The 144,179-nt window shown below is 43.7% G+C and overlaps 1 protein-coding gene and 1 long non-coding RNA gene across 6 annotated transcripts; one reads left to right on the forward strand and one right to left on the reverse strand.

The window, feature by feature from the left end:
- Positions 1–12,732: 12,732 nt before the first annotated feature.
- On the forward strand, positions 12,733–43,191 carry Azin1 (antizyme inhibitor 1). 4 transcript variants are annotated; one of them, XM_071602194.1, is made up of 13 exons: positions 12,733–13,071; positions 17,421–17,558; positions 25,977–26,134; positions 30,803–30,999; positions 32,912–33,085; positions 33,926–34,098; positions 35,329–35,463; positions 36,533–36,614; positions 36,984–37,058; positions 38,246–38,408; positions 39,849–39,964; positions 40,407–40,621; positions 40,838–43,191. In XM_071602194.1, exons 4-13 carry the CDS (start codon positions 30,898–30,900, stop codon positions 40,947–40,949), a joined length of 1,347 nt encoding a protein of 448 aa, XP_071458295.1. In that variant the 5' UTR covers positions 12,733–13,071; positions 17,421–17,558; positions 25,977–26,134; positions 30,803–30,897; the 3' UTR covers positions 40,950–43,191. The 4 variants fall into 4 exon arrangements, with proteins under 4 accessions (XP_071458295.1, XP_027804633.1, XP_027804627.1 ...); XM_027948832.2 differs by having other exon boundaries at positions 25,977–26,122; XM_027948826.2 differs by lacking the exon at positions 25,977–26,134.
- A 62,456-nt stretch (positions 43,192–105,647) lies between these two features.
- LOC139702119 (uncharacterized) lies at positions 105,648–107,860 on the reverse strand. Of its 2 annotated transcripts, none has more exons than XR_011704718.1 (3): positions 107,783–107,860; positions 105,880–106,005; positions 105,648–105,789 (listed from the first exon to the last, which is right to left on the reverse strand). It is a non-coding gene; the product is annotated as an uncharacterized lncRNA (long non-coding RNA). The 2 variants fall into 2 exon arrangements; XR_011704717.1 differs by lacking the exon at positions 107,783–107,860 and adding an exon at positions 107,063–107,290.
- Positions 107,861–144,179: the final 36,319 nt, after the last annotated feature.

Genomic DNA, 144,179 nt, shown 5'->3' on the forward strand with positions numbered 1-144,179 from the left:
GCACCTTTGTTTTTAGTACTGGGGATTTAACCCAGGGAAATTTACCACTGAGCCACATCCCCAGGACTTTTTATTTTGAGATGGAGTCTTGCTAAATTGCACAGTTTCTGAAGCTGGCCTTGAATTTGCAATCCTCCTACCTCAACCTCCTGAGTCACTTGGATTACTTGGGCGTGCTACCACGTGGGCATTATAGCATCTTTTTAATAATAAAGGATAATAAGAGTTATTGATTTAAGGTTATAATTTAGGAACTTTAATTTGGGAGAGGAAGATTATGAATCAGGTCCCTTTTTGTGGACTAACCCTCACAGAGTGACCAGAAGGTGTCAGATGATACAGGCACAGATGCATGGAGGGTGTAGGATACCTACCAGCTGGCCTTATCTCTTATTTTTTTCAGAGCAATGGTCTGGCAGTAGCACTGTGCAGCTGAGACAAGGCCAACCCTGCAAATAGAAGTGATAAAGCAAACACCCTTGACTCAAGGTGGCGGCAGGGTAAGCTATATTCTTGTAAGACAGCCAAGTTTCAGTTATGGTAAGGAATGGGAGGTGGGCTGGAAATGTTGGATGAAGGTTCTCTCTCACCATGAAATGGGGGTTCCAGAGGGCATGGCCAAAGGTGTAAGAAGGAAGGGAATAGTGGAGAATGAGTGTGAGCAGGCACAGAGAGGTCTTGGACCAGTGTGTGGGATAAGCTGGATGAATGAAGATGCTGATATAGACTGAGAATGGGGGAGTTTTATAGGGAACAGTGGCCCTTATGGTCCCACAATGACCTGTGATGTTCAGTTGAGCAACAGACAAGCAGGCCTCCTGGGATTTGAGCAAGATATTGAATTTGAGTTGGGATAATATAGATGATAGAATTTAGGTAGAAAATAAAACAATACAGAGTCCCAGAGGTAGACATTAGCATGAATAACTCAAAGGCCCATGAGCAAACCAGACAGGCAGAAGGTTTGCATTAGGGATTAGATACTGGCTCCCAAGGGTGGGGCTGGGTTTTGGAGAGCCTTCTAAGCCCGCAGAGGAGTCGAGACATGATTTGTAAGAAACAGGGGATCATTATGGTTTCTTACCAGCGGAGGGACAGATGAGAATAGCATTTAAGGAAGATTAGTGTGAGAATATCTATGCAAAATGGATTGGGGCAGGAAAAATTGGACTCTCTTCACATTTACAACTATCCAGACATGACAGGGCACAGGCTCTGACAAGGGAGAAGAAAAAAGATAATTTCAAAATAAAAACAAACAGAACTTTATTTTATACAGGGAAGGTAAGAAGAAAAAAACAGCAAAATTTTTTTCAAAATGGTGGTCCTGACTGATTAGAGTTAGATCAAGAATATGGGCAGAAATGCTGAAAGAAGAGAGTTCTTAGCTGGAAAGAGTGGACAGTGATAAGTATAGTGTGGGAACCAGATTCACTAAACTCTTATTCACTAAACTCTTAGGTCTAACAAGACTTTGTGTCTGGCCGTGTGGAATAACAATCATGTTTTAGGGAAGCCTGTGAATGAACTTTGACGCAGATCCTCTTTGTTGGCTGCTGGCTGGAGACACCAGTTCCTTGCCATGTAGGCTACTCCACAGAGCTCACAACATGGTAGCTTACTTTCCTTAAAGAGAGAGAAAGGGAGAAAAAGAAGGTACTCATAACAAAGCTGTAGCCTTTTCATAACTTAACCTCAGAAGGTGACATTCTATCACTTTATCTAAATTGTTACTCATTAGAAACCAGTTAATAAGTCCAGCCTGCATTTAAGGAGAAGGGATTACACAAGGGTGTGACTACCAAAAGACAGGATCATTGGGGGGGCGGGGGGGGGGGCATTTGGCATTTAAAAAGCTGCTGCAGTATCTAACAGATTCTTAGTTACCCAATTCCTTTTTTTTTTTTTAATGTAGGGGATTGAGCCCAGGGGTGTTCTACCGCTGAGCTTCATCCCCAGCCCTTTTCACTTTTTCTTTTGAGACAGGGTCTCAATAAATTGCTCAGGCTGGCTCTGAACTTGCAATTCAGCCTGAGCCTCCCGAGTAGCTGGGATTATAGGCTGGTACCACCATGCCTGGCCTGTTTATTTTTGTAACTAGTTCACCTAGTTTCATATTTATTTGTTAAATCAATAAATATTGATTCCAAGATGGGCATGGTGGTACATGCCTGTAATCCTAGCAACTCAGAAGGCTGAGGTAGGAGAATCCCAAATTCTAGGTCAGCCTGACAGCTGGGGATGCAGCACAGTGATAAGGAACTCCTGATTTCAAACCCCAGTACCAAACTTTTAAACTTTTTTTTTTTTAATTAGCTACACATGACATTACAATGATCTTGGCAATTCATACATTTGAATCAATTGGGGTATAATTTCTCGTTTTTCTGATTGTACAGATTGCAGAATCACACTGGTCATAAGTCACCTATATACATACAGCAATCATAATGTCTATTCTATTCTGCTGCCCTTCCTATCCCCCCTTCCCCTCCCCTCCCCTCCCATCACTTCTCTCTATCCAGTCTAATGTGACACACTTTTTTTTTTCTTTTTCTCCTCATATCATCATACATGAATTCTGTATAATGATGAGGATCTCCTTCCATCTTCCGTGCAACTCCCCTTCTCCCTCCTTTTCCCTCCCACCTCTCTTCCCTATTTAGTGGTAATCTTCTTCTCATGCTCTTCCTCCCTATCCCATTTTGAGATACCCCCCTTATATAAGAGAAGACATTCGGCATTTGTTTTTTAGGGATTGGCTAACTTCACTTAGCATAATCTGCTCTAATGCCATCCATTTTCCTGCAAATGCCATGATCTTGTTATTTTTTAGTGCTGAGTAATATTCCATTGTGTATAATTATTTTAATCCTTTCATCTATTGAAGGTCAGCTAGGTTGGTTCCACAGTTTAGCTATTGTGAACTGTGCTGCTATAAACATTGATGTGGCTGTGTCCCTGTAGTATGCCCTTTTTAGGTCTTTCCCAGTACCAAACTTTTTAAAGAAATATTGAATCCATTAAACTAGACACAGATGTGGTTGAGGCACAATGAGGGCAAAAAACAATTTTACCTAGAAAGAAAATTCATGAAATTTCCAGGAAAAATTATGCTTGCATTGCTTTTTTTTGGACTGGGGACTTAACTGAGGGGGGCACTTTATTTTTTTTTTTAAATTTTTTAAAAAACATATTTACTTATTTATTTTTACGTATAAATGGACACAGCACAATGCCTTTATTTTTATGTGGTGCTGAGAATAGAACCCGGGTCCTGCTCGTGCTAGGCACGCACTCTACCGCTGAGCCACAACCCCAGCCCCAAGGGTGGGGGGCACTTTACCACTGAGTATAAACCAGTCCTCTTTATCTTTTATTTTGAGACAGGGTCGAATTAAGTCATTTAGGGCCTCCCTAAATTGCTGAGGCTGGCCTCAAACTTTCAATCCTCCTGCCTCTGCCTCCTGAGCCACTGGGATTTTAGACTGATGTTAAGGCTAGTGGAAGTATAGCAATAGGCAAAATAAATTCATAATTTGAAAAATCTCCAATTAAAATGTGAAATTCTGAGCAAATCTCATAGGGTTTCATCATTTGATTTCAAGTCTATCTTTAGAAATCCTAATAGTTTAACTCAGTATACCAGATCCTGATAGCCATTTTGCTAAATAAGCATTCCTAAATTTCATGTTTTCTAAAAAATATTTTTGAGCACATCGATCAACTAAAAACTCATATGAAATAGGTCAGAAAATTCTTTAAGGGTGTAATTTGAAAGCACTTAGGAAAAACTAACATTCTCCCATTTTTAGGGCTAATATAACAAAGATGAAATTCTAGTTTTCTGTTTAATTGATTTTACTAATTCTGTGAGCTTGGCCCCTTATTTCTAGTACCTTCCTGCTTTCTTATCTATTCATTTGCTATTCTGGAAGTTTAGGGTTAAGACTGTGGTTGAACTTCAAATAAATAGGCCTGGCAGTTTCCCAAAGTAACAACAGTGACAGAACACTATGGGGGTTTCCCAAGGGCTTCTCTCCCCATGAAAAGACCATCTCTGTAGAATACCTTGTATCACAATCTCCCCTGCACATCTGGTTTGCTCTCTGAGGCTTTCTGTTCATTGACGCTTTGGCCCAACATAACCAGCTTCCCCAGGATCTTAGCAACCAGAGCGGAGGACCAAGTAACAAGGGAGAGGCCCCTAAGTAAGGCCTGCTCATAGTATTTGGAAAAATATTGATGTTATTCTTCTGACTATTGCTCTTTAAACAATTAAAATATTTAGCTCGTTATTTTACTGTGTTGTTAGCAACCAGATTTGAGGCCTTAGTACTCAATAGTCCTGTAACCTGCCACCCGTGGGTTGTGGAGCCCAGGGAGGTAGGAGGCATGCTGCCACACAGACCCTCCTGCGTTAAGTCATCTCCCACTCAAGGGCGGCTGCTGGCAGCTGGAAATTGGATTTAGGAACCAATATACTGTTAAGCCCCATTGTTTTTACATACAAAGAACAATGACTGAGACTGTTGCTTTTTTTCTTAAGCATTCTTGATGTTATACTATTACAGTGTCCTTCATTTTCTATTCATTCACTTTCTTGAATAGTAAAGAAAATTCTTAGTAACTAGGAACAAAAATAAACATGAAATACCTGAGTTTCTTTTAGGTGAGGTGCTGGGAGTGGAACTCAGGGCTGTATGCGCGCTGAGCAAGAGCTCTACCACGGAGCAACACCTCCAGCCGTGATACACCCCAGTTTTTGCTTGATGGTTCATTCCCATTATCATGACAAAAGCTTAAAATGTATACAAAAAAATATATATATATATGATTCATCCCTCTCAAATAGAACCAGGGATTTTTTTTTTTTTTTTTTTTTTTTTTTTACTATAGTAAGCTATTGATTTCCCTGGGGAGGAAGATGAATCAATAAAATGGCAAATCACAGGTTAAAAGCATCCTAATTTTATGTATGGGTAAGCAAAGAATTACAAAGTCACACAACTTCTTTATATGTTGATATGCAATCATCATAAAGTTAAAATAATGCTAAATTCTTTTTTAAGAATATAAAGAATAGCGATGAGTATGTTTTGCTTCTATATCATGGTTAAGGAAGGAAACTATCTAAGAGGTCCCTTTGGTCCAACATGCTCCCAATGCAAACTTTCCCTCTTTATCCCTGAATAGATCCAGTGACAAGATAGCTTTTTGCTGCATGAGACGTGCCATGGCATTGCCAGTCACGGCCTCTGCTAGAAGTCATCAGAGGGTTGGGTGCAAGGCACTGTATTGAGTAAGTATTCCATAAGATTAAAAAACCCACCAAATAGTCTTTGCCTTAAAAAGCTTAATGTCCCGTTCACAAAGTTTAGACAATAATTATTACGTCAATAATAGGCCATGGAAAGACAAAAACCAAGCCTGGTGGAAACTCAGAGGGAGAGATAGATCTTCTGTCTGGACAAGGAAACCCACTGATCTTACCTATGTCTGGCTGATCCTGTAATTTCTCAAACTTAACTGCTAGAGCTTGACATATTCTGCAGACAAAAGTTATCCAAAGAGATAGTAAAGTGGAGGGTCTTAGAGGTTGGCCCTGCACATGAGACAACTTTGGCTATGAATCTAGATGCTCTCAGTTTAACCAAGTGATCATGAGCAAGTTATATAAACTCCCTGTATTTTTGTTTTCTCACTTGTGAAGTAGGCATAATAAGACCTACCCAACAAGCTTATTTAAGGATTAAACAACATAAAAGCACTTTAGCATAGTGACTGATATTTTTTCTTTTTTAAAGATGACAGCTTTTGCATTTACATTTTTCCATTTTCCTTCTGTGTCTTTCCTCCAATCTCTCTCTCTCTCTCTCTCTTTTATAAGTACTGGGGATTGAACCCAGTGGTGCTCAACTACCAAGCCACATCCCCAGACCTGTTTTATATTTTATTTAGAGACAGGGTCTTGCTGAGTTTTTTAGGGCCTCGCTGGTGAGGCTGGCTTTAAACTAACCAACTTCCTGCCTCAGCCTCCTGAGCTGCTGGGATTATAAGCATGTACCACTGCACCCAGCTATTTTTTTTTTATCTTTTTTATCTATCTTTTATTATTCTTAATAATACATTGTTTTCTAGATCCCCTCATCTTTATGACTATCTTCCAAACTATATAGTTTTCATTCTCTTGTACCATTCATTATTTAGAACTTTACAACAAAACTTTTCCCCCAAAACAGAAAAGCTACAATTGGAGTCAGATTCAACTGCAAACCAAACTGCTATTTCCCTTCCAATCTATACTTTTACTGCAATCAAAATTGCATTCAAGTTTTCTCTCTCTCTCATTCCCTCCCTCTCAGCCTTGCCTTTGTTAGTTCATGGCAAGCTTGTGGTCAACATCTCTAGGCACTATTTAAATAGTAAACAATTGGGCCTCTCTTGTACTTGTGCAATTTATTTTCTGAGCCTAAACGAAGATCTTTTTGTTTCTCTTTGCATAGGGCTGAACTCTTGGTTGCAACTGACAGAAAACTAGCTGAAACTACCTTTGATCAGAAGAAGGAATTCTTTGTTGGTATACCTGAAGGAGGAGAAGAATGGTTTAACTAGAATCATCATAAACATTGGTTTTATTGTCTCACATAGATTTTTTCTAGGATCCTAGTTACTGGCAGATCTGGCTCCTAAGTGTCACAGAAGAAATGATTCCCTCTCTAAGATTTCTTTTCTGTACCCTTTTAAATTTTTTTTTTGGTGGTTCTAGGGAAAGAACCTCAAAGTCTCACATATGTGAGGCAAGCACTCTACCACTGAGCTACAAGCCCAGTCCTTTTTGAGTCAGGGTCTCACTAAATTGTCTAGGTTGGCCTCAAACTTACAATCCTCCTGCCTCAGCCTCCCAAATAAATTAGGATTACAGGTGTGTGCCACTATGCCCCACTCCTGCAACCATTTTGTTAGTGAAAAATCCCAAGGAAAGAATGGTCTGAATCAGACACGTGTCAATCATTGTGCTATCTTAGCCCCTAAGGCTGGATGAGAAGTTGTCAACCCTTATACCAATTCCTGTGATTGGTGAAGCTGGGATTAAGAAGATGGTAGCTGTCAACAGAACTCAGGGTATGGCTGGGGAAAATCTCTCCAGAGAATAAGGGAATATATTTTTGCAGGGGAAAAGTACATAAATAAAAGGAAGCAAGTCACTTAGATAAGTAGAGCTAAGAATTATTTTCTTTTACTGGGGATTGAACTCAGGGTTTGTATATATGAGGCTAAAGCTTAACCAATGAGATACATCCCTAGCTCTGACTAAATATCTTTCAATTGCTATTATATTGTAGGTGGCTAAATGACCTTTTTAATTCAGGCACAAAAAGATTATCCTTATAAAAACAAGTAATTTATGTTTCTTCTCCCTATTTTGATAAAAGAACTAACATTTTATAGTCTTTATTACATAAGCTTTTCTTTTCAGTTACAATAACATAAAGCAAATTTAGATTGATAGAAATGTTTACATAAGTGCTGTCAAACTTCAAATTAAATGTCATTTTAAAAGTCTCATTAAATAAAATATAGTTTACAGTTACCATTAATAACTATTTAAGAAGTAAAATTAGCTCATGTGACAGTATTCAAGCAAGGTTATTTATTAAAGAATACAGAACAAACCACACTACAAACTAGACAAGATTAGATTTCATAGCTCTTATTTTCTAAGGCTTAACCCCCAAATTTTAGGTTATCTGACAGGATGCTGTTTCAGATAGAGAGATACAAACTCTTCATGCTATATGTTTTTCTCAACAAACTATATACTTGTCTGGCAGCACAGTACAAATGAAATTAATTTCCCAAACTTCCAAGGAATATAGAAAGACAAGAAAGAAAAAAACTATGGGTCATTCACTGATTCTAGTCATGTGAATTACTTTTAATTTGCAAAACTGGATTATTGCTTTGGCCTCTTACGTAGGTTTCTAAATCAGTCTTCTTACATTAACAATGAGTAATTTGTTGTTCCTCAAAGTAATGAAAGACGTCAGTGTATTGCTTATAACTTGCTTATCAAGAAATTGTCCAAGTCACTCAGAAAAGTTAAAAAGTTGACCAACAGTTCATGACATACATAGCCACTGAAATGAAAATAGGACAATTTTTCCCTTTTATACTTGGATTTGTATCTGGTCTCTATCTCCCTATGCTTGCCATGCATACAACTCTATAGATTAAATTATTCTGTGAACAAAAATAGGGTGAGGATATAGGCCAGTGTTAGGACGAAGAGCACTTCTAAACTGTAATGCCATATAACCCTATTGAACTGGCCCTACATTTTGTGAAAAAAAAAAAAAATTACACATGACAATAAAATTAGATGATTTCTTATCTGAAGTGAAAATCAACCCAGATAAATTATGACTGTAAAGGCTTTTATTTTTAAACAGCTACTCAGCAATTAATGGAGTTATAGTTATTGCAGAGAGAATAGTACATAATCTGAACTTTGCATATGGCAAAATAATTTGGAAATATTTTACCCACTTTTACTAGGCCATATGTACCATAGCATCTGATTTTTGATAAGTGAGCCAGCTTTTTAGAAAGGTTATCAGTGCTCAAAAAGATGTGGTAGAGATTTGAACTACTGTAATTTGTTTATCAGTGCTGGGATCAAATGCAGCACCTTCCATAGGTCAGTGCTCTACCATGGGCTACAGTCCCAGTCCTCATAATGTTTTAAATGTGAATGCTTTGAATATTGTGAACCTATATATTTTGGATTTCTACATAATAAGAAATACTCTAGGAATTTACCTGACCAAAAATATTCTTTTTGAATTGAGCTTTCTTTAAATATTTCCATTGTGTGAATCCATTTGGTGTTGCTATCACACAATGCCACAAATTGGAAAATGTATAACAGGAATTTATTGGCTGTTCTGGAGACTGGAAAATCCAAGATTGGTGAGGACATTCTTGCTGTGCTATCCCATGGTAGAAGGGCAAAGAGCTGATGAGAAAGAAAGGCAGAAGGGAAAGAGAGACAGAGGGGACTAAACTCTGTCCTTTTATATGGACTACCTCCGGTCATGGCATTGATCCCTTTACTCCCCTCTGGGATCTAATTACCTCTCAGCGGGCCCCTCCTCCTAACATGCTTGCATTGGGAATTAAGTTTCTAACATATGCTTTTCAGATAACATATCCCAAAACCTCAGCATTTATTTGAACTGAGATTTCATTACTCTTCATTTGTCACATTCACATATGTGACTACATGAGATTTCTTTCATAAGCTGGTGATATTATTTTCAGTGACTTGCCTCTATCAATAATTAAATTAGTTAAGCAAACTGGTTTGAGTCAGTGGACCAGGGTGATCCAAGTGTGAACATTATTCTATCATTTGATCTTAGGGTTCTCTATTTAATGATAATATTTTTGTTGGTACTACCTGTATATTTGTGTATGAGGAAGCTGACTTGGCAAAATAACCCAAACCCCAAACATAATTAAATATGCTGTTCTCATTAGGAAGCTATCATTCTGTCTACTCAGATGTAGCACAGCTTTCAAAGTTCTATGGTATTCATTAAAAGCAAGTATCATCCTTTAAGTTTGAATTTACTCATTACCGGAGCACATAGTTGTAACAATAATTGAGGAATTGCTTCATGGTGTAAACAATGTTGGGTTAGGCCTTAGTTCAGTACCCTTCACTTGAAGAGAGGTCATTATTCATGACTTAACTTCAAACACTCCTCCCTTGAACCTCTACAACCTTCTGTTCCTCCCACTCTTCTGAAATTGTTCAGTTAAAGGTCACAAATTATTTCTTCTCAGAATGATAACTTCTTATCATTCTTCATGAATGACTACAATTGCTTCTCAAATGTTTTCCCTGCTGACACTTAGTCCTTTCTCTTCCCACCTCCATATTCTCCTTTTCTAAAATGCAAATCACTAGAATGATTGCAACCTTTCCCAATGCCTGTGAGATAAAAATCCAAATTTCTTAACATGAGATTAGGGTTCACCAATGATTTGCCATTTGCAAAAATCAGAACCCACTTTTGTTTTGAGAAAGATGACAATTCTGAACACACATTCCATCCTCAAACACCCGCTCCCTGAATGGCTTGACATTGCACTATTATAATTTTCTTTCTACTTTCGGTCATTGCTCTTGGTCTTATCTGCCAGTGTCTCTTCTCTCTGGCATTTCTTTAGGGCCTGTGCTTTTATTCCTTTTCCTGTTCACCCCAACAATTCCTTAATTCCCAAACTCAACCCAGAGAGCTCCACATCTCCCCATTTCCAGGGGACCTTACCTGGATTTTGTCAACAGCTCAAACTCCTTAAGCTCCAAGCAGTCTCATTTAATTCCCACTGCTTGCCTTTTCCATTCTGAATCCCTTAGTACTTTTAAAAAAACTACTGAGTCTGCCTCACTGTTCCATTCTGAATCCCTTAGTACTTTTAAAAAAACTACTGTCTACCTCACTGTTACTGCCAAATCACCTACTTCTTTTCAATCCCATCCACAGATGCCAGAGTAATCTCTTAAAAACATATCTTTGAGGATATCATATCCCTGTTTAAATGGTTCCAGAATAAAGTCCCAATTCCTTCTTGATCTAACCCTAACCTACCTTTTCAATCTCTTTTGTAACCATGCTCTTAAGATGGAGGTGGAAAGCCCACTCAGTTCTGTAAACCTTTTTGTGCCGTTGATCATGTTTCCCTTGCCTGAACATCAGCTTTCAAAATCACCTGTTTCCCTTCCTTGGAGTGTAGGTGCACAAAATGACTCTGTACCTTTTTCTGGCAGGTTTTCTCTTAGCTGCAATTATTTCCTCCTTTTACTAGGTTCCTTGTAGCATTTAAAATATCTGTTTATCTGTCAGCAGTAGTTGTGTCGTTGTTTTATTTCTCCTGATAGACTGTAAGATGTCAAGTGGTGTATTCAATTTTAGCTTTCCTTCCTTCATGGATTGGGGGTGGGGATGGGGGTGTCTGGTAAAGTTGCTGTGTTCTGAATTGCACAGAACTTTCAAGAAGTATTATAGAAAGCCAAGATACATCAGAGCAAAATACAGAAAAACAAAATCAGTTAGAGTTCACAACTCTTAATTTCTACCTAATGTTTCTATTCCAGAGACTACATTTCATCATCACAAGATATCTTGCCTTTTTCTCTTCCTTTCTCCTTTGACGATTTCTTAATAACTGTGCTGGTCACAATGTAAAAAGAATGCGGGGCAGAATGAAAAGGGAAAAAGTGAGGGTTTTCAACTCAAAGGTCCTAACTTTGCATTACTGGGGACGGAACACAGGGGCACTCTTATCTTTGGCTACATCTCAACCTTTTTATTTTGAGACAGGATCTCGCTAAATTGTTAGGGTTGGCTTCAAACTTGTGATCCTCCCTGTCCTAAGTAGAGGGATTACAGGTCTATGCCACTGCAACCAGCTCAAAGATTCAAAAGACTTTAACTTTGGAGGCTATCAATCCTATTTGCTTTGCACTGTTAAGTCTAAGTTGCACAACATTATCACTAAGATACCTTAAAGGGGGAAGGGGGGGGGGCGCACAAATTGAAAGCTATGTAAGTCATCCTGGACCCGATAGTATAAACTTTGTTAAGGAGTAGGAAAATCAAAATGCTCATATAAGATGTGGGGGATTAGTCATGTGCGTGTAACAACAGTACACTTCAACACTGCTTCTGCATTATTAAGGCTCGGTCTGACAGCACCAGCCCACTTTATTATTTTTATTTTTTAGTACAGGGATGAAACCAGGGGCACTTAGCCACTGAGCCACGTCCCTCGCCCTCTTTTGTATTTTATTAGAGACAGACTGTTGTTGAGTTGCTTAGGCTGGCTTTGAACTCGCGATCCTCCAGCCTCAGCCTCTGGAGCCGCTGAGATTACAAGGGGGCACCTCTGCGCCCGGCTGCACCAACCTATTTTAAAATACAGATTTCAAAATCACACTCCTTAAAGAAAAAAAAATTTTTTTCTTCTGCACCGTATTGCAACGCGGGAGTACTGAGAACATTCTCCTGGGGTCACAAGCCGAAAACTAGACCGACCCTTCCTAGCCATGAGGAAATCACTTCCATAAAGGAATTGCTGCATCCCGAGAAGGCTTGACCTGTCCTTGTAAGGGCGGTCCCCAGGTGTAGACCACAGTCCCCACAAAATAGTGCGAGCTCCACCGCCAAAGACCCTGCGATGGTACCCACAGCCTTCCGTGCAAAGCAGGGGTCGCGCTGACCCGAGCCCAAGACAGTACTCAGGACTGCCGCTAGTGTGTAGACCTGTTCAGCTCACAAAGCACGGGAGTCCGCCGCGAGCGTGAGCGCAGGCGCTGCGGGGCGGGGGCGGGGGCGGAGGGGACACGCCGCGATCAGGCCCAGACGCCAGGCCACTCTCAGGCCCACTTCACTGTGGTGGGCCTTCCGCAGGCCTAAAGCTGCGAGCGGCTGGAGGGCGGGAAGCGACCCGCGGGTTTGCACCTGCACTGCCGGGTCGCCCCTCCCCTCACCACAGCCCAGCGCTGGCCTCCTTCCTCTTCCGCCCCTCGAGTTTCCCCTGTCTACTGCCGTGCCCCGCCCCGCTCGCGCGGCTGCCTGGCCGGCTGTGACGTCATCAAACCCCACCCACTGGCTATAAATACTGGCGTCTCCGGCACCGCCTTCCCACACTCTTTGGCTCTCCTCGCGGCTGAAGCGTTTCCTTTTCACCCTGTTGTCGCCTTCTCTGCCTCTTCTTTTCCTTTCTCGTTCTGCTGCTCTGCGGTGTGACGAGGCCAAATCCTCTCCCCACCCAGCCTGCGACTTTCTCCTTTTACCCGCGCTGCTCCATTTCTCTCTGGCCGCCGCTGCCACTGCTGCTCAGCTGGTGTCGGTGCCGCGCTTTTCTCCCCACGTCGTCCCCGCAGCCTATGGCCCAGGCCGCCTTGGGTATTTCTGCTCAAGGTAACCACATCCCTCTTTAAAAATTCCGCCGAAAAAGAGAAGACGCTTTACCCGACTCTTTGGGCCGTTATCTCACGTGAGTACTGGGAGTAGGAGAGCGGGAGGAGCTGGCGCGGGCCGGCCTCGGGGGCGGTGGGTGCCTCCGCTGGGCCGCGTAGCCCTGGAGTCCCCGCAGCGCCCCGCGGCCAGCCGCTTCGAACATGGCGGACAGCGGCGTGTGTGGCGGCTGTCGGTGCCTCGAGTGGCGGGGCTGGCGCGGCGGGTCGCGCTTCAGGGCCTTAGAGGCGGCCGCCCGGCGCTAGGCAGAACCCGAGCCACAGCGGTTGGGGCGAGGGGGCGTGTGCGTGCGGGGGCGCGCGTGGTGGTCTGGCCGCCGGGGGTCGTGGTCCACTCCCGGCAGCGTGCGGCCCCCACCCCTCTCCCGTGGTGCATTGCTGTTTCCGGGGAGGGGGCCCAGCTACGGCCCCTCGGGCCGTGGTCCCTATCTGCTGCTGGCTCTGCTTGGCCGCCTTTGGTTCCGGAGCCGGGTGGGCGGCGCGATGGGCTGCAGCGGCTTGGGCGCTGGGTTATGAATGGAGCCGGTCGGGCCCAGCGCCGGCCTCTTGTGACAGCTGCGGAGGAAGCTGGTCTGGGGGGTGAGGGGAGCGCGGTCCCCCTCTGGTGGAGGAAAGTTGACCCCACTCGGGGCCCGGCGGCGGGGAAGCCCCGGTGTCAAGTAGCGTGCGGGAGGCCTTTGGCCCCTTCTGGAAGCCTCAGGGCTGCCGCTCCGCCTCTGCGGCGTTCCTGATTGGGCCAAGTCGCTTTCACTCACCCCAGTCACCTCCCGGAGTCTAAGTATTAGTCACCATGGCTTCGCTTTCCAGTTCGCGCCGCGATTTCTGGGCAGAAAGAGGGAAAAGGGTAGGCTGGGATGGCTTATCAGGTATTATCTTGACTGCCAGCAGTTAATGGTGATGACGTGTTTCAAATCTTAGAGAATATATGCCCTGAACTTGTATTCCTTAGACTAAACCACTGGCTAGGAAACCAGAAATGGTCGGGGATACGATTTACAGTCCAGTCATGTTTCAGCAGATTTTACTGGATTTTGTGGTGGCATCTAGGTTGAATATGTTAAGTTTTTCTGTGTCTAGCTTGGGTTAAGAATGACTCTTAAGGAATCTCTCTCCCTTATTGTGCGCTCAGGAAAGCCTGATAGAAATGTGGCTAATGGTTGTTTGGCGAGGCCCTAATGATCCTTACACATAAGATATCATGCAAATACTGATCCTGAGGACAAATAAGCTCCGAGGAGTTTTACATTAAGTAGGAAAGATGACTGACTATAGGAATAAAAATGAAATCAAATTATATTTTTTGTCCCCCAACGTATTATTTATATAGGATCCCAAACAGGTTAAAGAGTGGTACCTCCACTTTGATTCTATAATTAACATTAACATTTTCTTTTATTTGCCTTATATAATTGTTGCGTGAATTTCACAGTTATGTTAGAGACACCAAAACACTTCCCTTCCAACTTTAGATAGGAACCTCGTCGTTAGATAGGGTTCCATGCTGTTAGCAATTTAAAAAATTTGGGGGGAGTAAAATTGACTGTAAAATCCACAAAAGTGTACTATTTGAGCCTTACAAAAAATACTGCTATGTAGTAACTCAAGCCTCTATCAATGTGCAGAACAGTGCTGTTGGCCCAGATAGTTAGTTCCCTTTTGTCTAGTCAAACTGTCTCCAAGTTGCCACAGACTCGACCATGATTCTGATTTTTTTAAATTAAAAGATTAGTCTTGTTTGTTCTAGAATTTCCATACAAGTAGAATCAATCTATATGCATTCTTTTGTGTAAAAGGCTTTAATTTGGCATGTTTTTGATGTTCACATTGCATTTTTCAGTAGGTTTTTTATTGCTGAGTAGTACATTGTATTAAATACCTTGCCTGATTTTTTAAAAAAATATATAATTTTATTTTAGAAATTTCAGTCTTATGCACACAAAAGAAGTCTCAAAGACAGTAACAGTTCCTGTATACTTAACCAGTTGACCATCTTGTAGTATTGTGGTACATTTAATCTAAAGTAAACTGAATTTGTTAAGTATTATTACTTAAACTCTTGAGTTTCTTCAAATTTCACCAGGCTTTTGGTTTTTGGAGTACTAGGGATTGAACCTGGAACTTTACTAGTATTTGGCAAATGCTTTACCACTGAGCTACACCCCAGCCAACAGTTGCTTTTTGTTGTTCTTTACTTTTTCCAGAATTCAGTCCTAACTCTACCACATTGTATTTAGTTGTCATATCTCCCTAGTCTTATCTGATCTGTGACAGTTTACATTTTCTGTTGCTTTTCATGATTTTCAGTGCAGAGAAGTATTGGTTAGATACCTGATTGACTACCCTCCAATTTGGATTTGTCTTGATATTTCTTATTACTTGAAAGAATACTACAAAACAACCTTAGAAATAATTGGTAAAAACAATGTGTAGAAAAAAAATCATAATTTTGAGATACTAAGTTTTGAGATACTAAATGTCAAAAGTGATAGGTTTTTTGTGTCTTGGTCTGCTGGCTGATTCAGTCAAGTCTGGTATGCCATGCTCTTCAAATAATTGTTGAGGAACTTGGTTGCAGAGTTGTCTCATCTAGCTAATTTATGCAAACCATTCTAACTGAAAAATTTTTCATAATTCCTTTATCTTTTTATTTAATCATTCATACTTTTGAAAATGTGCTTTTCAAAGTTTGGCACCTTCTTTCCCTGATAGTATATTTTTGTTAAATTTAGTGTCTTTGGGGGTGGGGTGGGTAACCTGGAATTGAACCCAGAGTGCTTAACCATTGAGCCACATCCCCAACCACTTTTTTTTATTTTGAGATAGACTCTCCCTAAGTTGCTTTAGGCCTCAACCTCCTAAGTCACTGGGATTATAGGCATGCTCTACAATGCCCAGCTTCAAGTTTTATTAAAGATCTTACTGAAGAATATTCTCGCATTTCTAAAGATTAATGTTTTTATATTTCATATCACTTAAACAGCAAAATAGCTGTGGGTAATATAGCAGGGAAATGATGAATAATGTCTCACCAAGGATAATTATCCTGTTGCCTAGGATAATTGAGAGTGAACTGTCCCTGGCATGAGTAGTATTTTTGTTTATTTTAAAAAATTATCTAGGTGTGGGAAGAGTTGGAATGTTTACGGAGTAGCACATTATTTGGAATTTTATGTAAGTTTGTAATCATTGTTGCAAGTTAATATGTATTCTTTGGTCATCAACTGTGAGTGTCTTTAACCAGTTTCCCCTGCTAAGTAGAACATATTACTTCCTTCAAGGAATCCTTGAATCCTGGTGGAAGGGAAAGGGAGGCTTTAGGCATGCTTAAGAGTGCTTCTGAAATTTTTCGAACTCTTGACCTTAAATTTCTAGTTTTATTATTTCTGGTTTCCTTATTACCATACCAACCTTTTCTAGCACATACTGTCAGGTTCTATTACTTTAAAACAGTAACTATTGAATTACAAATAGAATTGTAGGTATAGCATTTTATCTTGGGAACTAGTCAAACTGTAATAGGTGATGACCATTTATAAAACAGCATTTTGTGTAGTGTGGCAAACACTTTGACAATTCATTTGCTTCTAGTGGTAATAGAATGAAGTGTAGATCTAGATAAGTTGGGTATGAGAAAATAAAGCTTAAGAGATTACTTGCCTAACATTATAAGGACTTCTCAATAATTCAGATACATAAGGTATTAGGATGTACAACTTTTTTTTTTAAGTAATAAGAATTTGCATTTTAAGCAAAGAAAAATTTAGACTTGAAGTTGAAGGGTGTTCTGGGTAGTTCCAGACTTTAAGATCAAGTTGGAACGTTATGTATTTAAAATCTTGCATATATGCTGGACTGTTGAGGGAACTTGGACAAATGAAAGCAAAATTTATAGCAGGCACTGTGGTGCATGCCTGTAGTCCCACTTACCTAGGAGACTGAGGTGGGAGGATCACAAGTTTGGGGTCCTATCTCCCTCAAGATAAAATAAAAAGGAATGGATGTGTAACTCAGAAGTAGAGTGCTTGCCTGGCATGTGCAAAACTCTGGATGCAATCTCCAGTACCACCAAAAGGGCCGGGGGAGGCAAAATTAGACTGGAAATTCATGAATAGGTAGATAAAAAAAGCAACTTGATAAGGTGACTGGTGCCAGGTTCTGTGAACTTCTGTAGTAGAGCAGCTTGGAAATGATTATTAATAAAAAGTGCTTGGTTCTATGGTAAACACTTTGAAACATTTTGGGTAATGTGACTTTAACAAAACATATTCTATTAAAACTAAAGTTCTGTAGTTTAAGTGAACCTGCTGTTGGAGCACAGCTGAATTTTATTTTTTAACATGGAATTATCTGCCACTTTTATTTTCTTTAGGGCGAACTTTCTGACCAAGTATACAACTACCCAGAAGGCCTAGGAGAAGTGCTGTATAGAGAGCAGTTTGACTTTAACGCCGAGCCACCTTGGGAACCTAGCTGATGATAGGGGGGTTCCATCTCCTAACTTGTCCATGTAAGTACCTAGGGGATCCTAGTAAAATGAAGGCAAGTGAGAGTGCTGTGTTTTTCAAAACTTGAAGTTGTATTTCTTTAAGAGCAGTGATCTTTAAAAACTCTTGACAGTTATAGATTAGACTTAACTATTCAGTTTAATTTATGCATTTTTCACCACTTAACTGGGTAATTTATAATTTACTTTCTCTTGAATGCATATAATATATTTTACGTGAATAAATTGTAGAGTGTTTTTGTTTTTGTTTTTTGTTTGTTTTTTTGGAACCAGGGTTTGAACTCAGGGGCATTCAACCATAGAGCCACATCCTCAGCCCTATTTTGTATTGACAGGGTCTCACTGAGTTGCTTAGTGCCTCATTTTTGCTGAGGCTGGCTTTGATCCTCCTGTGTCATCCTCCCCAGCTGCTGGGATTACAGGCGTATGCCACCATCCCTGGCTGTACAGTGGTTTTTGGATTTAAGATGTAGTTTGCCACATCATTCAACCATTTAACTTTGGTTCAAGTACTGGTCTTGATCAGAAAAAAGTCAAAAACCATTTTTATTTTTTTGGTACTAGAGATTGAACCTCAGGCTTCATGCATGCTTAACATTCTATCACAGAGCTACACCACCAGTCCCAAAGACATTTTTAAATAAAGGAAAGGATTCTGCTGACATTTCACTCATTAATCTATACCTCAGAGCATGGGATTTGAAACATGAATCTTAGTTTTTGTTTTCTTAGTCATGAACATCATGCTAGACTAAATATGATTTTTCTAGTTTACATTCCTTTTCATAAAATGTCTTTTTGTATAATACTCAGCTGTTGGGAACAACTGGTTGTTTTTAGAGGACTTTCTGAAAGATGTCTGTGTCTCCCCCATCCTGCTACCTTTCTAACATATTTTCAAGGATAGTTTTTGACTAGATTTTCTGTATGGATTGACTTTTTAGAATTGATCCCCCATGCAAAATATCATTCCTCAGTAAAATATTTGAGATGCTAGATTTGTGTGGTTGGTTCATTTAAAAACTTAATTGTATATAGATTTCTTGCTATTGAAATTTGATTTGGGGTATTGAAATTAGGATATTTCTCTTGGCCAGAAACTTGGAAGGAATAGTATTAGAAATTTTCACAAAACCAAAAGATAGTTTTGGTGAATTTAGTGTTTCTTTAGACTGATCTGCACCACCACCACCACCACCATGGTTTGAACCCAGGGGCGCTTGACCACTAAGCCACATCCACATCCCCTGCCCCTAAGTTGCATGTTTATTCTATCTTATGAGAGGGTGTTAAAGCAAACCCTTAAAGTACCATTTGATGTTGATGTTAACTCATTTAAATGATTTTTAGATTTCAGGTTTTTAGGTTAAGGCTAAAGAGACAGAACAGTTTTAAGTACTAGGATTTTATAAGTTACAAGTTCTAATGCTTATAACCCTGATTGGAGGTTTTCCTATTTTGGCTTTTTTCCAATCTGTATAAATTTAAGCAAATTGCTTAGTTTTTGAAACAGCCATATAATAAAGTTGGACTAGAATAATTCTTAATCCTAAGCAAAACAACAACAAATTTGTAATGCTGTGTGGTTATGCATTGTGTTTCTTGGATGAGTAGTATTAGTATCATCTAGAACAGAAATATAGAATCCTACCCAGCTTGAGTCAGAATCTTTTGAGACAGGATCTTGCTAATTGCTGAGGCTGACCTTGTACTTGGTGATCCTCCTGTTTCATCCTCCAGAGTTGCTGGGGTTACAGGCATGTATACCATATTGCCCCACTCAGAATGTGCATTTTAAACAGATTGCTTGTATGCATATTAAAAGAGAAGCATGGTGCCAACATCTTAGTACCAAGTCCATTACCTAATATTGTTAGGCTGTCTTTTCTAGGATATCTGATATTTTCCCTGAAGTTAACTGGGAGGGTCTGATTGGCAAAGATACAAATTAACTCTAAGGTGAAAATTAATTTTTCTTTTAAGGAAGGCTATAATGAAGGATGTTTTTAGTTAAGTTTTTTGCTAAATTGGAAATTAAATCTTCATTTTTTTTAACATTTGTAATGTTTCCTCTTACACATTTGACACTGATAACAGTAAGCTGAAATATATGAGAATAATTTTTGCCAAACAAGAAAAAGTAGTTTTAGAATAATAAGTAATATCAAAAATTCAGAAAGTCCTTACTCTTTTGAGTGAGGGAAGTGGGAACAGACAGACTATGCTAAAGATGTTTATTATTTATTCTGTAAGTTCTGGCAGCCCAAATTACTGATTTTTAGATTTATTATGCCCAGGGACAACGTATTAACATATACTCTTGTACTAGATGCTTTGCTGTAAAACTATAGGCCCACAATCCCTTATTCATATAATTTTGAAACCCAGGAAACTTTTTTTTAAAGAGTTTTCCTTCAGCTTCCTTGGTGTGACCCAAACTAATTTGGGAGAAAAATGTGACCTGAATCTGTGCTGAGGTGAGGCTATTTTTATCCTATCCCATTTAATGTTAATATTCCAGAGTTTTCATGTAGATATATTGTGATTACAGGATGCTGACTCATTCTCTTGGAGAGAGTTACGTTATATATTATAGATACCACATTATTGCTCTAAACCTTGACAAATTGTGAACTCAGAAAATACTTTGTTCTATGGTTTCACTAGAATTAGTAAAAATGGTAAGAGAATCATACCTCCCAGAAATGTAATATTCTTATGTATAATAGTGTGTTCTAGAAACTGAAACCCTGAGATTAATCTTTTGTTGAGCAACAGTACTATTTGGAACCAATAAGAGGACTTTGCATATAACATTGCAAAGCATGTTAACTGTTGAATATTAGTAGAATTCCCATGCAGGAGATCTGAGCTCCAGGATTTGCTTCAGGGTAAGGTTTTTAAATCAAATAAACATCTGAATTTAGAGGTAGTTCATTAAGGATCTGGGAGCTATGGAAGTTGCTTACATAGTACAACCTCTCCCCACTCCCTCAATACTGGCTATTGAAACCAGGGATGCTACCACTGAGCTACATCACAGCCCCTTTTCATTTTATTTATTTATTTATATATTTATTTATTATTTTTTTAAATATTTATTTCTTTTTTAGTTCTCGGCAGACACAATATCTTTGTTTGTATGTGGTGCTGAGGATCGAACCCGGGCCGCATGCATGCCAGGCGAGCGCGCTACCGCTTGAGCCATATCCCCAGACCCCCTTTTCATTTTATTTGAGACAGAATCTCACTAAATTGCCAAAGACTGGAATTGAATTTATGATCCTTCTACCTCAGCTTCCCAAATTACTGGGATTACAGATGTGTCCAACACTAGCTGTAAATTATTTTCTTTTGAAATTTGTTTTTAGAATCTCACTAAATTGCCAAAGACTGGAATTTATAATCCTACCTCAGCCTCCCAAATTTCTGGGATTATACATGTGCCCATCACTAGCTGTAAATCATTTTCTTTTGAAATTTGTTTTTAGAATATGTATGATGCATTATGTGAGCATTGTGAAAATATCTTTGCTGCTGAGGATAGATCTCAGGGCCTCTGCATGCAGTCTCTGAGCCACAACTTCAGCCAACTCCAGCACTTGAGAATACCTTGACAAATATTTTTAATATTAGTATCTCAGATTAAATTCCTTATGTTTGCCTAGCATGGTGGTACACATCTGCAATTCCAGCTACTCAGGAGGCTAAAGAAGGAGGATTGCAAGTTTGAGGCCAGCTTCAGCAATTTAGCAGGACCCTGTCTCAAAATAAAATATAAAGGACTGGCCATATACCTGAACGGTAAAGTTATTCTGTGTTCAGTCCTGGGGTGGAGGTAGCAATAGTGGAATTTCCTAGGGCTTTATGGAAACCCCGGTAAGGGGTTTCTAGTGTGTTTGTTTTGTTTTCAGTTCACTTTAGCTGTAACTCCAGTATAATTAATAAATTAGCCTAATGGAAAATATTTAAAATTATCTAGTCCAGAAAACTAAACTCCCTTTAACTATTGGATTTGGTAATAGCTTTTACCAATGGATTCAATGATGAAGTTGGGTTGAATTAATCATTGTATACCCCCTGCCTTTTTGTTGTTGTTGTTGGGGATTGAGCCTGGCAGCACTCTGCCACTGAATTACATTCCCAGCCCTTTTTATTTTGAGACAGTGTCTTTACTAAATTGACAAGGCCGGCCTTGAACTTCTGAGTCTTTTACCTCACCCTTCCAAGTAATTGGGTTTACACCTGGGCCACCAAGCCTAGCTATCATATGTCTTTCAGTATCATGTTGTATCTAAGTATAGAAAGAGATTTAATTAATTAAGTGTACTTTTTAAGTTTGCTTTAAAAATTACCTGATTGTTATTAGTTGACTGTATGTTCTTACAGAAACATCAAAAGGACATCAGCATTCAGGTTCTGACTTTCAATTGTTAGTATTTATATAGCCTTAGTAGGACCCCACCTTAAGATTATTTTAATGTTCTTTATGAATTTGTTAATGCTGCTTCTTCATGTATCACAAATTGTTAATAGAAAAGAGAGGTTGGGGCTCAGTGCTAAAGCACTTGCCTAGCATGTGTGATCCCCAGCCCTGGGTTCCATCTCCAGCACCACATAAACTAAGTAAACAAAATAAAGGTATTGTGTTCATCTACAACTGAAAAAAAAAAAAAAAAGTTGATTCTACTTGTGGTAAATAAAAAGGAGAAATTTGATTATGGTAGTTAAAGATACTGTGATGCAAGCAAATTCAACATAACATTCATTAATGGTTGATTTTCTTGGAGAAAGATGAGTATAAAACTATCATTGTAATATATAGTTTTAAGGGGTGTGTGTGTGTTTATTATTTTTAAACAACCCTTGCCCCCCATACTGGGGAATGAACTCAGGGCCTCTTACCATTGAGCTATATAATGAACCCTTTTTATTTTGTTTTGTTATTATTTTACCTTTGAGGGAATTCTCTGTTGCCCAGGCTGGCCTTGAATTTGTGATTGATCCTCTGCCTCAACCTCCCAGGTAGCTGGTATTATAGGCATGTGCTACCATACCAAGTCTTAAAATATATTTTTAAAGTATGTTTATTTCTTTGACATGCATAAAATACTTAAGGGTGCATTTCTACTGGTATAAAGTAGCAGAAAAATATTCTGTATAAGCATAGTGTGAATTAAAAGCATGTTAATAGATTAGTAAGTTTGGGCGGGGAATATGGTATTGTTGCTTGGGGCAAATTTATCTTTTCTAGGAAGGCCAACAAGATTGGAAAATGGTGTAGACCAGTTTTTAAAGATGTTGAACTGTTTCTTGCATTTGCTACACTGCATAGTTTAGTTGAGAGAATTAATAAAGTGACTACCAGTCTGTTTCACACTGTCTTCACTCAACACATTCTTTTTTCAATTTAGGGTTTCCCCTACCCCTCTCCTTCACACCTCTCAAAACCATTTTGGAACACGGAGGAATTAATTATGAGAAAGGTTTTGTAAACACTAGGTAAATTTGGTAGTTTGCTGTTCTAGGTTGGTCATTGTTTAGATAAGCCTGAGGACACTCTTCCAGTGAAGGTACTTATTACATAATGGAAGGCCCAGGAAACAGATGTTTTATTCTTAACCTCCATTCGTAGGTTATTCATGCCTATTTAATTAGTTTGTTGCATGCTAATTGAAGCAGAGATTTAGCCATCCTTTTCCCTAATCTGGTGTTTTTCACTTGATGGTCCAAGTAGAAAGTATTTGGATAACATACTGACTTAGAAGGATTAGCCTGGTCCGGTTCAGTTTGCCCAGGAATGTATGCAGCCACTCTTGAGGTTTGAAATGTCTAATGGATTGACTTGCAGCAGGAGTCAAAATAGCAAACTCTTTCGAAATATTCTTCATAAATTTTTTGCCTCATTTTATGTAAGCACATATTTCAAGTATCTCTTCAGGATTTATTTACTATGGGATTTTATTTTGTTCATTTTATCTAGCTTAATCAGTTTATGAACTGATCTTTGATACCTCAAACACAGTTGTTTTGGGGGACAATGGTGAGAGGTTTTTGTTTTGTTTTTTTTCTTGTGATGTATATGGTCTTGATCTCTAGAGGTTTGAAAATAGTATCTTCTAGAACTGCTTTGTTTGAAACAATAGCCATATACAGGTACCTTAGCAACTGGGAACACAGCTCATGGATAGAGCACTTGTCTAGCATGTGTGAGGCCCTGGGTTTGATTCCCAATACTCTGGGGGAGGAGAGCTTTGTTTTTAAAAAATTTAGTTCCTCCGATGCATGAGGCTTATATTTCAAATGCTTGAACTACCAGTAAAGAACAATTCATTCATCATAGAACACTGGGCAGCACTACTCTATGATAATTATTGTAAGTGAAATATGAATCACATTCTAAGGTTTGTCTAATAAAAAGTTGTTGCTGAATTTGTAAGGGTTTCTTATTTGTATATTCTTACTGAATTCTTTAGTTGTCTAACATATCCTTAGGATATTACTCCTTATAGTGACTGAACCTCATGTAAATTGAAATTAATATTAGCTTTATGTTGACTTTCTTTTTTTTTATTTTTGTGGTACCAGGTATTGAACCCAGGGATGTGTTTAACCACTGTACCACATCCCCAGCCTTTTAATTTTGAGACAAGGTCTTGCTAAATGGCTGAGCCTGGCTTTGAACTTGTGATCTTCCTGCCTTATCCTTCTGAGTCACTGAAATCATAGGTGTGCACCACTGTGCCTGGCGACTTCAGGTTATTTTTATGTATTCCTTGCTCTTTACTGAAAGTATTGCAAAGAGCTGTTACAGGAAGTATTCTCTCTTAGTTCATCACCTAGGTTTAGTGTAATCAACAAGAGTTATATTTGGTGTGATCACAAATAGGATGGTGTATTCTAGTACATTCATCTTGGAAACTGTAACAATAACCAAGTATTATTCCAAAGGAGATATTTGCTCTCCTGAATTCACGAAGAGCTCCTACAGGTTATAAGAAAAAGGGAAAGCACGATTTATAAAAAAGATTAATAGATTCGAAATTCATTTGTCACTTCCAACCTAGCATTTCCATCCTTGAGCATGTGTCCTAGACTGTAGCACCTATGTCTATTTAGACTTGCAGCCAGTACAGGACAGGGTATCCTGTAAAATAGCATACTGCAAAGTATTGCTTAGGATTCCACGAAAGAAAACTATTAAATAAGGTAATGGTGCTTAGCAAAAGTCTAAACATCTGTAGGGGAGACACACACACTGCCACCTGTGAGAAGGACCTTTGAGATATGACTCTTGTTTCTTAATTGCTTGCTTAACCTGGTCTTTGTTGCAGTAATTGTATTTCACATATGTTTTATATACAACAAAATAAAAAAGTATTCCATTGTAGTTAGGGCTTCCAGTTAGTGAGATCTGCCTAAAGTATGAATATGTCAAATCTTATTTACATTAAATAAGATGAGATTTCAGTATTTTTCTTGCGCAGGCACACTTTTTCTAGGGAAAAAAATCGAGTCTTCAGATTGTCAAGGGAGTTTAATAGTGTTAATTCCACATGTAAAATAACATTGCTGTGAAAATTCTGTATTTTATTTTTCTTATTAAGATACATTTTAATATTTATTTTTAGGCATTTTGAACCTAATTTGAAATAAGTTGGGCCTATTTCCTTAACCCTCCCTCTCATCTCTTGTTCATTCTTGTTCTTTTAAGGGCGAAAAAAAATCTTCAGATCTTTTAGTGTTCTTTCTTTAGGCTTACTCAGTTTTTTTCCCTCCCCTCCCAAACTCATCTCCTGAAAAATAATTTTTTATGAGTATTTATTGTGATCACTAGCTTTCCAGTTATTGTCAGTTGAAGCAGGCCCTGTCCTGGTTATCCTGAGTATTCCATCACTTGTTTTTATCCACTATGGCAAAAATGGATTATGTGATCTTATGGCCATCACCCAATTTATTAGAACTTCCTATCATTTTTAGTATGTAGCTTCCTGGAATTTTTTTTTTTTTTCCTGGTTCAGACCTGCTTGAGGCCTTATTACATCTATAGTGCCAAAGTCATTTTTTAGAAGCCTCTTTTAATGCTATTCTGATCGATCACTTCTAAAGGTATTCTGTGTGGTAAGTAACTTTTTTTCCTGTTTTAGGTAGAATGCAGAGGAGGGGGCTTTTTGACATCTGTTTTTTAAAGCGGAGTGCTGAGTCATCAAATGCTTATGTAAAAATAAAGAACTTCCTATCATTGCCTTAGACATCTTCAGAGTAACTATAGTAGTGTAAATTTCAAAATAGCAGTTTTTCACTTTTAAATGAGTAAAAGTCCTATTAGAAAAATGGTTGATGTGTTAAGGTTGGGTTTCCTGCTTAGGTGTCTCTGAAACAGTACTCTCAACCTTTCAGCTCTCCCTGTTCTACTTCCAGGGAGGTCTTCACTTCAGAAATCCAAGACTCATATTCATCCAGCTTGGTGTCAAGTGGGCTGTTGCTGCCAGAATTATCTTGTGATTATTTGAAAGATGTATCAGTTTCTTCTGAAGTACAATCAACTGTAGAAGCCTTTGTAGCAGGTGTGTAACAAGGCAAGTGCCCAGCTGCTGCAACCACTACTCTTGGAGCTACCCTCCCTGTGAACATGAGGACTCAAGGCCTCATGGAAGGCTCCAGGGAGCAGTGTGTGGTTCTTTGGAGCCTTTGTTTCTTTTGGCAGCTCTTCATGGAAAATGTATTATGAAAACACCAATATAAAGGTGTAAATGAGGGATGTTAAAATTTTTTTCCCCAGCTGAGTCCAGGAGGAAATTTCCTATTAACAAATTACTTTTGTGATTATAGCAACTTTAGTATTGTGAATTAACCTGAGGTTTCTCTCAACCATATATTAATAGTGTTTGTGAAAATAACTTTGAAAGTGCTTGTATGTAGAGAACACCTTTTCATAATTGTGGATACCAGTAAGCATCAGAGCTTTTATAAAATTTGCTACTAAGTTCAAGTTCTAAAGCTTTCTGGTGAAGAGAATCTAAGATCTACATAGAATAGATTTTCTAAAGTTTTATAAATAATTTAAGGTCCAACAGCACCAAACTGATAAATAGTGGTGCATGATGTGTTAGAATTAATCTTGTTTCTGATTTATAACCAGAACCACTAGAACATTTCATCTAACATCGTGGTTTGATTCTGTATTTTCAGTTAAGAGGATGGAGAAGTCCTGGGAATAATCCCTGTGGTGTTAAAAATCGAGGTGAATTAACTTGCTGAATCTGGTATACAGTATAAACTCTGCTCACCTCAACATATGCACACTTATTTTTTTTGCTTGCTAGAACATGCTGCATCTCAGAATTTTTATTTATTTAATAATATTGGCAGCAACTAACTTTAATACCTCTAAACATTCTAGCAGAAATGTTTCTTGTTTTTTTTTTTTTTTTTTTAATGTTAACACAAACCTTTCTTTTTGTGACTGTAGCTATACAGTGTTTTTGCTAACATTAAGAAAATTACAGGAAAGATCTGGAGTTTTTAAACTTATTTTAAAAAATTCCTTCAGTGAGATGGTGGTATAATATTGAAGGTAGAAAGACTCATTCATGATCAGGCTACTTTGACCCTGATTGGCCCTTTTTGATGGAAATACTGGATCTCCAATAACAGACATTTCATTTGAATTCATTGGCTCAAAGTGTCTTAGAAAGCCTGTTTTCTGAAGATATTTGTGTTTTACAAGTTGCAGAATTTGTTTTTTCTGGGACTGACAAGCTTTTAGCTTTTAACAGTAACTGATAGCTAAGCTTAACATTTACATGCACATCACTTGCATATCACAGTTAAAGACTTCTTTTTAAGAATGTCAAAAACAACTGGTTGTGGTCATGTACACCCAGGTAATGACAAGTTCAACATCAGCCCCTGCAACATAGAGATGGCCTAAGCAATTGAGCCGAGATCCTGTCTCAAAATAAAAAGGACTGGGGATGTAGCTCAGTGTTAAAATGTCCCTGGGTTCTGTCCTTAATTCCAGCAACAACAAAAAGAATGTCAAAGACAGGTTTTTCAATGCATAAAGGATACATTATCACCACCTCTTAAGTTAAGAACTCCCTAATTTAGCTGGGAATATAGCTCAGTGGTAGAGATCACAAGTACCCACAAGGCCCTGGGTTTGATCCTCAGCAGCAAAAAATAAAACAAATAGAACTTTCCAATAAAAGAGTTGTAAAGTCCTTTTTCTTTAGTTCCCAAGATCTACTCTGGCTAATAAGTTGGCTTTAATCAAATATTTTATTGTAATTTTCAGTATAATTAAGAAAATCAAGTAGCATTACACCTAAATCTGTTTTAGTGGTTTCAGATGTGCTTTAATCCTTTTTGTCAAGTACTACCAATATAAAAAATGAATTTTATTTTTTCTAACAATCCTTTTTTTTGTTTGGTTAATAATTCTGCGGTTACTTCTGAAGTGACAGTTACATTTCAAAGATGTGTAGCTACTCCACTAACATTTTCTTGTTTGTTTTGTAGCCAGCATATACTTTCCGAAATTCTTTTTATTGTTGGTGGTATATTTTTATTCATATTATTAATAACATTTGTCAGATGTTTGGGTTTGGCCTTTAATTTTTAAAATCATTTTACTTCTAAAGAAGTCTTATCGTGGCAGGTTTCTGGGTTGGGAATTTATTGGAAACAGGACATGAGAGTACTTTGTGGTAGTAGATGATTATAATTACATGCCAAAACGAGTACACATTATTACATGTAAAACTGTTAACATGGATACAAAAATGGAAAGAAAAATTTCAAATTTGGGGTCTGCATATCTGAAAATTAGACAAAAGATTCAGAAATCGGGTTTAAAATTGAGAAGATAGTCATGGGGTTTGGGTTTTATAGTCCAGTGCTTAGCCTCTGTGAAGCTCTGGGTTCAGTCCCTAGCACCAAAGGAAAGAAAATAGTCATAAAGATAAGTAAAAGCTGAGTAGGCACAATAGGAGTTTTTTTGTTTTTGTTTTTTTTAATGCCAGTGGAAATACAATGAAGAAATTAACTATGAGAAATGGTTAGTTGATTATGGGGATGTGGTAAAGTTGTATTAAAGAGACTGAATTGTGTTATTTCCAACAAAAAGGGATCCTATGATTTACAGGGATGAGTTTTGGGAAGGCAGGCGCTGCATTTTGTTTATAACACAATTTTCCAGCTTTATATAACAGCATGCCATACTGCTATAATGACATGAACATGTTTGCTTTGAGATTTAAGCTAGTTTTAATAGGCAGTGATAATTAAACCCTCTAGATTCTGTAGTTGGAAAAATATTTTTACAGTTATCAGCATACTACTATAGAAATACTCTGAAGAATGGGCATTATGCAGGTAAGATGGGATCCAGTGGGCCTCATTTTTTTTTTTTTTTTAAAGAATTTTAATATTTATTTTTTAGTTATCGGCGGATACAACATCTTCGTTTTGTATGTGGTGCTGAGGATCGAACCCGGGCCGCACGCATGCCAGGCGAGCGCGCTACCACTTGAGCCACATCCCCAGCCCTCATATTTTTGTAAATACTGAATGTTAAAGCAGAGTTACCCTAAGCTACAAAAATTATCTTGTCCTGACTTTAAAAGCTAGATTTTTGATAATGTAGCTTATTGGTAGAGTGCTTGTCTAGGATGCATGAGGTGCTGGGTTCAATCCCCAATTCAAACTATTTGGCCTCAGTTGCCTTTGGTGGTGGACTATCCATAACCTAAGATTTCTCAAATAAATGCTACATGTATTGCATTTAAAGAGACTAGTGAACTGAGATTTTATTTAGGCTGAAGATCTTGATAATTTTTTTAAAAATGTAGTTCTCGGAATAAACAAAAGCTTATTTTGTTTATTTTGGCTGGTAAAACGGTGGTGCCAAACCATGGTGCATGGATCTTTTTGATTTAGTGTTCTTTTTCTGTCAACCTACTACTAAGTATCCACACTTAGTTGGCCTTATTGCTTAAGATAAATATGCATTCTTAGCCTAAAAACAACTACTTGATGGGCACAACATCCTTTAGAGAACGTCTAGACTATGATTTGACTTCACTGCATAAGTAGTAATTGTCATGCAAATATGCCTAAATTAACTTCTTTGGAGTGATAAAAATAACATCAACTTTAGTCTCCCCCTATCATGAAAGAGGTTTGATGAACTGAATCTAGTTGGCTTCTTAGAATTAAAGTGCTGTTTTAAGTTAAAACTAAGTATTGTTTATATTTCATGAAATTTGACTAATGTTACAGCTTACTGAGCAGTTTTCTTCTGATATAACCAAAAAGCTGATACTACTATGTGTGGGAACCCTTGAAAATGGAGTGCATTTTCAGGATGAGGACCATCACCCAACATGAACTCCTACACAGGATATAGGGAGGTGGTAAATGATGGGGGTGGAAGGAGGAATGAAGGACTCAGGAATGACTATAAAGTTTATCAAGATAGAATTAGTCACAAAAAGTGAGTGGTAGTCTGTCTATCCGAAGGACTTGTTTTATCATGTCTATGTTAGAAGGAATCATTTCCTAAAATCACCTAAGGACCAGTGAAATTCAGCAGAGAAGATGAGCCTTGTATAGCAGCAAGTGTTGCCCCAGAAAATGAGAACCAAGTAAAGTGGGAAGGTTTGATTGGGAAAGTTGGGTTTAGCCCAAGGACTTAAAAAAAAAAATCAGTTGGCAACTCAGTTTTTATCTCTTTGAGCTAGCACTTGAACAGGTGTTTTTGTTTCATATGCTTTTTTGGAGGGCAGGGTTTACAAAGCCTTTTGACTAAGATGGTTAAGGGAGATTTTGAGAAATTGAGGTAAGATTTATATAGTACTAAAAAAACAGCACAGACCAGGTGTTCTAATTGAGTATAAAACCTGAACAGTCTATATTCAAAGAAGTCACAGTTTGTCCCCTGAAGCTATCCTCCACCCAGCCTAGTTCTATTATTTTTATCTACTCTAGAATATTGTAAGACATGTCTGAAGTTACCTGGTCCTACTGTTTGTTACTGGGTACCTGGGTGGGTTACCTTCTCAATAAATTATATACATTTACTAACTTTTTAGAGTGGGCATTAAAGTAATTCAGTGTTTCTGAATGCTAAGTGATCACAAATTCTTGACTAAATTAAGCACTTGGCACACTTTCACTAATAATTCATGTAATGTTTAACTACTGAAATAATGTAGACTTTGATATAACTTTTATTTTGACAGTTTGTTGCATATTCTAAGGACCCAGACATAGGCTTGGTGGCCCGTCTCTTGTTTTTCCTGGTTTATGACTTTCGGCTTTGTGGAATACGGCTGAGATGAAAGGATTTATTGACGATGCAAACTACTCTGTTGGCTTGTTGGATGAAGGAACAAACCTTGGAAATGTTATTGATAACTATGTTTATGAACATACTCTTGTAAGTGCACCATTTCATAATTTCAAAATAATTTTCCTAATTTGAAAACATCAGTGCTTTGTTAATTTCTAAGAAGTTAATCTGATAAAAAGTGTTTGATTCGGTTAACTTTTCCAGGTTTTAAATTAACACGGACACCCCTACCTTGAACAGTGTATATCTCTTTTTAGTCTACATTATTTTAAAATGTTTCATAATTGCCACCTCTCTATTTTTTAGCACCTAGCTCTTATGTTCTGTTTATTTTCTTAAAACATTGCTGGAAAACCTAATTAGCACATGGCTTCTTACTAATTTTTCTCAACCTCATTATTTAATTTTCTTTACATATGTTGATTATGAATATGATAATTTATACTGAATGTTTACTTCCCAGGAGAGTCAATCTGTACAAAGTCATACATTCCAGAATTATATTCACCTCTAATTTAGATCATTTGTTTTTATTTTAGACTAGTAGAATTATTTTCATTTATTAACTTACTAATGGATTCCCATCCCTACCCCAGTACTAGGGATTGAAGCCAGTGCCTTGGGTATGCTAGACAAATGTTCTACCACTGAGCCTCATCACTCTATCCCTTCTATTTTTTTGAAACAGGACCTTACTAAATTGCCCAGGCTGGTCTCAACATGGAATCCTCCTGTCTTAGTTTCCTGGTTAGTTGGGATTATAGGCATCTGCCACGATGCCTGGCTAGGATTTGCTCATTTTTGGGGGAACTAGTTTCCTATATTCTCCAAATTTGTTGGATTATCATGTTACTTTAGTGTTCTGTAATAGGATACCCAAAAGACTTTTATCCTTCTTTTGACTTGGATTCTACAGAAATGCTAGAGCACTCTTTCCTCACCCTAGCAATATCTCTTACTTTCTCATCCTTCATTATCAAACTTTGAACTTATACTGTTCAACCAGCTCCTAAGAAGCTTGTAGTCAGTTTTTAATGCCTTTTCTCTTTATCATCCTCTTCTAACTGTAACTTTTTTTTTCCTGGGTCAGGTATAATCTTAGAAATACCTTAATATTTTTTGTATTATCTCCCATTATCCCTGGTTTGCCTTGCACATGTTATTTAGAATAGTGATCTCCTAACCTCACATTTTCTGCTTAATTTCATTGAATATTCATTAAGTACAGTTTCCCCATTCCCTCAAGTTCATTAGTTTTCCATTGCCTACTCTCATTCTTCCAGTTTCATATTTTGTCTAAGATAATAAATAAAACTGAATACCTGTCTTTTTTTTTTTTTTATCCCAGCTCTCTTTGCAGTTAGCCCATTAAATACTGGCAGTTGAACCCAGGGGTGCTTTCCACTGAGCTGTACCTTCAGTCCTTTTTATTTTTTGAAGGGTCTGACTAATTTTCTGAGGCTGGCTTTGAACTTCCCGTCTTCCTGTCTTGGCCTCTGGGCTCACTGAGATTATAGGCATGTGTCACTGCGCCTAGCTTAATGTGCAGTTTTAATGGAGGTATATACTTTGTTGAACATTCCAAATTCTACTCTGTAGTCAGAAAATTATATCCTGAACTGCCAAAATAACAGTAGCATGGAAGGAAATAGGTCTCCTTCACTCTACTAAAAAGTAAAATTGGGAAATTGATTCTTATGAGAGCCCCAAAAGAGTGTATTTTATATGCCGGTGTAGCACATATAGCAAAATGTCAAATTTTAAAAGATCAACACTAGGGCTAGAGCTCAATGGTTAGATGCCTCACATGGATGAGGTACTACAAACAGAATGAAGATAAATGTGTTTAAGTTTTCTTTTAATGTTTACTAGGACTAATTTAATTGTTAATAAAAAAAAGTTGAATATGATAGTGAATATAAGGAAAAGTGAGGATTATTTTTCTACTTATGATAGTCTGTTTTCAGTGGTTCTTTGTTCTTTGTTTTAACCATAATAGACAGGGAAAAATGCATTTTTCGTGGGGGATCTTGGAAAGATTGTGAAGAAACATAGTCAATGGCAGAATGTAGTGGCTCAGATAAAGCCATTTTACACAGTGAAGTGCAACTCTACTCCAGCTGTACTTGAGATTTTGGCAGCTCTTGGAATTGGATTTGCTTGTTCCAGTAAAGTAAGTATTTTGGATTTTTTTTTTTTTTTTTTTTTTTTTTACTAATCACAACATTTAGAATTCACTTTAATTTCTAGCTACCCACAGCAATAGCAGAACAAATATAAAAAAATTTTGACTTCTGGATGGATTTTAAATAATTTTATTCAAACACAGTCCATTACTAGAAATCTATTAACTCTTCAGTTTTACCAATAGAAAAGTTTCAATGTGATGATTTTTTGAAAAACTTTCTCTGTTAATCATGAACTTTAATTTATTATTCATTCTTAGGCCTAGAGCTAGCTCTCTAGACCAAACTACTACTGACTAGCAAATACTTCTAAACTGAGATTTTTTTTCTTTTTAAAGGTTTCATTTTTACTTTTTTAAAACAAGAAGTATAGGGAAGCATTAAATATAATTTTAGTCTAATCAAAAATAACCTATGAAGGCTGGGGATGTGGCTCAAGCGGTAGCGTGCTCACATGGCATGCGCGTGTCGCTGGGTTCGATCTCAGCACCACATACAAATAAAGATGTTGTATCTGCCAAAAACTAAAAAATAAATATATATTGTTTTTTTTTTTTTTAGAGAGAGAGAGAGAATTTTTTAATGTTTATTAAAAAATTATCGCACGCCAGGCGAGCGCGCTACCGCTTGAGCCACATCCCCAGCTCCAAAACATAAATATATATAAAAAAAACTCTCTTTAAAAAAAATAATAGCCTATGAATTTTATGGACAAGGCCTTAGATTATCTTATAACCCATCACTGCAAAAAAGTATATGAGAGTGATTGAATGAAAGCAATCAAAAGTTTTTCCTTTTAGATGAGTGTTCAAAATGTCTTTTCACAGAATGAAATGGCTTTACTGCAGGAATTGGGTGTATCTCCAGAAAATATCATTTACATAAGTCCTTGCAAGCAAGTTTCTCAGATAAAGTATGCAGCAAAAATTGGAGTAAATATCATGACATGTGACAGTGAGATTGAATTGAAGAAAATCGCACGTAACCATCCAAATGCCAAGTAAGTCCAAAAAAAATAAGTACTTGAATATTATCGGATTACTTAGGGCATGAGTCTGTTTTGTGGGGAAGGAGGGGAATTTTTGGTAGAGCAGTGGTATGTAGGTAATTATAATTTATCTAGAGTTCCTATATGAAAAATGCTAATAGCATTTTTATTGATTGCCTCCTTTGGTCCTCTTGATGTAGAATTGGGATAAAGTAACTGCACTTTGGGATATAATCTTAATTTTAAATTCAAGGGAAAAATGGTGTGAAAAATGGTGTGTGAGACCATAGCTATATTAAGAGTGATATTTTCCTGAAAAAAAATGTATCGTACCTGTATTTTTTTAATTGAGCTATAAGTTTTGTAAGGTATCCTGGCAGCATTTATTACTCTGAAAACCTTGGGATAAAGTCCTTTTGGAAGAAAAATTATAGGGAATCACTTTTCTTTAAAGAAAAACCTAACTGCTTTGTGGTCTTAAGACAAACTTTGACGTGGTCATTTACTGTGTTAGATTGTAAACCAAATGGTACCTTCTTCATAGAGCTGATTCTCCTCTTGGAATGATTTTGTTTTCATCAGTCTTGCCTTCTGATCATTTGTCATTCACTAGGAGTTCCATGGGTAAATGGTTTTATAAGCAGCATTTATGTGTTCGTAGCTTTTGGTGGCTTATCAATTACTTAATTCCTGATAGTAGAGACATTTAATCAGTTTGTCTTGGTTTTCCTGGTTTTAAACGAAATAGATTTGTGTCAAGCATAGTAAATGCTGCCATTTAGACACTTGTAGTAACTAAAATATTTAGTGTGTATAATGAAGGGTTACCTAGCTAAAAAAAATCTAGGAACTTTGACACTAAAAGTCCCAGTGTTTTTATTGAAAGACATTGATGGCATTGCTATTCAATTTAGTCTTTCTAGGTGCATTTATGGACTGATGGACTTCATTTGAAAGTAATGTCTCTCATTACAGAGCCCAAATGACTCTTGCTGCTACAAGAGTCATAAACTTGCTGCATTTTCCAAAATCCCATCCTTGTAAGCTTCATGCCTTAGGCCCTAATTGCTAGTTTTTTCTCTATACAGGATTGTTTTTCATTAGGTTCACTTGATTCATCCATCGCTGGATTTGGGAGCACTGACAACATAGTCAACGATTACTTCCTACAATCTTCAGGCTTCAAATGTGCTGATGATGATGTAAACCAACTCTGCCCCAATCATCTTCCTCTTCTCTTAGGGTCTTACTACATATTGCAACAGAAGATACTATTGGAGGTGAAGAGGGTAGCATGAAGTTTGGCACTACACTGAAGAACTGTAGGCATCTCTTGGAATGTGCTAAGGAACTTGATGTCCAAATAATTGGGGTCAAGTGAGTATTTGTTTTAAACTTCATTTTTTGGTGATAATCTCTCTCTCTCTAGAACCTCATCTCTAGCCCCTATATCAATCACATCATTTTAGGTTGGATGGGTGGGATTTACTAGAATTTAATGAATATTAAAATGGCATTCAATTGCTAAGTTATTGTAGGTTTTGTTTCTCATCTGATTTTTTTTTCCTCTTTTTAATCCTTCAGGGCCATTTCAATAATTCAGACTTTGTTTTATCCTTTAAATTTTTTAAATGCAAGGAAACCTATATCCAGAAGTGTAATGATTTGGTCAAAATCTCAGAACAAATGAAGGATACAATAATACTAAGCCCCAGATTTTCTGGGTTTCCAGTCCATTGCTAGTCTCAAATTACAGTGAAAGATCTTGCTTTTTAAAATGTTCACAAAGATGTATAGTTCATTGTATATCTTTCCATATATTTTGTACACACAAAAAAAGTTGGTAACCTTTTAAATGAAATTGAAGATTGGGCTGGGGATGTGGCTCAAGCTGTTAGCACGCTCGCCTGGCATGCGCAGGGCGCTGGGTTCGATCCTCAGCACCACTACGTTAAAAAAATAAAATAAAATAAAGATGTTGGGTCTACCGAAAACTAAAAAAAAAATATTAAATAAGAAAGTTCTCTCTCTCTCAAAAAAAAAAAAAGAAAGAAAGAAAGAAAGAAATTGAAGATTGCTTATTCTGCACAGTAGATAACATTTTTGGGGTGTTTACATTTCTGTGGATTTTATATTTGGTCAGATACATTTGACCAAATTTGAGATCCCATTTGTATAAAAGCATGTCCTCTTTTATTACAATGAAGTGTGACTATCTGACTCATTAAAAAATTTTTTTCATAGCATTACAATATCATTCAAATATCACCGTTTCTTAAAAAGCCTAGTATTTTGACTTGGATAATTAGAGGCTACTATTCTATTAGATATTTGATGAAATTAATGTATGACTAATGGTATCAATATGGTGAATGATAATTGAAAGGAATTTAAGTGCTTTGAAAACTTAGTACTGCTTTAAATTCATTACTCTTATTTCTTTTAGATTTCATGTTTCAAGTGCTTGCAAAGAATCTCAAGTATACGTACATGCTCTATCTGATGCTCGATGTGTATTTGACATGGCTGTAAGTTTGTTCTTCAGATTATTTTGTATTTTAAGCCAGGATATTATTTAAGACTAAGACTCAGTATTGTTTTTTGTCTGTGTGAATTACTCAGTTTTACATATGTTTAATAGTACAAGGATTCAGGGTTCAATGCAGTCATACTCCTTAAGTGGGTAAAGGAATGAAATAGTATTTTACATGTCTAAAAGAGTGCAGGTAACATCAGGGAAATGGTAATATACTTAACATTAAGTTAATCTGTTGCTTGTTAATAAAAACCAAGAATTTGATTACTGAAGATTAGAAAACAGATCTTTACCTTCGGGGGAGGGGTTTGAAATGTTCTCATATCCAAAAGCATTTAAAAGTTTTGTTTTTCATCTCTAGGGAGAATTTGGTTTTACAATGAACATGTTAGACATTGGTGGAGGCTTTACAGGAACTGAATTTCAATTGGAAGAGGTAAACATTTTTCAGTTGATGGATATACTGGAATAATTTACCTTCTTTGCTTCTTATTGAGTGGCTAGACCAAGGTTTTTATAATGGCAGAACATTCATAAAGAAAATCAACAGGCAATGAGAAATCCTAGTCAATTTTGAAGTTTAAAATTCTTGAAATTTTTTGAATTCTATGGCTAGTGATTTGGCTCAGTGGTAGAGTATTTGCCTAGTATACATGAGGCCCTGAGTTCAATCCCCAGCAATGGGGAAGGGAAAAAAAAAAAAATCTTTGAGCCCTATAACATTATCACAAAATATCCCCTCACCTAGTAGTCCTAGTCAGGTCAGCCCAGGGCTTGGTGAATACTAGGCAAGCCATACTGTCAGTCTCACAAAGATTTCCTATTTCAGTTTCTATTCTTTTTTTTATGGTACCAGGGATTGAACCCAGGGGCGCTTAACTGCTGAACCACATCTCCAGTCCTTTTTAATTTTCACTTAAAGACAGGGTCCTGCTAAGTTGCTTAGAGTCTTTCCAAGTTGCCAAATCTGGCTTTGAACTGTGATCTTCCTGCCTCAGCCTCCCAAGCTGCTGGGATTACAGGTGTGTGCTACCATACCAGGCCCTTCAGTTTCTATTCTCGAAGTCCAGATTAACTTAATTTCAATAACTGATGTCTTTCGCCTTCTTGTTCAGCCCTCTTTCCCTCATTCTATAATATTTAGAAATTTGTTTGAAATGAATTAAGGCTTTTTAAAATTAATGCCATTCTGATTGTTAGAAAATTTTAACTTGAAAAGCTGAGTGTGGTAGCATACATGTGTAATCCCAGCCCCTCGGGCGGCTGAGACAGGAGGATTATGAGTTCAAAGCTAGCCTTAGCAATGGTGAGGTGCTAAGCAACTCAGTGAGACCCTGTCTCTAAATAAAATACAAAATAGGGCTGGGGCTATAGCTCAGTAGTTGAGTGCTCTTGATTGAGTTCAATCCCTGGTACTTCCCCAACCAACATTTTTATTTTTTTTACTTGAAAGCAAACTTGTGCATTTTTGGAGAGGTACCTAACTAAATAGCTAAGCTTTGTGGTCTGTAATTAGAGCTTTTTAATTTTCCTAGGAAAACTTAGTAATAGATGTGAAGCTCTTAATATTGAGAATTCTGTAATCCAGCATTGATACCATAATCTGGAATTTAAAATCCATAGGTTAATCATGTTATCAGCCCTCTGTTGGATATCTACTTTCCTGAAGGCTCTGGCATTAAGATAATTTCAGAACCTGGAAGCTACTATGTGTCTTCTGCATTTACACTTGCAGTTAATATCATTGCAAAGAAAGTTGTCGAAAATGATAAATTTTCCTCTGGAGGTAAGTTATTAAAGTTCATAGTTTTATTTTTGTTAGTAGATAATTCCAGATAGTTTGGGGGTGAATAGGTGCTCAAAATTATGGGTAGTTTTTAGCCAGCTAGGGAATTTTTCAAAAGGTAGTTTCATAAGACTTTAACACAGCTCTCTTGGTATTGATGTTTATATATATATACGCTTGAGATGAACTTCCAGATGATTGGTTCTCATCCCTTATCGAAAGCCAGTTTCATGTGATCTCTGTTAACATTCCTCTTGGCCTCAAATGGATTAGAGGGAGAATCTAACCTATATTTTTCTTACACAAGGACCAACAGAGAATCTTTATATCTATTCTTCAAGTCAAATCAGTAAAAATGTGTTATTAGATAGTTAGTTCATTGTATCAGTATCACTATAGGAAAGTAAGGCTTTTACATTAATGTGACTTAATTGCTTTTGGAATGGATTAGTGCATAGGAATATGAACAGTTTACCCAATACTGTCCTTTACAGTAAACTTTTCCTCTCTTCCATAATTAAAATGCAATCCAAGATCACATATTGCATTTATTTCCCCTTTTTCATCATACTTTTACCCCATTGGTTTTAGCATTTATTAAATCATTCTAACTTTGTTACTGAGGTTGGCCTTTAAAGGATAGTTTTTGCTTTCCCCACATTGATACATATTTATTGATACATATTTATTGAGAATTGTACTCAATGGGTTATATAATCTATTACTTTCATTATTGTACAGTCAGATTTGAGTTCTTTGACATGCCCCATTATTCACTGAAGACTTTTGTAGTTTCTGGTTCATGAAGATGTTCTAGGATCCCCAGGCACAAGAGGCGTACACCCATAATATCCCAGCTTGGAAAGCTGAGGCAGAATGATATCACAAGTTTGAGACCAGCCTCAGCAACTTAATGAGAACCTGTCTCAAAGTAAAAAATAAAAAGGGCTATATGCTCCCTGGTAGAATACCTAATTTAGCTTCTTTGGTATGATAAAAGTAATATCACATTTTAGTCTCCATAGCATGAAAGAGATTTGATGAACTGAATCTAGATGGCTTTTTCAATGTAGTTTTACCTTTTCATCCTGCTACTGTCAGTGTATATACATGAGTTCTGGTTGCTCCCCATCTTTACTGATGTTTTGGTATTGCCAGTCTTTGAGTTGATCCAGAAAGTAGGTTTGTGGAGGTGACGGTAGCTCATGATGTAGAACTTTTTTCATGTGCTCATTGGTCATCTTTGAAGTGTATGTTCAGTCTTTCAGGCTAAATTTTAAGGTATTTCATTGTATAAGTTTTTTTCTCTTTTTTAAAGTTACTATATTGAGAAATGTGAAAATTATACTGGTCTTATAGATATTAAACTCAGTTTATTTTATAATACATTCTAAACCAACTATATTAGACATATTATTATGAATGTATCTTTTTTCTTAGTAGGAAAAACCGGGAGTGATGAACCAGCTTTTATGTATTATATGAATGATGGTGTTTATGGTTCTTTTGCAAGTAAACTATCTGAGGACTTAAATACCATTCCAGAGGTTCACAAGGTAAGTTCTATTACAAATAATACCAAAATTTATTTGGTAGTTTAAAAACCTAGTTGTAGGGAGTGGGTGTTGCTCAGTGTCAGAGCCATTGCTTAGCATGTCATGTCAGCAACCCTCCCTCCCCCAAAAAAGAAAACCACAACTAGGTCTTATTTTTAATATGTGCCCCAATTTTTTTGAGAAAAACTTTAGAGTGGGGAGATGTCCCTGTTTAGAGAGTCGTCCCCGCCCCGCCTTTTTTTTCACTGAGCCCTTTAGTCTGCTGTGTTTGTGTTTAATGGTATCATTCTTCTTTGTGCCTGGTCCTAGGTCTCCCTTCCATGGACAGTTTAGGTTGAGATCCAAGCTAGTGAAAAATGCTTATTATCACCCTAGAACTTCAGTACCTACATGAGTTTGAGTAAAAACCTTATTTAAAAAAAAGTCTTTTCCTTTCCTACAGAAATACAAGGAAGATGAGCCTCTCTTTACAAGCAGCCTTTGGGGTCCATCCTGTGATGAGCTTGATCAGATTGTGGAAAACTGTCTACTTCCTGAGCTGAATGTGGGTGATTGGCTTATCTTTGATAACATGGGAGCAGATTCTTTCCATGAACCATCTGCTTTTAATGATTTTCAGAGGCCAGCTATTTATTACATGATGTCATTCAGTGATTGGTAAGCTGATTTTTTTATTTTCAAGTAAGTATAGGATATTTGGAGGTGACATTTTAGATTGGCTAATATGTTCTTAACAAGTGGATAATTTAATTGAAAAATGATAATCGTAAAGATTACTGGAAGACTAGTTATGGCTCTATTATCCATTTGTTAAGTGATTCTTCTTTGCAAAGACAATATGCAAACTTTTGCTTACTTCTTTTTTATATATAGGTATGAAATGCAAGATGCTGGAATTACTTCAGACACAATGATGAAGAACTTCTTCTTTGTGCCTTCTTGCATTCAGCTGAGCCAAGAAAACAGCTTTTCCACTGAAGCTTAAACAGGCATTCACGCTTCTTTAGATCTGAAGTTAGCAGGTTAAGCTTGTCTGGTCTACATTCCGGTGAAAAAAAATTAAACAATCTTATTCTGTTAATTCTCTTGGAAACAAAAATTAATAGTAATAGCTATTTGGGACCAGACGAAATCAGCTTTCATTTATAATTCATTTTGGGGGTAATGGGAGATTTAGATAATGTATCCAGATTTAAACTTACCAGTTTGAACAGCCCCTTAAGTGTTTAAAATAAAATATGCAACAAAATGGATGACTTAGTGGAGATGGAAGCCCACTAATTGGGTTCCCCATTAAACCGTTTACATACAAGTACACAGTTTTTATACTAAGGATTCGTGTTAAAAAGTCTTGTAAAGTTAATGTCTTTCACCCAGATATATCAGATGTCAGTGGAAGGCAAACGTGACTTCATTAGATACGTTTAGTGTATTTAGAATGTGTAAATTTGTGCTTTGAACTGTAGTTTAATAAATGTAAAATTGCATCATAGTATTTGTTGTATTTGACCTAATGTAACCCTTGTATGATTGCAATAAAATTTTGTGTAGATTTTACTGTTTTTTCAGGCTAAAACTTTGGGAAAGGGGCTAGATAGGAAAGGTAGTTTTGAAATAGATGTGTATATGGTCTGTTTTGAGGGTTATTTTTCTTTATAGCCCATTTAAGTTTAGTTTGGCTTAGTCCATTTTTTTTTTTTTTTCAGTTATTTAATTAGTAATTTAAAGTGTGGTAAATCATTGTGAAGTTCAGATTCATTAATGGAGAGTTGATGTGCATTAAGCATGATGTTTAACCATTTTAACACCAAAAACCGTTAATCCTGCATAAACCAATTGTAACAATTAGTAGGTGTTTTCTGTATAGGTAGAATGCATAGAGTACCTTAGTAAATCTTTGAATCACAAATCTTTCGGCTGACATGGAAGATTCTATTAAATACTTTGAATAAACTTGGTTGGGGGGGAGGGAGATAAAATTGCAGAAAACTGCAGAGCACTAAAACTTAAAGAAGGGCTACATCTATAACCAGAAATCTGATGCTCTTTTGCACAGAATATTTAAATTCAGAATGGGGAGGGGGTCTGGGGTGAAGCACACTTAATTTTTTCTTTTTTCTTCAATTTTTTAATTGCAGTGATTTCAAATTTTAGGATTCTCTTTTTGTTATTGGTTTGAACTATTCCCTTAGTTTCTTGTTGTTTTTCTATTTGTTCAGCTTAGTAATTCCTTTAAAATCTTTCATACTAAAATTTTATGGTGGTTGGGGAAGGGACTTAGCAGCACTAACCTGACAGTTGTCAGGAATTTGCTTTTTGTTCACTGCTAGTGTATTAGTAATCCTAGATCTCAGAATCACAATAGTAATAAAACAAACAACAGGGGTCATTTTTTCCTAACTTACTCTATGTTCAGATGTGGAATTTCTGTCCCCCAAGAGGAAATGTGACTTCACTTTGGTGCCAATGGACAGAAAATTCTACCTGTGCTACATAGGAGAAGTTTGGAATGCACTTAATAGCTGGTTTTTACACCTTGATTTCAAGGTGGAAAGAAATCGATCATGAATCTCTAATTTCAATCTCAAACCAGTAGGTGCTTAATGTTTTTGATTTAATTAATGCCCATTTTTGAATTTCATGGGTTCTACTAAAAAATTTAGGACCCCAGTCCATTGTCCTCTAATTGCCCTTGGACTTTACCAAGGTATAATGGGGTTTTATGCAAAATTCCAATTTACCATGCAATCTTTTTTTCTTATTAACTGAAATGAGAATAAATAACACTCTACCTTTTTCATATATTGTTGGTTATTGTGGTCCAGAAATGCCAAATCCTTTAAAAGATATGGTACAAGTTTTGAGTCATTTGGCTTAACTTTACAGGCTTGAGCTTCATGGCATGTCAATTTTGCCATCCCATAGGAGAGCAACAGTTCAGAGTTGCAGGTATCACATGTGAATGATGTATGTGAATGAAACTTAAGAAATGTCTGTATTGTATTTGAAGACTGTTTACCATAAATCTGAAGTTTGAACCTATGTATTTCAATTTGGTATGCTAACAACTGAATTAATGTAAAATCTTTTTATATACTATTGTAATCTCAGTTCAAAATTTAACTGAAAATATAAAACCCAAATGATTTCTATATAGTAAATTGAACTGTAAAGGTAACTTGTGTGTGGTTCTGAATACACAGATAAAATGTTTTTATTCCTCCTCATGTTTTACTTTGATGGCTTCTATCACAAAATAGAGGTGAGATTTTACATTTCAGCCTTGTGTATATTGCAACTATTTTTTTCAGAGTCTTCATTATAAACAACTTAGTAAGATGATGCTGGGTGTTAACATACACGACAGTGAAGGTTTTGATGAATCTCAGTATAGGAGCGAGCAAGGATGTTTTAGGGGCCATCTTTTCTACACACTTTATTTCATCAGCCTCCTAATTTTGTTTTAGATTTGGATTATGAAATAGTTTTGTATAAATTTAGATATTCCATGTAATGTGGGTACTGACATTCAGTACACAATTGGGTTAAAAAAAAAACAAACTTATTTGCCAACTGTTGGCTTCACGAAATCCTCTGAACTTTGCTGAATTGAATATCAGCATTTCTTTGTTCTTGGAACACTTTTGTTGATTGGGCAACTTGATAACGAAACTGTTTTTCCAGAAGGTACATTAGGTTTAAAGACTTCTTATTTAGGCATTCCAGTATATAGGTTGGCAGTTAAAAATGAAAAATTGACTCCAATCAGCCAGGTTCTATTCCTGCTTGCCACTCCCTGTGCATGGTGGTAATGAAAGTACTAGCTTTCTAAAGTTAAAGGGACATAACACTTCTAAGGTGCCCTGAGTCTTGGTTTCCTTGCATATAGGATGGAGACAACAACCTAACTTTATTAGATCACTGGGAATTAAGAGAAAACTCTTAAAAGGGCCTAGCTGCATTGCCTGACAAGTGCCATCTCGCTGATGGCTTAGTTTCAGGGTAACTAGTCTCTGGCATTCTGCTTTGTCTTTGTACCTTAGAGTGGGGAATGTCATGCACTGCTGTTATTTTTACCAGTTGGTCTGATTTTAATATTACCCTGCGGTGTTGACTAAAAGTACAGTAATTTACACAAATTGCCTGGCATGAATCAAAATTCAAGTTGAGGAAAGCCTACAAATTCCATTTTGAAGGCAAAAATATTGAATAAATTTGTTCAGGTATCTGTTGGCTCTCAATATGGGAGGGATAAACCTGACCTAGGCATAAGAAACAGTTTTTGGTCTTGACTGGCATTTGCTGGAAGATGAAATGTGGAATGAGCTAATTAGCTTTTAAGTATGGCTGGATTCCCACTTTTCAAATAAGCTATTTTGTTTCCCTTGGAAAAAACCACTGGCGGAAGGGGGGAGAGCATTGTGTTGGATAACAAAACCAGCCCCTTAGAAGTTAGTAATAACTAAGGTGTGAAGTGATGTGAATATAATTTGATAACTGAAAGGATATATTAGATGCTGCATATGGATAATGTCCATTCTGCAGTGCACTTTAGGGGGGAGGGGGAGGTGAGAATTTTAATTATCTTGATATCATTGACTTCCTTTATTCTCTGCTTATAAATTGCTCCACTTTGGGATGTTTTCTCAGCTTTATATTCTAAGCCATTTTTTCTCCCTGCAGTTTTACATTTGCAAAGTAAGGTTGCATCACTGTCTTTCATCTCTAAGAATGTTAGTGTTTTGGAATGCCTTCCAGTTGCGAATAGTCTAATTTACCTTAAATTGTCTTTTTAAAAAATTTTCTTTCAGATTAAAGGCATTCCTCAAATGTCTGGTAACCCTGGTATCTAAGTGGGGAACTAAAGTGTATTAGCTGCAGTGAGTAGTTTGTCAACTAAAAATAATATCTGATTTGGTGAATTCTTTGGGGGGAAATAATGTCTTTGCTGATACTCCGTGTTCCTTATCTTCCTGAAGGTGGTGGGCCAACTGTCCAGCAGGGCTTCCGCTTTCAGCATTAGTAGGGCACTCCTGCCATCCCAGAGAATGTGTGTCCCTTTCCACTCATTCATTGACCTGGGAATCTGGAGTCTTAAAGGTGGAGAGAAGGCAGTTGCCCAGCTGTGTAGCACAGCAAAAGGGATCTTCACATACTTCACATCACCAGTCCTTATTTTATACCCATCCTTGGAAGAGGATAAGGGGGTACTGCCAATTCCTATAGTTTCTTAATTTGAGTCACTGATTTCACCATTGCTGGTCTTGGAATTTCATTTCCTGACTACTAAATTAGGTCCTTTCTAACTCCCCACCCCTTTTCCATCTTTTGATCTCCCCATCCCCAACCTTGTGCATTTTGCCCTTTTAATTAAGTAACAAGAATAGGTGTTTCCAATCCATCAATGATAATGTGACCTTCATTATATACCATATGTACAAGCAATTGTCAAATTAAGGGACCTTAAAGATTTGGGAGCAAAACCTCTTGGAACCGAATTTGAGAAGAATTTTAAAGATACTCTGGTATTCAAAATACAAAAAGAGATACACAAGGTTCAGGAATATTGTTTTCAGGGATAGTACATCTAACCAACGATTGTTTGCCATAGTGATATACAGAAATAGAATCTTTATATCTGCGTGTATCCAAAATTGCGTTAAAACAATGAAATAGGATGTATTCAAGTTGTATCCTTACATAAGTCTGAAACATTCTGTTTTTTTATGTTGCTACAAACTAATTTCTGTGGTACTGGGGATTGAACTTGGCCTTGCACATGCTATGCAATCATGGAGCTACACCTGCCCTTTTTTTTAAAAAAATTATTTTATTTTTGAGATGGTCTCATTAAGTTGTTAATACTGGCCTCTAATTTGTGATCCAAATAAGTACTAAATGTATGTCAGTTGGGTTGATGGGAAGGATGCCAAAAGGGCAGAGTGCAGAGCTGAGTTGCTGAGTTCACATAGAGGAAAGGAAACACTCCTTTCCTTCTCAAATGGCTGGATCCACTTCCTTCCATCCCTGCCCTTGTACTGCTAGGAGTTGACCTATGTTTTCCTAAAGTTGTGCAAAATTTTACCAATAGAAGGGGGGGTTCAAGGGTACATTAAAATTTTGTCAGTAAAACATGACAAATCAGATGAAAGCAAGTTTTAAAACACCAGTGCAATTTAACACATTAAATACCTTGAAAAAGGAAGTGGAAGGGATGCAGCTTGTGAACCCCTGTCTGAAATTGAAAGTTGTTACACCAGGTGTGGATGAATGTAGCTCATGACACATGAAGTGAGGTACAGGTGGGTGCTTGAAGTGTTTTTTGAATTATCTTTCATATGAGATAAAAACTAGATAAGGAATGACTTGGGGGGGCCTTAGGTTAAAAAAATGGGTAAGATTAATACAGAGATTATTCTAAGGTTCTGTTAAAGAGGACCCCATTTTTTACTCTCATGTTCCTGGGGGCCAAAGTTAAAGGAACACTTTTTTTTTTTTTTTTTAAACAATTCAGAGACCATAGATTTGTGTGAGACTATTATTTTTAATTTTGAGACAGGGAGGGTCTTTTTAAGTTCCTTAGGGCCTTCATACTTTCCTGAGGCTGGCTGGCTTTGAACTTATGATTCTCCTACCTCAGCCTCCAGAGTTGCTGGAATTACAGGTGTGCACCAGTGGGCATGTTATGCAAAGCAGTTTTCCGGGACAATTTAGTTCTAACTGCTGTTTCTGACAGATGCCACCCGCCAGCCTCCTTGGTGCACAGAGCCACACAATTCTCATGCTGCAAGCTGGAGGTGGTGGGGGCCGGGGAACTCGGAATCTGGCTCAATGGTGCTAGAGTGCTTGCCTAACATGCAGACGCTCTGGATTATCATCCCCAGAACCAAAAATGGGAAGAAGAAGAAAAAAAAAATCAGTGGTTTGGGCAGCAGTGTAGAACATCCCACTAGGTGGCGCTCATGGATCATCTTGAGGTGCAGCAATTCTCTGCACAACTGCACTAACAGTTCCTAACACATTTCTGATCAGCACAGTCACAAGTGCCAGACCTCCCTGTCCTTTGCATTGCTGAAGTATGTTTTGAGGTGGACCGGAACCAGGAGAAAGGGGATTCCTGCCTCACTTTCTCTCCCCTTCCCAAACACCCCAATAGCAACAGCCTTTGCCACTGGAAGTCCCCTCAGAAACTATAGGTTTCCAGTTACCAAGACAATTTCGGGGGCTTTGAGCTCAATGTGAACTGTCAGGGATTTGGGAAGGTGTTCCTATGTGTGAAACAATGTACCCAAAAGTTGGAAGGGGAAACCTCAGGGGGCAATGTGCTTATTTAATATTCAGTTCAAATCCTGGCTTTTCTAGGTGGACATGAACTTCAACTCCTTCAAGCTCCTCAAGGACATGCCCGCAGCTACATAAAGCCAGGTTTACTTAGCTCAGTGTAGAACTTAGCTTAGCTCAGTGCCTCAAAGGGGATCCCATAGTGACTTTGGAGTCACTCAATGAGAGGGTTGGGAAAGACTTTTCTGGGGTCTGGTAGTTGAGTTGGGGCTTGTAAAGCAGGTAATGATTGGGATTCTTCCGTAGGAAGAAAAGGGATTTTGGCTGATTATTCAGGCACAAAGCAGGCATGATTTTATCTGGGAAATGATTCTCTGTGGCTTTGCTAAGACTGTGGGTCTTTGTGGTTGAGAATTTAAGATTTTGAAAGTAGCCAGTCAACAGATTTCCTAGAGACCAAGACTTATTTGTATCCCATAATACATTCAGCAGTGTTCATGCAGGTCTTGGATCCCCCCACCCCTTGCAGCTTTCTGATTTATACCTAAGATGTGGATTCACCAACGTGAGAGATTGCTTCTCTGTCCTGTACCTGGCCAAGATGCCTTGCTCTTTTCTGGCAATCCACATTCTCAGGTGAATTTTCCCATTAGCATCACCTCATGGCCTAGTTCTCCATTTTTGTTGCTGCTGCTGTTTGTTGTTTGTTTGTTTAGCCAGTGTGTGTCTGTGTTGCCCAGGCTGGTCTCAAACTTCTGGGCTCTAGTGATCCTCCTCCCTTAGCTTTCTGGAGAGCTGGGACTATAGGTATATACCATCTGCCACTTTGTGCATATCCCTCGGCTCCCATGCACCCCTTGCTTGAGATGGTGCCAGGGCCAGTCTGAGCATGCCACCTGCTCCCTGTATAGTCTCTGACCACCGGTAGATTCTTCTATTGTGCTGTATTGCAGTAACCGTTGAGGACACTGGCTGCATCTTATTCTTATCACCAGAGCCTAGCATAGGGCCCTGCACACATAACAAATTTTTTTGTTTGTTGGTGGATAAACTCACAAACACACTTGTTTCTATGATTCTAGTTCTCCTGGGCTTATCCTGAGATGAGGTGACCAGAATTCCATGTTGCTGCAGGGACAAGATAGAATCATCATTATTCTTTCATTCACACATTTAAGTAACACCTATTTATGGAGAACCTATTTCATGTCAGTTGGTAGGAACACCATGGAGGGCAAACAGAACATGGCATTTTCCTGAGGGACACAGGTACAAATTGAATCAACACATATATGTTAAGATTACAAAAGAATCATCTTTGAGAGTGCAACACATGGTCCTAAAGAGCATATGATGGGGGCATTTGGCCTGGTCGGGGAGATTTCCTGGGGAAATGCTAGTTGTGCTGAGAGATGAATGAAGAAAAGGTGGAGGGAGATTGCTCTGTGCAAGGGGTTGGAGCATGTGGAAATTCAAGAGCCTAGAGACTGCCAAAGGCATCGTGCAGGAGAGGGCCAGACCAGGCAGGATTCTGCAGGCCTCTTTATGGATTTCCATTTTTATCCTAAGAAAAATGGGAGCAGCATTGTTTTATTTTTAGCTCTGGGGGTATTTCAAATTTGCCAAATGATTCTGCAGGCCATTAGCCTGGACAGCTGCTCATGGTGACCCTGAAGGATATGGGGGTGACATAAATGAGTGTGTTTTAAAGGAATGCATCCAGCTTCATTGTGCAGGAAGGATGGAGTAGTGTTAAAGTTGACAGTGGGAGGCCTGGTTAAATTCTTGCATGAGGACAAGATGGGGGTGGTGAAAGAAGGGAGAAGGGAGGAATTGGAAAGCCACTTTAAGGATACACTCGTGCTGCATGCCTGTAATTCCAGCCATTGGGAGGCTGAGACAAGAGGATCACAAGTTCAAGGCCAGACTCAACAATTTAGTGAGACTGTCTTAAAAAAAAAAAAAAAGACTGGGGGGACTGGGTGAGGACCTAATGGTAAAGTGCTCGCAGGTTCAGTCCCCAGTACCAAAAAAAGTAAACACTAAGGATGGAGAGGATTTAAAAGATGGCTAAATTTTTAGCTTGTGTGTGTCTGTGTTGCCCAGGCTGGTCTCAAACTTCTGGGCTGGATGGATGATGGGCTCCATCACTGTCATAGGTCACAGTGGAAGAAATGAAGGGGAAATAGGTATACAGGGGATGTTTGTGGTCTTGAATATGCTGCCTTTGAGGTGTTGCTGGAGTGAGAGTCCAGTGGAGTGGTCAGTAGGAGATGGCTGTTTAGCCTTGAAATGGGAGAGGCCCAGTACAGAGGCTGCCTGTAGGAATAGCACCAGTTGTAACTTAGTTGTCTGAATGGCTTGGTTCCCATGCCCTTCTTGAGAAGTTAATGTCCTTTTGGAGAAGAAAATGCCTGGGTTGGGGTGCTTTGGGAGAGACATGCTGCTCTCCTTCAAAATCTGTAGGTGGGAAGCAAACCCAGGATGAAGAGGTGTGTAACCACACAGTGTTAAAGTCCATTGCTTACAAGGTGGTGGGCTAGGGAGAGAAGGCAGGATAACCTCATCCAAAAGTCTAAATCCTGCCCCTTCAATCACATCCAATCAGTTGGCAGCGCTGAGTATATGAGAAAGACAAGTTTGAAAGAGGGAGCTCAGGCTGGTAGCAGAGGCTCACCCATATCTTCTACTCTTCAGATAGTGCAGGGCCATCATCCCTTTGAATTAAAAATTAAAAATCATCTGGAAGCTAGACATGATGACATATGCCTGTAATTCCAGCCATTTGGGAGGCTGAGGCGAGAGGATCACAAGTTCTAGGCCAGCATGGGCAAATTAGTGAGAGACCTGTCTCAAAAAATAAAAAGGGCTGAGGCTGTAGCTCAGTGGTAAATCAGCTCTGGGTTCAATCCCTACTTTAAAAAAAAAAAATTGGCCTTAAAACCCAACTGAACTGACATGAAGCTGCTTAAAACATTTATTTATCCTACTTACTGCGAATAGTCATACATTTTGTTGCGGGAATGTGGTATGTTTGATTACAGGGTGTTGTCCCAGACCCTACTGGGGGAGGGATCATCTTAAGTGTCATTGTGAATAGTTCTCAGTTCCAAACTCATCTGGCCTTCAGATTCTAGTTAAAGGGGCTAATGGGCCATTTTACTATTAATGTCATACATACTCATATCCAGGGGGTCAGGGAATTATACAAGGACATTTAAGTATGCTGAAAGTGACAGACCTAACTTTGTACCCATTTTCCCCCTACGCATGCCTCATCCCAGAGGAGGGATTGAACCCCGGGGTACTCTAACGCTCAGCCCCAGCCCCAACCCTTTTTATTTTGAGACAGGATCTTCTAATTTGGAAATGCTGCAAATTTAAATCTTTCTGCCTCAACCTCCCAAGTAGCTGTGTGTAAACCCATTTTGGTAGAAACAACGAATGATTTTTGAGTAGACAGATCCCTGCAGATAGAGTAGTGAACAAAGTAAGGTCTCTGCATTCACAGAACTGGCACAATTGTATTTTTTTAATTCCATAAAGAACATGCATGTATGCATTTGCAGTGGGCTTTCTAAATAAAAGCATTAAACGTGATTCTTTTTCTTCTCCACATTTCAAACTGTCCTACAATACACATGGTCTACTTTAAAAGAAAAAAAAAATTTAAGATGGTGATCTTTAGCCAGTCACTTCTGACCGAAATCAGAGAACTCTGTCTGGCCTTCCCCAGTGGTTCGTGCTTAGGTCGGGGTGGGGTCTCCATGCAGCTCCAAGGCCTCCCCAGCAGAGGGCGTTGCGGCTGCAGGGCTCAGGGCGGAGCCGTCGCGCGCTTTTCTCCCCAGCAACACCCGCCCGCGCTGCGCTCGGGGGGCGCGGCCTTGCGGCTTCCCCGGCCTGGCCTCCACCCGCCTCGCCCGCCCACCCGCCGAACGCCAGGAAGGGGTGGTGGCTGCAGCGCGGCGGCCTCGCCCCGCGCCTCGCCCGGGTCGACCTAGGCCGGCCGCCTCCCCTCCCCCTCCCCGCCCCCGGCGCCGCCCTCCCCGCCCCGCCTTTCCGCGGGCTGCCAGGGCCGCGGCTGGCTCGCACTTTGGAGCCGGATGGGGAGACGTGACCGCCGAGACTCCGGCTGCGCCGGGAACAGGCGCGGGGGCGAGCGGGGGGAGGCTGGGCTTCGGGGCACCTGGCGGCCTGGGCGGATGTGGGGGGCAGCCGGGAGGAGGGGAGAGAGGGGCGCCTCTCGGGCGCTCCCAGCCCTGGCCCTCGGCGAGTGTGCACTAATGCCGCTCCTGCTCCCGGCCCGCCGCGCCTGGCCGCAGGGAGAAACTGGCCAGCACCGCCCTGTCGGCACTTGGCTGTCTTTTTCCCAGGACAGGGAAAGAAATTTACATTGGAACAGATCCACCCACAAGTCAGTCCTGGTAGAGCCGATGTCCAGCCTCAGTTTCCTAGTCTGTAACATGGGAAAACGGATACCCACCTTCCAGGAGGCCTCCAGGCCCTAAGACCGGGAAGCTTGAGACCCTAGAAGGAAAAGCGTTGGGGACTATCCCAAAAGCGAGATTACCAGAAATGTGTGTGTTCCGCCAGTGCCCCAGGGGAGAGCCATTTAGTGATGCCTCTTCCACATTTCCCAAGACCTTCACAATCCTATGTTGTTTTGTCCACAGGTCTCACACACGCTGGACAAGCCTCTACTCCCAAACTACAAGCCCTTGCCCTTTTTTTTTTTTTTTTTTTTGCCAGAAAGGACCCCCCCCCCCCCCACACACACACCAAATCCTAATTGGCCTTCATAGATACAGGTTTTTGTTCATGAGGAACTGATGGTCAGTATTAAACAAGAAAACAAAATTCCAGGATTTTAGAGCCAAAGTTCAGGAAGGGTTTGCCCCACTGGTATTTGTTTTTCTTTTTGAACCCAGGAATGCTTTACCACTGAGCTGCATGTCCCCCAGCCCAACCCTTTTTATTTTTTGAGACTAAGTTGCCCATGCCTGGAAATGGTGATCCTCCTGCCTCAGCCTCCCCAAGTCCTGGTATTACAGGCATTTGCCACTGACCCTGCTGCACTGTTTTTGACTGTGTCTTTCAGCTCCCAGTCCCACCTCTGCAGCTAGTTGGTTGTTGCTGCTTCATTCAGGGTACAACCATCTCACAGCTTCAGTTTTCTGTCAAATGAGAACACTGCTTGGTTGGTGACCAGGTCTGATGCTCAGGAGTCTCATGAATCCTTTAGGCAAAATTGTCAGATGTCAAGAAATTCTTCCTATAGTTTTCTATATCCTCCCTAGGCTCAATGCCAAATTTCTGCTTTTTGGTCCTAGAAAAAGACAGCTGGTCACCCTCTTGGTAACCAATGTCATTTTCCTTGTGGCAGGGAGGCCACTGCTGAGTTCCTCAGCCTGGCTTCAGGGTCTTCAAACTCTGTCACTTGAAGAGTGGGGGTAGACAAATGCTGAAGGAGTCCTGAGGCCCTAGACTGGGAGATTCTATCTAGATTTGTGAAGAGTTACTAGCAAAACATGATCCAAGGAACGATTACTGAAAATTATCCCTGTGTTCAATCACTTGAACGCTGTGCCAAGTGACTTATTGCCAAGACCCCCAATAAGAAACTTTGGGATGGGAATCATCACCTCCATTTTTCTGGTAAGCAGAAGACCTGTTCTTCAGGCCTCCACTCTGTCCTTAGCTGGGCCCTCTTCAACCTCTGAGGGCTGGTCATACAGGAGATAGTGAGCCTCCACCTTGGCTCCCTGCCTGCTGTGCAGTTGGTGGGAAATGACTGCAGAACCTCCTGCAGCTTAGCCTCTGCCTCCCACCCCACCCCCACTCCTGAGGCTCTGGTGGTTATCTCTAGCTTGAAAGGTCAGTTGGCTCTTGGGAACAAACAGAAGCCTCACCCTCCCTTCCTGTTGGAACCTTTGGCCTCAGCTTCAGAGTGGATGCCTGGGAAAGACTTCGCAACTCCCAGCCTCAGGGAGGCCAACTGCTCTGGAAGCCTGCCAAGGCCGTTCGCAGGGTTTGTGGAGTTAAGGCATCTGAAGGCCAGGAGGCTCCACTCTGACTGTGGGTCTGATCCTGATGTATTGAGGATGACCTCCTCTGTCAGTGGCTCTCCTCTAGTTATTAAGACTGCTGCCGCCTAGGCCCTACCCCAGACCTGTGACATCAAATTTCTGGGAGGGGGGTTGTAAATCAACGTGTTTTGTTTTCTAAAGCCCCTTTAAGTAATTCCAGCATGCTATCAGAGTTGAGAAACACTGAAGCAGACCAATACAAATCAGTAATCAAAGGATAGAATAGCAAGAGTATTTGAGATTTGGATGAGAAGGGATCTGCATTAGACACCGAGAAATTAAAGCCATCCAAGACCGAGACTCCTGCAGCTGTGACTGAGCAGGGCTATGGAATTCTTGGAAGGAATCCATCTGTCTGGGAACTGGCATGACTCTGTGCCCGGGGCAGAGGGCGGAACCCGTGACTACAGGTCCTTCTAGGCCACTGTGCCTGCTTCCGAGAGGCATATCTGTGCTGCTGGGATAGGCAGCTAATGCTTCAGTTCTTCAGGTTAAACTGGACTGCTGGCCATTCCCAGAACTCACCCTGCTTTTCCCACTGCCTCTAGGTTCTGGATCCAGGCATTTGTTTCTGTCTGGAATGTCCTTTCCCCATCTGTTCAAATCATTTCTCAAGGTTCCTGCCCTAATGCCAGCTCTACCAGGGCTTCTGTGGAGGTGACCATTCCCATCCCGAAGCTTCTTATTGGGGGTCTTGGCAATAAGTCCCTTGGCACAGCGTTCAAGTGATTGAACACAGGGGTAATTTTCAGTAATCATTCCTTGGATCCTGCTTTGCTAGTAACTCTGCTTCTACCCCTTGCCCTCAACTGTTCCAGGTGTTGTCAGGTTGGCCAGACCATAAGTGCAGACCAGTGAGACCCTTACAGACCCCTTTGTGCTTCCACTTCCCCCACCTGTCCCTGAGGGTGGGGTGGGGACGCCTTGCACAGAGGAGTCTCACACATCGAATGCTAGGGAATTTGTCTCTGTTCCAGGACTGTGGCGATCACACAGAGAACTCTTCTCAGCCCACAGCCCTTCCAGAGACGTCTCTGACCGTTGTGCTGCATTTCCTGAGTGCCACAGGGCCTTGTGGTTAGCCATCAGTGACAGGAAAGACCTGGGGCCAGGCTTTGCCCAGCACGTGGTGTCTACAGCAGCAGCATAGCTTTCCCTGTAGAAAGTGGGGCCTGGAATGAAAGCCTACAGGTCCAGGGGCTGGCGCAAGCGCTTCCCCAGACAGACCTTCAGGCCTTACGTATTGGGGGAGAGGGAACGACAGCGACCTCGGGTGCTCCCATGGCAGGTGCTGGTGCCTTGGAACACTTTCTCCCATAATGGGGCGGCGTGGGCGACAGAAGGGGAGGCCTCCAGAGCCAGGATGGGGACCGCAGGGCACAGGACAGCAAGAGACTAGCAGCGGTTGGGGGATGTTCCCGCCTGTGGTGGCCCACGCGCAACCACGCCGCAGGTGACTCGAAGAGCTGTCGGCACCCCCGGCGGTGCAACCCCGCGCACCCGCCGCCTGCTCGGGGTTTTCCGGCTCCTCGCGCCACGAACGACCTCGGCCGCCGCCCGCCGCCCCGCCCCCGCTCCGGGGCCGCACGCACGGCGTTCTGATGAGTCAGCGGGAGCCCGGAGCCTCCGGCCGCGGCGGGCATCTAGTCCGTGACGCACCGTGAGTCACGGGCGCCGGGGCAGCCGCAGCCACCGCGCGCACTGCGCAGCCCCCACGCCCACCGGGGCGCCCACCCGGCCCGCACTGCTCGGCCGCCGCACCGCGCCGCTCGCGCTCGCAGCGCAGCGCCGCGCCGGCCTCCCGCACGCCTCCTGCCCTCCTCCGCTCTCCTCCGCGCCCGGGCCCAGCTCCAAGCTGACATCAGACGCTGGCCGCCCGGCCACCCTCTGAGTCAACAGTTTCCGAAGCGCAGCCCGCTGCCAGGGGCGGGAGAAAGCGCTGCCTCCGGGGGAGGCGGGGGCCGGCCCGGGTCTGGCAGCCGCAGGCGGGCGGAGGCGGGTGGGGCGAGCGGAGCCTTTACCAGAAGTCACGAGGGAGGAGCGGCGCAGAGGGCACACTGCACCCCGCGGAGAAACCCGCCCCACAGCCACGTGCTGAGGTCTGCTCTGGGTGGGTGTCTAGACCCACTCCAGAGTGGCCTAGGAGGGGACCTAAGGGCTGGAGGACCAGGGAGAGCCAGGCCCTTGCTGGGAAAGCCCCCTGGCCAGTGTTCTGGGGGAGGAAAAGAACCACCCTGATCATCTAACAGCCTCAGGGTACCAGGGGGCATTTGCATCTGGTATCCTGGCTCACTTCTCTCTGAAGGAGCAGCTCTGGCCAAGCCCTGGCCTGGTGATGCCTACATGCAGTTGGCACAGAAGAACGGCACTGGCCTCCCCTAGCTCCACAGGGTCCATAGACAGCAGACCCTGTCGCGGCTACTGTGGGAGGAGGGAGGAGGGAGGAGGGGAGGCATCCCTTCCCTTGCTAAAGAGGTCGGATCTCCAAGGGACACAAGAGCCCCAGTTAACTGAGAGTGGGTGATCTTTCAGTGACACTGGGAGAAATGGCTTGAAGAAGGAAGGAAGCAGAATAGAAGGAAGGGAAGAATTTTGAACACATGCAGAGAACATAACTGGAGGACTTAATTCACCTTCCAAGTATGTGTCCAGGAGCTGGGGTTGTAGCTCAGCGATGGAGTCCTTGCCTAGCATGCACCAGGCTTGGGTCTCCTCCTCAACACTGCAGTAAATAGATAGATAAATAAACCTAGGTGGGGAAAGAAAATGGGTTGGCTGTAGGACCGAAGACCATGTGGTGAAGGAGTCTGACCTTCCTGTGAGGAGGCTGGGCATCTCTGGGTGCTGTGGGCTGCTTCTGGGTCCATGCTTGGTAATCACTTTGAGAGGCTGCCTCTGTGTTTCTAGGGGTTTGAGGGCTAAAGATCCTTGAGAAAGCATCTATACCTTAAATGGAGTAAGTGGCTTCTGGAAGTTTCTTAAATCCCAGCAGGTTTTCCTGAGTTGGCCAGGAAGGAAGGGTGAGGAGGAGCCAGGAAGATGGGGATACAGAAAGGCAGCAACTGACTCTGGGGGCTTAGATTTTCTCCCTTCCCACATCATGGTACCTCACCCACTCACTCATGACCCAGGATGAGCAAGACACAACTGTGGTTGGTGGGCCTCCAGCTGCAATTCATTCTGGGCCTCTTTCCAGCATTTGACTTGCTGTTCTTTCCAAAGCCATGGCTCAACAAATGATGCCAACGTGGGGGGAGGGGGTGCTGTGTCTGTGTCTCATCTTGCAGACAGAAGTAGCATAACAGCTGTTTTACAAAACCAGTCTGGATCTGTCTAGAGCTGTTTGTCAATACAACTTTGACAGGGACCATGTGAGCTTTTACTTGCTCATTGTGACCCTCATCCAACTCATGCAGAGAAAAGCTCAGAGTCTACTTGGTGTTGGGTAGCCCTTTCTCAAATATGCCTTTTCTAAGAGTGGGCAGCCTGTTTCTTCCCATCCAATCTAGCTCAAAATAGCCTTGAATCAGACTTCTGGGAAGCCCTGAGCTCTTTTTGTAGAAAAAGAGTTAAAATGACAGCTCTTGGGAAACCATAGGGATCTAATTTGCTGAGATGGGACAAAATGCAGAGCCCTATGACATCAGAGGGAGGAAACAGTGGCCAGGAATGGTTATGGAAAGTGTTGGTGTGGAAGGCCTTGGGCCCCATGTGGTTGTCCTTTAGGGAAGTTCATGCCTGGTCCAGTGGGGGTTGTCCTGGGAACGACACTGGGCACAGAGGGGCTGTGGCCAGATACATAAGCCACACACACTACAACCTCCAGCTTCTGCATTTTTCTTCAGGCTGAGAACTCAAACTCACTTAGTAGGGTTTATGATATCTTCTGCTTCTGACCTGAGCCCAGCTCAGTTGCCACCTTCTTGTGAAGCTGCTTTCTGTCATCTCTGGAGTGGCTTGGCCCTTGGCACCCCTCCTGTGACCCTTACTGTGCCTGGTTTGGCTTGACAGACTTTGTGGTATTCAGCCTTCCTCTCTACCCAGAGGCTCTCTGGGAGGCAAGAACTTCATCTTTGCAATTCCCTCTTGCTGGAACTCACAGGGAAGTGAGCTGGCTGTCAGCTCTACCTTCCTCGGCCTCCATGTTTGGCCTTGGAGGCTTCCTTTGTGTCTGACAGAGCTTCCTGTTTGCTGTAGCTGCTTCCAAAGACAGCCTTATCTTGAGTTGGGGCCCTGCCTGCTCTTGCCTGAGCAGTCAGCCCAGCATTTTGAGCCTTGACATCCTGCATGACCCCAGCAGCCAATCTGCAGGAAGAGCCTCACTGCCTTCCCCTAGTAGTTGGAACCAGGACCGCAGGCCAGTGGATTCCAAGTGAACCACATTAAAGCTAAGCCACTCAGGAACACAGGTGAGCCTCACTCACCAGTGAGCCTCACCAACTTCTAACATGTCAGGTGTTAGCCTGCAGTCACAGAAAAAACAAATGAGGGGCTGCTTCCTGTCATAAAACTTATTATGATAATTGTAATTATGAAATATTAATTGTGATATTTTTGGAGCTGGGAGTGGAGTTCAGTGATAAAGTGTGTGCTTAGTATGCACAAGGCCTTGGGTTCCCACACCAGCACCACACACAAAAAAATTAGATATGAGATTCCTCATATGCATTTACAGGGGTCAATTTCCTTTTTTGGGAACAGATGTAATGAAAGTGAAACACAAGTCAGGAGATGAATTAGCAGGGATTATCATGAATTACTATGAATTTTCAGGGGTCATGTGATGACACAATTCAGTATTACTGCAGATGCCAGGAAGTTGGAGATGAAATTGAGCTGAACTAAGAACATCTGTCTCAAAAGATTTGCCATAAGTCATCAAAACATCTGGCATCCCTTGTTAGTATTTATCTCCCCACTGGGAAGCTACTTCCACTGGTCCTCTAAGCAACCGTTGGCCACTGAACAGCAGACAGTCCTGAACAAGCTCAGCCACTTTGGGCCAACTGCTGACCTTTCTATGCCTTTGTTTCTTTATCTGTTTAATAGACACCATTGTACCTATGGAAAGGAAAAAAACAATTTTTTTCTTTCTATTAATTTTCAACAGAACATTTCTATGACCAAATATCAGGGGTCAAGGTTTTCCCCAAACAATCGATTCTCCAACACCATCTGGGATTCCTACAGTATAATTCAGCTGTGACACTGTCTACCTGGAGTTAGAGATCCACAGGCTAAGGGCTCAGGGCTGTGAGATTGCCCCCATATCAGATGCCAATCAGAAACCACCTTAGGAATTTCTGACTAAATTGGAGGTCCCTGTGACCCCCTCCTAGGACTTGATCATTTGCTAGAGCAGCTCACTGAACTCAGGAAAGCCCTTATATGTAATATTTGTTATAAAGGATATTGCAAAGATTAAAGACAGCCAGCCAGATGGAAAGGATGGACAGGGCAAGGCATGGGGGAAGGCACAGAACTTTCATGACTTTGGGGCATGCCAACCTCCAGGTCTTTGACAACCTACCAGCTCTCCAAATTTCATAGTTCAGGGATTTTTTTTTTTTTTTTTTTTTGTGGTGCTGGGGATTGAACCCCGGGCCTTGTGCATACGAGGCAGGCACTCTGCCAACTGAGCCATATCTCCAGCCCCATAGTTCAGGGATTTTTATGGAGACTTTATCACATATTCATGCTCAATTATTAACACCATTTCCAGCCCCTGTCCCCTTTCTGGAGGATGGGGCAAAAGTTCCTAGCTTCTCATCTTGGCTAGATCTTTCCGGCTACCAGCCCCCATCTAGGGGTCACCAAGAGTGTCTCCTTAGAACAAAAGGCACTCTTATCACCCAAGGAATCCCAAGGAATTGAGAGTTCTATGTCAGGAACTGGGGTCAAAGACCAAATATGATAATGAAGGATGTATCCAGCACCTCTGTTAATCAGGAAATTATAGTTTTCAGGAGCTCTGTGCCAGGAACCAGGGGCAGAGACCAAATATATATTTCTTATTGTCTTATCTCACAATATCATAACCTACCTTGTGGGACTCTTGTGAAGACAAGAGGAAGTGGCATCTAGTGGACATTTAGTAAAGAAAAGCTTACAATGTTGTAAACTTTGTGTTGGGATAACAACTTCCTTCAATGTATAATTTCCCTGTAGGGTTCTTTAGGTCCAAGTTCTGTTCAGGATCAGGAAGGTCAACCTGAGAGAACAACCTTTCTGAAGCCACTAGAGAAAAGAACAACATATTAGGAGAAGTAAGGAATTTAGTTTGCTTATTTATTTATTAGTGCAGTGCGGGGATTGCACCAGGGCCTTGGGCATACTGGGCAAGTGCTGTACCACTAAACTCCATCCCCAGCCCAGGATTTTAATAGTAACAAAACCTATCAACCAAGTAGGGGCTCTGAGCTTTAGTGGCATCTGATAATGAACCTGGGTGAGGCCTAATCAGTGACAATGATGACCATTTCCCTGACACTGGGTATGTGTGAGCCACTAAATGAGGCACTAATCTAGAAGGTATTATTCTATGTGTCAAACCCAAGAGTTTGAATAAAAATGACAAGTCTATGTTTTGTGTGCCCCTTTACCGTGTGAGATGTGACCCTGAGGAAAAAACGAAACCAGATCCTGTCTACTGAATGACAGACCCCTGAGCCCTGTCCTGATCCCTCACAGCCCTTGATGAGCTCTCGCTGTACGGCTGAGAAGCAAGAAATGTTCCCAGGAAGAACTGGTAAACAGGCTGGATTGGATGCCCTTCTGAGAAGGAACTAGAACTGTCCTTTGTACCTTAGCTCTTTTTGGCTCAGCTGCCACCAAGCCAGGGAATGGATGGTGTATCCAGTTTTTAGGATTGGATATATAAGTTCTTGGCATTGTCTTTATAAACAAGGAGAAAGAAACTAAGAATATTTTTAAAATGGACATGTAGTCTGGGCATGGTGGCACATGCCTGTAATCCCAGTGACTTGGGAGACTGAGGAAGGAGGATGGCAAGTTTGAGGCTCAGCATCACAAACTGAGTATCTTAAGACAACAGAAATTTATTCTCTGTAGAGAATAATTAATAATATCTGATGGACATATATTAATTATTACATACACTCCACAATGAATGTAGAGGTTACAAGGACTGAAATCCAGATGTCAGCTGGCCACGCTCCCTCCGAGACTTAGGGTAGATCCCTCCTGGCCTCTTCCAGCTTTTGGTGGTGGCTGCCATCCATGGTATCCCTTGGCTTGCAGCTGCATCACTCCAGCCTCTGTGGTTCTTGGTTTCACCAGGGTCCTCCTCTTCTTATAAGGACATTGGCTGCTATGATTTGGGTAAATGTCCCCCAAAGGCCCGGGTGTTAAAGGCTTGGTCCCCAGCCTATAAGCTGTTGGTAGGTAGTGGAATCTTAAAGAGGTGGGGCCTAGTGGGCGGAGTTAGGTCACTGTGGGGCGTGCCTTCATTGTGGGACCCTGGTCTCTCTAGTTCTGTCTGTCTAGAAGACAAGGTGAACAAGCCTCTTCTATCACCTGTTCCCATCATGATGTGACAGGCCATCACAGGTTCAAAGCAACTGGGCCAAGTGATCATGAACTGAAACTTCTGAAAACTTGAGCCAAATTAAACCTCTTCTCTTTTTAAAGTTGATTATTTCAAGTATTTTTGTCACAGAAAACTGATGAACACATCATTAATATTGGATAAGGGGCCACCCTAGGACCTCTTCTTAACTTGATAGTCCCTGCAAAGACCCTCTTTTTAAATAAAGTTCACTTACAGGTATTTTGGAGTAGAACTTCACGGTATCTTTGTGGGGAGATTCAATCCACAATATACAGTAACAGTAAAACCCTTGATTAAACAGGTCATAGGCCAAGTGCAATGAACAGAGGGGCATCTATTTTGTGCTGATGAGGGAGCAAATTAGGACAGCAAGTTGGCAGTATATATGGAGCCTCAAAAAACACATCTTTTAGGCCTGGGGTTGTAGCTCAGCGGTAGAGTGCTCACCCAGCACGTGTCAGGCCCTGGGTTCAAGCCTCAGCACCATATAAAAATAAAGGTATTGTGTCCAACTAAACAAACAAACACACACATCTTTTAATCTAGTAACCCACTTTCAGCTAAAGGAAGTGAGCAAAAATTGTTGATAAAATTTTATACTCAGAGATATTCATCTCAATTTTCTCTAAATAATTAATTATTAAGAATAACCAACAGGTAATATTACAAAAGTAAGGCATGTCCACATGATGGAGACACTATATAGCCTTTAGGATAATTAAAAAAAAAAACATGGAAGAAAATAAAATAGAACCATATATTCAATACGTTGTCAATTTTATAAAACACATATAAGAGCCAGGTGTGGAGGGGGAGTATGCTTGTAATCCAAGCAACTCAGAAGGCTGAGGCAAGAAGATTACAAGTTCAAAGCCAGCCTCAGCAACTTAGTAAGACCCTGTCTCAAAATAAAAAAATAAATTGTAAAAAAGGGTTGGGGATGTGGCTCAGTGGTTAAGAGTCTTTGGGTTCAATTCCTGGTACCAAAAATGAATAACTAAATTAATTAATAGAAAAATGCATAAATAGGGAAGAAAAGAACATAAAGTACCAATCCTCTTTTCACCCTTCATGGAGGGATCATTAGTGATTTTATTATTTTATTTATTATGGCCTTATATATAAGTTCTCGGCATTGTCTTTATAAACAAGGAGAGAGAAACTAAGAATACTTTTAAATGGACATATAGGCTGGGCATGGTAGCACATGCCTGTAATCCAAGTGACTTGGGAGACTGAGGAAGGACAATGGTGTTGAACTCAGCCACTTAGTGGGACCCTAAGCATCTTAGCTAGACCCTGTCTCAAAATAAAAAACTCAAAAAGGCTGGGGATGTAACTCAGTGGTAAAACCCTCCTGAGTTCAATTCCCAGTACTAAATAAAATAAAATAAAAAATAGAGACATAATATAATGGACTATTACTCAGTATTTAAAAAAGAATAGAATTATGGCATTTGCAGGTAAATGGATGGAGTTGGAGAATATTATAGTAAGTAAGCCAATCCCAAAAAAACAGAGCCCGAATATTTTCTCTTTACAGGATTACTTGTCACTCACAACCTGGAGGTTTCCTTTATTGGCTTGCTTAGGGGAACCATGTTAAAGACAGAAGAGCTCTACTTTCAGGTGTGTCATGTCTCGGGCGGGGGGTGGCTGAGGAGGTCTTTCCAGCTCTGAGATGCTGTGACTTGTCAAGTCCCAGGGCAGTTGTAACATGCTCTGAGAGATTCCAGGAGCCATGCAATTAGCCATTTCCTAAGTAGGTGAAATTCAGCACAGCAAATAGGTAATCATTCAAGGTATTAGTCCACACTTGTTGCTTCCGGGGCTGCTCATAGTCTCTGAGGAAGAAAGATGAAGCACCCCTAGAGTGAAAATGCCTGTCTAAGTGTGGGAGCAATCAGAAAAAAAAAAAAATGAACCACGAAGATCAGCAACTGTGAAGTCTCTGCCTCTTGGAAGGGTCAAATCCCTTTCTGAGCCTTCCCATAGACGGCTTCAGGAAGCCATCTGTACCCCCCCCTCCCCCAAAGCAAGAGGAACTAGGCTCTGGAGGCCCTAGTGCTGAGGAGGTGACACCTTCCATTTGTGCTTTGTCATGACCCAGCTCTGGCCTGGTGGGAGCTCCAGCAGTGGGAAGGGAGCCCTGGACAGAAGAACTGCTGCTGGCTCAGCGGCTCAGGAGGCCCCAGCCATCCGCAGGGGAGAGCCGGGCTCACAGCAGCCCAGGGCCTGGGTCAGCTGGGCTCCTCCAAGCACCCTGCTTTCCTGCGCACAGTGGGGAAGCAGAAGAAGGCAGCTGAGGGGTTAGAACCTTCAGGAAGAAAAAAGTATTCAAGGAAGCCCTGCATCTTTCACACAACGTGTAATTAACTCTCAGCAGAAGATGCCACGGATTCATAATGGGAGTCGACAGCAGGGGAGGAAGACTGACAGGCTGAGATTCCTCGTGGGTTTTTTAAATTTATTTTTTTAAAGAAACATGAACAGTTGCAGTGATCATCATGGACCTTCAGTGATGGTGTCTCAGCAACAAGCCGGATCATGATGCATCCCACCCTCTCCCCAAGAGGAAAGAACTAGAAGTGGAAGGATTTTGCTGCCCCAGACCTGGCCCCAAGCTCTGGCCTGGCTGGATGACCAGCTCTTGTCCCTGATGCCCCAGGATGGGTCTGTGGCTGCCCCTGCTCTTTCAACCTGCTTCAGCATGTGTCTGTCGCCAGAGCCCTCTCCTCTCCTGACAGACCTTGGAGTCATCTCGGCCTTCATTCAGCCTGGGGCTCTCAGGGTCATGCTTCTGGCACAGCCCAGGCCTCCTCCCAAGTGCCCTGCCCTCTGTAGGGTGGCTGCACCCTGTGAGGAAGGGAGGTACAGCTGGAGAGGAAAGGTGGGGAGCCCCGGGGCGGGGTACTGGAGGTGGGCAGTACCTGGACGTTTGCCAGAATAAACAGGGCCAACCCTCTCCCAGGCACAAAGGGCTCTCTGTGAGGACACGCCTGGCCCCATATGGAATCCAGGAGGCTCACATTTCTTAACACAAAGGACACCATTCCCAGACCGGCCTGGGTGTGGGCTGTAGGTTGAACCCTGCTGGGCAGGCCCTATGGACTCCCAGTGACCCATCTGGGTGGCTTCAGTCCTCCTTACGAGCTGGTCTGCACAGGGAGATGGGGAGAATCTGGAGCAGGCAGCCTGACCTTGCAGCTACTTCTTCCTCTGCACAAGGGCCTTCCAGGGTCTGCTCTTCTCAATCCTTGCATGCTCTCTTCCTGTCTTTCTCTTACACATACGCACATGAACACACTCCCTTGTATGCACTCACACACTCAGAGTCCAATGGGAGAAGATGCCCAAGCAAACCACATCTAGACCAGCCGAGTATGCTGTGTAGATTCTTCTCCCCCACCTCAAGCCATGACCACAGAGAAATTAGACCAGGCCTGAAAGAAATCAGCCTGGGAATATATGAAAACAACTACTGTATTGACCATAGTGCATAAGCATAATTGTTATTTTTCTTCAGAATTCACAGTCTCTCCTGCTACCAAATTCTCAGTGTGACCCTGAGAAGATTTGGGGGAAGGGAATCAGAAGCCTCTGGGGAGGCAAAACAGCATGGAACAGTCCATGCTGCATGTCTTACAACCTTACCTGAAGTTCATCTGTGTGGCTGTGTGTATTTTGGAAAGGAACCAGCCAGGGAGTTACTCACACCCTCACTGGGCCTTGTGAGCTTTGTGTTTTAACATGAAAGAGTCAGGGTAAGATTTCTAAGTCTCTTCAGTTCTCAGCCAGTCCTCACAGCCACAGGGCTGGACAGCCAGCCACCAAAACCTGCTGCCACACAGCCTGAGGCCCAGTCACCTCAGGCAGGCTCTGCCTATGTCTGTGCAGGGCTTGGCATGCACGGTCTCCCCACTGGACTGCAGCTGAGGTTGGACAGTAATGGACAAGAAGCATAGGATCTTCGAATATGGGACCTTTTCCTGTGCTGTATGTCTAGCACTGTGAACTATAAAGAAGACATTCATTTATCAAATGTACATTTCTTGGGTGCCATTTATGTGCTAATAACTAAAAGCACAAAATTCCCTGTTCTTGGGAGCTTACATTTGACACAATGCATAGGAGTTTGCTAACAAAGCACTATAATCCAAGTGGCTTAAACAACAAAGATGTAGTGTCCACACTTCTGAAGGCCAGAAGTTTAAGGTCAAGGAGTCAGCAGGGTGGGTTCCTCCTGAGGGCTGTGTTTGAGGCTCTCTTCGATGCCTTTCTTGAAGCTTCTGGTTATTTCCTGCAATGTCAGTGCTCCTTGGCTTATAGAAGTGTCACCCTGACCTCTGCCTTCACTTTTACTTAGCTTCTCCCTGTGTATGTCTGTTTATGTGTCCAAATTTTCCCTTTTTATAAGGACAGTCATTGGATCAAGGCTAATGCCCTTAACTTGATCATTTGCAAAAACTCTGTTTCCAATAAAGGTCATATTCTGAGGTGCTGAGGATTAGGATTCCAACATATTTCCTTTTTTGTGGGGATAGAAATAATTAGGCTTAGAATACCTGTAGAAAAGTGGTGCACACCTGTAATCCCAGTGATTTAGGAGGCTGAGGCAGGAGGATCTCAAATTTGAGGCCAGCCTGGGCAACTTAGCAAGACCCTGTCTCAAAATAAAAAATAAAAAGGATTGGGGATGCTGGGGATGTAGCTCAGTGGTAGTGTGTCCTTGGGCTCAATCTCCAGTACTACAAAGAAGAGGGAAAAAAGAGAAAGGAAGAAAATTGTAGGGAAGTATACAGGAGAGCATTTGCCCTCATTGGGTCCAAGCTTCCTGCCTTTGGCAGGGCCTCCCATGAACACCGCTGACTGGTGCAGCCTGGTCTTGTGTGGCCCCTGCCCTATAGAAGGCTGGGGATTTGAGTTTCTGGCTTCTACTCTGGGTAAGTGTGGGCATCTAATGGGGGATTTTTCCCCAATGCAGGACAAGCACTTAAAGGGTTCATACAAATGTGTTTCTGAGGCACAAGAGAAATCTGCCACATAGGTACTTTCAGGTTTCCTTCCAGGGGTCCCAGGAGCAGAGGAACAAGGACTACAACTTCAGTTTCTGTCTTCCTCTAAGTGCCTAAGTTGTGTGCTTCCCACTGTAGGGACCACAAATTGGTGACACCTAGCAAATGCAGACTGGAGCTAACATGTCCTGTTTAATAAGAACTTTCTACGTGGTAAGTATTTTTCTAAGGTCTTTACATGCTTCACCTTATTTAATCCTCGGTAGCCTTAGGAGACAGGATGATTATCATCCCCCTTTCATAGATGAGAAAACCGAGGCCCAGAGAGATGAGGTAACTTAACCTCATAGGGGAGAGGCAAGATTGAACCCAGCAAGCTCAGTCCCAGACTGAGAGCTTAACCGCTGACGGATAAAGAAGATAAAGATGGAAGAAAAGCTCCTCCAACCAGTGCTCAGGGAAAGTAGGGGAAAGCCATGAAGCCATTGCCCTGCTATTCACCTGGGAGCTCAGCAGAGCTACCCCTGGATGGCACATCCTGTGTCACATTCCCGAGCCAAGGTAGTTGTGCTGTGGGTACGCTGCAACCTTGCCTCCTGAAGGCATCCTGGCAAAGTGCCTGGAATCCTGGGAGGGAGGTGGGGAGAGGTGGGGGAGCGGGAGCCCCAGCTGGGGAGCTGCAGGGCCAGCCGGGGAGCCTCTGCCTGCGAAGGTGGCTGAGGAGGGGCTACATCAGAACACCAGCTTCTGAACTTCCGACCCCAGCTGGGTATTCAAGGGGCAGCTCCCCTGTAAGCTCAGGGAGGGCCCCAAGCTGTTCCCTTGCCAGGATGCTGCCGAAGACAGGCCAGGCTGTTCCCAGGGCTTCCCCAGGGACCAGGAGCTGCCCATCCAAGCTGAGCTGTGTTTTAGCAGCTCAGATCCCTGCCAAATGTCCAGAGGCAGCCACCCTGAAGAAGCCCTGTCCCCCATGGCCCCATCATGTGACCCCAAATGTTGGATCATTGATGGTTTCTATTGTTTTGGAGGAAAGGCAGGAAAAAGAGCAGAAGGAGGCAAACATAGAAAGGACTCGTCCTCACAGTCCCCGAAATGTCCAGCTAGAGAATGCCCTCTGGCCCTGGACTGTGGAGCCTGGCCTAGAGCCTCACCTACTCAAAGTCCAGAGTTTTCAAGACTATGCCTACACCAGGGGTATCTGTTGCTCTAGAGAAGCCCCCCTTTGGCATTTGCCCTTCCAAGGGAAGCAAGGTATATGTTGGTGGGCTTTCCTTAAAAGAAAAGATGGGTCATGGGACTGGACGAGATGGTGCGCACATACCTAGGGAGGTGAGGCAGGAGGATCACCTGAACCCCCGAGTTTGGGGACAGCTTGGGCAACATAGTGAGGTCCCATCTCAAACAAACAACAGAAAACTAAACAAAACAAAAAGGAGGGTAAAAGGATATTTCTTTCAACCACATCAATAGTTAGATAATAGAGTGGCTTCCTATATTCTAGCAGGACGTTTCTAAATTACACATGAGTAACAAAAATAATAAAAGCAAAGAAAAAAATTATCCACTGGAGATTTGTATTACAATAGGAAACTATGAAATATGCAGTTAATAAAAAGTTCAGTTGAAGAAATGTTTGCAAAGATCAATAATGTTCCGGATTTAAGACTGGATTAATTTTATAATAACATAAAAAACATGAATGCTTTGTGTTGTGCCCTTGTTTCCATCTCCCCACAGATCAGAAGCAGGGAAGAGGGATATTCCAAGAATTAAAAAAATAAAGCAGGGTGTGGTGGCATACACCTGTAATCCCAGCACCTCAAGAGGCTGAGGCAGGGGGATCACAAGTTTAAGGCCAGCCTCAGCAACTTAACAAGACCCTGTCACAAAATAATAATAATAATAATAATAATAATAATAATAATAATAATAATAATAAAGGATTGGAGATGTACTCAGTGATAAAGCACCCCTGGGTTCAATCTCCAGTTCCAACAAATAAATAAATAATAAGATGGGGCCAGGATTGCCAAATAACCTTCAAATTTAACGGACCACCTTGTATTTTTATTTGCTGGACCTGGCAGCCTTCTGTTGGGTCCGATCTCACGTCCCTCTCTGTGGAGAGAGGAAGGAGGGAGAACATGAAGTAGCTGGCAGGAGACACCAGGGAAGTGAGGCCTCTGAGGTCGGCTTCAGGGCTGTCAGCTGGGGCCCTGGGCAAAGCCCCTGGGCTTCCTCTTGCAGCACGTCTCCTGGCGGGGAACCGGCAGGGCCCAGTGGCTGCAATAGGAAGCTTTGAAAACAACCTGAAAACAGCTCTGGCTTCTGGGGAACTCAGCAATGTGGGAGAGGCCAGGCTCTGAGCAGCCACGTGTCCAAGTACACCAGGGCCCAGGCCACACGGCTGCCTGGCCCCCAGGGGCTGGCAGGGTCACCCTGGCACCGGGGTGCAGTGACACTGCCCCACATCTCATCTGGCCCTATTCAACTCCCCAGCCTGGGCTGACCTCCCCCCCTTCAGGTCTGGCTGTTCAGCTCTGCCTCTCACCAAATTCCCCCACATTCTCCAGGGCTGAGGTCACTACACACCCTCTGGGGCCTGCAAAGCTGCAGAGCAGATCCAGGGGAATTAGCAGGGTAACTGGTTATTTGTGTACTACCCAAAGGTACCCTGGGAAGCGGGCGTGGGCACTTGCTCTCTGGGAGCCCTGGGAGAGGGTCCAGCAGTTCTGCCCCCTCCATGCCAGGGGGCCTGCCCCTGTGGGGACCCCTGCCGTGTCAGCTCTAATGGGGCAGGCCTCCCTGGGCCGTCTTCAGGCTGCTCTGTCTTTTCTCAGCAAATAGTGAGGAAGAAGGAGGGAGAGAGGGAGCCAAGGGGTGGGCCTTCCTGAGAGAAGGACAGCCTGTGAGCAGAGCATCTCTTTGAGAACCAATCTTGTGAGGTGCTTTTAGCTCCATTTTTACAGAAGACAAAACTGAGGCCCAGAGAGGTTAGAGAACCTTCCTCAGGGCACAGTTAGCAAGTGGCGGGGCCAGAAATCCCACTCGGTTCACTCTGACACTAAAACCTGGGCCTGGTCTAATAATCTTTGCTGCCCAGGAAAATTCTGGTTTTGCTCAGGAGGAAATATCTTCTGTCAACTCCGTTATTCTATGTTGTCAGATTCCCACCTCCCCACTACCTCCAAGAGTTGGCTTGTGACCGTGAAATTTCCACTAGAAAATAGTGCTGAAAGGGAACGGCTGTAGTTCTGCGTCCACGCCAGGAACTTCATCTCCTCCCACAGAGCTAGGTGCCCTGAGTGGGCCAGGCCACAGGGGTCTGAGCACATTGGTGATTGTCCCCTGTCCCTGTCCTTAGATGTCTCATTTGCTGATTCCTGACAGGCTGAACACCACCCTTCCTGGTGACCAATCTCATAGATTTGGCCTATGTGGTTGGTTGACTTTGAAAACTGAGATATTGGCCCTTATGGTGCCCCTTCTCTTACCCTGTAGGGTATTCTAGGTATGGGCCCTGCCTCTTAGTCCTCCTTAGATCTCTCCCTGCAGAGAAGAGGAGAGGAGAGGGGAGGGGAGGGGAGGGAAATAAGGAAGGAAAAAGGAAAAATGGGGGGCCAGGAGTGTAGCACAATGGTAGAGCACTTGCCTAGCATGTGCAAAGGCTCTAGGTTAGAACCTGAGCACCACAAAAAAAGCAAAACAAAACAAAACAAAAAAACCTGTGTGTGTGTGTGTGTGTGTGTGTGTGTGTGTGTGTTGGTGGCAAAGAACAAGATTCAAGTCTTCCTCACCTTCCCTTGTTGGCCTTGGGCATTTCTCACACTCTCTGACACTCCAGCCTCCTGGGTCACTGGGCCTCCCCTCAGTACCTCAACAGCACCCTTTGCTTCCTGTGTGTGGTGGGGAGGGCTGGGGGAGGGCTGGGGAAGGCTTGAGGAGGGAGGGCTAGGAGGAGATCAGAGCTTTGTGTCTTCCACTCACGACCTTCAATCATACATTCATTTGCTTGATAAAGCAGGTGCGTGGGCTGGATGGGGAGGCACAGGCAAGCACAGATGGAGAATGGACGTGACAACAGGATTCAGGGCCTACACAGCCTACTCTCTCTGCTCAGCATCTATCCAAAGGAGTGCAGGCCATCAAACCAAGTCATAAAAAGGAATGCTGAGCACTCCCAGCAGCCACAGGGTCTGAGAATTGACTCTATACCCCTCCTCAGCAGCACCTCTAACCCTCACACCTTACAACTCCTTCAGATCTCAAGAGAACATCCAGCCCACACCGTGTCCCCTCTGAGTTAAATGTCAGTTTGGGGACCTGAAGGCCCAGGTTCACATCCCTGGCTTACCAGATTTGGGTAGTTTACTTAACCTCTGCCTCAGACCCCTGCCCTCTGAAGGGGGTCTAAGGACATCCACTGCCTGGGTTGCTGCAGGGATTATAATGTTCAGTCATGAAAGACTTTAAAAAGCACTTGGAAGCTGAGCGCGGTGGCACAGTCCTGTAATCCCAGCAGCTCATGAGGCTGAGGCAGGAGAATCATGAGTTCAAAGCTAGCCTCAGCAAAAGCGAGGCGCTAAACAACTCAGTGAGACTCTGTCTCTAAATCAAAAATAAAAAGGGCTGGGGATGCGGATCAGTGGTTGAGTGCCCCTGAGTACAGTCCTGGGTACCCCCCACCCCGAAAAAAAGCCCCTGGACTATGGTGGGCGCTATAGCCACATGAGTAGCTATTTTAGTCACTCGTGACCAGTGTGACTATTCTCTCTTCCCTTTCCTCCTGCACCTTCAGGCCAATCTCTATCAACCCACTGTCCTTCGAAAGCCCTGGCAGACTGGCTGAGCGGAACCACCCTGACAGGGTGGGTGGAAGCTGCGAACTCTCCTGTGGAAATGAACCTGTGCCTGATGTATGAGGAGCAGGTGAGCCTCCAGAGGATTCCAAGGCGGGAAGGAGAACATCTGCCTCCAAATACTGGAATGGATCAGAGACCTGAGCCCCCTATGTCTCCTAGAGGTGAGAGACGGCTTCTGCATTAGGAGCAAACAATTCGGTTTAGTGAGAGGACAGCTGTGTCCAGATGGGGCCTGAGCCATCAGGATATTCATGCTGCAGCTCTCCAGTGGGCTCGTGTCCTGACCTGGCAAACCTGTGAATGCCAACTTATTTTTAATATTTATTTTATTTTTTGGTATTAGGGATTGAATCCTGAGGTACTTTACCACTGAGCTACATCTCATTTTTATTTTTATTTATTTTAATATAGGGCCTCACTAAGTTGCTTAGAGCCTCAATAAATTGCTGAGGCTAGTTCCATCCTCCTGCCTCAGCCTCCCAAGCCGCCGAGATTACAGGTGTGTGCCACTGAGTGGAGCTAAATGAGGCCTTATTTTGAAAAAGGGTCTTTGCGAATATAATTAAGAATCTCAAGATGAGATCATCTGGATTCTCCAGGTGGGTCCAAAATCCAGTGACGAGTATCCTTATAAAGCAGCAAACGAGAATTCATAGATATGGAGGCAAAGGCCACCGAGGTCAGGCAGAGATTGGGATGATATAGTCACAGGCTGAGGAAGGTCCGGAGCCAACAGAAGAAGGGAGACTCTGGTGAGAGGGTAGCTGGCTGACACTTTGACTGTGGACTCCTGGCCTCCAGAATCGTGAGAGAATACATTGCTATTGTTTTAAGCCACCCAGTTGTAGCAATTGGTTGTAACAGCCACAGGAAGCTAATATAAGGACCAGCTGCAAAAACCCCCTCAGAAAGGAAAAGATAAGGGGCTATCTTGGTCAACTCAGGCTGCTGTAACAAAAATACCATAGACTCAGTGGCTTTAACAATAAACATTTATTTCTCACAGTTCTGGAGGCTGAAAGTCTGAGATCAAGTTGTCAGCATGGCCAGGTCCTTGGTGAAGTTCCTGTTTAGATTTTAAACATCCCCCCAGTTAAGTCCTCTGCAGGAAGGTAGGAGCCCTCCCTGTCTGTGCCACCTCATGTCACCCAGTAGAGCTGCACTGAGCCAGGGATGTGAGGTCAAAGCTGCTGTTTTATTTTTTTATTTTATTTTATTTATTTTTTTGTGGTACTGGGGATTGAACCCAGGGGCACTCTACCAGTAAACTGCACCCTAAACCCTTTTTGTTCTTTCTTTATTTGGAGATGGGGTCTCCCCAAGTTGGGGCTGGTCTCCAACTTGTGATCCTCTTGCCTCAGCTTCCAGAGTTGCCAGAATCACAGGTGTACACCACCACACCCAGCAAAAGCTGCTGTTTTAACTGTTTAATAGGACTTTAAACAGGTGTGGTATCATCCCTGGAAAGGACCTGAGGGCTTCTTCCACATGAGAAGACAGGCCTCAATATGTCATTTGGACATCACGCCCCGGCTCCTGTTGGCTGACAGGAAGAGTGGGCTTGCTGGGAACTTATAGAGATGGTAGGTCCTGGCCAGATGTGAGGGCCTCTGGGACAGCATCAGCTTCACTGTCAAGCTTGTTAGAAATTCACAATCTCAGACCCATCCCAAACTGATGAAATTAAAACTACTTTGTGACCAGGCCCTAGGTGATCTGGGTCCACAGCCGGGGGTTGTCAGGCAATGAGCTGGAACAAGGCTCCATTACCTGGTGTTGATTTAACGCACTTGTGTTCCATCAGTTAACAGAGCTGAAATAACCTGGCCATTTCTGAAAGTTGTTGGCTTCACTGCCCTGAAGGACCTTCCTCTGAAACATAAATCTGCCAATGACTTCAAATTCTACTATACCACATAGAATCCTCCCTCAGGCAGTGTGTTCTGGAAGCAGAGAGGCCCAAGCCTTCCACACTGCTGCTCTTTGGGGGGGGGGGTGACACCTTGAGGGTGGTGAGTGAGAATTTCAAGTTGTCCCCATTTCCAAGCCCAGAGAAGAGGTGATCCTGTCAGATTTGCTCAAGACAGCCAGCAGCCCATGGCTGATATCAAAGAGTGTGAGAACCTCTTTTCAAAGTGTCACAAGAAACACGTCAGGTTAGGGTGTAGCTCAATGATGGAGCGCTTGTCTAACTTGTCTGAGGTCCTGGGTTCAATCCCCAGCACCTCACAAACAAACCCAACCCCTCCCCAAAGACATCATCACAAAGTGGTATTTACAAGTCCTCAAATGATAATATTCCTAGGAGACTGTTTATTTTTTTTTAAGGGTGCAAAATAGTGCCCTCATTTTCAAAATAAAAATTTGTCTATGTGCACAGAAAAAAATGGTGTCTGGAAGGATAGATTCCAAAATCTATGATGTCGATGCTTCTCAGCCCAAGACCACTAGGACTACACGTGGAGCTGGGTTTGTGGGCGTGTTGTGTTGAGGGAGAATGTACACCGTGGGAACCATGGGCTCCTCAGATGAGGACGCTAGGAAGGAACCCCTTGATTTGAGCTGTGACAGCTGCTTTAAGTGATGGTTCAAGGAAGCAGGACTTAGCCCTGGATTGGAAAGCCTGAGTAAATCTGTGTTTATCTTAATTCTTTTTTTTTTCATATTTATTTTTTAGTTTTAGGTGGACACAATATCTTTTTTTTCTTTATTTATTTTTATGTGGTGCTGAGGATCGAACCCAGTGCCTCACATGTGCAAGGCAAGCACTCTACCACTGAGCTACCACCCCAACTCATGGACACGATCTTTATTTTGCTTTTAGGTGGTGCTGAGGATTAGACCCAGTGCCTCATGCATGCTAGGCAAGCACTCTACCACTGAGCCACAACCCCCGGCCCCCATATCTTAATTCTTATCAAGATGAATGACACAAGGCTATAAACAACAACATAACAACAAAGAAAACAGTCGCCAGGATAGAGGGATGATTGGTTGTTTTTGTGGTTGGGACCATACTCTTGTTCTTGACGGGGTTCAGACATGACCACAGAGTGGTTACTGTCTTGATCTTCACCGCCAGAGTGGCCTTGGCCAGGGTTGGTGTCTGTGAGACTGCTTATGCTCAAGAAGGCATCAAGGTCTCCGCTGTGAGAGCAAGACCTGGCTATCAGGGTGCTCTTTCTCGATGCTAAACTGAGTAAACCATGCTGTGGGCGGGGCAGATGGCCTAGCTCTGGGAGTCCCCTAGGACAAGAGTGACAAAAGCTGCCCAGCTCTCTAGCCTGCAGAGCAGCACCCCTCAGATACCTACCCAGGGTGGGGGCTGGGTGTGCCAGTGCTCCTGTTTAGTTTGGGTGGAAATCGGTGTTGCTCAAGACCTCCCCCCGTGGCTGGCTTGTCAACATTGGGTGGAGGCCACCAGGACACCTGCTTGGTGCGGCTCCCAGGCAGGAGGCTGTGGCATGGCCTAGAGCTCTGTTTCTCCATCTTGGATGCCCAGGAGAATCACCGGGGTTCTTTTGACAACCTCCAGTGCTTGACTACCAGGACCAGTCAAGTCAGGATCCCTGTTGTTGGGGGTTGGGGGGCGCATAAGCACAGTTTTAGCTCCCCAGATGATCCCCCCAGCTCTCCTGCACCCGCCAACCCTACCTACACCCTCATTCTTTCCAAATCTCTGCCTCTTTCTCACAAACACCATCTCTAGACAGGGTCAGGCCCTCCCAGCTCTCCCCCGAATCATCTCGCTCCTCCACTCTCCTGACTTGAATTTCTGTCATAAAGAAAAATACAAGTTATTGGTTCTCAGCCCAGGCTGCATACTGGAATCACCACGGGAGCTTTAAAATGTCCTGTAGGGCCTGCATCCCACTCTCGGAGCTTCTGATACCCAGGGCTGGGGCTGGAGCCCAGACATGGATATTTTTAAGAAGTTTCCCTTACGATTCTCCTGGGTAGACAGGAAGCTGGAGAACCACAGCTGTAGGTAACTAACTCCCCAGCCCGGCGGGCTGCATAAAGAAGCTCACTCTATCACCTGGGGAATAGGAGTTCTTTAGGGTTCTTCTAAAGGGTGTCACAGAGGGGAGGGGACCCCTTCTCCCACTTGGCCATAGAAGACCATGTAGCTCCAGGCAGCCAGGTGTGTGAGCAGGGAGGAATTCAAAAAGTCGAGAGAGTGGTAGTACCTGGAGATGAGGGGGTTCTTGGCAGAGGAGGAGAGGAGGAAAAGATGGGAATTATGGCCTAGCTGATGGAACTGCAGAGGGCTGACCCTGGCAGAAGTGGATGGGCATGCATTTCTATCAAGACTCCTTTTTGCTGGGGCACCGTGGCACACTCCTGTAATCCCAGCAACTCCAGAGGCTGATTGGGAGGATTGGCAATTTGGAGGCCAGCCTCAACAACTTAGTGAGAGCCTCATCTCTTGTTTTTTCTTTTGGTGGTGCTGGGGATTGAACCCAAGGCCTTGTGCATGCGAGGCAAGCCCTGTACCAACTGAGCTATATTCCCCAGCCCAAGCGAGAGCCTCATCTCAAAAACAAAACAATACAAAAAGCCTGGTTAGGAATGTAGCTCAGTAGTAGAGTGCTTGCCTAGCATGCATGAGGCCCTGGGTTCCAGTCCCAACACTGAAAAAAAATTTTTTTTTCCTTCTCATAAAGCTCTGAACCCACAGGCTCACGGCTTCCTGCCCAGGCCCCTGAGACCAAGGCCCTCCACCCACCACAGCAGAGTGCTGCCTACTGACTGCTCACACCTGAGCCCCTCCCCAGGAATTGCCCTCAGCTGAAGGGAGCTGCCTGGGCCAAGGCTATATGCCACGACCTTCCTCCCTCAACTACCTGTGGACAATATCTGGTGAATGAGAGGCCTGGGCCCTGGCCTTTCTTGGGGTATTCTAGCTTCAGAGCACACCAAAGGATTAGTAGAGGACTCTGAGCAAAAGCATCCCACCCAGTTCCGCCTCCGCCCTCCCTACTCCTGCTCCCTTCACTCCCCACAGATGTTGCTCCAGCGGTCTCCTCAGCTGGTCACCCCACCCTGCAGATCAGAGCCTGTTCTCAGAGTACCTGACCTACAAGGAGACACAGAGCCATGGCTTGGTCATCTGCCCCTCTACAACCCAGCACAATTGTCAGCACCTGTTTCATGAACCTGTGAGTGACTGGGAAGGGGACAGGCTTTGGAGTCAAGAGGACTCAAGTTCTATTCTTGCCTTTACTTTCTAGTTCTGTGATTTTGTGCAAGTTAGATAACCTCCCTGGCTCACTTGTAAAGAGCAGAGAAATACTATTTCTTCCAAGGATGTTAGAAGGATAAACTAAAGGGGCTGGCTTGGAGAAAATGCCCAAGCCTAGTGGCTGACATGGAGGTTACTAGAATGTAACCTGGTTTTCATCCACCATGACAAGATCGCCATGCTGGGCGTAGTGGCCTATAATCCCAGTAGTTTGGGAGGCTAAGGCAGGAGGATCATGAGTTCAAAGCCAGCCTCAGCAATTTAGCAAAGGGCTAAGCAACTCAGTAAGATGCTGTCTCTAAATAAAATGCAAACAAGGCCTTGGAATGTGGCTCAGTGGTTGAGTGCACCTGGGTTCAATCCCCAGCACACACACAAAATAAATAAATAAAATAAAATAAAGATCCCTAACAGATTATAAGAGAAGGCACAGTAAAAATTTTTTTTCATATTGTGGATTGAATCCAGGAGTGCTTAACCAATGAGCTATGACCCCGATTCCTCGCCCCCCCCCCTTTTTTTTTGAGAGAGGGTCTTGCTAAGTTACTCAGGGCCTTGCTAAGTTGCTGAGGCTAGCCTCAAACTGTTAGAGTCTGTAAACAAGTCAAGATGGCGCCTGGCATTTTGCAGAGGGAGTGGTTTGTGAAGTAATGCCAGCGAGTCATCTAAGTGTGGAGATTCGTTATTGGTTGACTGCTGTATCTAGTTAATGTTAATTAAGATAAGCTGTGTGTAATGTATATATATACCCCTCCTGTCCTACAATAAACGGCTCCCACTCCTGCTGTATCAATGTACACAAGTTGTTCGTCACCCCCCCCGCCCCCCGGGTTACTTTGCTGCAGCCGGACTGCGGCATCAAACATGTGATGCTCTTGCCTTAGCCTCCCAAGTTGCTGGGATTACAGGCTTGTGCCTCCACACCTGGCTAGAACTTTGATTTATACTCAGCCCTAATGCAGAGCAGGATGCGAGGCAGATTGATGTGCAGCGATCATCGACATTTAGGCACACGGTGTGGTAAAGTATGGAAACAGGGCTGCACAGCAATGCCATCTTAGGTACCTGAGTCTTCCAGGAGACCTTTCAATCCTCACAAGAGGCCAAGTTGCGAGGCCACCCCATTAAGGACACAGCCAGGATTCCCAATAGAGTGGCTTTTGCTGTTCTGCAGTACAACTGAGTTCCTGTTCCTCTGCTATTCCACTGTACCCCCACCCCCCACTTAAGAGCAGCACAGCCTGTGTCATGGAACGAAAATCCATCCACTTATTCATTCATTCATCTAGGGCATTTAAAAATCGTGGTAAAATGCATACAATAAGAAATTCACCATTCAAACCACTTTAATTTGTATAATGCAGTGACATTTAGTCCATTTACAATGTCATGCAACTACCACCACTATTGAGTTCCAGAATATTTTCATCATTCCCAAAGGAAACCCTGTATCTGTACCCAGTCCCCATTCCCTCCTCCTCCTCCCAGGCCCTGGCAACCACTCATTTACTTTGGAATTGCCTGTTCAGGATAATTTATTTTAAATGGAATCAAACAGTGTGTGGCTTTCTGTGTCTGGCTTTTTTCATTTAGCATCATCTGTCATAGGACGGCTCAGTACTTCATTCCTTTTTGTGACTGAGTACTATTTCACGGCATGGATGGACGGCATTTCATTTGTCCATTTGTCAGTTGATGAACATTTGGGTTGTTTCCACCTTTTGATGATTACAAATAGGGCTGGGAACTTTGATGTACAAATTTTGTTGGAACACCTGTTTTCCTTTCCCTTGGGTCTATCTAGGAGTGGGATTGCTGGGTACCATGGTAACTCTACATTGAACACGGAACACTGTTTTCCAAAACATCCTCCACCAGCAAAGTGTAGGATTCCAGTTTCTCCACATCCTGACCAACGCTTGTCACTTTCTCTTTTTAGGATTACAGCCATCCCAGTGAGTATGAAGTGACGTCATTGTGGGTTTCGATCCCCTACTGTGCAGCACCCTCTGCCAGACAATGGGAGATTATGGAGAACAGAACAGACTAGGCCCTGCTCTCCTGGAAGCTTCAACTGGGGGGTGGGGGACAGCAAAGGAGAGTGGAGGGAGGAAGCCAGGCAGCAGGGACAGTAGTGTCACACAGGTGTGCAACTGGGGAAGGAGAAGAGCACTTTTGGAGCTTCTTCTCCTGGCTCTGGCAGGGTGGAGCTGATGCTTTGAAGTCAAGGGCTGTACAGGGAATGGCCAGAAGGTCAAGGTGCACTCATGCCGTGTATGTGACTGTTATGGGGGACACCAGATGCTCTGGTGGGCAGAGCTCTTAAACACCAGTTTTCTTTTCTTTTAATTTCTTTTATTTTTGTAGTACCCACCTGGAGTTCGAGAACCACCAAACCTGAGTTGTAAGGAACACGGCTTCCTGCCAGTGGAGGGCTAAGCAGGCAGGATCATGTTCCCTGTTTGTGATGGCCTGAGTGTCCCTTGGCCTGGTCCCAATTTCTCAGGGCAAACAGACTTCCAGAGCACATACTCCATGTGCCAGGGACAGGGAGGGGTAGAGAGGGGACCATAGGAATAGCACCCTACCTCCAGCCCTGCTCTTATTCCACAGCCCTATGTGGTGACATGCCCGTCCCAATGGCTTTTACCCTAGTGGGCAGCGGACTGCAAACCTCCTGACTGCTGCTTCCTGGTGAGCTTTCTCTGGATGGGAACCTCTAGCCAGGAAGACGGCCCAAAGAGAGAATTCAAGTTCTTTGAGAAGGCAGCCGCAGGTTTGTGGACAGCCCGGGTGTTGACAGATGGGTATTAAGCAATGTTTGTAGGTCTCTTGCTTCATTGTTACAGCTGCAGTTAAAGCTAGCAGTTCTCTGGCAGCCCCCAGACACTCCACCTGGTCCACCAGGAGACTCTGAATGCTCCTTGGGATTATTATTCCAGTCCAGAGTGTACAGTTCCCCTGTTCAAGGGCTCGGGACAGGTTCCTTCCCCTCATGTCTTCCACCTGCTTTCACAGTGGTGGGACATATGGAAGTAGCAAATATATATGCTGACAAAGAGGGCCAGATGGAAGAAAGTCAAAATCTGGGTTCGTCTTTATGGGGATAATCATCAAAGCAATCCATCCCATTCATCCACCAGCTCCTGAATACTCACATGTTACAGCTAAGGAAAGAACTTTGGTTAATTTCCCCAACAGGAAATAACAAGGTACAAATTAATAAGCTGTGTTTCTATGTACATTTCTATGCCTAAAGGGTCTACTTAAGTCAAGTCTTCTGCCTAGATTCCTCTGAGCAAATAATTTTAATTGTTAAGAACCATCATCAACATAAAATATAACTGCTATAAAGCTTATAGTAGTCTTAATACCTGCAATAAAATATCAAACTTAGTACAGATTATGGGCAATATTAACCAGAGCTAATGTCTATGGAGTACTTATTATGGGCCAGGAGTGGTGCTAAGTGTTTTACTCAGATTATTTTTCTGAATCTTTACAACCCTATGAGATTTAATCCTCAAAACCACTTTACCAGGTAATACCACCATTTTACATACAGAGAAATGGAATTGGAGTTGGGTATGCTTGGGCTAACACTGTGGGGTTGCCCCTCCAAAGAACCCTGTGGAAAGGTGTGGTCATAGTCTCATGAATGAGTGAACTGACATGTCATGGGATTAAGTAGAGCCACAGTTGCATGGCCATTGATATTTGATAGAGAAGACAAGAATTTGAATTCAGGAGGGCTATAGAATACAACCCTTAATATTTAGGTTCCATCTGGTATGTTTACCCCAATGAAACACAGCGTATACAGATAGATACACGTGAATATGTTCACTGTGCCTGTGCTTCTAACAACCCAAGTATCCATTACACAAGCTCATACAGTGTGTGAAGGTCACACAAACTGGAGCATATGCATTCTAGATGGTACACGCAAATATTAAAAGAAGTGAAGTGAAACTTATATGTACCCATGTAGGAAGACACACAGTGAAAAAGGTTAGTTGATAAATAATAAGCATAGTGTAATACCCTTTAAAACTCCATTGCAATAGGAAAAACAGTAGAATGAATCGGACATAACTTTCCTATATTCATATATGGATACATGACGAGTGTAACTCCACATCATGTACAACCACAAGAATGGGAAGATATACTCCGTGTATATATGATATGACAAAATACACTCTACTGTCATATATATCTAAAAAGAACAAATAAAAAATACTACATTGCTTCGCTCAGGGGCACACTTGCATTGGATAATTTGAGGACAGTTTAATAATGGAATATTTATAGAGTCGTGGGCTAGATGTAGGGAAATCACAGACAGGATTAGTTCCCAGGGACTCCATACCACCTGCTGGAGTCCACAGACAGCACTGTGCAGAGACGCCACCCCACTGAGACAGCCAGGGAGAGAGATGGAGAAACCAATATTCTCACCTCCCTCTTCTTCCTCCTCCCCATCTCTACCTGGTGCCCGCCACCTGCCAAACCCACCTGGAAGCCAGAAGGCAGAAGAACTGGTGGCTATAGGTCAACCCCCCAGGGCACAGGGCCTGGTGGGTGGAGGGGGGCCTGGAGGGCCAGTAGAAAATGTCCAGCCCATTACTACTAGATACGTATTTGTAAGTACTTCAGAAAAGGATCTGAAAGGCTGAATACAAAACCATTAAGATCACATTCCTCTGGGTAGCAGGCTAAAAGAGGGAATTTCATTTTCACTTTATGTTCTATATTATTTGAATGACAATAACGGAGAGACACAGTCTGGGATGAAGCGACATCTGCACTGGTTCCTTTCCTGTTTCTGATTCATGCCACTGTGAAGAAGTCATGGGTAGACGCATTTTCCAAAGATGGCCACACCACTACGTCTCCGATCCCACCTAATCCTGTTGCAGCATGATGTTGCTGTCCCTCCCTGGAGAGGTAGAGTATGCTTCAACCCCTTTATGATGGTCTGCTTTCTGTCACTATAACAAAATATCTGGCATAACGGATTTAAAAAGAGAAAAAGTTTTGGTTTATGGTTTTAGAGGTTCTAACCCCTGATGGGGAAGACCCATTGCTTTTAGGCCCCTGGGATGCCAGATGGCAAGGGTGAGGAGTGTGTGGCAGAGCAAACTGCCCACCTCATGACCAGGAAGTGAAAGTGGAAGAGGAAGGGACCAGGGTCCCACAATCCCCTTTGAGGGCACTCCTACAATGGCCTAAGGATCTGTCATAGGCTCCACCTTTTAAGGATTCTATGCTTTCCATTAGCACCAGCCTGGGGACCAAACCCTTAATGTATGGGCCTTTGATGGACACTTGGCATCCTAACTATAGCACCCTTGAATCTTGGTGGACCTTTGACGTTGCCTTGCTCAATCAAATTCTGTGGAGGTGAAGTGTGATGACTGTTTTTTTTTTGGTACTGGGGATTGAACCCAGGGCTACTTAACCAATAAGCCACATCCCAGGCCTTTATATTTCTTTTTATTTAGAGACAGGACCTCATTAGGTTGCTGAGGCTGGCTTTGATTCTCATGCCTCAGTCTCCCAAGCCTCTGGGATCACAGGTTGTGTGCCACCATGCCTGGCAGTGCAGTCCTCTGGTGTCTGCCATCAGTTGCTGGACTGTCCTGCGCCCACACGGGGAAGGGTGCAGTCCACATGGCTCATCTCCCTGCCCTTTGGCCTACTTAGGCTGTTTACATACTTCTGCCCTGCAATTTGGAAAGGAGAGCCTCTCCTTCCTTGCTGTGGGCCAGGGCAGCAGCAGCACCTTCTGTGTATCCCCAGGAAGCCAGATGTGAGGCTGGTTTATGGAGGAGTGAGCAGAAAATACAATCTCTCAGGATATTGGTTCCAATTTTTTTTTTGTAACTGTCAATTTATCTGATTACTTGGCCTCTATTAAATATCTATGCCTGACAATGGCCAGGGAACTGAATTAGAGAGGGAAAAGGACTTCTCGGAAGAGAGAGCGAAAGAAAATCCAATTTGGTGGATATTTACCGGGGAACCTACTATGTGCACGTCACACAAAAGAAAGAGGAACTGACAGAAGTGTAGTTAAAGAGCAATAGTGACAGGCAGCCTCTGCTCCTCCCTGCCTCCTCCCAGGCCTATTACCTCCCAGGGGCAAGCTGGGAGGAAAGGATGGCAGGGGCAATGTTAGGGAGTTGGGCAAAAATAGGAGGTAAATGCTGAGGCTGGAGTGGCAGTCCCAGGAGAAGACAAGGACTAAAGATGGTAGCCTGGGAGCTCCAGGCCAGTTGCAAGCATGGAGCTGACGTAAAGAAGGTGGATGGGGTCTGAGCTTCCAGTGTGAAGAGTAGAGATGGTGGAAAGGCCAGCAGGCTAAGCTAGGAGCCAGCCTGAGAAGGTGGGAGCCCCAGAGAGCCCAGCCAAAAAAGCTGTTCGGGCAGCTGGGCTGCACCCTGAATATTCTGGAATGCCTGGAATACAGAGACTTGTGATACTCCAGGCATCATAGCCCCTTGGCCAAGAAGGTCAAAAGGCAATCTTCCCGAACCCTATCAGCCAATAGGAACAGAGTGATTTGTGCTCCTCTGGTGTTTCAGGGATGTTCAGGGAGGGGTCCGGCAGTCTGCAGGCATCTGAAGAATCTTGTAGGCTGCTGGCCCAAAGCAGGGCTTGGCATTTGCTTAGAAGATCCCCAAATTGGGTTGGGGATGTGGTTCAGTGGTGAGTGTGTCTAGCATGGGTGAGGCCCTGGGTTCCATCCCCAGCACCAAAAAAAAAAAAAAAAAAAAAGATCCCTAGATTTGGCTTGTAACCACATGAAGGGTGGGGTTCAGCATTCTTTATTTCTCTGGAAGCAGAGATAAGTGAAGACTACTTAACTTCTTTTGCCTACCAGTATTTGGGTAAGACTGGTTGGTCTTGAAGGTGACATTCATCTTCATTCACTCATTCATTCATTCTTCCTGCTTCGTGATTCATTCCCATCATTCATTCATTCCATGTCTCTGGAGCCTCTGTGTAAGGCACTGTGCTAGGCACAGAGCTACCATTTCAAGAGCTTTACACATATCGTGGGCTCTCTCAGGTAACTCAGGACAGTTTTAAGATAGGCAATCAGTACTACTCTGAAAACCTGTGAGTCTGTTACTCACTTATTCAAAAGGCTTGTGTGCCCACTGTGTGCCAGGCACTGTCCAAGGTGCTGGTGAGAGGACCAAGACCCCACTCTCTCTGTGCTTGCTCTTTAGGGAGAAAAGTGGGCAGGGAACACATACATGAATAAGATCATTTCAGGTAGTGTTAAGTGAGGAAAAGAAAGTGACAATAGGGAGGGACTGGAATGGGATGGAGAGATGATGACAGCCACTTCTCCTGTATCCCTGGATGCATCAGAAGAACCAGAGTAGGTAGAACACAGAGACTTCTTCCCAGTGGAACTTTAAGGCTCATCAAAGTGTGAACTGGGCTGGGAGATATGAGAACCCACTCATGCTGCTCTGTCAAGGTGGTGACAAGTTATTATTTATCACAGCGGATTCCAAAAGCATGAAGCATTGGTCGGGCAGGCATCACAAGAGCTATGCTACAAAAGCACCTACTGTGGTGCTTTTTTGTTTTTGGTGAATCTATCTGGGAAACTTTTTTAAAAGTCTGCTTTATTTTTGCAACATCAAGATATGCACACAATACTGGATTTAAAAGATATAAAATAGTATCCGTTGCAAAATAAGTTTCCTTTCTGTTCCTGTCACAGGTCCAACTGATCCCTGTCCACTTACCCCCAGGCCACATCTGTCTGGGTTCAGGTAATTTTGAGTGATCAACATAGTGCCCATGGGCTTCCTGCACACTTGCATATAAATTGATATATATCTGCACCTTTGTGAACTGAGGATAATCACAACTCACTTGAGACGTCGTAAGGATTCCATGAGCTGATGCTAGTGACACTCGGCCCTGCACCTGGAATGCAGCTAGACATCAGAAAGAGGCTGATGGTCACCTGGTGGATTCCAAGTACCTGGACCACAACAGTTGTATGCAGATGTACACTCAGGTCAATGGGCTCTGTTTTTTTTTTTTTTTTTTTTTTGCTTTTTAATTTTTATTTATTTATTTATTTTTTGGTACTGGGGATTAAACCCAGAGGTGTTCTACCACTAAACCACATCCCAAGCCCATTTTATTTTTTATTTTGAGACAGGGTCAGACAGTGGGTTCTGGTTCTAACCACAGTTCTCTTACAAATCGCCTGATTTTGACCGTGTCATTGAGCATCTCAGGGCCTCAGTTTCCTCATCTATTAGATGAAAGTGTTGGTCTCAGCGATCTTTAGGCCTCTTCTGCCCTCACATGCCAGGAGGGTAAGCTTTGCCTCAGGAGCTAAGCTGGGCCTGTGCTCTCTCAGCTCAGGCTTACAGGAAAGGAAACTGCATCAGAAACAGCTTGTAGACAACCATAGGCTGCCCAGTGCGGTGGTGCACACCTGTAATCCATGACACAGGAGGCTAAGGCAGGCAGATTGCAGGTTCAAGACCTGCCTCAGCAATTTGGTGAGATCCTGTTTCAAAATAAAAAATAAAAAGGGCTGGGGATGTGGCTCAGTGATAGAATATTCTGGATTCAATCCCTGGTATTAAAAAAAAAAAAAAAAAAAAAAGACAACCACAGGCTCTAACTCTGCTTCTACCAGGCCCATTCCAATGTCTCCTCTGCTCCTTGGTTTCTATCATCCTTTTGACTTTCCTACTTACTACAGTTCCCGAGGACAGGTCTGCATTCCTGGACTTTGCTTGGCCAGGGGAAGGTTCCCAGTGCTGAGGCAAGGCCAAGTCCTGAGGTAGGTCAAGTCAGGTATGGGGAGGTTGGCTGGGCTCAAGTTCATGTGGGACAGATGGCACTCCTAGGGGGATGGGACAAAAGCCATTGTTGGCAAATCACTGACTGTACCTGTCACCCTGGAGCTTGGCTGCAGCCTGCTGCAGTCAAGAAAGGAGAGGATTGCTATGAAAATAAACCCTCTGCAGCTGGCAGCTGTGTGGCACTGGCCCCAGCTGTGTTTCCTGGGCGACGTGCAGACCTGAACTCATGTTGGACAGAGTTTGTGCTCAGCGAGGTGGTGAGGAGGATACTTCCTGGCAGGCAAGAAAGACTGTAATGCTTCTAGAAGGAGCTGAGCTGCTTCTTCCAACAGGATGACATGAAGGTGCATCGCAAAGAGCTTTATTGTGATTGTTCTGCTGTTTGAAAGTCACTAGGGGACCCGGGAGAGCGCTCTGTGAAGAGCAAGGCACTTAATTGTTCCTGTGTATTTCCCATGCACAAAGGACAGGTGTAGCTCAGAGGCAGGGTGCTTGGCTAGCATGTGTGAGGCCCCAGGTTCTATCCCCAGCACACACACACACACACACACACACACACACACACCAGAAAGCAAAGTCCACATTCTACTGGTGTCCCACCTCCTGTGATCACTCTCCACCTCTTACTGTTCCCTAATGGTCAGTAAGCCAGGTATAAGGATGTTGAAAGCTGAGCTTCTCTGGAGGAGAGTGACCAGGACAATGTGCTCCCTGCACATGACCCCCCCCCATACTCCCAGGTGACCCACTGCACAAATGAGGACACTCTGAAACAGGCTGCTTGGACCCCCATCTGCATGGGAGGCTTCCATGAGCTACTGAAAAGAGAGGGCAACACTGGGGGAAAAGAAAAGCCCATTCAATGTCTGGTGAGCTTTTGTGGAGTTCGTGTTGTTTGGGAGCAGCTGCCCTTCTGTCTGATTTATTCTGGGAAAACAAAGCCTTCTTGGAAAGGCTCTTCCACACCAGCCCTGTCCAGCTAGGAGCAGGGTACCTTGGGACACTAGCTGCTCTGACCCCAGGTTTTCTCCCCTTCGCTCTGCCCCACCAGCAAGTATGGGAAGGAGTTAGGGAAAGACTTAGAGCTAGCGTAGGCTTTCACAAAATGACCTCGGTCCCCTTTGATCCGTGTCCCTTTCTGTCATTCCTGGTGGTGGAATCTCTTAGTAACATCACGGTGGTCTTGTTGGGCATGGTGGCACATGCCTATAGTCCCAGCAACTTGAGAGGCTGAGACAGGAGGACCTCACATTCAAGGCCAGCCTAGCTACTTAGTGAGACCCTGTCTTAAAATAAAAAAAAAAAAAAAAGGCTGGGGATGTAGCTCAGTGGTAGAGCACCCCTGGGTTCAATCCCTAGTACCATAATAATAATAACAATAACAACAATAATAATGGCAGTCTGAATAATGGCCCCTTAAAAGAGCCAGTATCTGGATGTCTGGAACTTATATAGTGAAAAGGACTTTGAAGATGTAAGTAAGTTAAGGATCTTGAAATGGGAAGAGTTTCTTGGATTATCTGATGGGGCCAATATAATCACAAAGGTTCTTATAGAAAGGATGTCAGAGAGGAAAAAAGATGCAGCATTCCTGGCTTTGAAGTTGGAGTAAGGGGTCATGAGCCCAGGAACGTGGGGGAGCATCTAGAAATTGGAAAAGGCAAGAAACTGGGTTCTCCCCTGAGGCCCATAGAAGGAATGTGGTCCTGTTGATTGTAGATTTCTGACCGCCAGAACTGCAAGAGTCAGTTTATGTTGTTTAAAGCCACTAACTTGGTAATCTGTCACAGCAGGAAATGAATATAAACATCAACAAATGTCATAGCTTCTCCTGTGAATAGTACCTGTTGATTAATAGAATACCTAGTGTCAACCAGCTTGACTTAATGTTCTGAGCAGGATCTCAGACCCAGACTAGGTCAAGTCTCAGCTCTACCACTCAAAGCCCTGTGACCTTGGGCAACTTTGAGCCTTCATGTTCTCACCTGAAAATGGGAATATGATAGTACCTATCTTACATTATTGTGAATCATTATTAAATGAAAATGTGCAGAAAACATTCAGAAAAATGCCTGGCATACCGTAACTATGAAAGTGACTATTTGTGTGTGTGTGTGTGTGTGTGTGTGTGTGTGTGTGTGTGTGTGTGGTGCTGGGGATTGAACCCAAGACTTTGTGCATGCAAGGCAAGCACCCTACCAACTGAGCTATATCCCAATCCATGAAAGTGACTATTTTTATTATTTTTTAAATGAAAACATGAAATAGCTGTGCAAGACATATTATTTGTTCAACCAATGGACCGTGTATGAATAATTTTTAGACCTGCTTTACTTTACTGCACTTCTGTTTTTTAATATATTGCAAGAATTCCTAGTTTTGCAGAGAAGTAAATACCAGTGCTCACTGAAAATCAACATAAACACAATCATTCTTTTCTAATGGGTCCTAGTCCTGATCATAGAGCCCGTTCTCTTAGACATTCCCTTAGACCACCAACCTGGACCAAAAGACAAACTGCACTCCCAATCCAAATTTGTAAGGATCCTTCAAATTGGACTGAGGACTCCAAAGCACTGGGTGGTAGAAGGTATTGGTGCCCTTCGATGGTTGTCTTCCTCTTCTTTGATCAGGTATGGGGAGCAATATGCCCAATCCAAAGAAGAATCATGACTAGTTTAAGACTGTTAGGGCAATTCCATTACCTTTGCCAATCTGCTGGGTTTTGTGGTAGTCATGTGATCAGTTCTAGCCAATTAGATGTGTGTAAAAGTCTGATGGTGGACTTCTGGGAAGCATTTCCTTTCCTGATAAAAAGACAGTGGAATGAAATGGACATCATTACCCTAAGTACATGTATGAAGACACGAATGGTGTGACTATACTTTGTGTACAACCAGAGACATGAAAAATTGTGCTCTAAATGTGTACTGTGAATTGAAATGCATTCTGCTGTCATATATAACAAATAATAATAAATGAATATATATTTTTTTAAAGAAAGTAATTAGTTGGGAGTAGTGGCACCTGCCTGTAATCCCAATGGCTTGTGAGGCTGAGGCACGAGGATCATGAGTTCAAAGCCAGCCTCAGCAAAAATGAGGCACTAAGCAACTCAGTGAGACCCTGTATCTAAACAAAACACAAAATAGGTCTGGGGATGTGGTTCAGTGGTTGAGTACCCCTGAGTTCAATCCCTGGTACCCGCCCCCCCAAAAAAGGAAAGTATTAGTTATGGTCCGGTCAAGATGACAGATACCACTCTAGGTATTTCAAGCAGGATAGAGTTTAACACAGGGAAGTGAATAGTCACAACTGCCGAGAACACTGGAGGAACGAAAGTAAAAAGAACATTAGTCCCAGCTCTCAGGATGGTGGCCAGCACTCAGAGTCACATTCAAAGCTTATAGAAGTTGCTAGAGACTGCAATGGTGATCACAGCTGTCTGCAGACCACAGCAGGGAAATTTCAGGCAACTCCTTAAAGCCACTACAGAATCTCATGTCTGCTCTTCTAGATCGTGAAGAAAATCTCTCGTGGGTGGAATCTAACCTGATCCTTGCCAGCAAGGGATTCAGGATTTCTAGTTCCCAGTTTTCAGGCACCCTGGTTAGGGGAACACAGAAGGTAGGGGATGGTAGTGCATTACTGAGGACAATCTGGCATTAAAAGACTCTCTTCTCTTCCTACTTTCGCACTTAAAAATAAAATCAGAACAAGAAGCATGAAGCTGATACAGTCATTCTTGTGACTATGTGGTGAAGGAGTCACTCACTGGTTCATTCACTCATTCATACCCATAGAAGATGGCTCTAGCAGAACCACTGGCCTTTGATTCTCACTGACAGCTGACTGGCTACCCTGCTGCACTGAGGACAGCAGCAACGACTGTCATTTTAAAATATGCTGCTTTTTCTTCTTCTTCTTCCTCTTCTTTTTTTTTTTTTCTGAATACAATTCTTAGCCATAGTTGTCCTTGACACTTCCCCTCTCTTATTCGCTATGACCACCCATCCTGTGTGCATTGCTGGAGTTTTCCACTGGGTCCTCCTCCACATGGGAACCACCTCCAAATCCTGCTCATTGTCACACCAAGCATCCTTCCTCTTAAAATTGACTTTAAAGATCAACTTTCCCAACTTTCAGTGACATGATTACCAGATCACTTTTGAAGCAACCTGCCTTTTTTTCTCTCCAGTCAGTCTTGTTGACTGAATCTTGTTGACCTGTCCTTGTGTGGCAGAATGTATCAAAGTAGTATGGATTTGGTTTCTAAATCTGGGCTCAGTCACTAGCTCACTGTGCAACCTCAAGCAAGTCACTTAATCTCTTTGAGCTTCTGTTTTCTCGCCCATGAAATGGTATGGATAAAATACAATTTTAATGCATTAAAAGCTTGGCATTTGAAACCATGAGATGGTCTTTGGACAACTAAATAAACATATGAATAAATAAATTTATATTTTTATCTCCAAATAAATTGCAGAATGAAGCAAAGTTTAAATGTGCAATATGGGACTGTTAAAAAGTATTGGAAGAATTGTTATCTTGAAATTAGGGAAGCCTGTGTGTGTGTGTGTGTGTGTGTGTGTGTGTGTGGTGGTGGTGGTGGTGGTAGTGGTGCATTATAATGATATATAATAGTGGGATTCAGAATTAGACCATATCCATACAGGTAGAAAATTTGGTCAATCTCACTCTCCAACTCTTATAAAGGAGTTGACTACTAAGTTTGATTACGTAAAAAGTTAAAACTATATAATAGGGCTGGAGGGTGTAGTTCAGTCATAGAGGACCTGCCTAGTATTTGTGAGGCCCTAGTTTTAATCCCCAGCACTGTAAAAACCCCAAACAAAAAAGTCCTCTTAAATGATAAGGAAAAGAAAAGAGCAAGAGAGACATAAAGAAAGAGAGAGAAAAAAATACACAGATTGGGGGTGGGGTGGGATGGGGAAAGAAAGTCAAACAACTGGGGAAAATATTTGCAATGCATATGACACTCAGTGGTGCAAATTTCTATAACCTGTGAAGGGCTCTTCAATGAGAAAAAAGACTGTTGTACAGGAAAATTGATAAAGTCCATTTGCATAGACAACAAAAGAAAAACCATAAATAGGATGTAGCTCAGTAGTAGAGCACATGCCCAGCATAAACAAAGCCCCGGATTCCATCTCCAGCCTGCAGAAAGGCAACAGAACAGACAAAAAATATGGAATGTACAATAAACAAATGAAGAGATGTTCAACCTCGCTAATAATCTAAGGAAAATAAAATAATCAACAAAACAATGAAATAGTGACAGTGAAATAGATTTTTAGAAGATTGTTGACAACCAGTGTTGGTCAGAAAATAGGTACTTTATATACTGTTGTTGGGATTGGAAATTGGAACATTCTTTTTGGAGAGACTTAGGTAATATCTACTACACCAAAAGTAAGCATACTCTTTGACCAATATGAGAAATATATCTTATACATGTAATTACATATATTCAAATATCTTTGTTCCAGGATTTTTTGTTTTGGTACCAGGGATTGAATCCGGGGTTTTCTACCACTGAGCTGCATCCCCAACCCTTTTTATTTTTGATTTTGAGACAGAGTTCACTAAGTTGAACTAGTGACCCTCCTGCCTCAGCCTTGGGAGTTGCTGGGTTTACAGGTGTGTGCCACCGCCCCTGGCTCCAGATGCTTAGTGAAACAAAATTTGTAATAGGAAAAGTGAGAAATAATCCCTGTATTCGTCTACTGGAGAATCATTAAATAAATTAGGGAAAACCCATTGGAATGTTTCATGCAGCTAGTAAAAAATGATGCAATAAATATATCTATACCAAAATGGAAAGAAATACTTAAGAAATTTTTTTAAGAGGTTAGTAGTAACATAAAATATAGACGTTAAGGGCTGGGGATGTGGCTCAAGTGGTAGCGCGCTCGCCTAGCATGCGTGAGGCACTGGGTTCGATTCTCAGAACCACATAAAAATAAAAAATAAAGATATTGTGTCCACTAAAACTAAAAAATAAATATTAAAAAATAGTTAAGAAGTAATGCAAGTTAATATGCACATAAAAGCATCTGGAAGTGGATATACCATGCTCACCCTGATGATTATACCTCAAGGGTGCAATTCCCAGAGACTCAAATTATTCTTTTTATCTATCTATCTATCTATCTATCTATCTATCTATCTATCTATCTATCTATCTGGTATTTCAAACAGATGCCATTATGCTGCATCTATCTATCTATCATCTATCAGGGTTGTTTTTTTTTCTTTGCTGAGGATTGAACCCAGAGCCTCCCATATGCTAAGCACATGCTCTACTACTGAGCTACACTCTTGGCCCCTATATTGATTTATTTGTTAATCAGTAGGTTTAGCTTTTTGATAATAAAGAGGAATTTTTTATACCTTTATTTTATTTACTTACTTTTATGTGGTGCTGAGGATCGAACCCAGCGCCCCGCACGTGCTAGGCGAGCGCTCTACCTCTGGGCCACAACCCCAGCCCCAGGAGGAATTTTTTTTAGAAATGGATTTTGCAAGTATTTAATGAACTGTTTTGTGAAGTATCTTGCTCAGAGCCAGGTATACAGGATGTACTCAATAAATACTAGTTTCACTCAGTCCTCAGCCTGCTTCAGGGCTTAGGCTGGATTGTTTCTGACACTCTTCTAGTTGCTCTTTCTCTCTTCCCTCTCACTTCCATCTGGCCCTCCTCTCCATATTCTCTGTCGCCTTCATTCCCATGACCACCCCTTACTCCCCACTCTTACACCCCCTTTCCCTCCATTTTGGACAGAGCTTTCTGTCTCTTTTCCTTGATCTTCTTCCTCCTACCTCCCACTGTGAAAATATTGACGTTCCCTAGCTCTTTATCCTTGCTTTCCCCCCTCTCACCACCTTCATTTTCCTTAGGTAAAAAAGAATACACAACCCCATTCCTGCACTAAAGGGCACGGATGACTGTCATCGTCCCTGCTCCCCGAAAGCTTCTTGAGTTCCACACTCACTCGCAGGTGCCCACTGGACAGCTCATCCGACAGTTCTGCAGCACTCCAGACTCAACTTGTGCAACTGCAGCTCAAACCTGCTCCTGCTGCAGGTTCCCCAGCCCCATGATCAGCACCAGCATTTACTCCATAGAAATCTCCATCAACATCGAGCCTCCCAATCAGACACCAAGCTCTACCAGGAGATTTCCTTTATAACTTTAGGTAGGGAAGCCTCTCTGTGATTCCCAAATTCAAAACCCACAAAAGAAAAAAATTAATGAATTCAACAACATGACAATAAAAAATGTCCATTATGGAATGAACCCAAACTAAACCAAAATGAATCCAACTAGCAGGTAAGCAAACAAAATGAAACTGCATTAGCAAACTGCTACTGGCAAAAGCCAATTGCAACTTATACCACAGGCAGAAATGTTCCCACTCGCATGCAGGCTGGAAACAACATCTGGAAACAGATTACATTAGTTAATTTCTTGTAGATTTTTTTTTTTTTTTGTACTGGGGATTGAACCCAGGGGCATTCAACCACTAAGTCACATTCCCAGCCCTTTTTTAATATTTTATTTAGAGATAGGGTCTCCCTGAGTCACTTAGGGCCTTGCTGAGTTACTGAGGCTGCTTACGATTCTCCTGCCTCAGCCTCCAGAACTGCTGGGATTATAGGTGTGCACCACACCCGGATAACTTCTTACAGATTAAATCTACTTGATTACTTTTTTTCAAAAGGTTTTGTAAAGTTCTTTATATTTACACATAATTACTATTTCCAGGGTTCTTCATTGCCTGAGGTCTTCCTTAAACATTTTTTGAAGTGCAGGTCTGCTGGTGATTAATTATTTCAGTTTTTGTGTGTCTGAAGTCTTTATTTTATCTTTTTTAAAGTGTGTGTGTGTGTGTGTATTTAGTTGACAATGGAACTTTATTTTATTTATTTATTTATATGTAGTGCTGAGAATTGAACCCAGTGTCTCATACATCCTAGGGAAGCGCTCTACCACTGAGTCACACCCCAGCCCTTACTTTGTTTTTTAAAATGTATTTTCTCTGGGTATGGATTGACTGTTGATCTTTCCCCCGTTCACTATCTTTGGATTTGCTGCTTCTGATGAGAAACCCACCGTCATTGCTCTGTGAGTATGCTTCTCTTCTCCTGGTGATTTTAAGATTTCCTTTTAATCACAGGGTAATATTTCTTTGTGTTTCTTCTGGTTGGGGCTTTTAAAGCTTCATCTGTAGGTTTAGCTTTCATCAAATTCATAAAAATGTGGGCATTATCCCTTCAGATATTTCCTACATCATCTCTCTTTTTTTTTATTTGTTTCAATACAAATTGATCTTCTATTTTTAATTTTTATTTATTTTTATTTATCTTTTATTAGTGCATCTACCCCAACTCATGCTCCCCACTCCTTCTCAGGCTCAAGCAATTTATATATTAGTCCGTTTCAATGTTGTACAACTCACTGATATTTGTTTTATCTTTTTCTTCACTTTCATTTTATGTAGTTTCTATTACTGTGTTTTCAAGTTCACTATTTTTGGGGCAGGGGTATCTAAATGCTGCTAATCCCATCCAGTATATTTTTCATTTTCTGTATTTCTCCTCAATATAATCACTCTTTTTCTTCTTTCTCCTCCTCTTCTTTTGTTTTTGTGGTACTAGGTATTGAGTTCAGAGATGCTCTACCACTGAGTTATATCCCCATCCCCCCCACCCACCCCCCTTTTTTTTGGTACCAGGGATTGAACCAAGGGGCCTCAACCACTGAACCACATTCCCAGCCCTTTTTTATGTTGTATTTAGAGACAGGTCTTGCTGAGTTGCTTAGGGCCCCCTAAATTGCTGAGGCTGCTTTGAATTCTCAATCCTTCTGCCTCAGCCTCCCAACTTGCTGGGATTACGGGTGCGTGCCACTGTGCCTGGCTCTTTTACCTTCTTGAAAGTATGGCATGGATGTGTGGTATTTGTTTTTGACATCCTTGGCCTCTATTATAAATGTCATATCTGGATCTGTTGATTTTTTCCTCTGTTTGTTTAAAATATATCTACACATATCGCATACTGATGTGTGCCACTGCTTGTTGTAGATCATATTTTCCTTCCTAGTTGTTTTGTATGTTTGTTTGCACTGTGAATTTTATTCTGGGATTCAATACAGTTACTTGGAAACATCTGATCCTCTTGCAACTTGGTTTTAAGCTTTATTTAGCATGTCCAGAACCACCTTCCATCTTGGGCTCACTTTGCCATACTACGAGGAAATACCCTTCTGAAAACTCTACTTAATGTCCTCTGTGTTAGGAAGTCTTTTCATTCTGGCTAGTGGAAGCATGACCTGTTCCTGACCCTGAGCTCTGGGATTATTTAGACTGATCCTTCTCAGTAGTCTTTGCTAGACCTTGGGGACTTTCCTGCCTTCTCTGCTCAGCTCCCAGCTGAAAACTAGAGAACTCTCTGGAGCTTCCTCTCTGTGTGACCTCCCTTCCCATACTCTGCCCCCATGAATTCTGGCCATGTTGTCCTCTCCAAACCTGAACTCTGAAGACTCCTTGGCAGCCTGTTTGAATCCCCCACTTGGAGTCTAAAAATTCTCCTCAGGTGGTGGGAAGCCCACAGGGCCCACCTCACTTGTTCCCTGTCTCTGCATCAGTTGTTGTCAGTGTCTTAATACCATTGTCTTATGTATTTTGTTCATATTTTTTAGGCAGAAGGATAAATCTGCCCCTGTTACTCCTTGTCTGGAAGCAGAAGTCCTCCATTGCTTCTTTGGGGGTATCGTAAAGGTGTAGGTCTATCTGTGAACACTGGTGACACAAATGTGAGAGGCAGTACATCCCAGAGGAGTGTGCCTATGTGGAATTGATAGTTGTGTCAACGTGCCTGGAGCTCCCGAACGCTCAGATATCTGGTTAAATTATTTCTAGGTGTGTTTGGGAAAGTGTTCCATAAGAGGTTAGCATTTGACTAGATGGTATTGCACTCCTTGAAGTGGGTAGGCATGGTCTAATCTGTTGAGGGACTGAATAAAACAAAAAAGATACAGAAAGGGAGGATTTACTCTCTTTCTGCTTGACAGTTTGAACTGGACATTGATCTTCTGTCCTTCGTGCTCCTGGTTCTCAAGCCTTCAGACCCCCTGTGGCTCTCTCTCCCTCCGGCCCTCAGATCTTTGAATCACAACACTGGTTTTCCTGGATCCCCAGTTTTACAGATCACAGGACTTCTCAGCCTCCATAAATGTACAAAACCAATACCTTGTCATAAATCTCTGTGTGTGCCAGGTATAGTGGCACACACCTGCAATTCTAGCAACTCAGGAGGCTGAGGCAGGAAGATCACAAATTTGAGACCAGCTTCAGCAACTCGGTGAGGCCCTAAGCAACAAGACCTTGTCTCAAAATTAAAAAAAAAAAAAAAAAAAATGGCTGCGGACTTGGCTCTGTGGTTAAGCATCCCTGGGTTCAATCCCTGGTATCAAAAAAAGAAAAAAGAAAAAAGCCAACAACTCAAATGAAAACTAGGCAAAAAATATAAACAAATAGTTCCTTCACAGGAAAGAAACACAAATAGCTCCTAAATATGTGAGGAAATCCTCAAGCACATTCATAATAAGGAAAATGCAAATGAAAACTACAAAATGACTTTATTTTTTGTAACCAGGGGCCCTTTACCACTGAGCTGAGTCCCTAGCCCTTTTTATTTTAAGATAGGAACTCCCTAAATTGCTGGGGGCCTCCCTAAATTGTTGTGACTGGCCTCAAACTTGTGATCTTTCTCCCTCAGCCTCCCAAATTGCTGGGATTACAAACGTGCAACACCATGCCTGGCTCAAAATGTCATTTTAAAACCATCATCAGACTGTCAGCAATCCAAAATCTGATAACACAGTCTATTGGTGAATCAGGAAACAGACTCTCTCATATACTGCTAGTGCTTATATAAATTGGCTCAGCCTCTCTGGAGGGCAACTTGGTAAATCTATAAAAATTACCAAAGCACGTAAAACTCTGGGTTCAATCCACACAGGCACATGTGTGCACGCGCGTGCGCTCACACACATACACACACACACACACATACAGTATTAAGTGGGGGAGGGTGTAAAACATGTATATAGAATAGAGAAAAAAAATGAATGATGTAATAGAGAGCCATTTATGTTCATGCACAGAGAAAACAAACCAAAGAATAACAGCAAAGGTTAGCTTCCGGGGCCTGGGGGACAGAGGTAGGAACAAAGCCTTCCACTGAATATCTTTTATACCTTTTTATTAAAAAGGATACACCTTTTCTATTAAAATTTAAGTTAAAAATATTTCTGGGCCATCTCCTCCTCTGCACCCCACCACCACTGCCTTAGACTCTTATTAATTCTAGCCCAAAATATTAATAGAGAGAGGGGCTGGAGATATACTTCATTTGGTAGAGTGCTTGCTTTGCATGCATGAGGGCTTGGGTTCAATCCCCAGCACCACAAAAACAAAACAAAAGTTATCCAGCAAAGTATTGAGACCTTGGCTGTGCCTTCTGTTCCTGTACAGCTCAGATTCCTTTAAGTGGACCTGGGGGCTCCAGTTAGTTCCTTCAGGATGACATGAAGAGAACCAGGTGTGGTGGTGCACACCTGTAATCCCAGTGAGGCCTATCTGAGCAACTTAGTGAGGCCCTGTCTGAAAAAAAAAAATGATGGCGATGTATCTTAGGGGTAGAGAACCCCTGGGTTCAATCCCCAGTACCACACACAAAATCCCAAAACAAACCATGAAGAGCCGGTGGGGGTCCACCGTGCTCTGGGCTTAACTGCTTCGTTGGATTTGCCAGCTCCGCCAGTCCTTGCTTTGGGTTTTCCTCTCAAAGCCTCCACTCTACTCCCACCTTCCCCTTATGGCCTCCACTCCTTGACAACCTCCTGTCACCAGCCCTTGGGACAGATGACTCGGTCCAGAGATGCTGGCTCCGACCAGAGCACATCTTCAGACAACGCTGGCTGTGGAGACCACTGTCCTCAGTGCCTGCTGAGCTCTGGATTCTTCTGTCCGAGTGACAGGATGGGGGCATGGTCACCAGGTTGGGCACTGTTCACATCTCCACATCCCTGCTGTGGGCTGTTCACAAAACACAGCCCCCATGCTGTCACTCCCCTGCTCTCCATTTATCCCAAGGACTGAGAATGAAACCTAGACTGTCTCACCACACACACGCAAGGCTCATCCCCACAGTGCTCCCTCGTCTGCATTGCCCGTCATACCTGCCATGCTCCAGTCACAATGGCAAAATTCTCTAAAAATGTCCCTTCACTGCTCATGCTGTTCCTCTCCTGGGATGCCCTTCTTCTTCTACAAAGTCTCCTCTGTGATTCTCGTACCTTCTTACATGAAGGGGTGCTAGGATATGCACGTATGCAAGCATTTACCTGTGTGTTCATGCATTCATTCACTCATGGCAGTAAATATAGCATAAGTGTACTCACACTGTATTCGGCTACGTTTATAATTGTCTCGCTTCATTCTGAGCTCCAGGAGGGCAAGAACTATGCATTAATAGAACTCTAAACTTACATAACTAGGAGAGACACAAATGCATTTTAAATTCATTTAAATCAAAGGGTTTTGTGTGAAGGGCTGAGTACTACAGTTGGCCCAGCCTGGGTCTGATGCCACTCCTGGATTGATCCATTATGACAGAATGTCAGAGAAGCTTCCATGGTGACCACGGGATGCCAATGGGAAGGGGAGAGGGGAGGGGGAATTCCCAGAAGAGAGGAGGGGTGTGAGGTGTGGCTTCCAGGCAGATGAACTAATGCATGTTAGTTCTACTACCCTGACACCTGTCCTGGGCTCTGGCCAAGTCTGTCTCCTCCCTGACCTAATCTCACCCATGACTCATTCCAACTCTTTCCTTAGTCAGACAGTTCCCCAATTTCCAGCCCTCTCCCTCCTCGCCTTAGCTGTGCAGTAAGTCTGTCGTTTTTGCCTGCCCAGAATCCCTTGTTACTCCACTCTGATCTAGGGAACCACTTTTTATTTTATTTTATTTTTCCTTTGAGGAACTGGCAGCCAATCACAGATCTCCCAACCCCAGGGTGGGCCCATGGCCCAAGGTAAGCCAATCAGTTCTCCTGAGGGGAGACACAGCTAGGCCCCAGAGCTGCCGTGTCATTGGCTACCGTCTAGAGATCTCCTGAGTTCTTGCTTGGTTCTTCTGAAGTGGTGACATCTGGTTGAATCCTCCACACTTCTGCCTTGTAGCCTTTTGTTTAGACCTTTAGTATCTGTCACTTTCTGACTTGGGTATAGCTATTTGTCAATCCATCTTCCTTGGCACTGAGCATGTGTGTCCAATAAATTCCATTATTTCCACCTCAAAGTAGAATTGTATTTTGCAACTTGCAATGCAAAGCACCCCACCCCCACCCTGCGGGTGAGCTGCCTGCACCCTTCCAGCCTTGGCCCAGCCCACTCCTACCACTGCTGGGCTGAGCTGAGTTGTGGAGAGGCCATGATAGAGCCATGCACTGTTCACCCCTGTCCCTGCATGTTCCTCTTGCCTGTCAGCCTCACCAGCAGGGGAGTTTGAGTACCATAACTTTTACTCAAAGCACCTGGTGGAGAGCTGAACTAGACCAAGCCAGCCATTAATATGTCTGAAGAAATTTCCATATCCCTACCTCTGCCACTCATGTTTCTACCCAGAGAACCTCTACTTTTCTCAGGGTAAGTCAGAGAGACAAACATCTAAAAGGGATAGTCCCTGTCCAGACCCTCAGTTGGGCAGCAGAGACCCCCACCCCCAGCTATGTTAGTTTGCTAGAGATTCATTAACAAAGTGCCACAAATTGGAGGGTTTAACCATCAGGAATGTACCTATGGCCTCACTGTCCTGAAGGCAAGAAGCTTGAGACCAAAGAGTCAGCACAGGTGGTTCCTTAGGACTGTTTCTGCATCCAAATTTCCCCCCTTTATAAGGACAAAGTCATGTTAGATTGGGCCCCACCTGATCATCCTAACTTGATCATTTGCAAAGACCCTGTATTCAAAGTAGGTCATATTTGCAGATACTGGGCGGTGGGGGACTTCAACATCTTTTTGGTGGGCACGATTCAATTCATCACTCCACTGTTTGCTCCTGGCATGCTGCTGTGTCCCTCCTAAATCACAACTAAGTGACACCCTGTGCTTGGGCCCCCCCATCCCTGTTTCCCATGCTCGGCACTGAAACCCAACCAGGACCAACCGTCAGACCCAATGCCCCCTCCTCTTCCCTCAGAAAGGCTTTCCTGATCCCTACTTCCTGCCAGATGTGACCTCTGCCTGCTTCAAACCCCTTGTTACATTTTGCTTGGATCCCTCTTTTAGTGTTTGTTAATGTCTGTCTGGCACGTTATTTGTCTTGGTATCTTCATTCAACGTTAGTCAATGTTTATTGACTGCATTTCAGGCACTCTGCTGCCTCGGAAATCCAAAAATCAAACAGGACACTGACCCTCTGAAGTTCCTATGTGAAGCAGTGTTTGCCAACAGTTACCCTGGAATTCAGCATGAACCAGCTGCCACATATGCAAACGAGAGGAAGAGCTTGAGTCCATTGATTAATTACATCTGGGGGTGCAGTGAGCCTCTTCCTTCCTGGGTGGTGTTACAGGCTCTATGGTAATGACGTAGATACAGAACCCAGCAGCTCTGGTTTTGAACCCAGTCCTACCACGTACGTGTGACCAGCTGTGCCAGCCCCATTTACCTCATATTTAAAATGGGGTGTGAACAGTAGTGACCTGATGGGGCTGCTGGGAGCCTTCTGGGTGTAATGGATATAAAATGCTTAGCATAGCATCTTGTACTTAGTAGGCCCCCAGTAAGCATGAATTATTCATGATGCTCAATCTTGAAAGTCAGGCATCTTTGGAGGGTGGGGTGGAGAAGGAGGAAGAGCGTGTTCAAGGGCATCCCTGGTAGGTAGGGTGGGGTACAAGTGGAGAAGAGTTGGAAGAGGGCAGGGGAATGTGGAGAACATGTCTCCCTTGATGCAAAGGAGAGTTTTTCTGGCCTCCTTTCTTCAACCCTCAATTCATGGTTGGGCCCAAGTCCCTCCAGGGTCACACTCCCTCTTAAGCTGGGAAAATGTGAGCCAACAAAATCTTCAACAACCTTAAACCAGAGAGAAGCAAGACACAGCTGCACAAGGCCTTTGAGGCCTGCAAGAGAAAGCAGGCAAGGCTTCAGCTGGGCCTTGGGGCCTTCTGGCTGCTCAGGTCCTCCTGCTGGCTTCAAGTCCTTGTCCCTCCTCTTACAGCCCTCAGGAATCCAAGCAGTGGCATTGAGGGCCAACTGTGCCCAGAACCTTCTTCCTGAGTCCAGACTCCAGCCCCAGCCAGTCAGCTGGAGACACCTAGGCACTGTGGGGGGCCTCCTGCATCTTCCCAGGGAGGAGAAGCCTCAGGGGCTGCCTCTGATGGCCCGGGAATCTGTCTCCTGGCTTTCAGACTTCTTTTCCTCTTTCTCAGGACTCTTATTCCCATTTAGTCAAGATAGGTGAGTCAAAAGTCCCCACGGACCTGTGGCAAGCAGCAATTATTGTCTGAGTCATGTGCCCAACATCCCTCTCAGCTGAGGTCCCACGCAGCAAAGCCTAAACTGGTTTCCAACCACTCCCCTTCCAGCAGGACAGAACACGTCTTGCCAAGGTCACAGAGCAAGCCAGAGGTCAGGGAGCAGGCTCTTCCTCAGCTAGGATCACCCTGCTGGGGCCCTGACCTTGGTGGTCCATTGGCATTTGCTTGAGAGGTTTGCTCCAAAACTCAGATTAAATACAGACCTGCCTTAAATTCAATTCTGGCCTCAAAAAAGGTTTTTTTCCCCCCTCCGGGAAATTTTTGCCAGATAGTTTTTCCTGATTAAATTTAAAATATTTATTTATTTTAGCAGGGCACACAACACTTTTACACAACATACTCAGTAATAACCAACACTATGTTGGCACTTACATGCTGGCATTTCCCTAAGTGCATCATATCCCTGACCATAGTGACCTAGTTGCCTGCTCTGTCACTAATTGTGGTTTCCTCTACCAAAACCAGATCATCCAAATCCTGATCTAGGAACAAGACAGGAGGAAAGCACTTCTCATTGACACAGAAGGTAGATTCTGGTCTTCCCTGGGGCAACTGATCAGCTCTGTGACCTTGAGCAAAACACATAGCTTCACAGAACTTTCTTGAAGTAGACTTCGTATTCTAGTTCATGACCTCACATGGGTGTGAGGGTCATGAGACAACGTGTGGAAGAGGTTCTGTGGATGCTAAGAGCTGTCCGAATGGAAGCTTGACCATTAAGACCTTGAACCTTCTCCCACAGTCTCCCTGGCTAAGGATGGGAGGAGCCTTTCACACTAGAATGGCACAGTTGGACTGTGGAAGCCAAGGGACCCCAGTCGGGGTCCATCTGCAGTGGGTGGGCTCTGTTTATTGGTTGGGGACAAGTGGAATTTTGAAGTCAGCTGGATTCTTCTCATAATTCTGCTCCTTAGTAGTGACAACTCAGAAACTTGTTTTGCCACTTGTAGTTTGAACATAAGGATGTCCACTGTGGGGGGCAAGGGGCAGTGCACAATGGGGCCTGATGAATGTTTTCTCCTCCTTCCCCCTAAGTTCGAGGTTAGGGCCTGCAGTTGTTCTCAGCTCAGGAGATGCGTTAACCACCTGCCCCCAAATCCTGTCATTGGTTGCACATTTATTGAGGAAGGACCTATTGTCTGTCAACCACTGAAGTAGAGATCAGGAGTTTGGACCTAGATAACACTTCAGGATACACACATAAGCACGTAAGCACTTTTGTCCAAGCCAGTGAGGAGATCAACAGGTACTGGGGAAGAACAAGAATGCTGGAGTCACCCAGAGCTGACCTTTCACTCTGGGTCCACTGTGTGGCCTCATCTAACTCTCAGATCCTCAGATGTTTCATCAGTAACATGAAGGCTAATCATATTCTACTTCCAGCTTCATTGTGAAAGTCAGGAAGTAAAGAGCCTGCACATAGTAGGTGCACAGTTATGGTAAGAAACAAGACCTGTGTCGAGTGCTCATGGTGAGCAAGGTATAAACAAAGTGGATGGGATTCCTCCTGCCTCTTGACTCATCTCATTGCCTCGTCTTATCTCCTGCCACCCCATTTTCTTTTCTCTCTCTTTCCTCTTTCCCCTCCTCTTTCCTTTTCTGCCTCTTGACCTTTCTCTTCCTTTTCCTCTAACTAGATGGGAAATGTCTACCCCTCTATTCAGCTAACAGTTGTACCATGAAATTGACAAACATTTATTCTGAATAGCTATTATGTCCTGCTCTCAATTTTAAAAGTACATGGCCAGAATTTATTACACTCAATTTAAGTTTCATTTGTGTGTATGTGTGGGTGTGTGTGGGTGTGTGTGGGTATGTGTGTATCCAATTTATCCTCCCACAGATGAGTACCCAACGATGGACCACCATAGCACCATAGCGCGGATCCAGACTTAATTATCTAGACTTAACTCATTTTCCAGCATGCAGAGTGTGGAGGGCTGTGTGTATGTGCTGGAGTCCCCCCTGCCCTAGTGCTGCTGCTTGGTTGGCCTTCAGTGTGTTCTGGGGGCGATATCAGCCAGAGATGGGGAGAGATGAGCTGAGCAGCATGAAGGTCAGAGGCTTGGGGCCTAGGAGCTCTAACCAGCTCAGTCTCCCCCCTAGGCCTCTGCCTTTCTGACCCAGGAGTGAGGGACTCAACAGGGCCCTGGGCTGGTTTCCATCCAAGGGCCCACCAGACCATCATCTCTGACCTTGAGACTGAAAGCTGAGTCCCACTTTCTAGTGGCTGTGTATGGAGTATGGACGTTCCAAAGTGGACCTTCCAAGAGGGCCTCAATCCATGTCACTCCCACAGCCATAGAGCATGGTCCTTTTCCCGTGGTCTCAAGGATACCACCCACTCCCACCAGCAAGGCCTCTGTGATCCTGATCATAACCACCTGCTGCCCAGCCCAGTTTCTGTGGAAGAAGGAAGCAGCAATTCTTGCTCACTGAGAAACCATGAGGCCACCTTACCTGTGACCTTCAGATCCCCCATAACCATATAAACTACATGGAACCTGGTACCCATGCTAGGTTCAAATCCAAGCCTGGGCTGACAATTGTTAAGCATAAGAAGTCCCTCAAAACTGGTAGCTGGTTCCTGAGGTCCTGGCTGGACAGATAGAACTTCGCTCCTATAACATTTAAACGGCTAATCCTTCTGAAAAATGCTCCCTTTTATGTACTCCCTTGTTAAATTGGAGGACTGCGAATACAAATGTGATCATCCTGGGAAATGACAACATGCCAGGCCTTAGGAGTTAGGTTATCAGTTGGAGACTCCCAGACAAATCCATCCCCAAATGATAAAACAGATCTATTTCCAGAAAGTTCTCAGGACTTGTTGTGCTATATGCACAGGCACAAAGAGATGGGGGACTCTGCTCACAATAACAACAACTCCTCCTCCTCCTCTTCTTCCTCCTCCTCCTCCTCCTCCTCCTCCTCCTCCTCTTCTTCTTCTTCTTCATAATATGGACTTTTTTTTCTTTAGTTGGAGATAGACTCAATATTTTGATTTTATTTATTTATTTTTATGTGGTGCTGAGGATGGAACCCAGTGCTTCATGCATGTGAGGCAAGTGCTCAACCCCTGAGCTACAACCCCAGCTCCACAATTCTGACTTTTTAGCATCTTGGGCATGTGGGCTCTGGGCTTGATTTCTTTTCCTTTTTAAAATATTTGTTTACTTGTTTATTTATTTTTGCAGTACTGGGGACTGAACCTGGACCTCACATATGCTACTCTACCACTGACCTACCTCCCCAGCCCTGGAGCTTGATTTTGTTACTAGCTGAAGTCACAAGGCAGGGCTTCATCCCTCAAACTCTAGCAGGAGGCAGAGCCTTGGTAGCAAAAAAGAAGTTCTGAAAAGTGGGCCCAAGGCCAGCACAGCCTCCCTTGTGGAGCTGATGTGGTCTTTGTAGTTCTTTGTCTGGGAGCCAGATGGGTCCCCAAGTCTGGTTAGAGCAGATCTGGCCCTGGAAGTAGGAGCCTCCGGGGCTGGGACTGTAGGCAGGTCTACATGTAAGGAGCCAGGAGCCCCATTCCAGGTTGACTTGGTACTGCTTGTCCTCCTCCCCCTGAGCCTTGGTCCATTTCTCAGGATCCAAGTTGCCATGAGCCATCCTGACTCTTCACTCAGAGCACAAGGAGAGTAAAATAGGGAGGTCTATCATGTAGAGGCTACGATCTCATGACATCCAGCAGACAGCTGATGCTTCAGGAATATGGCTGTCCTGTATAGACAAAAAAATGTGACTTATGAAAGGCCACACATCTGAGACGTGTTGGATCTGTCTGACCCTACAGTGCATGCTCTTTCCACTGTCCAGCATTGCCTTCCTATCTGTACCCTTCCCAAGCAGTCAAGGGCTTTCAACAAAATATGTCTCCTTTCCTTCCCTGGGCTTTTGGAACCAACCCCCAACCTACCCTCTGAACTTTTGTCAGGACAGAGCTTGGTCCAGCCAGACCCATGATTGTCTGTGCATTAGAAATCTCCACCAGGATAAACAGATTGGCCAGTCCTGCTTGAAGGCCAGTAGAGGCCACCAGGCCACCTTTATCACCATCCTACAGGGAGAAATCACAGTCGTCACCCCCCACCCACCCTGCTACCTGGGAAGGGAGGTTGGTTTCCCTGGCGATTCTAACCTTGACCTTTCTGCCAAAGGTACACATTTAACCAGAGGAGGAGACTGTGCTGTGAGGACTCCCTAAAGTGAGGCTGGACCTCCTCTTTCCAAGGGGGTGGGGAGAGGAAAGAGGCACCTCACGTTTAGCTTCAGTCCTTGTAATTAAAAGGAGGTTTGAACTCTTATTAGCCCTGGCTGTGTGACCTTGGGCAGGCGACTCAAGCTCTCCACACTTGAGCATGCAGTTCCCACGGTTGCAAAGAGGGTGGAACAGAACTCATACTCAAGGAGGCCTCGGGTGGAAAACAGCACCTTCTCTGGTACAATAGCATCTCGCAGTGTCATTGTCCCCCCTTCCCCCAACCCCCTGCCCCGCCCCGCTCTGCTGCCCCACTGCACACTGATTGAGATTTCCATGCTCTCCCGGCTGGGGCCCAGGCCGAGTTGGCTGTGCCCTCTCCTTTCTGTCCTTGATCTTCTCGAGGGCCTTTCTGCTGCTCCCGGCTGCGCCGTGGACTCCAGCTCGCAGAGTCCTGCGGCTCCTGCCAGCGCCACACCCCAACCACCCCAGTCCTCTGCGGCGTTCCTGCTCCCTGCGGCCGCGGGTCGGCTGGGTGTGTCCGGACCGGAGGGTGGGAACGGGGAGCGGCAGCTGTGCCTTTGTCAGCCAGTAATGACGCCAGCGAGGCCAGGGCCCGGGCCTGTCAGGGCCAAGCACAGGAAACAGGTGGACCTCGCTGACTCCCCGACGGGGCGGGCGGGGGAGGCGCACGCGGGCGTTGGGAGGCGCTGGGGGAACAGAAAGGGACCGGCTCGCCTTGGGTGTCTCGGCTGGGGAGTGCAGAGGCTCTCTGCTGTCTCTGCGGTGGCGTTGGTTGGGGGCGAGGCAATCGCGGATCACCACCATCCGCCTCTCTGTTCCCCTCTGTTAGGGTGCTAGAGTACCCGACAAGCTGCGGTGACAAGAAGACCCCCACGACAATAGTGTGAAAAGGTCTGATTTTAATTCTCTCTCACACAGTCTGGTGCTGGGCAGCAGGGTGGCTAGCTGCTGCCTAGCGTGGTTATTCTGGAATACCGTTTTCTTCCACCCTGTGGTTCTTCCACCTGCAAAGATGTCTGGAACAGGTCTGGCCAGAACTCAGGGGCTCACTACACCTGCATAGGAAAAATTCCCATCAAGATCTACCTAAAATTTGGCATGATCTTTATAAGACAGCAGGTCACACACAGGAATGTGGGTAGTACCTGTGATCCCGGCTCCCACAGATATCAGTTATTTTCTTATCACCTTTAGATTTTGCAGATATTGTGAAATCTTGTTCACCATTACTTTGAAAGTTGGGTAGTTATCAGATCTGTGGCTAGATTGTCCTTTAATGCATCAATAAGGAAATATATATGATTAGATCATAATTCTTTAATATTTTATTAAATTTAAAATTTATGATTCTTTAATATTTTGATATTTCACCATGGTTGTTTTCCTATGTAATCTTATGGTTTTGCTCCATGAACTTAAGAACCATATTCTGAGAGGGGCCATAGACTTGAAGAGACAACCAAAGGGGTCCATGAAAAAGCCAAGAAACCCTGCCCAGAGTGTTGCACCAGTGGCCGCAGCCTGACCATGGGCATGTGGACATTCTAGGAGGGGAGCAGGCTGCAGGTGCAGGGTAAACAAATTCCCTTTATGCCAGTGGTGTGGAACTTGCAGACTTCACTTTTGTTAGGTCCCACTGCTTGAACTTAGTCACATGGCTACACCCAGTTACAAGAGAGTCTGGGAAATATGGTTTTTACCTGGGCACGAAGGTACTCAGAAAAATTCTTACAGAAGAAGGGGAAAAAAATGATTTGGGGGCCAACTAGCAGCCTGCTCCAATCCCAAAATTTTATTGTGCCACCAAGACCCACGATCCTTGAACTCATCTCTTCTTTTTAGTAACCCTCCCAATACCTCATGGCTTCACCTCTCACCCTGTTTAGAAGCCACAACTTGGCTCTTGTCAGTCTCTTACTACACCATCAATACCCTTTGCAAGGCCTCACCCTCTTTCCTGTGTTCTACATCCCAGACCCACTCACTCATTCAAGCCAGTCACCCTGGCCTATCTCTTGTCTCTCTCCTGTGTCATCAGTGTCTCTCTATGGAATCATTCAACATGGAGTATTTCTCCCTCACCAGAAACCTTCTCTTGCTGGTTGCCTGTAATCCCAGCAGTTCAGGAGGCTGAGGCAGGAGGATCATGAGTTCAAAGGCAGCCTCAGCAATTTAGTGAAGCCCTAGGCAACTTAGCCAGACCCTGTCTTTAAATAAAACAAAAAAGGGCTGGGATGTAGCTTAGCAGTTAAGCAACTCTGGGTTCAATCTCTGGTACAAAAAAAAAAAAAAGGAAGAAAAGAAAAGAAATCTCTTGACCTTGCTTACCTCACCAACTCTTGTCCCCTTCTTTGTGCCTATGTGGCAAAACTCTGCAGAAGAATTGTCTGTCCTTCTACCTTGAACTCCTTTCCTCTGCTTCAACCCACTCCAACCAGACACACACCCACATTAATCCATAGAAATTTCTACTGACAAGGTCATCAAGGCCTTCTTGCTATTGAGAACTCTTCTCTCAGCTTTCCTGACCCATCAGCAGCAGCTGACCCTAATCATGTCCTCTTCCTGGACACACTGGCTTTCCCAGCTACCAGGACACTATGCCACACCCCCCACTCTCCCTTTCACTTCGATGGCTGCTCCTTCTCTGTTCCATCTCTCCGACCTCTGGCCAGCCACGGAGGTCAGTCCTTGCCTCTTTTCAGTCTATAAGCCTTGGAGCTGATCTCATTCTTTGCCTTGAATACCCCCAGGGATGGAAGACTCCCACCTTTATTTCTCCAGACTCAGCCTCTCTCCGGAAGCCCAGTCTCATGACCCAGCTGCTTACTTGACCTCAAGAAATTTCTCAAGCTTAACATGTCATACTCAAAATCCTCACCCTCCCCACTAAATCTTCTCCCCTGGGCATTCCTGTTTTTCTGACTTAGGCCAGAATCCTCAAAGCCATTCTTACTCCATTCTTTCCCTCACATTCCACTTCCCATGATCTCTATCTTCAAAATCACCTGGAGATATGGCACTCCTCACTCCACCATAGCTACTAACCTTGTCCATGTTGAAATCTTCTCCTGTCTGGATTCTTCACATAGTTTGAAACTGTTCTTTCCAGTTCTACTCTTGCCCTCTATAATTTATTCTCAACTTGGCAGTCAGAGGGATCCTTTTAAAATGAAAGTTGGATTGGGTCACTTTGCTCTCCACTCTCTAATGGCTCAGCTCGAATCTCTGTCTGAGTGAAGTCCAAATTTGCCACAATGGCTCACAGATCCTGTATCATCTGGCCCCTGTCACTTGGCTGACCCTCTCTCTTCAATCACAATAGGTGACCTTGCTCTTCCCTCCACTCATGGGGAACACTCCTGCCACGGGGCCTTTGGACTTGAGGTTCCTCTCCCTGGAAGGCCTTCCCTAGACAGCCACATGGCTCACACCCTGGTCTTCTTCAAGACTTTGCTCAAACATCCCTTTCTCCATGAGCCCCACTTTACCCAAAGACCTGGTCCTCCTTCCCTGACTTATTTTTCTCCATAACATATATCACCACTATCTGTCAGGCGATGAGATTATTTTGTTACCGTCTATTTCCCCTCTACAGTGTACAGCCTCCTTGGGACAGGGATATTAGTCTGTTTTATTCTCTTCTGGTTCCTAGTATAGTCATAACAATGTTTTGGTCAACAACAGTCCACGTATACAACAGTAGTCCCATAAGATTATAATGGAGCTGAAAAATTCCTATCGAGTAGTGACATTGTAACCTAGTGCAACATGTTATTCATGCTCATGGTGATACTTGGTTAAATAAATCCACTACGCTGCAAGTCATATGAAAGTATAGCACATGTAGTTATCTACACTACATGGTACTTGATAATAAACAATCTTGTTACTGGTTTATGCATTTACTATACTATATTTTATTTTTTTGGTACCAAGGATTGAACCTGGGAGTACTTAACCACAGAGTCACATCCCCAGCCCTTTTTTTGTATTTTATTTAGAGACAGGGCCTCGCTGAGTTGCTTAGGGCCTTGCTGAGTTGCTGAGGCTGACCTTGAACTTGGGATTCTCCTGCCTCAGCCTCTTGAGCCACTGGGATTACAGGTATGCACCAACAGGCCTGGCCCTCTATATTATACTTTTTATTGTTATTTTCAAGTGCATTCTTACTTATTAAAAACATTTCTTGGGGCTGGGGATGTGGCTCAAGTGGTAGCGTGCTTGCCTGGCATGCCTGAGGCCCGGGTTCGATCCTCAGCACCACATACAAACAAAGATGTTGTGTCCGCCGAAAACTAAAATAAATAAATAAACAATTCTCTCTCTCTCTCTCTCTCTCTCTCTCTCTCTCTCTCTCTCTCTCAAAAAACAAAACAAAACATTTCTTGTAAAACAGTATGTTGTGCTGTGGCCATAGCAGCCTCATGCAACTTTTTTTTTTAACCGTGTCACTTGATTGCATCAAGAGGCCATGCTGAGTGACTGGCCCATGTCATCTGGGTTTGTTAAGTGCACTCCATGATGTTTGCACAACAAGGAAACTGGCTAATGATGCGTTTCTCAGGACACGCACAATTGTACTTAGAATGCACCCAGTAAATTGCTGAATGTATGAATTGCCTATTCTTTTCTGCAGCCTCACATAAGTCCCATAAGAGGGTTTCCTTTTTCTTTCTCTTTTGTACCCTGAAAACTTTCCCCAAGCATTCAGCTAAGGCAGGAGTCCAGGAGCAGGAGCATGATATGGGAAAGCTGGTGCAGATCAAGGGCACACCACAGTGAAAGAGAGCATACAGAGTCACTCCACATATGTTTACTGAGCACCTGCTATAGGCTCACTTGTAAAGATGAATGACACCTGTCATTGAGCCTAAAAGAAGCTGAGACTACAGTAGTGGCAGATGAGCAATTAGTGATTACAGAGCTTTGTTTTCACAGGGAAGCCCTGAATTGGAGCCCCACAATCTCAACCCATCAGTAGAGGGGAAGGCCAATGTAGTCAGACATCAAGAGCAGAATTTGGAGCAAGTTACTTGAGACCAGAGATGGGTTTACTATGAAGTTGGCAAAGCATAAGCATCCAGACCCCTCACTTGCTCCTGTTCCTTCCAAGGACCTAACTGTGTGCTCGTGAGGTCATTTTTGTTTTGCAAACTCTATGAAAGTCAGACAGTTTTATTCGTAAAGAAGGCCTCTTAAATTGGTGTCATGCCCTACAAAACCCACGTCTGCCCTGTATGGACAGAGGTCAAGTGTTCAGTATCCACCTTAGCAAAAAGCCATCACTAAACAGTGGCATGGAAAAGGGGCTTTACAGCAGAGGTGTCATTTGAGCTGATCATAATAGAGAAGTAGAGGTTCACCAGGTGCCAAAGAGTTCAAGTGTCTCCCAGAATTTGCAGAGATGGCCCCATGGGCTTTGTTATGGACTTCAGGGATGTTCTGGAAAAAGAGCTATCATTTATTGATCATTTAAGATACTTTAAACACGTTTTTGGTATCAATTAATTAGATCTGCTCAAGGTCTCAAAGCCACAAAAGGGGCTAGCTAGGTCTATGTCGGCGACTCTGGCAAGTTCCATTTCCAACAATGGCTCCTGTTTTTCCTCTGTGCCCCCAGTATGGCTTGTTCTGTGGCTTCCACTTCCCCAGAACCCTAATTCATTCTCAAGCATTAGCCCATCCAGGGTGGGGCTCTCCCACCCAGTTCCAGACAGCCCAATCAGTGGCCACCACCCAGGGTCACAGTGCCTGCCATACCCCAGCTCATCTAGGGTGGGGCAAAGCACTTACCAGGAAAATGCAAGCAAAACTCCCATGGAGCCACAGGACCTTCTTTTTATAAATAAAGGCTGGGATGTGACAACGTGGTGGCAGGATTCGTCTGCAGTCTCATTTCCCAGCTCCCTTAACAACGCTCTCCCCCACCCGGGAACAGCTCAGAGCATCAGTTTGCATCTGAAAATAAGAATGAAACCCGCAGGAATTGAGCCAAACAATGTGTACCGAATGAAAGCAGCTCTGTCTCGGAGGCCTGTGGCTTCTTCTGCTTCCCCTTCCCAATTTTCACTATCAGATCTCGGGGCTGCCAGAAAAATGCTGGAGGTAACTGCCCATCCTTGGACCCTTCCAAGGTGACCACGTTTGGAATGAGTCAGACAATTGCCTTTCCCTCTTGCTTGGGGCATTTAGCAGATATTGTCCATTATGCAACATCTGGGGACAAACATGTTTTCTTTTCCTCCTGCCCTACACCCTAAGCTCTTGGGGACCCAGTTGAGTGGAACAGAGAACAAAGGAAACTGGAAATAACCAGAACTTCTCGCATTTGAACAGCATCCTGCAACTTAGACTGTGCCAATGATCCCTTAATCTCACTTTGTAGATTTGACCCTAGGTGGGTGGAGAGAGATTGGTGACCGATAAGTGGCAAAACTGAGACTGAAACTCAGGGTTTCTGGCTGGATCCGGCTCCCTTCCATGGAGCAATGCATGTGGACACAGTCTGCGGGGGGTGGGGCAGAGCGGGGGGCGGGGGGCAGAGCGGGGGGGGGGGGGGGTGAGGTGGCAAAGCAGACAATTGTAGGTTTCGTGTGGTGATTTACTGCAGATTGGAGCTGTTGCCTAGTATGTTTTTAGACTGGAGCCATGGGTTCCGGATGGCCCAACAGGCCTCTCCTAGAGGATGATTGGCCTGGAAGATGATGTCCGGACCACACCAAGGACCCCACAGAGCAGGGAACCAAAACCCCCTATCTCCAGGCTGCAGCTGGGTTATGCTTGGCCCCCAAAGTACCCTTTAAGATATGAATGTTTTTGCTAACATTTGAAGACTAGGAGAGTTTATGTAAGAATTGGTATTTCTGGAATCTCTTAAAAATGTGAAGATTGTACCAGGCTTGCTGTCCCTAGATTTAAGCAATGCTGTCCCCACCCCCACCCCAATCCCCAATGAGCCTTTGCTATGGCACTAACTTATTGTCTTGTCTGGCCTTTGTGATGTCACCTGAAGGTGCTGGGACTTTGGCTGTTGCTGAGAAAGTCTGTGACCGTTTAAAGGTCACAGATATAAATCAAGGGATCCAAGAACTCAGATGGGCAGAAGGTACATCTTTATTTTCAGTAAGGTCCACCAAACTGAGCATTCTTTTCATTGTGACAGTCAGCAGCAACCACAGTTGGAAGGGGAACCTGTGACTTTGTCTCCAGAAATCACTGACATTTTCACATCACATTAGAGTTTTTCACATATCTCCAAACGCTGTTTATGCTCATCACCACTTTGAAACGGACCCTGGCTAGGTCTTTAACACTTTGTAAAGAGGTATACACTGGCCTGGCTTGGTGGCTCACACCTGTAATCTCTAAGAGACTTGGGAGGCTGAAGCAGGAGGATAGCAACTTCAAGGCCAGCCTCAGCAACTTAGTGAGACCCTGTCTCAAAATTTAAAAAAAAAAGAAGAGGTCTGGGGATGGAGCTAAGTGGTAGAACCCGTGGATTCAATCGGGAAAATGCAAGCAAAACTCCCATATATATGGCAAACCTAGGTATTTTATTTTATGCATTTAATCTGAGAAAAGGTCCACAGGTTCCATGAGCCTGCCAAAGGGGTCCAAAGCACAAAGTGGACTCACATCTTCAAAATGAAGTAATAACAGTCCTTGGAGAGGGAAGGAACCTTGTAGGGAAGAGAGGCAGAAGCTGAGCTACCCTCCCCCATCGAGTCCCTCCCTGGTGGCTTCACTCTGGGCTCCAAGCCCAGGGCAGAGTTCTCCGAGGTCTCCCAGATCCCAGAGAGCACTTAGCCTATTGCAAGGAGCGGGAGGCCGGAGGCTGTGCTGCGGTTCTGTATTTAGTGGCTTGAGCCTCCTCCACGATCGTTCCTCCTCTCCAGAGCAACCCCAGCGTGAACTTGGAGGGAGGAAGCCCAGATCCCGGCCCTAGCCACGCAGCCGGCGCCGCCTCCCCTTCTCTCACCCGCTGGGTTTGCTGAGCGCTGACTCATCATCAGACTCTCCCACCCAGCTGGGTGCACGCCCACGACGTGCCCTCCTTCTCGATTCTCCGCTGCTTCCTCCCAGGCTCTTCCCAGGCGCCTGCAAACCCACGCGCGTCTCCCGTGTCTTCGCTGCCCGGCCCCCTCCCAGCAACCATCCTCTTATTTCCCTGCCAGGTCCGGAAATGTGTGGTCTCATTGCATTTCCTCCTGATCCTTGTGGCGCCCACTCAGCCTCCAGATCGCCCTCCAGCTCCCTGGCAGTCTACTGAAATGGCCCGGCTGAGGGTCAACACCTGGCCTTCCAGGCAGGACAGGTGGCCCTCCCACCCCGGGCTCCACCCCGCAGCCCTGGGCCGCCTCTTCCCGGAGGATGGACCAGCTCCCTCCCCTGGTTTCCATGACACTGCACTTTCCCACGTCTCCGGGTTTCTGACAGCTCGTTTCCTTGCTGGCATCGCCTTCCCCCCGTGGGTGTGCCCAAGGGCTGCCCTTGGAGTTCTCTTCCTCTCTGTGGGTGCCACCGGCTCTCCGGATGGGCTCCGCCTCCACCTCTCCCTCTGCTGCCTCTCCAGCCCCCTCGCCCACCTTCCCGCCCACCTTCCCAACCCCACCTGGTCAGCGTTGCCAGGAAGACCCTCAGCCCACCAACCCCACCCGTGAATGGTATTCTAAATCTCAGGATTGATTGCACTGGGGATTGAACCACACTGAGCTGCATCCCCAGACCTTTTCTTCATTTTTTAAATTTTGCTACAAGATCTCACTAAATTACACAGACTGGCCTCAAACTTATGAACCTCTTGCTTCCACCTCCAGGGGAGCTGGGATTAGCCCCGGAGCTACTGTGCCTGGCTAAATCACAGGATTATTGGCCCTGGAGGTGTTCAACTGTAGGCCAGCCAGAAACCTACCTGCAGAGATGTTGCAGAAGAGAAAGGTGTCCCCTGAGTCTGAACTTACTTACCAGGACTTTTAATGGATAGCTAAGAGGGACGGACTCTAAACTCATTGCCCAAGTTCAAATCTCACCTCAGCCACTAGCTGCTGTGACCTCAGGCAAGTTCATTCATTTATTCATCCAGTTATTTAGCAAATTGAGCCTTAGACTCTGATTCAGACTCTGAAAATACAAATGGAAAACCCAGTGGCCCCCACACTGGGGAAGTGTATTCAGAGCCCTGGCTTTAATGGGATAACCATCCTGACGACTGAGGCTGTGACATGATGCTGTGAGAACCCATAAGAGGTTGCTCCTAGGGAGGTCAGGGTTGACTTCCTGGACCTTTAAACTCAGATCAGAAGGATGAGCAGAGTTACAAGAGGGGAGTGACAGGCTAAATCGTGCCTGCTAAGAATGTCCACATTTGGATTCCTGTTCTAACACAGTCTATGACTGTGTTGCTTTACATGGCAAAAAAAGAATGTCACTAAATGAAGGATCTCAGGCCAAGTGCCATAGCTCATGCATATAATCCCAGCAACTCAGGAGGCTGAGGCAGGAGAATCACAAGTTCAAGGCTAGCCTCCATGATTCAATGAGACTGTGCCTCAAAAAGTCTGGGGATGTAGCTCAGTGGAAAAGTGCCTTTAGGTTCAATTCCTAGTGCTAAAAAAAAAATCTGAAAAATGAGAAATTATCTTGGATCGCCTGGTATAGTCACAGGGGTCCTTATGAGGAAGAGGCAGGAGAGTCAGAGTCAGAGAAGATGTGGCAATGGAAGCAGAGGGCAGAGTGTGTCATTGCTGGAAGGGAGTCACGAGCCAAGGATGTCTGGATGGAGAAACTGGAAAAGCCAAGGAAATGTGTTCTCTAGAACCTCCACAAGGAACACAGATGACCCAGTTGAGGCTTCTCACCCTCAGACTATAAGAGGATAAATTTGTGTTGCCGTAAGCCACTGAATTTGTGGTAATTCTTGTAGCAGTAATAGGTAACTAAGACTCTGGGAGAAGAATAGAAAAGCATGCACTGAGGCTGGGGTGAGAGATGGGTGTCTATGACTCAAAGAAACATGGTGTGCTATAGTTGGGGGGAGTGGGAAGGATGTGTGCTATGTGTGGGGCAGGGAGTGGGAAGGATGAGGCTGGACAGGTGAGCAGGGGCCAGATCATGGGCAGTAACTTCATTTTTATTCCAATAAGAAGTTCTAAGCAGCTCTTTACATTATCAATCCCTATAAGCCTCGGCTTCCTCACTGGTAAAATGATGTCAAAGGGTTGTTGAGAAAATTAAATGAGGTAATGTAACAAATATAGCTCTTAGTAAGTGCTCACTTAATGTCAAGTTTTGCTACAACACCATGGTTTTATAGCTGTGCTCCACAGAGCTCAGGGGATTCTGTGAGGCTCCTCTGGGGCTACTGAGCAGGGAAGGAAAGAAAGACCGTGGCATAGGGGGGCAGTTTGCCCACAATTAGAGCAGCTGGCTTTGTTTGTGGGCATGTTAGTTTCTGCTCAAGATTCCATTTGATAAAGATTCCTCAGCTGAGATGAAGTCTGAAAGCTACTACTGCCTCTCTTCTTTCCAGAAAAGAAACCCTGGAGGTGCCACTATGACAGCAAAGCTAGCTGTGGAACCCAGGCCCCCAGCCACCAGAGTCTTGCTGTTTTGTGGCCTGGGCCTTAGGGCAGGCTGGGGGCTTCATAGCATGAAGCCTATTCTCCTTCTTAGCTCTCCCTGTGATTTATGTTATATTTTTATTTGCTTCTTTCTTATTTCAGGTCAGTGTCCTCTGGGCACCTGAGGTCTATATGAGCAGGAATTGCACATTTTGTTATCCACAGAGTCTCTGGGGCCTGCCTCTGTGTCTGGCACTTGATAATAACAGGAAATCGTGGGAAAATGCTAGCTTTGTCCTGAACTCGTCACCACATTCCTGTCTTCAGTGTTTATCCCTAATTCTCCAAGTTGGGTCTCAAGACATGGTGAGTGAAAGGCTTCACATGGCTTATGACCAGGGCAAGTCTCTCAACCCCTTTGCACCACATGGGGAGCCGTGATGCTGGTGGTGGTGATGTGGAGGGTGAAGTGACCTGATGATCCCTGCCAATCTCCCGGCTTCTGGGCTGCAGCAGGCACTCAGGCAGCAGGAGAGCCACATTATTACCTCATCCACTTGGCTGCCTAATTGCTCCGGTTCTGGTGGCCCTGTCTCCACAGGGACACTGCCCTAATCCCTGGGTCATGAAGGATCCCTTCTCTCCACCAGCCAAGCCTCCCACCCACTGCTCTGCTTCCCCCTTGGGCCCAGGCCAGTACTCCCACCTGCCTGGCTCCCACTCCCTCGCCCCCATCCCTGCCCCGTAGCTGCAGCCATGCTCTATGCTGCATCTCCCTTCTGTGGTCTCCTCCCTTTCAGGGCTCCAAGAAGGCTCCCACACCTGATATCATCCAGGACCCAACTTGTCCCAGGCTCCCACTAACACCCCAGCAGGAGCCTCCATGGCCCCTCCCCCCATAGCCAGGCCCAGCCAGTCTCTTGGGCTCCCCACACCCCAATCAGCACCCACGCACACCTTCCACTCGGAAATAAACTCAGTGTGAACCTGAGACCCCTGAGGACAAAGACTGGCTCCTGTCGCTTCCACTTTTAAGAAATTCTGGTTTCTGTCCCCTTGTCCCTATTCTCACTGCCACCTCCTTAGGTGAGGCTGCTTTAAGTCTCTCACCTAATGTCACCATCTGTCTCCTCTAGCCAGGTCCCCTCTTTATGGTGATTCTTTGAAAGCACAGATTAGTTGGTGACACTCCCTTCCTTTTGGGGACTCCCCAGTGCCCTCTGATAAAGCCAGTTAAGATTAGTCCCCACTCCCTCCCCGACACACCCAGCTGACTGGTAGTGGAATAAAGGGACAGGACTCTCATTCTACTTGGTTGGAATGTTCTTCCTTTGGCCAGAAACACCTTCTTTCCTCCCCCTTCCCCTCCTCCACCCACTGGCCAATCCCTGCTCACAGCTGAATCTCAGCTGGACTACCTGCTCCCACTGACTATCTGTGGTTTTAGCCAGTGACTTCCTCTGTGAGCCTTGGGTATCCTACACATCGCTCAATGGCACTTGCTTGTTATTGTTACAACCCCACCAGCCTGTCCTCTGTTTGATGGGGGGGTGGGGGGGGGTGGGGTGCTGAGTCTCCACCACCAAGAGGCCACACACAGTGCCTGGCCCACAGGTGTGTGGTAAACACTTGCTTCATTGAACTGAACTCACTGGAAGTTCAGTCAGCTTCCCCAAGCTCTCCACCTCTCCAAATCCTGCTTGCTTTCCCTGATAACAAAAACAATGGCTAACTATCTTAGAGTGCTTATTACAGCTGTCACTGTTAAGGGCCTCAAGTATAGTATCTGTGCTTTCTCCTTATTAAGCACCTTCTGCAGAGTCAGCTCCTGCCAGCCTGGAAGTGCCCCGCCACTTCCCCACACCAGCCTGGACATGTCCCACTCTGCCCACAAACACCTGCTCCTCTTATACCTTCCCTGTGCTCTAAACCTTCCTTATGCTCAGGTTTAGAAAAAAGACAAAAATGAAATACTCTAAAAGCCTTGATTCTGGGAAATATTATTTCATTTTTTTAAATACTCTGCTATTTTTTTCCAAAATTAAAAAAAAATTGTCACTTTTTACAACTAAAACAAAAAGATGTTAGTTGTGGTAGAAGTTGTTAAAATACAAAATTAACAATACAAGAAGCAAAGAGGAAGAAGGAATATAGGAAAGTAGAAAAACTCCCCAAAACAAGTATGCTAAAGTGATGATTCCTGAACAAATTAATCATCAATAAAGACAAGCATATACCATAAAATCAAAGCCACATTCACTATAAATCTCTGCAACTATTCAAAAGAGTACAATTATTTTCTAGCCCTGGCAAATTAAACGTATCACATTGATTATAATGGGCCTGCAATGAACTTGGAAGTATTTGTATCATGTATTAAAAACACACATGACTGCCATGGTGTCAACACCTGTAATCCCAGTGACTGAGGAGGCTGGGTCAGGAGGATTGTGAGTTCAAAGCCAGCCTCAGCAATTTAGCAAGGCACTAAGCAACTCAGTAAGACCCTATCTCTAAATAAAATATACACAAAAAAGATGTGTGTGTGTGTGTGTGGGGGGGGTGTTGGGGTTGTGGCTCACACACATGACTTTTCTAATGTGACAGACCAGAGTGGATTGGCTACAATAAATAATACACATTTAACTGACAATAGTTTTTTCCATTTTCAACTTTAGGAGTGGTGAGATAAAAGGATTTAATGTCTTCCTTTATTCCAAGCAAACAGAGATGTTCAAAATAAGTCCTTGGAGCTCAGTTCTGAGCCAGGTGACAATGAGGGGCAGCTTCATGAGTCTGGTTACTAAAATAAGGATGCATTTCTTTGACTGAAAAATCATTTTGAGTATCTGGAAGAGCTAACCCAGCATTCCTGCACATTTGTGTATTGTAAGCTACAAAGTGGGGTTCAGGGTCTAGGTCCATACATGTCCCAGGAAGGCTGCCGGCCCCATCCTCCCTTCCCTGTGAAACACTGGGCAATAGTAAATGACAGCCATGCTGGGGTCTTTTCAGTTGGGACAGGCAGAAAAGGAGGGAGGGCAACTGAGGCACCAGAGCTCATCAGATGGTATATTTGGAGTCACAGAATTAAAATACTGCAGGGAGGAGGAGACCTTTACTATGAGCTGCTTCAAGCTCTGAGAGTCACACCCCTCCCCCTACCCCAATGTACTCTGCCTGGAATTATCACAGGGATGGATTAATTTCATGAATGAGGTTAGTAAAATCATCCCCATTTTGCACATGGGAAAGCAGAAGTGCAATGAGTTTAAGAACTTACCGAGTGTATTAATTTTCTGGGCTGCCAAAATGAAGTGCCACAGATTGAGTGGCTTAGAACACCAGAAATTTATTGTTTTACAATTCTGGTGCATAGAAGTACAAGATCAAGATGTGAGCCAGGGCCTGTGATGGGAAAGCCTGTCCTGCCTCTTTCCTAGTGCTGGTGATTTGCTGGCAATCCTTAGCACTCCTTCACTTGTAGACCCACCACCTGATCTCTCTGCTAGCTTCCTGCCATATTAAATTAGAGCCCCCTAGACTTCAGTTTAACTTGATTACCTTTGTAAAGATCCTATTTCCAAATAAGACCATAACCACAGGTACTAGAGTTTGCTACTTGAACTTTGTTGTTGTTGTTGTTAAGGGCAGGGGCAACATTTAAAACACAGGCATTTCGACCTCTGGGCCTAGGCTCTTGACCAAAACGTGCCTTGTCTCCTTTCTGGCCACCTGGCTCTCTCGGATAGGACACATATATCTCATGGATACTGTGGAGGATGGAGCCCAGTGCTTTGGAGGACTTCCTCAGTCTAATCTCTACTGACATCCTATACTGCTTTTCTGTGGTGGGGAGGGGGGAACTGCAGAGGTCACAGAGACTGGCAGGAATCACATACACAAGGCAAACAGTTTTACAAAGTGCTGCACAGTTATTAGGACTCTAGGGCTGTCCCTCTCTATTCTTTCTTATTTATTTCACTTAAAAGGCACAGTCAGAACTCTTCTAAATGGGACAGGTGTCTCCTCCTCCTCCTCCTTCGTACCAGGAATTGAACCCAAGGCAATTAACCACTGATTCACATCCCCAGCCCTTTTTAAAATATTATATTTAGAGAGAGGGTCTTGCTAAGTTGCTCAGGGCCTTGCTAAGTTTCTGAGGCTGGCTTTGAACTTTCAATCCTTCTGCCTCAGCCTCCAGAGCTGCTGGGATTACAGGCATGCACCACCATGCTAGCACCCAAGTCTTTATTTCTTCATCTGAAAACTGATAACAACTCTTATTATATCATGGGGTTATTTGAAGATTAAATGAGATAGTGAGAAAGAAGGGCTAGCTCAAAGGTGATTGTGATTGTTTTAAATAATGTAGTTTCCCTAGAGTCCTAGAGAGAGGGCAGAGATCAGTGGAGAGAGACAGATGAGGCTGAGGAAACATGTCCCAGGAGCACTGGGTGGGAGAGAACAAGAGTCACAGCACACACTTGCCTTCCTGAGTGTAAATGGGGAATTCCTAAGCTTGGGTCGACCCACACGGGGTGGCCATTAAAGGCAAGATGGCCAGAAGGGAACTCCTTGGATGAAGGTGGAGCTGTGGAAAATGGGAACATCCCCAAATTCTAGAGAGAATGAGGTCATCCCAGCTGAAGCCAATCACAACTCTCCCTTGGGCAGACAAAAAAGGGTTTTACTAGGCCAGAAAATGTGGAGACTTCTGGCAGCTGCCAGGGAAGGAGGCGAGCCCTGGGCCCAAGGCCATGAGCCCTGGGAGGCCCCACCCTGGCTAGAGAAAGAGACCAGGAGGTGCTGCGCAGAGGGGGGCCAGCCCAGAGGCCAAGAGGGGAGGGCGGCCTGTCTGAATTGTCTGCTGGCAGTGATGCAGCAGTCCTGGAAAAGCCATTAGGCCCTGGGCACAGGCGGCCAACAGAACTCAGCATCCCAGGGCTCTGCAATATTTTTTTTTAAGAAAGCAAAAAGCAAGAGTATTATTCCTTCAATCAGAGATATGGATTTTTTCTTTAACCCAATATGCCAGGATGTAGCAAGACATTTAAGCCAGGAGTCTGCACTTCCCTTCTAATTAGAGCTTTGGCATTGAGCAAATGTGGGTTCAAATTCTGGTTGCTCTCAGGCTGGATGCTTGTGACTTTTGTGTTGAACCTTGGGATCACAGTACTATGGGACAGATGGTGGACATCTTCTTCTCCCTCCCAGGCTGTCAGGAGACTGAGGGAGGCTAAATGCAGGTGTAGCAGGCACTGCCAGGCACACAGCCCATTCTGTCCCTCTTCCATGCCATGAAGTCATAGGGACTAGATTCCAGGGCTTGGAAGGGAGAGGTGGGCTCTCGGACGCTGCCCCTGACCCCAAGGTAGGTATGGCCCCTATTCAGTGACCCTGGGCTTGGACCTCTCCCTGGAGCACCGCCATCTGTCCCCACTTCTCCACACCCCAGAGAAATGGCACAGATCCCGCGGGAGAGAGGCACGCTTTTCCCCAGTCACCACTGCCGCAGAAACCCCCCAGACCCGGTGGCGCTGTCCAGAGGCGCTGACGTCAGCCAGAGGCAGCCGCTGGGAGCTTTTCTGGGAGCCTCTTCCTAGAATCGTCCACCTCCGGGAAGGCAACACCGGGACCGGGGCCAAGTCCGGCAGCTGCTCAGGGCCCGCCTAGCCTGGGGAGGTTTCCTGTGTGCCCACTCACAATGTCAGGATCCTGGAGCACCAGGGCCGGGGCGGGATGGCTGGCCGGCCACTACCAACCTCTCCAAGAACCGCCACCACCAGAGATTCCTGGAGCCTCCTTCTCCACTTCGCGCAAGGAGCAGGGGAGTCCCCCTCCCCCACCCCTGCCTCCCCGTTCCTTCCTGGTGGGGTCCCAGGCTTTGAAAGTCTTTGCAGGTGAGGACAGAAGTTGTGACCAACATGTCCTAGACCATTAGAGCAGACACACAGGCATTTCCCAGCCCGGGCTTTTTTTTTTTTTAAATATCTTTATTTATTTAATTATTATTATTATTATTATTATTATTTTTTTTTTTTTAATGTGGTGCTGAGGATCGAACCCAGTGCCTCCCACATGCTAGGCAAGTGCTCTAACCACTGAGCAACAACTCCAGCCCCCCAGCCCAGGCTTTTAATGGGGGTTTCTTGGTGCGGACATGTCCCCCAGTGCCCCTCAGGCATTATGTAATCCTGACAACAACCAGGCACCCAGGAGACACTGTTCTCTAGGTCGACTTTACAGATATGCCATGGTCATAGCAGCTTGCCCCAGGTCACACAGCTATTTGGTGGAGAACTAGTGCTCCAGTCATGTCTTGTGACCTCAAACCTGGGCTCTTTGCCACCCAGTTACATTTCTCAAAGCACTTTCTGTGGTCCACTCCTTTCTCAGGGTTCGTCCAGAACCAGAGACCTGTGGTACAGCATGCCCAAGGGGCACGGTCGGCCCTCTGCATCCACGGGGGGTACAAATACTACTTGATCAACCAGATAGAAAGTATTTGAAAAAATTTTTCATCTGTACTAAACAAACAGACATTTTTTTCCTTGTCATTATTCCCTAAATATAGAACAAGAACTACTTACATAGCATTTACATTATATTAGCTATTATAGGTAACCTAGAGATGGAGATGTACATAGGTTATATGCATATATACTGTTTCATATTAAGGAACTGAACATTCACAGATTTTGGTATCCTTGGGGGTCCTGAAAGGAATCCCTCTTAAATACTGAGGCAAGACTTGTATCACTTGGAGAGTTTAGAAACATATTGACCCTGAAAAGTCCTTCAGTGAATAAATCCAATGTTTCTAATCCAGTGTTTCTCAGACTTATTTTTACTTGGAATTCTTCCCCTCCCTCAATGGTATACTTTTAATATCCCAGAGAATGTGCTTTGGGAAATACCATGTGTAAGATCACATTACTCTCTTGCTCAGATAGTTCGTGACACATATTAAGAGCTCAATAAATGCTGGTTTCATAAACCTAACCCTATCCTATCCCATTTCCCCCTATACCCTGAAGAGTTTCTCAACCATGGAAGATAACCCAGATCCTACAGATAATCCAATCCTGATCGCAGCTCTGGGGTGGGTCTTCCTGGCTGTGCTGGTCACACGGAATGAAAATTCCACCCAAGCAGCTCCTGAGGACTCCCTGAGTTCAGCCATTCAGAGGACTCAACTCCAAAAATAAAGGGAATGTCTGACACAAGCCCCTTCAGTTTGGCAGCAGAAATACGAGAAGCGGGAGAAGTGGATATAAAAACCTCCCTGCCCATATTAAGCCTTTTCTAGCCTGCCCAGCAGGACAGCACAGCCCGGAGCCTCCCTTCACCTCTGCCAGCCCTTGTACCTCCATTTTTCCCTTCATCAAGTCTCACCATGACCCCCTCATGGTCTCCCAGCTGTCCCCCTCCCATCTCCTTAACGCCACTGAAACTTCATGCTAGGCTAGATTCGGAGCTCCTCAACCTTGGTGCACTCAGGGATCATCAGTGGGGGTGATGACCACAGAACACAGTCTCAGAGCTGTGGAGTGGGGCTCAGCCCTCCCGTGCTTTCCAATGCAGCCATCAACTCTCACCAACACCCATGACCTTGGCTTCCATTTTTCCGTGGCACCTCTTCGGCACACGTCTGTGCAGCCTCCGTCACACATCTCCTCCCTTCCCCTGTCCCTCCCGCACTGCATGGGAATGGCACTGCTGTGAATTCAGTCCCATGTGTGCACAGCTCTCCATGGGACACTATGTGTACTGGACTGGGTCTCATTGCCTTCCATCACTTGCTTTTTTGGGTCTTCATCACTTTGCTCATGTTCCCTCCCAAACCTAGGTCTACTGCTAAGCCCCTAGTGTCCTACTTCTGGGGGGGGGGAAAATCAAGGCCATGGAGAGCATACAATTTTCATCCACTTCTTGCTCTGTGTTGATTGCATTACCCGCCCTCCTCCACTTTCCCATTAATTTTAGAAGCAGGCCAAAATCCAGGCCAAATCTCCCCAGCCGTATGTTGCCAAAGTTCAAATCCCATTTCTGTCACTTACTGACCGTGTGATCTTAATCAGTTTCTTTTCTTTTTTGTGGTGCTATTGGGTTGAATTCAAGGCCTCAGGCATGCTAGGCAAGTGCTCTACCACTAAGCTACATTCTCAGCCCTTGGGCAGATTTCTTTACCTCTCAGTGCCTCAGTTTCCTCATCAGTGAAATGGTAAATGCAGTCACGTGCCATATAGCATCATTTCTTGGTCAAGAGCAAATGACATATGTGGTCTCACAAGATTATATGGTTCAGTGACATTGCAGCCACCTTTGTTAGTGTAAGTACACTCCATAATGTCTATACAGTGATATTATCACCTATTGACATGTTTCTCAGAATGTGTCCCTGTTGTAAAACTGTACCTGGAGTTTACCACATGGAGTTGGCAAAAGGATTAAATGAGATGAACCACACAGAGTATGGCACAGGCCTGGTCACAGCAAATGCTGGCCATGGTTATTGTTACCTCTTCCTCTGCCTCCTTCAAAGCAAGTTCCATCATTATAAAACCTCCTTGCTTTCTGCTCTTTCTTCTCATCCTAGAAAGATTCATACATCCCTCCTGTCCTAACAACGTTGTGTATGTGTGTGTGTGTGTGTGTGTGTCTGTGTTACTGGGGATAGAAGCCAAGGTCTTATGCATGCGAAGCCAGAGGGCCTTTAAGAAGATAATTAAGGGGCTGGGGCTGTGGCTCAATGGTAGAGCGCTTGCCTAGCACATGTGAGGCACTGTGTTCAAACCTCAGCACCACATAAAAATAAATAAAATAAAGGTATTGTGTCCATCTACGGAAAAATAAATGTTTAAAAAAAGGGAAGTAATTAAGGTTAAATGACATCACAGGATAGGTTCATAATTCAATAAGGCTGTTGTCCTTATAAAAAGAGGAAAGGACAACAAAGAGCTATCCCTCTCTGCATGTGCACAGAGAAAGGGCCACTTGTGGATGCAGTGAGAAGATGAGTGTCCACAGGCCATGCAGAGAGCCCTCACACCTTGATCTTGAATTTCTAGGTTCTAGATCTGTAACATAATAAATTTTTGTTGTTTCAGTCACTCAGGGTGTGGCTCGAACACACTCAGTGTAGAATTTTGTGGTGGCAATCCAAGCTGGCTAGTATAATACTTAAGCATTATCGGTTAGCTTCTGCTGTATAACAAACCATCCTAAAATTTGGTGGCTGAAAATAGCAACCATTTATTTAGCTCACCTTCATGCAGATCAGCAGTTGCAGCTGGGCTGGGCTTTGTGGCCAGGCTCACTTGTGATCAGTTGCTAGGTTGGCTAGACACTGGCTGGTCACGGTGACCTTCACTGGATGGCTCATCTCTCACCCTCCAGCAGGCAGGCTGGGGCTTGTTTTCATGGTCGGGAAGTAAGATTCTAAGAAAAGCCAGCAGAGTGGAGGTTGGAAAAGAAAAGCTTCAAACCAGAGACAGAGATCTGGGTCTTTCCACTCATATCAGGCAGTTGGTCTGTCAAAATTAAGACATCTTAGACACAGAGCTGGGATTATATAATAATTAAATAGGTAAACTCTGGGAAAACACCTGGCAGCCTAAGATACAGTGAAAGGACTTGATGGAGGCAGAGTGGGGAAGAATGAGGGCGACTGGCTTTGGCCGGCTGGGGGAATGGAGGAAATGATTTACTGAGCTTGTATTCTTCGCTGAACATTGGTCTCAGCACTTTGCACACACACAGAACACTGAGATGCTGCAGAGGATGTCTCTGGCCACACTTCTGATTTTGAACCTTAATTTCCCACTGACCCTTTCTGTGCCTCTGGATGCTCATCTGTAAAATAAGGTGCGTAATGATGGCACCTACCTCAGTGGGCTGTTGGGAGGATTATGAAATAATACCTGTGGACCACTTAGTAGTGCCCTACAAATATCTGCTGTGGTCCTTATTGCCTCATTTAATCCTATCCATGAGGTAAGCCCTAAATAATGACTTAGTATGCTTGGCTAGTGTGTAGATAAGCTGGGCCGTGCATGCAGGCAATCTTATCTCCGGAAGTCATCATCTTAGCCACCACTTCTTCCACCTTCTCCACTCATCATTCTCCAACAGGAAGACAGCATAGCTGGGGTTGAAGAGAATGAGTTTGGTTTTAGTTGTAGATTGGGAGTTTCTTCCAGGTATCTAGATAGAGACTCTGGTCACAGTTGAATTCACATATGGAGTATAGAAATCAAGACATTGTCCCAGAGGGATGGGGATGGAAGCCATGGGTGGGTAAGCTCATGCAGGGAGGTAGGGTAGCATGAGAGCACAGGGCCTGCAGCAGGAATAAGTAGCGGAAAGAAGAGGACCCCATAAAGGAGACTGAAGATGAGCAGTCAACGAAGAGAAAGGACAATTGGGGGAGGGTGACCTCATGTCTGAGTACGCCTGGGAGAGTCTTGGTTTATGACAGTGAGCCTGGCATAATTATTAATTAGTGCCCTTTTTCACTTTAAACAGTGACCCAGTTTAGATGATAAATTATATATTCTCCATACTTCAAGGGTCAAGAAGGAGAAAACCTCAGAAAGGAGGAAAAATTAGCAGAAACAAACACACAGAAAGGACAAGTGTGGCAAGGTTGGAAAACGCTCCACAGGAATTGGACTTGGCAAACCGATGACCTTGGAGTGAGAAATTTCTGAGGGAAGAGGTGGGAAACAGGTTGGATTAAGCTGAAGTTCAAATAGGAAATAAGCAGAGATAACAAGCATGCATGTCTTTCCAGAAGGCTGGCTAGAAAGAAAGGACAGGTGGCAGCTACAGGGAACAGGCTAGGAGGAGCCCCTTCCAAACTCCCACTCTGAATGCATGGGGTTTTGAGCATGTCCTGACCTATAAAGGAGGAAGCCAGTGGCTAGAGAAATTGATAGGCTATAAAGGAAGCTTCTTCTGGACAAGGTTCTTGAGGAGCCAGAAAGCAGAGTCCAGAGAGATGGGGAAGAGGCTAGAAGAAATAGAGTTGTGAATTTAAGAAATGTTGAGAAAAAGTCTCCCAAGAAGGTTGATTTCTAGTCACCAAATGGATAAGGAGGTGGCATTCTGTGGCAGAGTGCTGTCCAGGCTGAGGCAGAACTTGGCCAACACACCTGGTCTTTTCTTGGCCACAGATGCCTCACGCTGGGAAGATGCACGCACCTACATATGCATGATTCCTACACCCCTGGGAGGAATCACAGTTTCCTGGCCACCACGAGGAAGCCCTGCTCCTTAGAGCGCTTTCCTGGTGCTCGAGGCCTCACCCCAAAATCTGTTCTCTCCAGCTCCCCAAGATGATCAGTAACTCTTTGACAGCCACCAGGGATGCTCCTTCTTCATTTTCAAAGATTTTTATAACACGCTACAATTTCCAAACTTGTAAATTGCATTCAAAATCAACCGTTTCCAGACACCTCATGGATTAGGTTGCTTAATCCCATCAGTGTGGCATTTGGAAGACTCCTCCCAGGAATGGCCTCCTGAGGCTTTCCAGGACACCCATGGGATCATGGCTGGAGTCTAGGCTTCCCAGGCTTCACCAGTCAGGGACACCTTCCAGGATATGCCCTGAGCTTCAGGGCTTATTGTCTTCTTCTTCTTCTCCTCCTCCTCCTCCTCCTCCTCCTCCTCCTCCTCCTCCTCCTCCTCCTCCTCTTTCCTTCCTCTTCCTCCTCCTTTTTTTTTCTTCCCTCTGTGGTACTGGGGATCAAACCCAGGGTCTTGTGCATGCTAGGCAAGCACTCTGCCACTGAGCTACACCCCCAGCCTTCACCTTCACTTCTTACATGTTGCTTCTTGGTGTAGGTGGAAGAAGTTTTTTATGCACTTATTCAGCCAATGCTGAAAGAAGAGGAAAGAAGAGGACCCCATAAAGGCCCTGTACCTGGAACACCAACGCTCGCCATGGTGTTCCAGGTACAGGGCCAGATGCTGGGAATGCCGGGGAGCTGATACCTGCTTCCTGCGCTCAGGCATCTTCGGAAGGCAAAACCTGCCAGCAAAACAGACAACAAAGTGCCACCTAAACAATTCTGAGGAGTTAAGAGTTGACAGTATTTAGAAGCCTCATCAAATGGATCTCCATGGACTTTTTGATATTGTTACTGAACAGTAGCCTCATTTCTGCAGAAATGGAGGTCTGAGAGAAGGCAGATGGTCGGGATGGTAGGTCTTATTAATATCCTATAGATGAGGAATCAGGCTGAGGCAGAGGCTGAGTAGCCTCAAAACCCTAAGCATGCGTGGTGAGGGGGTGGGGGGGCTGCTTAGGCCCTCTTCCTTCCAATCTGGAAGATGAAAAATCCAAAGGAAATTAGAAGAATATACGGAAAGAAAAAATGACCTGAAGAGGAGTTGATGGAGGAAAAGTGAAACAGATACAGACCCCGGTAGACTAGACACCATGCAGAGACAGAATGAAATCTTTGAATGAAGACAAGCAATACCACTAGCACAATGGCAGAGGACTTCAGATCTCTTCATTTCTGGTACATGGATGCCATGGCTCAGAGGCAGATGGGAGCCCCCTGCATGAAGGCAGTCCCCCATAGTCCCACTGCAACTCCATCCTGACACCTTTCTCCAGCTCATATTTCAGTTGACACTTTCCCTCCCCCAGCACTCACAGCCCTGATCTCTCTCTGATCTGCATCCCCCACTGCCCACTGGACAGCTCCATCCATGGCCCAAGCCACTTTAGTGACAACCCTTCATTTATCCCAAAATGTTCTTTTAACCCTATTGTGAACCAAGAACAGTGGTGCCAGGCTCAGGGAACAATCAGCAGCAAGCAGACATGGTCCCTGCCCCATTGGGAAGGGAGATTAACTAAAGTAAGCCACAACTTTATCACAAGAAAACACGAGGACATATTTCACCCCAAGCCTAGGATAAGAGCATCATCATCAAACAGCAGTGGCCACCAGAGTCCTGGCTCCCCTTGCCACCCCTTCTCCCTCAGGCTCACATGTCCAGGGGCTCTTTGTGCCTCAGATTTGTCCCCTTGTTTTCTTCCTCCATGACTTTGCCTGGTATCTGGCAGGCCTGCTCCAATCTTCATCCGGGACCCTCCTCCACATGACTGCCTGAATTTCTTTCTAGAATGCAAACAGAATCATGATGTCTCAAGAGGGCTAGAGATGTGGCTCAGTGTCAGAATGCTTGCCTAGTACGTGTGTGAGCCCGAGTTTTATCCCCAGCAACACAAAACAAAAAAACCAAAACACTTTGCTAGAAAAAATTACAGGAGAAATAGTCAAAAATTTATTAGTGATAGAAGAATGTAATTCAAGATTTTTTGGACCATGTGAGAACAAACAGATTCACACACATGCAAACACACATGCACATAGTCCATGAAAGAACTAAATAAATAATCAGAAGGAACTATTGTGTGTGTGTGTGTGCTATATATATAAATGGAGGTTCCAGTTCTAGAAGAGAGAATGAATTTGCCCTTCCTCTGTCTTTTTGTTCTATTAGGGCCCTATTATATATAGCATACACACACACACACACACACACACATTTTTCCCTAAAAAAAGTTCTTACCAAAATCAACCATATTTTTGAGGGGGACATACCAGGGATGGAACTCAGGAGCACTTGACCACTGAGCCACATCCCCAGCCCTATTTTGTATTTTATTTAGAGACAGGGTCTCACTGAGTTGCTTAGCATCTTGCTTTTTGCTGAGGCTGGCTTTGAATTTGCAATCTTCCTACCTCAGCTTCCCAAGCCACTGGGATTACAGTTGTGTGCCACTGCTCCTGGCCAAAATCAACCATATTTTAGGTCATAAAAAAAACCTGAAGAGATTCCCAAAAGTAGTTGGGCATGGTGGCACATGCCTGTAATCCCAGCGGCTCCAAAGGCTGAGGCAGAAGGATCACAAGTTCAAAGCTAGCCTCAGCAACTTAGTGAGGCCCTAAGCAACTCAGTGAGATGCTGTCTTTAAAATAAAATATATAAAAAGGCGGGGCTGGGGATGTGGCTCAGAGATTAAGCATCCCCCTGGATTCAATACCTGGTAACAACAACAAAAAATCCCCAAAGTAGATATTTTCTCTGATTACAATGGAATAAAACAAGAATTTAATAACCTCCAGAAGATTAAAAGCCACTATCACCTACAGACATGTGATTATTAGTAGTAGTAGTACCAAGCATTGAGCCCAGGGCCTCACACATGTAGGCAAGTGCTCTGCCACTGAGCTATATCTCCAGTCCTTATTTTTTATTTCGAGACAGAGTCTCACTAAGTTTCCCAGACTAGCCTCAAACTTGAGATCCTCCTGCCTCAGCCTCCTGAGTTGCTGGGATTACAGGCATGACCCATTATGTCTGGCTGGACTGTCTATTTTAGTCAGCTGTTCCAATACTGCTACCAAAAGGCTGGTCAAGGACAATTAGAGGAGGAGAAGTTTATTTGGGTGCTCACTGTTTCAAAAGTCTTAGTCTATAGATGGCTGGCTCCATTTCCTGGGCCCTGAGATGAGGCAGAACATCGCAGCAGAAGTGTGTGGTGGAGGAAGGCAGCTGGGGACATGGCACAGGAAGCAGAGAGAGCGAGCACTCTGCTCAACAAGGACATAATATATACCCCAAAAGCACACCGCTGGGGATCCATGTCCTCCAGCCACACCCTACCTGCCTACAGTTGCCACCCAGTTAACCCCTAACTGGAGATTAATGTGTAGCAAACTCTTGTTTATTCTTTAAGACTCAACCCCAGTGACACCTCACAAGAATGGTCCACTCCCACTTCCCTCTTAATGCCTTCCTCTGAAGGCCTTAGAATGAGTAACAAGGGAGCCTTAGCCAGGAAGGCCTAGGCCGTGTCCCCAAGGTCAGCTATTTTCAACACTGCTTCCACCAATACCCAACTCCATTTTGAATTCTATCCTCTGACAGCTGGATGCTTTTTTTTTTTTGGTACTGAGAATTGAACCCAGGAGGCTTAACCACTGAGCCACATCCCCAGCCCTTTTATATTTTATTTAGAGACAAGATCTCGCTAAGTTGCTTAGGGCTTTGCTAAATAGCTGAGGCTGACTTTGAATTTATGATCCTCCTTCTTCAGCCTCCCAAGTCACTGGGATTACAGGTGTGCTCCTCCTCGTCCTACAGAGTCTCTTCTCGAGCACTGGCCATAAGTGTCTCAAAGATTATTGGTATCCTTTGAGATGTGAAAAGTGTGCTTTTTGAGAAAGGAAGAGAGAGAGAGAGTATGTTTTGTTTTGACAGAGGATAAGGAAGGGAAGTGCTCCCAAATAAATTTGGGAAATGCTAGGTTAAAAAAAGCTGAATGGGTTTCTTGTTGAACAGCTAATTAAAACTTTGAATTCACTGATAAATATCATGAAGCACCAAATAACACAGATATTTCCTGAATGTATTTGAACATGGAATCTTTGTGTCCACTGTGCCTTGGACCTCCTGGAGAACAGGAACTTGTTTTGAAACCCAGCATTATGCTCCTTTTCCTTCTTTAGCAGCTGACCTGACCTATCTTTCTAAAGAAGTTGCAGGGATACAGCACCTGCCACCTGACCCAACTTCCTCGCCAGCTCCTTTGTGGTTCTTCTTCCTGTCTGTATGGACTCAGAGACTCACCTTACTTGTGCTCTTAATGCTGTGTATTTTCTTACTCCATTCATCTCCTTATTCATCTCTTTCTCTTTCCTAATGCTTCTTTGCTCTCAGTCCTACTTGTTTTAGTTTAAGCACTACTAGACGAAGACTCTGAGCAAGCCCTTTATTGTGGGTAGGTGCAAGGGACATGGTAAGGTAAAGGGGCAGAGGGGGGACTAATACCAGGGACAGGTGCAGTCACATGATGCCAGGTCAGCAAGTGGAGCTGAATCCTATGGGGTGAACTGGAAAATATCACAAACACATGCTGTGGAAGTATTCCAGCGAAGGGGAGAGGGAGCTGGGTATTCCTGACCCTCTGTGTTAGTCAGAGTTCTCCAGAGAAATAAACCAATGGGGGGGGGGGCGGGGGAGTGGCCCATGTGGTCATGTGGTTATGGAGGCTAAGAAGTCCCATAGTCTGTCACCTGTAAGCTGGAGACCAGGAAAGCCAGTGGCATAATTCAGATTGAGTCCAGTGGCCTAAGAATCAGGAGCACCACCATCCAAGGTTGGGGGAAAATGGAGGTTCCAGTTCTAGAAGAGAGAATGAATTTGCCCTTCCTCTGTCTTTTTGTTCTATTAGGGCCCTGAATGGATTGGATGATACTCACCCACCTTGATGAGGGCTGATGTCTTCCAAAACCCTTCTCAGACACACCTAGAAATAGTGTTTACCAGCTATCGGGGCATCCCTTCATCCAGCCAAGATGGTGCATAAAATGATCCTTGGCCTCCTCCTCTATATCTGTGAGGCATTGGTCAAGGGTTGTGGGGGTGGGGAGTTGGTTGTTCACTCCCAGGCACTCCTCCTGGTCCTTTGACATGTGCCAAAGTGCTTCCCATACCCTTAAACTGGTGGTTCTCATCTCCCAGGGAACACTTGCAAATGTCTGAAGACATTTTGGTTGGTACAACTGGGTGTGGGGGTCATGCCACTAGCATCTAGTGGGTAGAACCAGGGATGCTGCTAAACCCCATTCCACAAAGAATTATCCAACCTCAAATGCCAATAGGATGCAGGTCGACAACCCCCACTTTTCATAGGGAGGCAAGTGATGGCTGTTGGCAGGCAGATACAGGAGAGACAGGAGGGGGTCCAGGAGGATCCAGGCAACATCTGCCATAGTGCTAAACACTTGAATCCAAGTCCAAGGGCATCATTCTCTTGCCTTGTCGCTCCTCCAGCTCCACTCCAGCGGTACCCCTTCTTCTCCCTGTCTTCAGCCCCTAGTCTCCTCCTCCTCACTTATGGTCTGACCTCTCCCAACATGACTGAAAATCTCCCCCCAAGGTCACCAGGAAAATTGTCGCTGCTAAACTGAACAAATTCCTTTTAGCACTTGCTTGGCTTTGCCCCTCTGGAGTCTTTGAAGCTCACCTCCCAGACTTTGGGACACCCTGGGCCCTGAGCCAGTGCCCATGACTCCTGCTAAGTGAAGACTAGCCACTGGCAGCTGGTCCAGGGGAGTTGGCAAGGATTTGGAAGCGATGGCACCCTGAGCCCAGGTACTTGCAGGGCGTTAGAGTGGCCTCTGTGAGTCAGAAGTCAAACAATTCTAGAAAATGTACCCTGAAGGCAAAGCCAGGAAGCATTCCAGAGGCAGTAGCGAGCTGCCCAGGAAGCTCTGAGTATGTGGACGTGCAGTCACAAAGTTGAGCCTGCTGCAGGCCAGGGAGTGCTGGGACCGGGCAGCAGGAGAGCCTCAGGACTGAGGAAGTAGACCCGGGGCTGTTCCAGAGTGGTCATGATGTGCCAGCAAGCCACTGCTGACAAGAGGTCGCCCTCAGGGAGTCCCAGCCCATGAGTGAAAGCAGGAAAGGGAGCAAGTAAGGGTGGGGGTGCAGCTCTTTGGAGGAGCACTTGCCTGGCGTGCTGGAGGTCCTGGGTCCCATTCCCAGCATTGCAAAAAAGGGAGGGAGGGGTAGGGAAATAAGCAGAAAAACTCGTAGAGGGTACAAAGGACTACAGGAAAAATAAAACAGATTGCTGTCGCTGGGTCACTGGAGGCTATTGCAGGAAGGGAAGCCCCCTAAGAGATGGTGGCACTTGAGAACTCTGTGATGAGAGTGAGCCTTCTTTTGATGCTTGAGGGATGGAGGCTTCCAGAGTTCACGCAAAGGCACTGGCTAGAGTTTGCAGAAGAAAAGTTCAGTGAAGGTGGCAGTGGAAACTGAAGGAGAGAGGATGCACTTCAGAACCCCCTAGAGTTAAGTAACAGCCCTTGGTGGCCAACTGGATATGAGGAGAAGAGCAGGGTACAGGTCAAGAATGACTTCCTGTGTCTGGTTGGGAATGTGGGTCCCCCCACAGGGACACAAGGAGCAGTTGAGATGGAGGGAATGGATTACATGGAGGGCTGAGCAGAGGTTTGTCCCCGTGACAAAAGATATGTCAAGTGCCAATCCCCAGAACTTGTGAATGTGACCTTATTTGGAAAAGAATCTTTGCAAATGTAATTAAGTTAAGGAGGGGTCTTGAAATGAGATCATCCTGGATTTCGCCCCTCAACCCAATGGCAGTATTGTGGGAGAAATGCAGAGGAGCCTTCACACAGAGACACTCAGGAAGAAGTTGGAGGGAGGGGGGCGGGGAGCCACACTGCCATGGGCCAAGGAATGCCTGGAGCTGGAAGCTGCAAAGCAGGATCCTCCTTTAGAGCCCTGGGATCCAGTACTGCCCTGCTGACCCCTTGATTTCGCCTGTAGGGAATAAATGTCTAATGTTTTAAGTCACCAAGTTTGTGGCAATTTGTTAAGCCAGTCACAGGAAGCGAACACAGACCCCTCCACTTCGATCAGGGAACCAGAGGCAGATTTGAGCAGGCAGGTGGATGCAGGGACCTCCCACCAGAGAAAGACCCAGTGCGGGAGAAAAAAGTCTGGCAGCTACTGGAGCTTCCAGGTGGGCATCTGAAATGATCTTTCTAGATCAGGAATGATGGAAACAGAACACCTCTCTGGAAGCCCTTTCTCAGAAGTACAAAAGCTTTCCAGATTCTTAGCAAATTTCACTCACTGATAGACACAAAAACCCAGACTATATGTACCAAAGAAGTGTAATGTTTACATCAAAAGATAGATTTAGATGCATTTTAATGTCTCCCAATAAATCACAACCTATTTTGTCAGATTATGTTTTGAAGTCCATAATCTTGTACCCTCCTTGTACTTCTTCCAGTATGATGTGAAGCCAGCACCTCTTACACCTGACTGCACCAGAACACATAACGAGAAGGCTGGGGGCGGGGTGCCAGGACAACATTTATTACTTGAGGGATTATGTGCGAAGCAAAAATTCTCCCATCGCGGGGCAGGCTGGGGAAGGAAGTGCTTCTGGTGCACAAACTATATTTGCACCTCCTCTTCATCACTTCTTTAAAAATGTGTCCTTTCATAAATATTGCAAAAGTGTCATTGCACGCTAAACACCTGGCCTGCCTTAACATTTGCACAGCCTGGAACCAGTGTACAAATGAAGGTTCACATTCCGCATGTCTAAGTATTTAGAATGCATGCAAGCCATGGAATGCTAAAAAGAATACACTTTGTCTACCTACTGCCACAAATAACTTCCTAATGCCCTGGAAGGCCAAGATCAAACTCAGAACTCTCAGGCTCTTTGGAGTTCTGTGGAGGGTGGGCAGGGCTCATTATCCTACTATCTGCTGGTAGTGTATGTGAGGAACCTCACGAGACACGTGGATGCACAGTGTGCAGGGCCACCTCAGCCATAAGCCCCACACAGTACCCTCTGGCCATCCTCCAGGATCTGAACCACAGTTGCCCTCCAGAGGACTATTCCAGAAACGAAGCCCTACAAAAACCCAAGAGTTGGTTTGAAGCTCTTAAGGCAGGGTATTCTAGAATCTAAGAGGGGAGATAAGAACTGTGTGTGGGTTTGGCCAGTTGATCCCACAGACTCCTCATCTAGAAAGAAGGGACACAGTCCAAGGGGAGCAGAGCACAGTCCAGAGGTAGGTGCTCCTTTTGCCTGGGTGGATTTGAGGGTGCTGGATGACACTCATCCTAATGAGGGGGTTAGAGGTGTGGAAAAGTCACAGCCATGCTCAATTCATGGACTTAACTGTACTTTTTTCACAAATGGGGAAATGCAGGTTAAAAAATGAAATACTTTCGCTATTTTAAAATCTGATCAATCAATAAGCATTATTTATTACGAGGCTAATATTTCACTGAGTTTTAGAAGTCAAGGGTTAAATTCCTTCAAAGTCTGAACATGGTAGCCAGGTGCAGTGGTGCATGCCTGTGATTCCAGCAGCTCAGGAGGCAGAGGCAGGCAAGGTCAAGGCCAGCCTGGGCAATTTGACAAAACCATATCAGTGAGATCCTACCTCAAAAATGAAAGGGACTTGGATGCAGGTCAGTGGTAGAGTACCCTCAGTTCAATCCCAGGTACTGAAAAAAAAATTTTTTTGAATGTAGCAACACTAGACAGATATTAATAGAGTAGTATGTTGAGTGGTCTTGCTTACAGAATCTTTCCATCCCTTTCTTCCTCACCCCTTTTTGCTCACTTTCCCTCTCTCCAAAGCAGGCAGAGTCTGCATGAAAACTATGACTCGTACAAAGATCCCTAGGAAAAGCGTGGTTAGGGAGTGAGTGGCACAGGAGGGTCACTGAGAGTCCACTGTGCCCAGTAATCCAGGCAAGGGAGGGCTATTTACCCAAGTTTAGGAGCAGGATGACAGGGAGAGGGGAGACTTGGGATCTCCTTAAGATTCCAGAGGAGAAAGTTTCACATTCCAGCAATATTTTATTAATTATTTATTTTCTACATCAGAAGGTAGATTCCATGAGGGGGGATTTTATTTGTCTACTCACTGTATATCCCAGGGCCTGTCCCACAGTGGGTCTTTCCTTACTACTGAATGACTGCTTTATTGAACCCCTAGCTTGTTTCCACCTCAGATTCACTTTGTCTAGCAACAAATTCCAATACCTTTTTATGTCAGTGCCCAGACTTAAAACATGGCATTGTCTTTCTTCCCCACTTCTGTAGTCCCAAGAAATGGGACTACAGCTTCCAAGATCCCAAGTTTTGGGCAACTCCTGTCTGTCTGTCTGTCTCTCTCTCCCTTTTTCTCTCATGCTCTACTCTTAAGAGATGCCCAATAAAATGTTGTTATAAGGTTACTTCTGGCAATTGGGATGGATGGAAGAGAGGAAGATTTATTTTCCCTTTTTATGCTCTAGACTATTTGCTATTTTCAAAAAACAATAGTATCATAGCAGACAGTGTGGTTTTCCTAGGTATCAGTCATTTCCCACTTCCTTCCTTCAGGCATCCATCCATGTCTGCATGGTCCAGTACATGTTCAGGGGAAGCTGCTTCCAACACTACAACTCTGCCATCAGAGAGAAGGGGGATGCTGATTAGTTTAAGCCATCCTGTGCATGTGTATTATCATCACCCCCAACTCCAGATTGAGGACACGAGACCAAGTTGATCCAGCCAAATGCCTCTCTTACCTCATAGATGCAGACAAGGTAATGCCAACTGTCTCTGTCAGTCATTTGTGACCACAAACGGAACCAGACGGAGACAAAACTCCCACTGAGGATGGCAAAACTGAGAGAGTTTGGATCCTTGATGCTGTTTCCATGATCCTGGTCCCAGGATTCATTCATAAGCTTACCCCAAGTATTCATGGCCAGTTTCTTTGGTCTTTCATTCTGCCAATATTTATGGAAGACCTACTATGTGCCAGCTACCATTTTATGTGCTGGAGATGGCAGCAATAAATACAGACAAAATCTCTACTTTCTGGAGCTTACATTCATATATAGGGAAGAGAAGAAAGGCAGGCCAAAAAAATAACTAATATAAACAAGTATATATCAGAAAGTTATAAGTAGTGTGGAAAAAATAGAACGGTTTGCTAGAAATGATTCTCAAATACTGAATTTCTATTTATATTGAGCATTCTTTTCAGTAATCAATCAAAACCTCTCTTGAAAGTGATAATCATTCACTTGGCAATACAGAAGAATGCATAATTGTATACTGGAGTTAGGTTTCTGCTCAGATTTTTTTTCTTCTTAAAGTGAACTTTAATCTATCATATATTAGAGGTTGAAGGCAGTGGCAATTGTAAGTGGAAATGGGTACATTCCTGGCAATGGTAATTTTTAAAAGCATTTGTCTTTGAACAAATGTGATAAACAAATTAATAAATCTATGAACTATTAGAGTTGTTAGGTATCCAATGCAAACAAAACAATTGATAACAAAACAGAGGTGGCAATTATTTGGAATCTGACCATTGGACTGGCAATGAAAGTGAACTTATTGGCACACACCTGTAAACCCAGTAGCTTGGGAGGCCAAGGCAGGAGGATTGCAATTCAAAGCCAGCCTCAGCAATTTAGCGAGGCCCTAAGCAACTTAGTGAGACCCTGTCTCAAAATAAAACATTAAAAAAAGGGCTGGGGATGTAGTTGAGACCAAAAAAAAAACAAAAACAGAACAAAACAAAACAAAAAAAAAATGCAAGTGAACCTATGCCATTAACATGACATATTTTAAAGATGCTCCTAAATTCTGGGGTAAATTTATTTAACTCCAAGCATCATTTTGAAATGTACCTAGAATGTCATAAAAAAACTATCAAAATAATTTAATGTTAGGTCAAGAACATAGTGTATTAGGAGATAAAAATGTAAAATCTCTGGAAGCCAAATTTATGTGATCCTATTTAATTGTGGAGCTTGGAACTGCTATGTTTATTGACAAGTTGTTAGTCTTACTACCAAAGAAATGTGGCAAGTGATGACCAAGGCAGATCCTGCAAAATGATAGTCAAGAGGCCACACTCCAGCGACACGCTGCAGCCCTGATATACATGAGGTAGTTTACTTTGCTGCTTTAAAAAATGCAGTAATTTTTATCAGTACAACAAAGTAAAATAAGTCATTGCAAATGGTAAATACAGTGATACCATAAATTTCTGTGTTCCTTTAGGGATGTCAGCCATGAATTGAATGAAGAAGTCCGTGAAGATATTTTATGATGTTAGCCTTTGCAACTTGTAGGGACAACTCACTGATCACTAGAGGCACAGACTGCAATTGAGGATTCAAGGTAGGCATCAATGGCCTGAAACTCTGGTTGGTAACCTGTTTCCATATTCTGTTAAAGCAAAGCTATATCTCCTCACTGCCATCACACACAGGGACACTGTCATCCTCTGCCTTAGATATGAAGATTTAAGACAAGGACTAACTGAGCCCATGAAATTTTAATGATGTCACAATCGGGTAATTAAATACCTGACCTTTTTTCTGGGCTGTGTGAAAAGATGGACAATAGCTACAAAGAGCCAATGTTTCAAATGGAAGCTCTTTGTCTTAATTAGAAAAATTTTTGCTCATTCATTTAAATTATCAGTGAAACTATATTTTTTTTCTTAGAAAATTTTCCTTTTGTGAGATATTATGTCTAGTTTTACCTGGCATTCTGAATTAATTTATTTGCTTGAATATACTCTATGTATACTGTGACGAGGAAAGTGTGCTAAAGACCAAGGGATCACAGTGGAAGCAAATCTGGTACCATGAGGTAAAGACTTTGATTTGGGAAAATGAACTCTTTTCCATTGCCTGAAAAGGTTGGTTAACTCATCTGAAGATATAGTAAGCAGAGACACTTAAAAGTCTTAGCATGCTTGAGGCCCTGGATTTAATCCCCATCACACACAAAACTTAAGAACTTTTGCCAAATTGACAGTGAATTAGTATCAAAGAAAACCTTTATTCCAATGCTTTAGGAAATCACCAGATAAATTTCAAATGCATTCAAGAAGTATAGATTTTTAACTAGATGTGGTGCTATGTACCTGTAATCCCAGTGACTCAAGAGACTGAGGCAGGAAAATTCCAAGTTTGAGACCAGCCTCAGCAACTTAATGAGGCCCTATTCTTGAAATAAAATAAAAACAGCTCAAATGTAGCTCAGTGTCATAGAGTGCTCACTTAGAACGTGTGAGACCCAGGGTTCAAGCCTGAATGTGTGTGCGTGTGCACACACACAACAACAAATTCCAGAAGAACAGGTTCTAGAAAAACCTTCAGATGATTCCTCCACCCACTGTATTTTATTGGTACATTATAATTATACATCATGGTGGGATTCATTGTTTCATATTCATATATGAACATGATATAATAATATAATTTGGCCATATTCAGGTGGTTTCTTGAAACAATTTTTGGTTTGTTTCTTGTTCTTGGTTTTGAATAGGCATTTACATAATTTTATTACACTTACATTAAGTGGGAATTATTTCTCAGCATCTGAACCTTACAAAGATGGTTAATCATGGGAATAATCAACACTTGCTAGCACTGTCTTTGAGTATGACACTATTGGAAGTGTACATATTAATTCATTTAATCCTCTCAACAATACTATAGGTAAATTGCCTGCTAAATAAATAACCATTATTGTTTGCATTTTATAGTTTATAAAACTTGGGCAAGAACAGTTTAACAACATGCCACAGTTGCACTGCTAGGAAAGTCGGGATTAAAACCCAGACAGTTCTGCCATTCAAGGCCAAGAGTTTATAACCATTATGCTATCCATATTAAATATATAAAAGGGGCATGGGAGGAACTTATTACTGTCTCAACAAATTACTATAGGGATGGGGATATAGCTCAGTTGGTAGAGTGCTTGTCTTGCATGCACAGGGCCCTGGGTTTGATCCCTAGCACCAAACACACAAAAAAGAAGGAACAAATTACTACAAACTTAATGACTTAAAACAACAGCAATTTATTATTTTAGATTTCTGAAGGTCAAAACTGCCTCAGGGGCTACAATCAAGGTGTAACCAAGGCTGTCCTCCTGGAGGTCCTGGGGAGAACCCTTTTCCTTACTTTCTCCAACTTCTAGAGGCCTCCTTTGGTTTGTGGGCTTTTTCTCCATCTTCAAAGCCAGTAGCATCTTCAGTTCTCTCTCCAACACTCATTCTGAGAGACTCACCTGCCTCCTCTTTCACTAATTAGTATCTGTGGTTGCCTTGAGCCCTCCTGGAATGATCATCTTGTTTTAAGGTCAGCTGATTAGCGAGGCGAGTTCCATCAGCAAGTTACAATCCTTCCTGCCGTTGCCATAACCTATTCATGTGCTCTGGGTATTAGAACAGGGACATCTGTGCAGGGTCATCATTCTGCCTTTACAATTTACCTAATTCATTTCAAAAATTGCCAAATGAAAAAGTATACAGTGAAAAAAATCTCCCTTTTATGTCTGCCTCCAAATCCCATCATCTCCCCAGAAGTAACTCATATCAACCCTGTGTCCTTTTGGCTTTATTTTATGCATGTACGAACAAATATAGATATTTACTGTACATATATAGGATCAAGCCCCAGGAGACTGTCAGGGTCAAGGGAAGGGGTACTTTTGCCAGTTTGATAGTAAGTGCTAAATGCCCTCTTTTATTCTTCTCAAGTTGAGATTTAATTTTTAATTGTTGCATTACATTATGTCTAATAGTGAGATTAATTGTTATATATTTATACATATAATTATATGTATAACAATATAATTTGGACAATATAACAATATAACTTGGACAATTTCATTCCCAGTATTTCCCCTTGCCCTTTTCTCCTCCCTTGCCCCCCCTCTATGGTCTCCCTTCTATTTTCTTTACTTTCTTTCTTTCTTTCTTTTTTTTTTTTTTGTACCAGGGATTGAACTCAGGGGCAATCCATCACTGAGCCACATCCCCAGCCCTATTTTGTATTTTAGTTAGAGACAGGGTCTCACTGAGTAGCTTAGTGCCTCACTGTTGCTGAGGCTGGTTTTGAACTAGCAATCCTCCAGTCTCAGCTTCCTGAGCTGCTGGGATTACAGGCTGTGCCATGGTGCCCAACTTCTCTTCTATTTTCACGGGATGCCCCTCCCCCTTACATTTTCAAGTTGAAATTTTAAAAAATATAGAGCCTATATTTTTCTAACAAATTTAATAAATATTTCTTGATTCCTAGATGTGCAGTTTGGAAAAATTACAGATGTATCATTTGCTTTTCATCATTTTTCTTTAATCCTTTTAACATTTTAAATTTAACAAATTATTTTATTTTTGTTGTAATTTTAAATTTCTTCCATTATGGCAAGCGATGCTGGCTTTCCACAAATGAAGTATTAGAAACTTCTATTTAAATAATATTTTTGCATTAAAAAAGATGAGATGATTTCAAGAAAATAGTCTGTAAATAATAATATAGATGTTATACTGATCTAGTAAAAATGGTAAGGGAGGAATCCAGATGGCTGCTTCCCCAGAGCAAACAAGCATCACTTGTTTAGTTTTTGTTGATGTTTTCCTCCATAACAGAAAATCATTGTCGACAACAAGATCCGTAATCGAAAGGACAAGCGGCCATTCTGCAGCAGCTCCCTGCTGCAGGAGCAGATTGCCGTGGTCCCTGTGGTATTCCGTAATGTTTTCTGCTCATATCTCACGGATGGAAGCCAGAAACTCAGGCACCCCACAGAGAAAAAGTCAATTCCAAACAGATAAATTGAAATAATTAAAACCAGACAGTCCTGGAACATTAGACTTCCAGAGACTGGCAAGGCGACAGCTCTGAAGAGGATCCAGGCTTGATTCCTGTCCTAACGACAAGCTCCCTTTCCACCTTTTGTTAGGCTTCTGTAAAACACTCAGCCTGTCTTTCTTATCCTCTGTAGCTTGTGGGTGGCTACCTTAGTCAAAGCTATCTCCTGGGGCCTGCCCTGCCTGTGACTCTGGGCATATAATATTCTTTAGTGGAGATAAGAACCGGTAGAAGATGATCTTTAATAGTTGGCTAACCAGCATGCCCGCAGGGAGGACACAGAAAATAGTTTCAAGGGACTTTGATGAGTTGGGCTTGCTCATGCTCTTTGTCTAGAACCATATACTTGTACACTACTTGAGTCCCCTGGACCAGGCTTGCAGTGGCACTGGCCTAGAGGGTACATAACTAGGAAAGTGACACTGCTGGAATTAGAAAATGCCTGGCTTAGTCTATTTGGAGCTGTAACAAAATACCCTAAATGACAGAAATTTACTTCTTACAATTATAGAACCTGCCCAAGATCAAGGCTTGAGCAGACCAAGTATCTGGAGGACCTGCTTCTGAGGTAGCTGCCTGTTCACCTTAACCTCACTTAGCAGAAGGGGCTAGCTAGTCTCTGTCATAAAGGACATTAATCCCAATCATGATCGCCTCCCAAAAGCCCAACTCCTAATACCATCCAGGGGGTTAGGAATTCAACATATGAATTTGGACACAAACATTCAGAACAGAGCAAAGCATTCTCAAAGCTAAATATAGTGGTGATTGGAATTGTGTTATTTTAGCCCATTTGCCCGATAGTAACTACAAGTTATGAAACATCTGTTCTGTGCCAGCTATCATGCTGCCCTCTCACTGAATCCAATAACAACCTTGCAAAGGTCTTTCCTCATCTCCATTAAAAAAAAAAAAATGAGTGAGCTGGGCATGGGGTGCACATTTATAATCCCAGTGGCTCTGGAAGCTGAGGCAGAATGATTGCAAGTTCAGGGCCAGTCTGGGCAACTTAGTGAGATTCTGCCTGAAGGGAAAGTGAGGATCAAGAGATGGGCAAGCGAGAAATGAAAGCCGGAGACCAGGCAGAGATACAGACGAGAGTTTATTTGTCAGAGCTGACAAATATAAATATCATCTCTCTATAGGAGAGAGGCAAAACAGGCTTGAGTTCTGGGACTTTTATGAGAGAGGCTCAGGAATCAGAGTGGGTGGGTCCTAATTCAGGTTAGGCGTTGGTTTGGTATGGGGGAGTGATGAGCCTTTCACAGAAAGGCCCTTGTGCAGGAAAGCGAAACCTTTTCCTTAAAATGGCGGCTGTCACTTAAGATGGCGGCTGTCACTCCAGATGCTAAGCAAGGACCTTATACTGCCTAAAAATTCAGAATAAAAAAGGGCTGGGGATGTAACTCAGTGGTAAAGCACCCCTGGGGTTCAATCCCTAGTACTGCCAAAAATAAATGAATCAATTTTTACAAAAAAAATAATGAAGGATTAGAAAAACTAAGTAACTGGATTAATTCACTCAACACATTTTTAATTATGAGGCAAAGTGCAGGGCAGTCTGCCTGAGTCCCTGCCGGTTCAGCAGTCCTGATGATCTCTAGGTTGGGTATGTATAACTAAGTGAACATTTCTAAAAAACAGGCAAGCACAGGTCAGCAGAGCTCCCAGCATAGTCTGAGGGACACTGTGACATGATGACTAAGGGGGTGGTTTCTACAGTCTGATGAATCTTTCATAATACCAGCTTTTCCATTTGAACAACTGGGCTAACAAGAATATTATACATCACAAGGATGTCATGGGGCTCCAGCAAGATCATACCTAGGGCACACTTTGCACAGAGTCAGGAGTGTGGACACACTCAATGAGGGTTCACTTCACCTGTGGGTTAAGACATGGACTTGAGTATTCTGTGAAAATACTTGTCAACCAAAATCACCAATGGAGGTATAACAGGGATTCACTTGATGCTTTGACTATATTCCTTGTGGCTTTGAAACTTACGTGTCCCCCCCCCCCCAATCTTCTTTTCCCTAACCTCTTCCTTCCTGATCTCCTCCCTGATCTTCTTTGATATTCTTTTCCCTAAACTTATCCTCTCTAATCTTATTTTCTCTGAATCACCTCTATAAAAAGACCCCTGTTCCTGCATTTGGGCAGAATCAAAGCTTTTGGGACAGGAGTTCCATGTGTTTCTCCTTTGCTATCAAAGCAATAAATCTTCTTTTTCCTTTTTTCTCAGGACCTTGTCTTATTATTGGATTGGCATCCAGGATAAGGACCAAGCTTTCCGTTACAGAAGGAAGAAGGGAAAGAAAAGAGATCAAATGTTCAAAAAGTTTGATTTCCTTTGTGTATATGTACCACATTTTCTTTATCCATTCTTCTGTTGAAGAGTGTTTAGGTTGGTTCCATAGTTTAACTATTGTGAATTGAGCTACTATAAACATTGACGTGACTGTATCACTGTAGTATGCTGATTTTTTAAGTCCTTTGGGTATAAACTGAGGAGTGGGACAGCTGGGTCAAACAGTGGTTCCATTCCGAGTTTTTTGAGGAATCTCCATACTGCTTTCCATAGTGGTTGCACCAATTTGCAGTCC

Source organism: Marmota flaviventris, chromosome 15 (assembly GCF_047511675.1).
Source record: "Marmota flaviventris isolate mMarFla1 chromosome 15, mMarFla1.hap1, whole genome shotgun sequence".
Taxonomy (NCBI): Eukaryota; Metazoa; Chordata; class Mammalia; order Rodentia; family Sciuridae; genus Marmota; species Marmota flaviventris.

What these genes read in the sequence shown, in the direction of transcription:
- Azin1 (XM_071602194.1), top strand. Translation starts at nt 30,898, where the DNA reads ATGAAAGGATTTATTGACGATGCAAACTACTCTGTTGGCTTGTTGGAT. An exon ending in CGTAACCATCCAAATGCCAA is followed by an intron (nt 34,099 to 35,328) that starts GTAAGTCCAAAA and finishes CTCTTCTCTTAG; the next exon opens with GGTCTTACTACATATTGCAA. An exon ending in GTCCAAATAATTGGGGTCAA is followed by an intron (nt 35,464 to 36,532) that starts GTGAGTATTTGT and finishes TATTTCTTTTAG; the next exon opens with ATTTCATGTTTCAAGTGCTT.